General features: G+C 39.2%; 4 protein-coding genes and 1 long non-coding RNA gene across 5 annotated transcripts; 2 read left to right on the plus strand and 3 right to left on the minus strand.

Annotated features, from left to right (window-relative positions):
• Positions 1-3,229: 3,229 nt before the first annotated feature.
• Positions 3,230-18,782, plus strand: LOC124267358 (serine/arginine repetitive matrix protein 2-like). The gene is given in 11 exon segments (XM_046702270.1): positions 3,230-3,455; positions 5,816-5,940; positions 6,850-7,088; positions 7,797-8,023; positions 8,025-8,817; positions 9,588-9,775; positions 9,952-10,117; positions 10,692-11,442; positions 13,687-13,839; positions 14,556-15,503; positions 16,622-18,782. Coding segments are annotated over 11 exon segments (5,148 nt in total). The 5' UTR covers positions 3,230-3,323; the 3' UTR covers positions 18,048-18,782.
• Positions 18,783-26,545: 7,763 nt separating this feature from the next.
• LOC124267366 (suppressor of fused homolog) lies at positions 26,546-58,524 on the minus strand. The gene is given in 12 exon segments (XM_046702279.1): positions 26,546-27,505; positions 29,466-29,559; positions 29,832-29,978; positions 30,123-30,216; positions 30,366-30,555; positions 30,722-30,794; positions 31,957-32,042; positions 32,592-32,734; positions 32,870-33,007; positions 33,010-33,017; positions 37,233-37,367; positions 58,105-58,524. Coding segments are annotated over 12 exon segments (1,365 nt in total). The 5' UTR covers positions 58,290-58,524; the 3' UTR covers positions 26,546-27,433.
• A 1,369-nt stretch (positions 58,525-59,893) lies between these two features.
• LOC124267360 (beta-centractin-like) lies at positions 59,894-77,236 on the plus strand. The gene is given in 12 exon segments (XM_046702272.1): positions 59,894-60,024; positions 61,481-61,545; positions 66,590-66,665; positions 67,440-67,448; positions 67,450-67,566; positions 68,923-69,047; positions 69,852-70,068; positions 71,848-71,940; positions 73,093-73,267; positions 74,263-74,324; positions 75,691-75,731; positions 76,829-77,236. Coding segments are annotated over 12 exon segments (1,131 nt in total). The 5' UTR covers positions 59,894-59,976; the 3' UTR covers positions 76,932-77,236.
• Positions 77,237-84,819: 7,583 nt separating this feature from the next.
• Positions 84,820-86,946, minus strand: LOC124267362. Its single transcript, XR_006896010.1, has 2 exons — positions 86,533-86,946; positions 84,820-86,489 (listed from the first exon to the last, which is right to left on the minus strand). It is a non-coding gene; the product is annotated as an uncharacterized LOC124267362 (long non-coding RNA).
• Positions 86,947-89,476: 2,530 nt separating this feature from the next.
• On the minus strand, positions 89,477-95,756 carry LOC124267359 (mannosyl-oligosaccharide glucosidase-like). The gene is given in 6 exon segments (XM_046702271.1): positions 89,477-90,686; positions 90,689-91,271; positions 91,273-92,502; positions 93,677-93,712; positions 93,714-93,904; positions 95,296-95,756. Coding segments are annotated over 6 exon segments (2,451 nt in total). The 5' UTR covers positions 95,630-95,756; the 3' UTR covers positions 89,477-90,609.
• Positions 95,757-105,450: the final 9,694 nt, after the last annotated feature.

Here is a 105,450-nt window from a genome sequence, read left to right on the forward strand (position 1 = left end):
AACCCAATTCTAAAGCGGGACGAGCAAACGCTTTACCCACATGGTTTAACCCTTATATATCTATAGTCAGGTTATACAGACATGATTACATGTAATGTGGTAGGAGGTGAGAGGAATTTCACAATAAACTATTTCCCTTGTAATAACCAAGTCCCATATAACCATATACCCCGGATAATTTTACTAGATGTGCCTTTATATCACGGTCGCTTGTAGGCAGCCCTTTCTTGGCAAGGCGGTTGCTTGTTAGCACATGTAGCAAACTTAGATACTAACACCAAATCAACCAGGCTTTAATGAGCCTTAAAACAAGCAGACTTACTAAGCTTAATAATCCGACAACCTTATAAATGTTGTAAGGTAAATAGTATACACGTACTGAAATTGAGTTAGTTAGTTTAGTTTCACGCCGCACTCAGCAATATTCCAGCTATATGGCGGCTGTCTGTAAATAATCGAGTCTGGACCAGACAATCCAGTGACAATCAACAGCATGAGCATCGATCTGCGCAATTTGGAACTGATGACATGTGTCAACCAAGTCAGCGAGCTTGACCACCCGATCCCGTTAGTCGCCTCTCACGACAAGCATGGGTTACTGAAGATCAATATTCTAACCCGGACCTTCACGGGTCGTACTGACATTGATTCATCTAGATGAGGCATAAATGTTTGGAGCCTATTCGTATAATGGGCTCTCGTCATCTTTTTATTTCAATAGATAACCAGATGGGTTATTGACTGGGAGTATTGTGTTTATCGCCTTTTTCAACATTATTCCAGTTATATCACGGCGTGTCAGATTAACGTAAGAGTAAAAATCGAAGGGTTGAAGGTTTGGAATGGTAACGGCAGTCCAAGGAACATAACCGGGCCACCCACCATGAAAGGTTTCTTTAATTCTCAGAGAAATTTTGTGTCTCTGTTTGCGACAAAGCCAACCTTTTTGTAAATAAATGCTATATTGCTAATACGAAATACATTTTTAAAAGTACATTCCGGCTTTAGAATCTATCTAACTTTTCAAAGTGAATTAATTGAACACGTCAATTACACTGACCACGTATCAGTAATGAAAGTGATTCATTTGCTTTAAGGCTAGAGTTAACCTCTTCTGTTCCGTGAATCCCGTGCAGGTCGTGGTCTATCAGTCAATACTGTGATTGATTACTAATGCTTTCTAATCGATGAGACTTCCGGAAAAGATGACGCACACCCACCTACCGCGACCTTGCCCTTGGCATTTGTGACTTCGATACCAGTCCCACTGGCGTAAGTGTATAAGCTTCAGAGAAAACATCCGCCGGGTTTAATTAGGACGTTTGAGAGTGCATACAGAGAGGAATTTTCCTATGTTCAGTATTTTTAAAGCATATGTACAATTTCAATTTGTACTTACGTTGTCTTGAAGTCTGAGTGAGTGAGTGAGTTTAGTTTTACGCCACACTCAGCACTATTCTTGTAGTCTGACAGATGGGCCTACTTAACAGACTTAGGCCCCTTAATTAGGTGTATTTGTTGTTGTTGTTGTTGTTGTTTAATGCCACACTCGTCACTTTCGAGCTATATCAGGGTAGCTAAGATACAATATGCAATATAAAATACAAAATATTTTATTTGCGTCTCACCATTTGTACACAGTAAAAAATAACAACAAGTATGTGAGAGATGATGTATAAACGCCACCCAGTGTGGGTTATGAGAGACGATAAAACAAAGTATACGTTAAATGATACAAACGAAGATATACTTCCCATCAAAAGTTTAGACTCACTTAAAACAATCACTATATGTTATGTGTATATATATATGGTTACATCGAAGATTGATTTCTCCACTAACTTAGGGGAACCAACTGCAGACCTTATGCAGATGAATTGCACGAGGATCATGCATCAAATTGCTGAAATGCATGTGCAAATATCGTGCATGTGAATAGCTGCGTTTTGGTGTAAGGTTTTGTTCAGAATTCGCCAATTTTCACTGATTTGTTTCATTTATTGAACTCATGACAATAATCTTTTCAACGTTGCAAATTTGTTTTACAATACATCAGTTCATGTGTCAACAGTGCCTTTAAACATTATGGAGTATTTTGCAAAATGTAGTTTAGAACAGTTGCCTGAAGTAAGTGGCTATATTTACACTAGTGAGTCTAAACTTTTGATGGGTAGTATATGTAAAGTAATGAGAAATACATATCCATGTAAACACATTCATTCCTTATTTACAAGCAAACAAAGCGTTCACTATGTATCAGCTATATCACGGGGATTTGTAATTATAGATTCTGGACCAGACAATCTGGTGATTGACACCATGAGCATCGATCTACACAACTGGGATACGATGACATTCATCAACCATGTCGGCGGGCTTGACAACGCCATCTCGTTAGTCGCCACTTATTGGCTGCTGAACGTCAATGGTTAGATTCAATGATGTGATGTTCTGATTGTGATCTTCAGGTCTCATTTTGACAGAGACACCAAAACGTTCGTTGGTTCTTGATTAACGACGCACTCAGCAATATTCCAGCTTTATGGCTACGGTCTGTAAATAGTCGAGTCTGGACCAGACAATCCAGTGATCAACATCATGAGCATCGATCTACAAAATGGGATACGATGACGTGTCAACCAAGTCAGGGGGCATGACAACGCCATATCCCATCATTCGCCTCTTTCGACGAGTGTGGGTTGCTGATTATCATTAGTTGTAATTAGTATGATGTTTCATTCTGTATTTTAATTGTCATCAACTGCGGATTGATCCGAGACTGTAGTTCGATCCCCATTAAAGAATCAAGACTTGCATGTTTTTGGCCAGTTGGCAGGCCCAGCAAGTTTGATTCAAGACTTTCAAAGACAACTTTGTTAGTTTGCTGTGTCAAATTTTATAGTGTATATTAACCTAACTACCAGTAGACATTTTTTACCACGTATCCAGAATTACATCTTGATCAAGACTTGAAAATTGTGTCTTGTGTATTAAGCTTTATTTTACACACTTAACGTTTTAGAATGTTTTAGTTTTTAAATTTATGTAAACAATTTTAAAGGGTATGTGTGACATAACCCCTTATTAGTTATGACTTCCGTGTTTAATCAGTGTCTCTTTCTGGTCGGGAATCATTTTATTATGTGGATGCATTTGAAATGGGAAACATACATGTGGTATTCATTAGTAAACGATAAAGTAGAGTTACCTCCCTTCGATTACAGCGAAAAATGGCGGACGAAGCTTCACACGCTTTGTGTGTTTACAAATATCAATTTTCCTAACCGTACGACAGACTCAAATCTGTTGTGTAATTGTCTAGGATGAGTGCAGCGACAGAACCTGATGCATCGGAAACACCGTCACCGGTCGTTCAGGAAATTGTCAGCAACATCAAATCGCAGGGCTTGTTTGATGAATTCAGAAAGCAATGTTTAGCAGACGTCGATACCAAAGTATGTTTTGTTGCGTTTTGTGTATTGTCACTGATGCCATAGAGTATGACATCTAAGTTCAACATTGCACTTGAGCTTATATTGCTATTCATGGTATTTGGTTCAGGCTGCCAAGTGTGCCTCCTGCTACGCAATCTTTGTGTCTTTGATCCTTAGGCTTAGTGTTAGGGATAGGTGTGCTAGAGTATGGGTAGTTTACATGACCGTAATCGGTTACTTGATCGGAATACTCCATGAAGCTAGATCCAGAGTCGGTAGTCTAAACTTCACTGTTGCCTCCTAAAATTGTGGACCGCCTCCGTGGTGTAGTGGTTAGAGCGTCCGCCCAGAGAGCGGAGGGTCGCGGGTTTGATCCCCGACCGCGTCATACCAAAAAGACGTTAAAATATGGTACTTGTTGGTCCCTGACTGGCGCTCGGCATTAATGGGTACAACAAGGACTGGTTGGCTCGGAGTCAGTATAATGTGTCTGAGTGGGGTATTCATGCTTCACTGCGGCATGGTATCTTAGTGGGCTAGCACTATAAAACCAGCTTAAGTCTGGGCTAGTACAAGCAGCCGCACATACACATACACATGCATGCACGTCGTCATATGAGTGAAATATTCTCAAGCACAACGTAAAACCCAATTTCACCTCACCTCACCTAAAGTCTTGGATCCCTCTTCCCAGAGACCATATATGGTGTCAGCTCCTCCTATCAACCACTCAGCATAATCGTATTAGGTACCACTTTCTGATTATCATAAACACTATGATCTATTAGGGTTAGGCACACTTTTACGATTCTTGGGTTTATTTGTGAGCTTTGGGTTAGCAATATGAGAAATACAAGAATTAAAATGTGGTCCAACAATGATCACAGATACTTCAAAACATCAACAAAAGTCATTTAAGAAGATACAGTCGATATATCGATATGATTATGTTTTTGAAATGCATTGACATACAAGAATGAAAATATATGACACTGCAATGATCAAAATCCCCTCCAAAACATCAAGAAATGATATGCATATGAAATAGAAACATTGGTGAATATCATAACGAGTGTGGCCAGGTGTGGTCAGGTGTGGTCTACATGGTTATGGTAAACATGGCGATTTGAATACAACAGGTAAAGGCCTTAATGTTTGATTTTGAATGAACCGTCTAAATTAGTTAAGTCAATGTAATCAAACTTATTAAAAGTTAATTCATTCAAACAAATGCATAACACAATTTATAAGATCAGTTCATTCATAGCTGCATGATCCAGTAGGTATGAGGCATTTTGCATTACAAATGGGCTTCATACAATTTTCATGTTCAAGCATAAGCACTTGTGTGGCTAATCTATTGGCATGATGTTTTGATCTGAGTGACCGCTTAGCATAATGTTTACACCTAGTTAAATGTATTAACATGATTACTCTGTCTACTAATCATGGTAGGGGCGAGTGGTCTCAAATAACATGTATCCTGTACATATAATGCAAAAAAGTAATGTTTGAACATTACTGAAAAATTGCATTGTGCCCCAGCATTGACAATGGTCATATCTCTCATATTAAAAGCAAACAAATATATTCTCAAGTACTATTAGTGATATGGTCTCTATTCATTAGAATCATAATGACTAAAACTCAATGTAGATAATGAGATTGCAATTGTCTCTCAAAAAGACCTGTAGCGATACACCATCTATTTGGTGCAAAACATACCATGTGATATACCTCTTTGTGACTCATGCGAGGTATATTTTGATTTTATATACAAAGTGCAAAATGTGTAGTTTCCTGCAATTGTGATGCAGGTTTTCGCCAGTGTGAGATTCAGTGAACTTTATTATCATTCACAAGATATGAAAACTAATTAAACTAGACAAGTTCTAGGAACATATTTTAACGCTCCACAACCATTACATTGTGACTCAGACGTGAGTTTGACCAAAATAGGACTAAGTTTTTATCAATAAATTGCAATCAGGAAAATAGTACATCATATTATATGACCTCAGGTTATCACTACAGATTTGCCAATCACAGACCTGAAATTTGATCACACACGTTTGATACCAGTTATTGTACATATATTGTAGATATATTGTACTACCGCAAAGTTACCTGTGAAGATCCTGGTTAGAATTGGTCTTCAGCAACCCATGCTTGTCGTAAGAGGCGAGTAACTGGATCGGGTGGTCAGGCCCGCTGACTTGGTTGACACATGTCATTGTGTCTCTATTGCATAGATCAATGCTCATGCTGTTGATCACTGGATTGTGTTTTCCTGACTCAATTATTTACAGATTGCTAGGTGCGGCGTTAAACAACAAAGAAAGTAAACATGTTCTCAAGAAATATTTGTTTTCATTTTTCAGCCTGCCTATACTAATCTCAAACAGAGAGTGGAAGCGTACGTTGGGAGGTTCCTGTCGACAACAATATGGAGTCCGAGCCTCAGCAAGAAGCAACTGAGGGAGAGTCTCAAGAAACAGATAGATCAGTGAGAGCTCTATGAAATCAAACCTAATTTGGCTATTATAATTTAATTTTTTTATCAAGTATTATTAATGATTTTATTGATATGGACTATATAGCTTGAAAGGTTGTTCAATTCCTATTAACAGTATAATTTGCCTTAATCCAAAAATGTCTTTCTGAATAACTACAGACAGGGTTACTTGAAGTTTTTCATTGCATGTTTTGGTCAAAGAGGAAAGTCAAATCTTATGTTGGTGGAAGCAGAGTTTACATCCTAACTTGTGTAAACATAGTCTAATCTACAGAAATTTCTAGGCAGAATTTCAAGTGACACAATTTATGTTGTGTTCTATATTTGTCACAATTTTGATCTGGTATTGTATGTTTGGCAATATTAGTTATCTTTCATGGGTATAGTTATCAGATAGTTGCCTCCCCTTATCAGGACACGACACTTTCAGAGGCAGTTTTCTAGTGGGCTTTTTGACTTGCACTGTGGAAATTCCAGAGTTCAAAAGGTCCTCAGTACCTCATCTTGTCACTGAAGTGCAAGAAAGTCTAGAGTGAGTGTCAGCTTGATTTGTCGAAGATCCAGGTTCTTTTCTGAATATGGGGCAGTGGGGTGGTCTAGTGGTTATAGCGTTTGCTCGTTACGCCGAAGACCCGGGTTCGATTTAATACATGGGTACAATATGTGAAGCCCATTTCTGGTGTCCCCCGACATGATATTGCTGGAATATTGCTAAAATCGGCATAAATATAAACTCACTCACTCAATCTTCTCTGAATGGAAGTAATGTGAGGATATTCTTTGTGTCTTCCACTAAAATATGGCTGGAATATTGCTGAACATGACTGGCTCACAGAATAATTACTCACCCACAAAGTTATGCATGCCTCACTCATTCTGTTCTCACAAACTATTCTTCAGATCTGGAATGTTGAACAATGGTGTGGAAAGAATCATCGAACAGGTGGTGAACCCCAAAATATTCCAGGTGATTAAACCTAAGATTGATGAGGCAGTATGTAAGCACCTTGGCATTGATCCAAAGGAATATCAAGAGAGACAACAGCGACGAAAATTGCAACAACAGCTCCAACATCAAGCAGCACAGCAACAGGCTCAACAGCAACAGCAACAGGTTGGATCATCGCCTGCCACACCAGGTAATAGTTAATGCTGTGAGGATTCCGGGGTAGATATTGTGAATGCTATTGTTATTACCATTAATTGTGACCGCCTCCGTGGTGTAGTGGTTAGAGCGTCCGCCCGGAGAGAGCGGAAGGCCGCAGGTTCGATCCCCGACTGGTCGGCTCGGAGTCAGTATAATGTGTCTGAGTGGTGTATTCATGCTTCACTGCGGCGTGGTATCTCAGTGGGCTAGCACTATAAAACCAGCTTAAGTCAGGGCTAGTACAAGCAGCTGCACATCCACATACACACGCATGCACGTCGTCATATGAGCGAAATATTCTCAAGTACGACATTAAACCCAATTTCACCTCACCTCACCTCACCTCACCATTAATTCTGAGCCAAGAATTCACTGGCCATTCTGAGTATGCAAGTAAATTTTGTCAGATAACTTTGGTGTAGCTGAATGTGAAGATCATCGTATACCAAATGCGTAGATTGATGGTCATGCCGTTGATCACTGGATTGTCTGGTCCAGACTCAATTGTTTGCAGACCGAGGCCATATAGCTGGTATATTGCTGAGTGCGGTGTTAAACAACAAACCAACCAACCATTATACTTCAGCTCATGATTTAAAAAACATGTCTTATGTTCAACTATATTATTTCTCCAGTTACCTCCCTTTGGTCTATTTCATTGCATTCTTTGTATTTTGGGTCTCATCTTTTCTTTCTGCAGGTTTCTCTTCTCCTGAGTATAATGTCATGATGGGAGGATTCACTCCGACCTACCCCCCAGATGGTGGCTGGAGTGGACAGACCCCCTTCTCCCCACCCAATGTCAACAACCCTCCCCCAGTGCCATTCTCCTCCTCCCCCTTCATGATGATGCACCAGCCCTTCCCATTCATGCCAGGGTGGCCTCCGGGAGTCAACATGTTCAACCAGCTACCCCCTTTAAATGTCCCACCCCCACCCCTCCCTGGTGCCACAGCACTCCCAGGGGGCAGCTAAAGCTGCACCTTTCATTCCCCCGCCCACAAACATCCCCCACCAACAACTACCCTTCCACCAACCAACATCCCTCCACCCACCCTCCCCCCTGCCTGATGTCTCTGTGCCCCCTCCTAACATGCTTCCAAACCGGGCAGCAAGACACCCCACCCCCAGGCACTGTAGACATGGCCCCATCACTCCAGGATATGCAACTCCAAACACCCCAGCTCCCCCAGGAACTCCTGGCCCCCCTGTTATTGCCACACCCCCTACCCCAGGGGCTGTCCCCACCGCCACGCCCCCAGTCGGGGCATTGAATCTCCTGGCTAATGTTAGCAGTTATGCTACAAAAGAATCCAAACCAGAGGTCAAACCAGCCGAGCCAATTAAAAAGGAGCCATTTACACCTCCACCCCCACCCACAGAACCCAAGATTAAAACTGAGGTGAAGAAGGAAGCTGTTGAGAAGGAAACGATCAACGTGGAACCAAGTTTGGAAGAAATCCCTCTACCGGATGTTCCAGCACCAAAAGATATTAAACTACCGGACACTGAGAAGAAGGAACCGGAAACCACGGAGACCAAACGGCCATACAAGTTTGCCTGGACTGTGAAGGATGAGGACGAGATGTCGGATGTAACTGTCAGTTCTATCCACACCAGCGACCTGTCGTCATTCGAGGATGAGATGCTGGAACTGTTGTCTGAGAGTGATGAAGAGTTGGAAGGAACGGAAGAACTCGAGACTGAGAAGGAAACGGAAGGTGAGGAGGATTCAGTTCAGATTCTTGTCTCACTTTTTAAGATTTTTCATTTCTTGTATCACAGAGAATTCAGTTGTGAATGCATTCTTGCTAAACACATTCAAAGGCCAGGGATTTCTCATGGTGGGTCTTTGAAATTGGACCGCCTCCGTGGTGTAGTGGTTAGAGTGTCCGCCCGAAGAGCGAAAGGTCGCGGGTTCGATCCCCTACCGCGTCATACCAAAAGACGTTAAAATATGGTACTTGTTGGTCCCTGCTTGGCGCTCGGCATTAATAGGTACAACAAGGACTGGTCGGCTCGGAGTCAGTATAATGTGTCTGAGTGGGGTATTCATGCTTCACTGCGGCATGGTATCTCAGTGGGCTAGCACTATAAAACCAGCTTAAGTCTGGGCTAGTACAAGCAGCCGCACATACACACGCATGCACGTCGTCATATGAGCGAAATATTCTCAAGCACGACATTAAACCCAATTTCACCTCACCTCACCTTTGAAATTGTGCACAGAAAAATGCCTTGAAAAATAGGTTTCTTTTGTGGCAGTGTGGTTGGATGAAAAGTGTTAAAAGAAGGTGCACCCATTCACACCTTTGTGTGGCTCTAATATTTTCTGTAAGGATCCATGAACTGTATTATATTGGGTTCCCTGGACCGTGTTTGTGTAAGTCAAAGTCCATACCTGAACGTATAAATAAGTGTAATGAAATAAGCAGATGACCTTGATAAAGACCTCCTGACTTAACAGAGGCTGACATTTATTCACTTGTAGCTGAGAGTGAGAAAGGAAGTCCGGAAAAGAAGCCCAGTCTGCCGAAACCCCCAGCAGTTCCTGAAGTCGTGACCAGTAGTGCTGACTCGACATCAACACCAGTCAAACCCCGCAAACTTCTGGCCTTGACCTACAACCTCAGCGACAGTGAAGATGATGAGACAAGGGAGGAGAGGAAAGCAAGAATTGTAAGTTGGCTTTTCCTTTGTGGATCAAGAGCTAAATTGTTTTTGTTATTTATATTCCCCATCGTTGCGATTTCAGTTTATTACAGTGTCCTGTGACACCCTGATTGTTCAAATGTTGCTGTTCTAAATTGACCTTACGTGACCTGGATGTGATTTGACCTGAACCTTGCTTCTAGGCCAAGGAGAAGGAGGAGCGTTATCTGAAGAGGTTGCAACGCCGTGCTGAGCTAGAGGCAAAACGGAAAGATCGAGAGGAAGAAAAAGCAAGATTGAAAGAAGAAAGGAGGAAGGCTAAAGAAGCTAAGGCTGAGTCATCAATTGAGGAAAAAACAGAAGAATCAGGTATGTATGTCACCTGACTATTACGGTTCTTGCTTTGTACCCATGCCTATTCGTAATATCTACAACTTAAGGGACCTTGGAGTTACCTTCTTGATTACAAACATCCATGACCCCTGGAGATCTGGGTTAGAATTAATCTCAGCAACCATTGCTTGTCTATCATTGATAGTGCCTGGCACTCGGCATTAATGGGTACAACAAGGACTGGTCGGCTCGGAGTCAGTATAATGTGTCTGAGTGGGGTATTCATGCTTCACTGCGGCATGGTATCTCAGTGGGCTAGCACTATAAAACCAGCTTAAGTCTGGGCTAGTACAATCAGCCGCACATACACATACACACGCATGCACATCGTCATATGAGCGAAATATTCTCAAGCACGACGTTAAACCCAATTTCACCTCACCTATCATTTAAGGAAGAAGGTCAAATGCAAATTCATGACAACTTGCACTTTAGTGGAAATTAAATCAAGTCCTTAATTCAAGCCCTGCATTACAAATTTAAGTACTGATTTTAATTTCAAATTACCACAGTTGTAGTGATCTAATGAACTTTTATGCTCAATTTTCAGTGAACAAAACAGAAGAAGAATTGAACACATCAATGACATCCATCACCTCAACGACATCTCAAGACGAAGAAGAAGCGAAAACGGAGAAGAAGGCTCAACCACGGAGAAGAACCAAGAAGCAGTTGAAGGAACAACTGATGCAGCAGAAGGTCATGGAGAAGAAACTAGCTCTCCGACGACAACGCAAACGCAACACACGGTACACCTCGGAGGAGTTCGAGACAATTTTCACAGAAAAGAAACAGCCTTTCAGTAGTCAGAGCTACACCGAAGAAATCGTAACTGACGTCATCGAGGAGACAATTGAGATTGACACATCCGAGTATGTTATTCCTGAGGAGATGGAAGTGAAGGCAGGCTCACCAGCAACTCCGACCCAAGATGAACAGTTTAATCTGGACAGCGTTAGCAATATTCCCTTACCAGAACAGCCTATCCCCATAGTAGAAATCCCCATAGCTAGCACTACCCTGACTGTGGGTCAGTCGGTGCACATCACGAGGTCCCGTAGCAGGTTGAGTGATGACAGTAAAAGTAATGACACGAGTGGCAGGGAAAGACCTGCTTCTCCATACAGTGATATATCTGATACATCGTCACGGACGGATTCGGAGAAGGCGGCTCCGAGAAGAAAAAGGAACATATCAGGGGAGAGCAGCCAGTCAGGACAGACACCCATGCGGCGGTCACAGAGGACAGTGAGTCCCAGTGATGATGTGCCAGTACGGAGAGGGAGAAAGGACTCAGGGAGGTTAGTATTAACCAGAATTTCATGAAGCCGTGGGGATTCTAGTTTAGAATTGGTTCCCAGCGCCTTTTGCTGACCAAATGAATCTGATTGTTATGCTTTGTGACTTGGTTGGTACCATGTCCTTGTCGGATCATTGCTCATTATATCGACGACTGGATTGTCATGTCATGACTGTTATCTGTTACTGGATTGTCATGTCATGACTGTTATCTGTTACTGGATTGTCATGTCATGACTGTTATCTGTTACTGGATTGTCATGTCTTCATGACTGTTATCTGTTACTGGATGGTCATGTCATGTCATGACTCCGCGATGTCTGTTATCTGTTACTGGATGGTCATGTCATGACTGTTATCTGTTACTGGATTGTCATGTCATGACTGTTATCTGTTACTGGATTTTCATGTTACTGGATTGTCATGTCATGACTTATCTCATTACTCTGTTATCTGTTACTGGATTGTCATGTCATGATCATGGTATTTGACACCAAGCAAATTACGACTAATGGGATCAGGTGGTCAGGCTTGCTGACTTGGTTGATGCAGATCATCATATGCATAAATCAAGGCTCATGATGTAAATCACTGGTTTGTCTGGTCCAGACTTGACTATTTACAGACTGTCATCTTATATTGCTGAGGGTAGCATAAAACAATAAACAAACAAAACAAAACTCACTGTGATAGTGTTTATGGTAAAGTTGATGTCTCACATAAAATATACTGAACATCATTGAAAACGCACCACTTATAAAAGTTCAGATTATTAAAAGCACGTGTAAGGAATTGATATTGTTTGAGTGGATAATAACAGATGGACGACTGACAAAAACAACAACACAGAAAAGACACTCATTCATTGAAATGTTCCACAGTCAGAAAGGATCAAACACACGTGAGGTCAAATCGAAAAGTCATTGACACATGCAGTTCAACGTCTCCTCATTGAGTCAATAGGCGTCCGAATAGAGTTCTTGAGGATGGCATTCCACTTCTGCCGTAGTGCAGCCTCAAGTTCCCGGATGTTTCGCATCTGTTGTCACCGCGAAAGACTTTGACCAATTTCGTGCCACAGGTGCTCCATGGGGGATACATCTGGTGACTGTGCTGGCCAATGAATAACCTGGATGTGTTGCTGGGCCAGATACTGCATGGAAAGTCTTGTTGTGTGTGCCCGTGCCTTGTCCTGTTGAAAAGTATGGACATCTTGGTGGTGATTGAAGACAGATACGATGTGATTCTGAAGAATCTGCTCACGGTAATAAAGGGCATTAACTCTCCCTTGACAGACATGAAGGCAGTCCTGTGATTGTAATTTATTCCACCCTAGACCATGACACTCCCACCACCCAAAGGTCTGTCTGAACCACACACTCATCAGCATAACGTTCACCACGTCTACGCCAAACACTTAATCAGCCGCCAGCATTACGTGAGATGAAGTTGAAAATACCCACCATGCCATTGTTGCCCTTTGTATCAGCTCATTACTGTGTCTGTCAGTCACAATCGGTCCAACTTAAGGATGTCGAGCATGGAGCCCAGTAGCGTATAGACAGCGTCGCATGGAGTCAGCGCTGATGACCCCCACGTCAACCTTGAACAAGTGCTGCAGTCCTGGCAGTCGGCAGTGTTCAATCACTGATCTGGACAAGGACAATATGGCGATCCTGATGGAGCGTCGTAACACGTTGTTGCCAAGGTCATGGAAGGTCACGGGTGCTGTCTGTCTACTGATGTCGTCTATGAAGCCTAACGATGGTGGAGTGGCCAAGTCCAAGTTGTCAAGCAATATCCCTGCTGCTGGTGCCAACCTGAATCATGCCTAGTGCACATTCTCTTTCGTGAGGTGTTAACCTCGGCATCTCTGTCCTCGTTACACAATCGTTAGTGAAGCAATGAGAATCGGTTCTCATACATCCGCTTTTAATGTCACAGTCAGTATGATTTCAGAATGAAATGAAATTCGCGCTTTTTTCATGGCGTGGCTGCATGTTGATGCATTTTGGAATTAAGAGTCATACTGTGGACAGGAATTTGTTTCTAAAGCATTTTTTCAACTGGACATGCCCTTCGACTTCATTTTAGTTATATTCATTGATCATTGTCATGCTGAAATCCATCTTGATGAAAATATGGACAATTTTAGACTGGTGCGTTTTCAATGATGTTCAGTATATATCAAGGATAAACCATTTATGAAACTTTACACAACATCTGATCCTGCATTCTTTCCACAGAGGCAAATCCCCAGATGCAGATGGCAAGAACAAATCTAGTCAGAGATACAGCACTGATGACCTTTACAAGCCCAGAATCAGTCACCGCAGACCTTTGACCCCACCTGTCGCCAAGGACTCTCTAGATACGCCAGTCAGGGGTCTACGTAGTGGGTAGGTGGACTTAGCTTGGTTGGCGCAGTATTGATTATACTTATTGTATTCTTGCCTCTTGGGTTCTCCGGTGCGGTGGAGTAGCCTTGTGGTGGAATCATTGCCTCATCACGCTGAGGGCGGTGGGGTAGCCTAGTGGTTAAAGCGTTGGCTCGTCACACCGAAGACCCAGGTTCGAATCCCCACATGGGTACAATGTGTGAAGCCCATTTCTGGTGTCCCCCGCCGTGATGTTGCTGGAATATTGCTAAAAGCGGCGTAAAACCAAACTCACAGTCAGTCAGTCAGTCAGTCATCATGCTGAAGGCCTGTGTTCAATTCCCCACATGGGTACAAAGTGTGTAGCCCATTTCTTGTGTCTCCAGCTGTGATACTGAATGTTGTTCACATGAAAACTAGATCACACCTAAGAAGATCACAGCAATATTTGTGCACACTATTCTTAAGAAAGACATAGAACTCCCTCTTTCTCACATTTTCATCCAAGTAGTTACTAGTGAGTAAGCCTTCTCAATCTCAGGAAGCAAAATTATTAGAATTTTGTTTTGCTCTTTTGTTATGTAGCTTTTGAGAGCAGGCAAAGCTTTTAGTGTTCAGCTATGAAAATGTGCATTGTTTTCATTGTCCAATAAATAATTTAATGAACAACAATAATTACAATGCTATTGCAAATGTCCCCATTAATCACTTATATATGCTGATTTTTGTCATTTCAGTCGACAAAGGAGCTCGCCTGGTGTTACAGAAGCAGTGAAAAAGGTCGACCCTCCCGTTTCAAAGTCAACAGCAGATGAAGCAGAGAGGGGTACACGAGACACCGAGTCCCCAGCTGTTGAAATAGTCAAAGTTGAGATGCCCCAGGAAACAAAGGCAAGTTCAAGGTCAAGTAAACCTGGCCGACGAAGAAGAAGAAGGAGAAGGAGTGAGTCGGACTCAGATTCAGACTCGGAGCGGTCAAGACGGAGGAAGAAGCACAGCTCTGATTCCTCCAGCAGATCAGGCAGCTCAGACAGCAGACGCCATCGCAGATGCAGACGCAGACGAGACAGCTCCAAGAGCAGCCGGTCTGGTAGTTCAAGTGAAGAGGAGGAAACTGATGAATTTGGGAGAATTATCAGACGGGGAGGTCGGAAGAAGTCTCGCACTCGAAGCAGAAGTAGAAGTAGAAGCAGTTCCAGCACTTCTCATAGATCACGGTCAAGGTCGGTATCAAAATCTAGATCTAGATCTAGATCAAGGTCAATATCAAGATCAAGATCAAGGTCAGTTTCAAGGTCAAGGTCTGTTTCTCCTAAAGACAGAAAGAGACGCAGAAGCCAGTCCAAAGAGAGAGCAGGAGCTCTTCAGTCATGTTCAGACATCAGCTCGGAATCTGATTTTGGTGAGATAGTAGAGGAAGAGGATAAACGTCCATGTGCAAAGACTCCAATCGACCGAGTTGACTTTGGTGAAGCAGAGAAGAGGCTGCGGAGGGCTAGACTTGCTGATGTGGACTTTGGTGAAGCTGAGAGAAGGACTAGGCAGATGGACATGAGACCTATGGACATGAGGCCTATGGACATGAGACCTATGGACATGAGACCTATGGACATGAGACCTATGGACAACAGGTTGAGGAAAGGACACATGTTCTTTGGAGAAGCAGAGAGACGTTCAAGACAGTTGTAAGTTTTGTGTTTTTGAGATATTCATTTGGCTTCATGACTAGGTGCCTTAACTTGGTATCTAACCACAGAAAAATCACATTAAAATCCAATAATAGTTCTAACTACTTTTTAACCCGTGAAGATCCGGGGTAGAATAGGTCTTCAGCAACCCATTCTTGTCATAAAAGGCGACTGCTTGTCGTAAAAGGCGACTAATGGGATCGGGTGGTCAGGCTCGCTGACATGGTTGACACATGTCATCGGTTCCCAATTACGCAGATCGATGCTCATGCTGTTGATCACTGGATTGTCTGGTCCAGACTCGATTATTAACAGACCGCCGCCATATAGCTGGAATATTGCTGAGTGCGGCGTAAAACTCAACTCACTCACTCACTCTAACTACTTTTGAACAAAAAGTGATGGTTCCTCACAGTATCAATTGATATATTTTTGGGTCTAGACATTTTTATACAGCATCTAATATTACTGACAGCAGCATTAAACAATAGCAGTAATTGGAGTTAGGGACCCTTCATAATTATGGCTAGGGGGTGTGATGATGATTTTTATGGAGAAGCATGTACAATGTGAATGACCCCCCTAAAATTTATGTACAAAGTAATTTATGTACAAAGTAAGTGACTCCCCTGTATGTCACGTACAAAATGAATTTGAAGTTGTTAGTCAAGTTTCCAATTGTTTAATGTGTATTGATATGCAGCAATTCAGTTCAAGAGTTAGATTTGAGACTTGTAAAAATGTCCTTTGAAAAGCAAGAGGCCCAGATCTGTTAATTTCCTCATACGTTTAACACTGGTATATCATCTTTATGCATGCTACAGATTTGTTAGAATAAGAATGTGACATTATTTGGTATTTGGGCGGTTGGGGTAGCCTAGTGGTTAAAGCGTTCGCTCGTCATGCCGAAGGCCCGGGGTTTGATTCCCCACATGGGTACAATGTTTGAAGCCCATTTCTGGTGTTCCCCACTGTGATATTGCTGGAATATTTCTAAAAGTGGCATAAAACTGAACTCACTCATTAGTTGGTATGAGAATTGTTTTAATCGTCTTTAATTACTTTGATGTTTATGATTTAACACCTGATGCATTCTCTATGTGTCTCCTTTCCAGGGCCATAGCCAAAAACTCCCCTCAGTACTTCCGTGAGTGGCAGTCTCACCGATCTCCTCGAGGTGCCATGGAGAGCAGGTCTCCTCCACGCTCACGTTCCCCACTAGGCTCCTACAGCAGTGGATCAGAGGGCTTCGGAAGACCTGGGGCATCTCCAGGACGTGGGTGGGATGATATGGGCCGTCCAGCACAGTTCAGGGAAGGATCTGCATCTCCTCTGAAGCGACCTGGGTCTCCAGATATGAGAATGAGAGGCTCTCCTATGCGTCATCTTCCATCGCCCCCTTCACCAGATATGAGACATGCATCACCAATGATGATAAGGAGAGGTTCTAGTCCTGAAATGAGGCGGCCTCCATCTCCTCTTGAGCCTCGTATGACACGTGGTAGAAGACCCATATCTCCTGACGACCTGATGGAGCAGCCACCATCGCCGCCAGATATATACAGATCACCTTCACCAGAATCGCCGCCAGGTATTCGAAGACAGTCTCGACGCCCTGCATCCCCACCTGATCATCGACGTCCCCCTTCACCACATATGCAGCCCAGACGACGTCCTCCATCACCTCCTGATCTTAGACACTCACCTGGCAGGCGACCCCAATCACCACCATCCCCTGATGTTCGACGCCAGCAATCATCACCTGGCCGCCGGCCACCATCTCCTCCTTTGCCTGGTAGAAGACCACCATCTCCGCCAATGCCTGGCAGACGACCGGGGTCACCTTCAGATGTCAGACGTCCTCCATCATCACCACCAAGGAGGCCTCCATCACCCGAAACGCCTCCAGATCTACGTCACCAACCTCCATCACCGGGGAGACGTCCGCCTTCACCTCTGGAGGAATCACCTCCAGATCTCCACGGACCTCCATCACCACCAGAGATGAGACGCACTCGACTGTCCAGTTCTGAGTATACTGGACCACGAACAAGAAGACATGCTCCCTCGCCCACAGAAATGATCACCCGGGGACGCCATACAAGAAGCCCACTTCAACCTCCTGAACCAATGGGCCGAGGACGAAGGGGAGCAAGTCCTCCTGTTCCTGGTGCAGGAGTAGGACGACCTCGGAGAGTGAGAAGTCCTTCACCTCCAGAGGGCATAGGTCGTGGTCATCGTGCGAAGAGATCGCCTAGTCCCCCACCTATTATGGAAGGTATTGGGCGTGGGAGACGAGGCAGAAGTCCCCCAACTCTGTCCCCAGGGCCACCCTCCCCTCCGCTCACGAGGATGGAAAGAAGGGGTCAGAGGCCGCCATCTCCACCGTCACCAATTGTAAGGGAAACGAGACGACAGCGAAATGCATCACCACCTCCACAACCTACTCAAAGAGAAACAAGATCCATGGCTGCACCTCCAGTTAGAGAAACACGAAGTCGACGAGAAAAGAGCCCACCAGCCAAGAGAGCAAGAAGATGAAACCCAAAAAATAGTTGTACAGAAATTGAGGGTTGGATTATATGAGCAGTTCTCCGTGTTATGTTGAGCAGTAGATGCAGTAGCTGCCAAAAACTAAACAAAATCAGGCTGTGCTGTGGGTGCAGTAAGATAGCAACTACGTATATACTGTACATTGTACGTCTGAATTAGCCTGTATATGTAAGCGAATGGAGTTTATTGTTTGTGTTTCATGAAAATATATTGGTTATAACATTTTTTACAATGATGTAATAGTACCATTTTCCACACATTGCTTTGCCAAATTTGATCATTCAGTATATAATTATGTTAGGCTGATGATGTACAACTTAAGTCCAACTAATATGGCAGTCTAAGTAAACTTAGTCTCAGTACTATTCGTTACACTCCTCTACTCAGTATTATTCGTTACCCTACTATACTCAAAATTGCAAAATTGCATGTTCCGGCCACAAGACCAAAGAGAGTATCATTCAGCATTCCAAGGAGTACCCACATCTTACCCAGTCTGTGCGGAATTTTGAAGACATTTGCAATCTGAAACAGAGGAAGGGATTTCATCACTTGCCAAACTATGGTGCCGATGTACACAAGGTACTGAGTGAACTGAGACAATTAGATGTGCTCACAACGAAACCTGAGCATTCACTCCACTGCAAGGATCTGTCTAGTGACAGGAATCCATTTGCAAACAGTGAATCAAATCTGTCTACCATGATACATCGTCACAAACCAATAGTCCCCTTTGCACGTCTCCACAACAAGCATATTTGATTGTGAAACAAGCTGTGATATTAATTCACCGGGGATATGTGATGTGTGCTCACTTTTGACTTGTTATTCAAGTTCACTGATGTCCAAAGCATTACATTCAACATCATAATAGTGTTGAACACTCTGATAAGTGCCAGAATATTATAAGGCAATATTAACTGCATGTCCAAATGTTTATTGCAATAGAAAGTTTAAAAGCTAGATTGTAATTTCCAACAGGTGTGTATGTATCTTTAGAGTAACTGTTAATCACAATCACCATCTCGATATTCTCAAATTTAAACTAGTAACTCTTCAGTTTAGATTTAGTTATTATTTCTAAAAATATGTTATAGAATAAAGAGAGGTAAATCATGTGGATGGTAATATTTTAATATCCTTGATCATACATCCTGACATTTACATTGACAATAATCCTGTGTAAATGGGAGTTAAGATCATCTATGTGCTAAGACCGTTTTGAGTCTGTGTTACAGCATGGGAGTTAAGATCGTCTTTGTGCTAAGACCGTTTTGAGGCTGTGTTACAGCATGGGAGTTAAGATCATCTTTGTGCTAAGACCGTTTTGAGGCTGTGTTACAGCATGGGAGTTAAGATCATCTTTGTGCTAAGACCGTTTTGAGGCTGTGTTACAGCATGGGAGTTAAGATCATCTTTGTGCTAAGACCGTTTTGAGGCTGTGTTACAGCATGGGAGTTAAGATCATCTTTGTGCTAAGACCGTTTTGAGGCTGTGTCTGATTGGTGAAATACGTTCGGCCGTCTCGCGTTTGATTGGGCGGTCATAGGTCGCTCAAAGGTCACCTGACGCGACCTTCCATAAGGTTTTGTTAGACCTTAGTATAGTAGGGTAACGAATAATACTGAGGCTAAGTTTACTTAGACTGACTAATATGGCAAAAATATAGCGATATAATTTTATATTGTGATAGAAAATGGCCTGGGTTCCAATTCCAGACATTGGTAACAGTGTGAAGCCTGTGCCATGATGTTGCAAGATTATGGCTTCAAAAGTGTTGTAAATATATGTCGAATGTTGTACATCTTTACCATTGCCAATGGACACAGCGATCCTAGAGCTAAGACCGTCTCAAGTCAATGTTACTGACTGACTGACTGAGTTTGGTTTTACGCCGCTTTCAGCAATATTCCAGCAACATCACGGCAGGGGACGCCAGAAATGGGCTTCACACATTGTGCTCATGTGGGGATTCGAACCCGGGTCTTCGGCGTGACGAGCCAACGCTTTAACCATTAGGCTACCCCACCGCCCCTCATTTAAATATTAACTCACGCCCCTCAAGTCAATGTTAAAGTATGGGGGTAATGATCACATTTGCAAGGGGAAAGTTTGTTTGCAATAGCCTGTGTTCAAAGTTAACTATCATGAATCAGTTCCATGTGACAGTAAATGGACAATCAAGTTAGCGAAATGCCATAGAATACAGTAAACTATGGTTATAACGAACTCAAAGGGACCACTAATTTTAGTTCATTATTTGGGGTAGTGGGGTAGCCTAGTGGTTAAAGCGTTCGCTCATCATGTCGAAGACCCTGGTTCGATTCCCCACAAGGGTACAATGTGTGAAGCCCATTTCTGATGTCCCCAAACGTGATATTGCTGGAATATTGCTAAAAGCGGTATAAAACTAAACTCACTCACTCACTAGTTCATTATTACCATAGTTCGTTACATGCATTTCAACTAAAATATACAGCAAGAGGCAAGGGCCAAAAAACCTGTTCATTTTATCCATCAGTTAATTATAAGCCTGTTCATTGAAAACTTAGTTTACAGTAGTACCATTTTTGTATTCTGTAGGGCAGTAATGATTCATATTAACATCCTCATTGTAATTGTTTCTGCCCCCAAACCACGAGATGTTATAGCAATACACGTCTTTGAATAATGAAATGTGGAATATTCTGGTTTCTGATTTGTGAAGAGTTCTCTCCCATTGTTAGTTGCTCTGAAGAACTAATTGTTTGGGTCTGGTCTGGTCTGTAGTAATTCTAATAATTATAAATGTCGTGTTTTTGTGTAGTATAATCATGTTTCCTATCTTAGCCTTATTTCTGAACCATATATCTCTCTGCAACAAAGTTTCTATCCTTTAAGCCACCCTTTGGTTACAGTGTACAAATGTAAAGATTGTGATCAGAATTAGTGGTGATCCGATTAATTGAAATAATCGAAGATTGGTCGCAGTGACCAAACGACCAAGCAATCGATCATGTTTTCTCATAATCGAACACAAACAATTCTGGAACACTTGTTTTCATCAACAATATTTTTCACAAGGTTGGTTTTGTCTGTTACATTTCATAAGCACTATAAGCTCGTTCCAAGCCATGATTGAATTTATCTTAAAGACACCAAGAAATTTCTGTTCCTAACATACTAGTCATATCCTTTAAAGATGTGAAATTTTGCCCAAACCCCCAAAATAACTACGTGTTTTTCCTTATTTATTTGTGCATTAACAAATTTCATAAATGACTCTAACCAATTATTTTCGATGATTGATCGGTGGTAATGAACCAATCATCAATTATGAGATTTTAACCAATTCCCAACACTAATCAGAATCAGCCTTCAGCAGTTGGTGCCATTGTAAGAGGTGACTAACAAGATAGGATCATCTTGCTCATCTGTCTGCCCACTTGGTTGATGTAAGTTATATCCCAGATGTGAAGGCTCATTATGTCAATCACTGGAGTGTCTGGTCCAGACTTGATTATTTATACATTGCCATCTAAATATGGAATATTGCTAATCAAACCAGTTGTGTAGAAGTTTATCAACACTTTTTGCAGTGCTATCTGGATTACACATTTAAATTCACACACATTTAATGAAATGTCGAAAATAAGTTCATGTTTATTGTTTTGCATGACTTGTCTTTGATATGTATTGTAAATATTGCTGTAAATATTAAGATTATAATGTCAGAATCTATGTGCATTTTGTTCTTTGTCTGAAAGGTGATTCACAAGTAGAATTTGTTACAATGCTCCTATCCCACAGACCCTATGGTATGGTGCAAAGAGTGTCTGCCAGGAGTGGAAGGTCAGTGGTTCAAGCCCCAGCCATGTCATAGCAAAAGACGTTAAAAGATGGTACTTGTTGTTAGCCTGCCTGATGCTCGGCCTCAAGGGCATAAACGAGCAATGGTCGGCATGAAAACAAGGAAGGTGTAACTCAAGTGTACATCATCCATAGATGCTGATTCAAGGTGGAAATATATTTCTGGTATTGTGGAGTCTGTGGAGTTCAGTTAATACTTCCATTTCTCTTCTTCAATGTTGTTACATATGGACAGTCATTTAAAGTTTGGATCTAATACAGAGTGTTTTAAAGATTACTTAGAAATTGGTCTAAATGACTGGGAGCTTGCTACAGCCAAACATAAACTACACTTACAACAAACACAAAGGGACCAATAATTATTATCTTACCTCGCATGTCGTTTTTTGATTGGCTGAGCCAATCAATGTACCCTGCTTACATTTTCTATGTTACCTGCTGGAAATGCAGAACTCATTATGACCCGTGCTTCAAACAGTTCACTGGTTCCTCGGGGCGCGGATGTGTTGATGTACCCTCTATGTTTGTTTATGTTCCCCCTTCGGGCTCAGTGAACATAAACAGAGGGTACATCACCCCTTACCTTACCTCACACATAAATGTCGCTTTCTGATTGGCTGAGCGCTCTTCTATTATTTTCAATGTACCCCGCTTACAAGCATTTGGTACATCGTGGTAGTAGTTCTTTATCTCGAATAACATTGAATCACATATGATGTATTAAGGTGTTCGGTAAGATAAATACGTTGTTCACTGGTCCTTTGGGGCCCATGGGTTGATGTACCCGAAGGGCTCAGGGAACATAAACAAACATCGAGGGTACATCAACCCATGTCCCCCTCGGGACCAGTGAACAACTTATAGTGTTCATTATTACTGTATTATTACCAACAGCTTGCTGTATCCATCATTTTGTTATAAGCACAATTGTTATACCAATGTAGGTCAACAGCAGACTATAAAATCCTTGTCTGACAAGTTTACTTCTTACCCTCAGGTAAGATCTAAGAAAAAGCAGAACAAACATCAAAGAAATCCTTCATGGACATTTATTCTGACATTCTTGTATACATACACACACATTCACTTCTGTAAGTATATAATATCAAGAATCCACCCCATCAGACATCCCACTCACAACCCTACCTCAGCTCTACTACCCAGTCCCCTGAAAACACACACCCATGTCCCCCTCAATCCACCCCATGACCCCTAATCCCACCCCTTAAATTTCTCTCTTCAGTCTTACCCATATAACCACAATATGGACGACAAAGCATGAACTAAACACTGTATATCGCCAAAAGCTTTTACAATGTACAGGTTTGGCTCTAATGAGATACTATACAAATACAGTGTTTCAACCAGTGGATTGTTGGATTATATACACTATGGTTGAAACCTTGACGCGTATACTATGGGAGACATGTTTGATGTTTTGTAATGAAAATGTTGACAATACTGATGGACATAAGGTCATAGGCCAGACTCTTTTTTTTAAAACTTCTTAAATGAATCTGCAGACTCCAAAACTATAATCTGAAATGTAAAAAAATTTCCAAATGTCCAAAAACCCAACCACAAGTCTGGACACAATGAACTAATTATTATGCTATAATACCATCTAAGGCAACAACAATATATAACAGTGCTATAAGGCCTTATACTTTCTTAAGCTGGTTCACAACACACAACGAATGACAAAAAATAAAAAAAAGTACATTTGGTCAAAATGTTTTAAACCAGATCGTTTTTCTGTACATTGAAAAAGAGGACAGAAAATCTTTTGATTGTGTGTAATACATATAAAAATCTTTATGGTAACAAAAATAAGAACCATAAAAAATGTTTGTATCTTGCCGGGTTAAAACTTAGTGCTGCTACCAAATGATTGAAAAATCAACTGATGTGGAAGGTTAAAATAACTTTTCATGTTGGTCGACCCCATACATTGAACCTGAGGCCAAATCTTTTTAAAAGCCAACTAACAAAAAATACAAGGCCCAACTTCCAATCAATGAAACTGAACATTCAGCCTCAATATGGTGCAAAATAAGTGAAGTAAAAGAAACAAGAGGACAATATGCCACTTTGCAACAGCATCCTTTGTTAATTCTACATCATTAGCCCAGAAAGTTATTTTATGACACTTCCCATAAATCTACAATTTCTCTGGAAACAAATAACAAATACAAGCATTGCACAGATCAGTCAAAATCATAATGGTCCTAAGAATGATACATTGTTTTACTATCAAAATTCATATATTTTACCGCATTCACCTAAAAAATGTTCACTGACATGTTACATCTTTACTCCTATATTTCTTAAGTACATGTCATATTGGGGAATCAAGCTTGTTTGAATTGTTTTGTTAAATAGGACTCAAGTGAAAACATGAAATTAAAAAAGTACAAATCAGCATTAGATTATTCTGTAAGGTCCGTGTTTACACACTGACTTAATGCTTCAACCAAAAACAACACACACTCCAAAAAAGACCAGGACTAAGGTAAGAAATATCCCTGTTCATTCAAAAACACCAACAAGATTTAAATCATGATGACTTGAACATACAAGAGATACACATAATCTCTATAAATGCATTAATTCAGAGTGCTGTTGCCCTTTAACATCTGGTAGGAAACATCTCTGGTAATAAAATACCAATTTGCAGCAGTTTATAAATCTTCAATAGTGTGATGTCTCCATGTGACAAGACAGATGCATAATCCATCCTCCATACACAGGCACTTTTTAAGCATTATACATTTGTGCAATTTGTATGTTTGTGGAAAGCAGATTAGAGTTATCTACCCTTAGTAATATCAGGGGCTCCTTTCACAAAGCAACCTTTACTAAGGTTAACCTTAACTCCCATTCTTTAACATTGCACTAAGGCTACCTTAGTGACTTACGATCACCTTAGTGCTTTGTGAAAGGAGGCCCTGGAAAAAAACAGCCCGATGCAGGCAGTTGAAAATGTTGCAGAAAAGGACCAAAAACAATTTTTATGATTAGAGTTTTCTACTCTTGGTGAATATCGGAAATATAACAACCTGATGCAGGTGGCGAAGTTGTGGAGGGACCAGAAACATAAAACTTTATGAGGAGGCCTTTGTTAACTATGCATTCTTGACAACTACTTTCAGATCTTTACTTGCTAGGATGATGGGCAGTTAACATAAGGAGATAAATTTGGCAGTATATCAATCAAACTCACAAATATACATAATATATTCATAACAGCAAGCAATATAAGTAGAGTATAACAGACATACCTACACAGACCTGAACAAAGTTGCACTTAACATGTTTAGTAATCAATTAAATAATTAAACAATCATACAGACCACTTATATCATTTGACCAATTATTGAACAGAAGCATGACACGCCTCCGACCAAAAACCTGCAGTATTAAACTCAAAAGACGTAACAAAAAATATTTGAATCTCTGACATTGCTTTTGTTGTGTCATGCAGATTAACAGCAATTTGAAAGAAACTGGTGTTCCATAAATTCTTTGGGGCAACACATTTGATCATTGTCTCAAGTGACCTCCCACTTACATTTGAATATTCCTTTCCCTGTGGGGTTGAGTAAGTGAGTGAGATTTGAACAATTTTTAATGGATAAGGCCTTCCATAAAATGTGGTGGGACAGATAAAACAGTAACACAGATTGAAGACGTTTAATACTTTGATGAAATCCCCAAGTGTGTGTAGCCAACAAACAACGGACAATAATGTAAGTGAATCCTGGTACAACAACGGATGCAACTCTGCTTAGTGATTTTCGACATGTTCTCCCTGCTTTACTACCGAAATCCTTTAGCTGGACATTTCAGTAATGTTATCTGTATACAGTCTGTCATCACCTGGATATACTGACAATCTGTACATCTCAGTAGAAGGCTGTAACTATGATCAGATGGTGTTAGGGAAATCTCATCTGTGTCAGTAGAAGGCTGTAACTATGATCAGATGGTGTTAGGGAAATCACATCTCAGTAGAAGGCTGTAACTATGATCAGATGGTGTTAAGAAATCTGTACATCTCAGTAGAAGGCTGTAACTATGATCAGATGGTGTTAGGGAAATCTCATCTGTGTCAGTTTCTCAGAACTCCTTAAATACCAAGCTCCTCACAGCAATAGCAGTGTAGAGAGCTCTCTTTACTATCACCAGGCACTGCTCCCAAATGTACTTGGTGCACAGCCTTCCATGAATGAATATTTTCTTATTTACTCAGATAAATAATGTTGTTTGTTTGTCAAATTGAATTCAACTTTCATGTAATTATTACAGTATGCATGTAGGAAGTTGGATGCTTATCTGTTCGTCAGTCCAAATTTGTCAATATTCTTGTAATGGTTGCTTGCACACTGGTGGCAGTGAGGGTCCCTTGAGGGCAATGATGGCATAGAGCTTCCATGCAAAGGGAGGTAATAAATATAAGTGTTGCCTGTCATCTTGTCACAAATCCCCATTGACATAAACACAAGACATAAATTATTACAAAGTAGCACTGAATCAAGAAATATGCATAAAAAGACAGAGAATCCATCACACTTATTTCCCCAGTTGGTGATTCTGTTTTCTGTCATATTTTAGCAAGATTTTACTCAAGGACAATATGCAATAATATGACTTTATATACCACACAAAATAAGTTAAGGACAATCTGATGGCATGACAGTTTAACCACAGTAACATGAAAGCCTCAACTTCTTTCGAGTAGTATATCCAAAAACATGCAAAGCCATTACTATTCCCATTTGAAATGATTGTAAAATAAACAAAATATGTTGCAAATGGGATAAAAACCTAATGCATTCTACCATACAAATTAAGATAACTATACACAAATATCCGTCTTAAGAGACATGAGTGATACAGCCTGTATGAACTATAACACACAACGTAACAATACAAAGAAAATAGAATCGTAACAATTGTAGTAGATGACTTGTCGGATGTGATATAACCTGTGAAAAAAAACTTATTTGAAAATGCGATGGACAGAAATCTGTTTTCTGTGTCTTTTCCACTGGACTCATGACATAGTCTTTGCTCCAACAGGTACACTAATATTTTACAGCATAATTGTATCCCCAATAACAACACACAGCTTCTTTCTAAGCGCAAAGTGCTGAAAGTTGCATCCGCCAGTCATAACTTTGTCCCTTCAGTAAAAGACAAGCTTTCATTCATTAAAACATTTCCAATAGCACACAGTAGATGGGATAACAAGCATAAGAGTTATCTCCCTTCCATTGTCTATACTGGACATCAAAGTGATGTCAAAGAGTTATCTGCTCTTGAAATATCTTGTCAAGAGTTGTCTCCGCCAAAGATGGCCAAGTTTAGAGGTGACCTCCCTTTGATGACTCTTCATCACGTCAGTTGTTTTAAGGACTGTTTAGAGCCCTTCGTCATGAACCTTTGGTAGACACATGGCTTATTGGCCATGATATGAATGCCACAGTAGAATAATTGTCACCATCACTGAATCACATGAAGTGCTAAATCTCATCAGGCAGGATCGTGATACAGAGTTTCTTCTCAGGCCAACTGAACGTCTTTGGGCACATCATCTGGAATGTAAAATAAATGAATAATGAAATAATAATATCATCAGGAATGTTTTGGGCGTTACATAAAAACAGACCCTTCTGATAAACAATAAATATTATCCAATGGCACAGTCATTCACTGTGATCTATAAATAAGTCTTGTCCATACAAACTAGTGATCGATGTCATGACAACAATCAGTATGGTCAGGCATCACAAGTGAGTGAGTGAGTGAGTATGGTTTTACGCCGCTTTTAGCAATATTCCAGCAATATCACGGCGGGGGACACCGGAAATGGGCTTCACACATTGCATCACAAGCGACTATCATCACATCATTTGAGGTTCCACTACACTAAATCAGAATGACATGCTCCCTGAGCGTGAACCGCATGTAAACAACTGAAGAGATAGAGACATGTGACAGCTGTGATTGGATGAAATAGTGTAAGATGTTTATGCTTTTTAAAAGCACATCCATCCAGTAATTCAAAGCGGACCACAATTTTAAGTATTTAGTGCTGTGATTTTTATCACCATGACTTATGCTTATTGTGTGTACAGATATTTTCCAGTAGGTGAGATTTGGTGCGGAACTGGGGTTGATGTGTTCCGCTTCCTGTGCTGGGAAAATGAGCCGGACAATTTGGCCAGAAATTGTGTTTTATTGTAGTTTAAAGGCCTGACTGTAGCCATGTGTACCTGGAATGACTGTTGATAGCCTGGATGATTTTTAAAAAAATAAAAGGTTACTATAGAAGTCTAAGGGAAAACATTTGGTGTTGTGTAACCTTGACAATGGATGGGGACCAAACAGCTTGGTAGCTCACCAAAAATCTACCCATGGTGTCTATTGCAGGCATACATGTGATATAAGGTGAAATATTATTCCCCTGCTTTTACAATTATTGACTGTATATAGTAACATGAGAAGAAGTACATGTAATTATTGGGACAAATGGGGCCATGGGGTAGCCTAGTGGTTAAAGCGTTCGCTTGTCGCGCCGAAGACTCAGATACCCTACATGGCTACAATGTGTGAAGAACACAGGCTATTGCAAAACAAACTTTCCCTCGCAAATATGATCATTACCCCCATACTTTAACATTGACTTGAGACGGTTTTAGTTCTAGGATCGCTGTGTCCATTGGCAATGGTAAAGATGTACAACATTTGACATATATTTACACCACTTTTGAAGCCATATTTTGCAATATCATGGCACAGGCTTCACACTGCTACCAATGTCTGGAATTGGAACCCAGGCCATTTTCTATCACAATATAAAATTATATCGCTATATCTTTGCCATATTAGTTGGACTTAAGTTGTACATCATCAGCCTAACATAATTATATACTGAATGATCAAATTTGGCAAAGCAATGTGTGGAAAATGGTACTATGACATCATTGTAAAAAATGTTATGACCAATATAGTTTCATGAAATACAAACAAACTCCATTCGCTTACATATACAGGCTAATTCAGACGTACAATGTACAGTATATACGTAGTTGCTATCTTACAGATACTTCTTTTCCCCCAAGAGTGAGATGTTGTTCTATCCCAAAATACTTGCATCAAGTAAAAACAACAACAATTTGTTGCTAAAACAGTCTTTGAAAGTTCATTTAAAGACTAGTCAAGAGTACGTGAGTCTGGTTTTACACATAAATGGGCTTCATACATTGTACCCATGCTGGGAATAAAACCCATGTCTTCGGCGAGATGAGCAAATGCTTCAACTATTTGGCTATTTTCATGATTACTTTCAGTGAACACTGGATATGGGCTTCAGTCATTGTACCTATGTGGGGAATCAAAACTGGTCCTTCGTCATGATGAGCAAACGCTTTAACCACAAGGCTACCCCACCGCTCCCCTATACACTAATGGAGATACATGGATTCTATTCGATAGACCGATCCCCCCAAAATACCAGTTATAAACGCTGTGTAAACTGACAAATTCCCTCACCTCATCAGGGCAGGCTAATTCCTCAATGTCATGGCACATGTCGCTTATGAAGTCATCAGAAATCAAACGGTTTTGAAAACCACCCTCAAGATCTCTGTTGTATTTTACAGACAACTAATGTAGAAGGAGACATGATGATATTTACCAGGAAACTAGTGACAGGAGGGAGCCATGCTGCTATTATCCTGAGCAAGTGATACTCAGCAGATATGATGCTATTTCCCAGACAAATGGGGAGGCGGAGACTCTGATCCTATTTCCCAGACAAATGGGGAGGCGGAGACCCTGATGCTATCTACCTAAAAGCTAGGAGACAGCATGATACAAAAGCTTGTGCAGGAGATGCTCCTCTACTATACTATTTACCTGAGAGCTAGTGGTAGAAGGGAGCCAGCTTCCAGATTAAACTTCAAATGGACGGCATCAAGAGTCCTTGTCCGGATCAGTTCTGTTGGACCCTCAGAACTCACCGTGCTGTCAAACGACTCTTTCCGGGACGAATTTTGATTCCTGCTGAAAATCAAAAACAACTTATGAAATTGAAAACGGCATCCTTTTATCCCTGAGAACATGATTTGTTTTAACCAATATTTAACCCTAAGAATCTTCACGGAAATGTGAAGCGCTGTATTTCATTATTCAACAACCAATACTCACTGATCGTACTCATCATCTTTGCCACCGTGTGATGGGACGTTGGACCGAGAATTACTCAGACCCTTCTTTAAAGTCGCTTTTATTTGTTCAGATTCTGAAACATAAACATTCCTTTCTTAGTCTCATTTTGAGACTGTCACATGACGTAAATGAGTATGCAGTGTTATCATTACACCAGAAACAGACTTCATATATTTGTCTCACTTTCTGTTTTCATTATCGACAACTCTTACAATTACTGACCATAGTCGGTGATGATCCTCCTGTCCACATCTCCACTGCCTCGGCGATCGATCTCCACCAATCGGTTCTCCTTATCATCATCGTTATAGTTGCTGTGAGCATCAGGGTCGCCTGGCTCCTCCCACGAGCACCGACTGCTGACACCACTCAGGTTAGACCCCTCGGTCTCAATCCCATGATCCACCGTTTCCTGGAGCAGACGTACATGGCAGCCATGATAGTATTCTGAACCAACATCTTCATCACATCTCTTTTCTAATAAATTGATGTCCTATGTGAGAATAAATGTCACTTTTATGCCATATTCAGTTGAGTTTTAGCCAACATTAAACAATGTAACACAAATCAGACTGTACCTGCAGCGATGGTTCGATCTCAAAGATGGTCTCCCCTCGCCTCATGTCAGTCACCAGCCATGCACCACCAGCGCTTTACAAAACAAAAGATCACATTCAAATCGACAAATTCCTCAACCCTCTTGCAATGAACTGAAACACTTATCAATACACACTGCTTACAGCAATAATCAAGCAGTATAAAGATGGGGGACAATAGAAATGTAACCATTTTGGAAATATAACTCAATGCCTTAATTGTGGAGCAAAAGCTTTAATAACTAGGGTACCCCATGTTCCTTCTTTGGCGTTAAATGCAAGACTACTCATCCACCAACTTGGGCATGAAGCACTACCTTGAACGTAAATGAATTCATTCTAACATTATGTACACTATAGTCATTTGGAATGAAGTGGCTTTTGAGACGTGGCCTTTGAGATACACATGTGTCCCTTGGTATGTTTTGGTACACAGAAACATTCACAAATAGAAATCCAGAAGCTAAATGTCGCATTCAAGATTACTGCTGCACATATTGAAGAATATAAAGAAAGTTGTAAATCCATACCATACGTTGTAATGTTACTGCAGCATGCATGTACATCTGTCTGTATTAGTTTGGATTATGACCCGTGAAGGTCCGGGTTAGAATTGATCTTCAGCAACCCATGCTTGTAGCAAGAGGTGACTAACGGGATCAGGTGGTCAGGCTTGCTGACTTGGTTCACACAAGTTATTGGTTCCCAATTGCGCAGAGTGATGCTCATGCTGTTGATCACTGGATTGTCTGGTCCAGACTTGATGATTTACAGACCGCCGCCATACAGCTGGAATAGTGCTGAGTGCAGCGCAAAACTAAACTCACTCACTAGTTTGGATTATGCCATTTTGAGACTGACTGACTGACTGAGTTTGGTTTTACGCCGCTTTTAGCAATATTCCAGCAACATCACGGCGGGGGACACCAGAAATGGGCTTCACACATTGTACCCATGTGGGGATTCGAAGCCGGGTCTTCGGCGTGACGCCATTTTGCGAGGTTACAGCTGACAAAATATCCTGCCACAGTTTCAACATGGATACATGGACACAGTATACTGCAAGCCAGCCAGTCCTTGTTTCAACCCCTTAATGCCGAGCTCCAGGCTCCTTATTTTAACTGTTTTGGGTTTGACGTGACTTGTAAACCTTCTGCTGTCCTGGCAGAGGCTTCTATTCACTAGACCATGGCAGTTATTATCCAATGAATACTCACACAGCTTTAGATCGTAGCAGCTCGATAACTCCTGGTCCGTTCCAGTGTTGGGCTGCCTTCAGTTCCTCGCCACACACTCCAACAATCTACAACAGGGAGCAGCATACAACCCAGGGATACTTACATTAGAACTGAAACTAACCATCTTGGCCAAGAACCTTTAAATCCATTACTGAATGTTTACAACTACAGTGACTTGTATCATGAGTGAGTTGGGTTTAACACTGTTTTGAACAGCATTTCAGTTAAGCATCGGTGCGTCGGGCAGGTAGGTACCTAAAAAGACAGCAAACACCTCAAAGTGGTACCTCAAACAAGCTGTTAGCAACTGAAGATGCAAAGTTGTGTCCCTTGGCAAGCCTGAAACCTTCGATCATGGATTTGAATCTCAGTCTGATTATTCTCCTTGGTCTGTCAGGATTATGCTCATGCTCAAGGGTTTTACCAAAGCTTTCCTGCAACATTAAGCTAACAGGACATGATGAAACAATTTCAGAGCTGAATAATACCCACTCACAGAGTTTTAGCACTGTGGGATTTCTGCTTGAAACAAAACCCATTAAATTTTCAAAAGTTGAATGTTTTCACCACCTTGTGTTCAGACTATAAATTACTCTTATAGTCGATGATATTACCTGGACAAAGTTGACAACACCAAAGGGAGTTGTGATTGGCTGCAGCTGAGCGTCCTCGGTCATCAGCATGTGTTGTATCCGGGACTCGCTGCCGTCGAGAGGTGTGTGCCACGACACATGGTCACCACTACATAATACATTTTCTGAAAAATAAAACATAAACAGTTGTCAAGAAAGGAGTATTACAAAGTCTGGTCAAGAGGCCAGTTTGCATTACATTTTGAAGGCACCAAATTGCCTATGATTCTTTAAATAACTTCATGATACATAAATCTTACCTGACTGGAACACATATCTGGCGAGAGATTGCATGAGGGCAGCAGGCCAGGTCGGTGGGTTTGTTTCTTCTGGTTCTCGTCTCAATCGGAACGTCAGCTCAAAGCCATACCCGTTGTTAGTTGTCCTGGACCCTCGTTGTTAGTTGTCCTCTCAAAAAGAACATATACACCATATGAAATTACAAGTGACAAAAAAACGATTCTACATCTATTTCACAGTGATCAAACAAAGTCAAAAGAACTGTTTCAAAATCAAAAATATACATTTTCCCTTCCTGCATAAAAACAATCTTTTTAATACTAACATAAGGGACAAAAATGGAAATAGTTGATTCTTTATATATTTCAGAAATTTTGAATATTCAAATCCATAAAACAAGTGATCAAACAAAGTAATTACACAACAGTAATTACTTGTTTCAATAATCAGCCTTTCACCTTTAAACAATTTTCCAAACATGCATTCAGTAATATTCAAGGGACAGTGACCTGTAAATAACAATGTGAGGACCAGAAAAGCGAGTGATTGATAATGAGAGCAATGATCCACACCGCTGGGGTACAATGACACTATACCAAGTGAACAGCCCTGACCAAGCAATCCATTTGGTCGCCTCGCACATATTATGTGATCACATGAAGAGCCAAGTTAGAACTAGTCTTCTGCAGTACATGCTTGTTGTAAGATGGAACTAATGGGATCGGGTGGTCAAGGTCGGTGACTTGGTTGATGCATATCTTCATATCCTATAGTCTGTTTGCAGTGAAAACGTGCCGATGAATTTCACTTTAAACAAAAAAGTAAATCGAATAAAGTGAAAATAAGATTGCGAATCCTCATAATTTTACCTTGCCAATTGAACATTTAAATCTCAGAATTTTATTCAACTTAGGATAAAAGTTGTTTAACGAACGATCATGGTTTCAAACCGCTATTATTGGTTTGTATTACAAGGGGGTATGCACATTAGAGGAAACACCTAGAACAAGTATGGTTGGTCTAAGTTAACGCTCATCACGTACCGCACGTGCATTTGTTTCACTGTTCCAACTACAACGCTTACCCCCTTGTAATACAATGAGAGACTGCAAACAGACTATAGTTGTATTTATTTACGGATCACTGTCATCACTGTCATATGATGAGTGTAGACTTAAAAAACAAATAAACATCCATTGCAATAGGCAATTCTAATTCTATCTTCCCTAATTATTCTCTAATTCACAGACAGTCTCTTAATTCTAATACATTTCCATTTCTCTGATGTACAATATATATATATCAAACTTTATTTCATTATTCTTAAAAAGTGTATCTTATTTCTATGTTTCCCTCTTTGTCTTAATGCATTTTAACCTGCAAAACAAAACTTAGTTTAATTGGACTTAACTTATGAAAAATCAGTCTCATGTCAAGGACTATATATCTTACACAAGCAAGATATATAGCTTCTGTCCATGATTTCCAATTTGTCTTCATGATAAAACCTATGTCTTAAAGGATCTACGCCTATTCAGTCGACCTGTCGCAGGAATAAGCTATTAATGTAATTTCCCACTAATGACATCAACAAGAAGTTGCTTAATTACAACAGATCACCCAAACTGACGAGCTTCGATATCAGTATTAACACACCTGAAACAAAGGAAAGAACCCAGTGTTCCATACAAAGAGACACGGCTATTGTTTCTGTCCATCCAACGTTGAGCTAAGTGTCACTTATTCCATTACCCTTCTGATGAATGGGAAATAATCTGCAGAGTCACATTAACAGATCACACTGACAAAGCGTTAATGCTGACTATACGTTTCAGATTGTACGTTTCCCAGATCCTTGAGAACTCGTGAATAAAATGGATCCAACACAAGTCTAAAATGATTTAGCAAGTCTAGAATTCCTCAGATTTAGGCCTGAAAATGGCAGTGTCTCCGGCTCCATTTGGATTTGATTTTAAAGATACATATCTGTTTATAAGACACCACCAGAGCTACAGATAACTTTTGGGGTCACTGAGTTATGTACTCGCTTGTGCTCATATCAATTGGGTATCCTAATTTTCCTTTGAGTAACCAAATAAATTGTAGCCACCTCACTCAAACTCAATTGTTTTTTGTCATTTTCCATTAATTGTAAAAATATAATGAAGTTTAAATGTTATTTATATTGGATCTGTAATATGAGAAATTACAAGAAAGACTGCAAGTTGCCTAGTTCATGTGTTGAAATAGAACCTCTCAATATACCTCAGTTATTTTATCTATGCACCGGTACGCAAGCAAAGATTTGACATTTTCGTGTGTACGCATGTAAGATCAAATATAATGAGTATTTACAAAATTCAAGCGTACTTGTACGCAAAAGACTTGATAAGAATTGAGTTTTCACATAAATATTTGCGTAATTTACGCAGATACGCAGCTTATCTCTACCTCTGTAACACAAGTCTTTGTTTCCCCAGATTAATATATGCTTGTTTCCCCTTCAATCCCTTCCAGGATAGGTGGGTCAGACTTGTGAAATATCTTCCCTCTTCACAAATTCTAATTTTCTTTTACAAATGAAGATTGTGCTTGATTTGTGTCACTTGAAATGTAACCATGGTAACACATAGTAAGTTACAGATCTAAACAATAACCACAATTGTAATGAGCCAATTGACCTTGGCGACTTTGAAAAGAAAGCTGAGTTGAAGAATTAATTTCTTAGCTCCTAAAAATAGACACATCATGAGAAACAAGCAACTTATTTTACAAAACCTTATTCTTTAACTGAACGTGAGGTGAGGTGAGGTGAAATTGGGTTTAACGTCGTGATTGAGAATATTTCACTCATATGACGACGTGCATGCGTGTGTATGTGTAGGTGCGTCTGCTTGTACTAGCCCAGACTTAAGCTGGTTTTATAGTGCTAGCCCACTGAGATACCATGCCGCAGTGAAGCATGAATACCCCACTCAGACACATTATAATGACTCCAAGCCGACCAGTCCTTGTTGTACCCATTAATGCCGAGCGCCAGGCAGGGACCAACAAGTACCATATTTGAGCGTCTTTTGTTATGACAGGGCCGAGGATCGAACCCGCGACCTTCGGCTCTCCGGGCGGACGCTCTAACCACTACACCACGGAGGCGGTCCTTTAACTGAACGTACATGATTGATACACTTCCACATATTATTTCTGTATGATAACATTGACACCAGGTATAAATTTGTTTCAAATCCAAGTTGTTAGACAAACATATCATGTATGAAATCTATTATTACACAATACATAAATACGCACAATATCATCACATTGTATAATAACTTTCCGTAAACACAATATACAAATTAGTTACATAATTATTTTGCAAATAACGCTATATAATGTTTCTGTGAAGAAGAAAAAAAATTAACTCTTGATAATTTTCAACTCTTAACGGGAAACATAATTAAAGGCACTAACTAAAAGATGTCTTAATTAATAAAGCCAAAATCTTTGTGATCTACAGGAATTTTCTGTGATAGAAACAACATATCAATAAGCATCTCAATTTTGACAAAAATACATGTGTTGAACTTTCAAAATAACCACTGACTTTAGGACAGTCTTATCATAATTAAGTTGCTTGATAATTTGCGACCTTAACCACTAAAGCCAGAGTCGAGTAAACGCTTGTTCAGTCAAATATGTTCACCTAAAACTAACACTAAACTAAGACTAAAATCCATCTGGAAAATATTACAAAACGCAGGTAGCTAAACTCAGCTGTTGTTGAGACAGACTGCAAGGATCGGGGTTTCAGTTATTAATTCACAGGTTTACATGACCAAGACAACTGAAAAATACCCAATTCAATACTTTGGACCAAAAAAGATTAAACTTTACAGGTATGTGGTCTATTTATAGCTGAATTACTGGAAATTTACAATAACAGGAAACACTGAAGATAAAATGATAATTTCCACAAACCAACTTCATAGTATTATATTTGGATTGCATTGTTACCATGCATATATGAATAACTTAGGTAACTGTATTCAATTATACAATATGTCATGTGATAAGCACATGATAATGAATGTTCTAATATTATATTTTCCGTAATGAAAAATTCCACACCAGTGAAAAATGTACCGATATCCACTCTGTACCACAAACCTTTCTTTAAATTAATTTTTTTTTAAAGTTTAAGTTTAATTTAAAGCACATAACACAACACAAGACATTTTTCAAACAGAAACAATATTAAAAAAATCTTAGTGCAAACTTTAATAACTCACAAATACCATAAATTGACTAAAATCATAAAAATCAACAAAACACAACACACCTTCTTATCCTTTAACCATTAAAACATATTTTGCAAATTTCACTTACTCATGTACTCTGCCGTCGCCATGGAGATCGGAAAGCCCGAAACTGATATAATGCCAGTGGGGAGGAATATGTCTGCCAAGGTCGCCAGGGTTGGCATACATGCTAATATAATCCATGGGGTCTGGCCCACCCAGCCTGAAACAGAAACATTGAAATAAGTTTCCCCCTCATGTTAATATATCCTCCCAGGACGGCAGCGCCGAGGAGAGCTCTTGCATCATGATTACAGAGCATGGAATAAACATTCTGCTGGAAAAACGTTTTTTAAATCATGCCTAAAAATAATTTTCTAGTTGTGTTGAGGATGTGTTGGCTTATAAAATCTAAAACTTACATTGAAATAATTCTTTCACACCGGAACAAAAAAAATTATTTATGGAAATATCCTTTTTACCATTTCCACTGTAAAATATATTACATAAAGAACAATATATTTTAACAAATATGCAGAAAATGGTATATTTTGTAAAGTATATTTTACAATTCATCTGAATTGTAACACCATTGTGCTTGTGGTGTGGGTGGTTCGTAAGATAAACAGGAATAAGGAATGTTGATCTTTAATGTCAGAAGTAAAATACTGATACAGAATTGTGGTAGGAGCAGGCCTGACTTTTGTGTTGCAATTTATCAATGTGTTCTTTCATCTGTGATTTATTATAAATTTCAATACAAATGGACCAATCCATCTCCTCCCCCACATGTTTATGACAACTTTGTAGTCATCCATTTTGTTGGATGTCACTACGATCACGATGTGTGCATAATACACACAATATATAAAGCTGGTTATAAATTTTCTGCTTTTTTGGTCACAGAAATCAGTTGCTCATTTCAGAATTTCAGTTCAACCTGACACTAATATAAACTTTGCCAACAAGATAAAAACATGCATGATCTTGAATGTCTCAATATACAGGTATTTTCCAAATAGGCTGCGATATGTCTTCATTATTATTTGAAATTGTGCTGCTTTGGAGTTCATAGAATTAAACATCTTGACAGTCATCAGAGACATTTATATTTATCAAGACAAGTTTATGTATCTATGTTTCAAACTGATAAATTTATAGGACCAGGATGGAACCTGGGGGGTTTTCTGGTGCAAAATGGTTTTTCATGTCAACATGCACCCTGTGTAAGTTATTCAAGTTCCATAAACCTGTTTGTTCATATTCACAGTCAGATTTTACAAGAATTCAGTTGATCATATTGATATTTGATATTTGATTTGTTTCACTTTGTAGTCTGAGCTAAATAATCAATCCAAAACTGATTAAGGTGGCAAATATATATTTTCATTTTTATGACTGTTGGTGGCTCTTAGACATTACTGTTGAACTCCTAAGAAGAAGGTTAAAAATTAACATGCTGCTAAATGTTCCACCTCTCACACATTCTCATGGGGATAAAATTCATATTTACTCCCTATGTTATAGATAATTATCATGCATAACAAATGATATATAATCAAAAACCCAATCTGAATTAATGTTGATAGTTCATTTAGGTGATTCAATATCATCTTCAATAACATGACTGTTGCTGTCATTATGCTTTCTTCCTTATCAGTGGGGCAGTGGGGTAGCGTAGTGGTTAAAGTGTTCATTCGTTCGTCACGCCGAAGACCCGGGTTCGATTCCCCACATGGGTACAATATGTGAAGCCCATTTCTGGTGTCCCCCGTGATATAGCTGGAATATTGCTAAAAGCGGCGTAAAACTAAAACTCACTCACTCACTCACTCCTTATCAGTTGCCACACAAGAATTTTAACCATCCAACAGAAATGCCAACAAAAATACATCTCTTCCTTTTTTATAAGCTAAGACCCACAAACACTACATGATGTATAGAACAAGTACTGTGTATATTGACAGAAATTAGTGTTCTGCTGCACTACTTTACTTATATTTTATGTCAACAACTATACCAAAGCTAAGTCAAGATACAATATCTTATATTTTTATATATAAAGTTCTGAGGCGGGGATATATATGAAAAAGGTAATCTGTTGCCCCAAACATGAAAAGGCTGCAAAAAAATAATGCATGAACCATCTTGATTGCTGTGTATTGACTCCAGCTAAAAACCTAGGAATTGAACCCTTAAAAAGCTAGGGCTGCACAATATAACCGGTTTACCGGTATTTACCGGTTCAGACATGAAAACGACACGTATTGTGATACGCTGATCGAAAACTGGTATTTTGACTTGCATTCAGAAAACTTTATAACACTCGGAAATGTTTGGATATGTCCTTGTTTCATTTGTGCCAAATATTATTCACATTTTTATTTTATCATGATTAAAAGTTGTTATTAAAGCTTAATCAAGCCTAGTGATTTTGTTGTGTTTTTGCTCTATAAATCAAGAAGTAACTCGATTATAAGCAGTTTTTGTTTAAAAGTACTTCATGCAATATATTGCAATACATATCGCAATACATGCTTTCGCATCGCAATATATCGCAATATGAAAATTCTCTGCAATCCCCACCCCTACAATAAGCAATCTTTATACAGCTAAGAGATGCAACTCTATATACTATCTGCAGTACAAGTATGCATCGGGCTATATATGGTCATGTTTGGAGTTGGAACGTTTTCAGCAAATATGTTATCCACATGATCTCCCATTAGGATCAATTACCTCTATTTTTCTTCACGCATATTAATTTTATCAGATTAACATAATAATCATAAACATATCTGTTTTCTTAAAAGTCTAGATTAGTATGACAGTAATTCTAACATTCTAATCTAAGTCTTCATCAAGATTGTTTGGAAGTCTGGAATCGATACCATCAGCAAGTAAAATAACTTTTAAATATTACTATTTTTATTGAAATTTAACTTTTCTAAAACCTAAATAGTGGTCATACCTCATATTTGCACACATCAATGAGTGGACTACCCAACAAATGGTATAAATTCCATAGGTGGATCAAGGAATTTTCAAAGCTGGGGGTGGGGGGTAGGTGGGTGTTGAACCCCCTGAACTCCCCCTTGTCTCCGCCAATGCAAAACATTAACTGCAATGTGGTGTTTAGTCATTTTCAGATCCCCCCACTGGATCCGCCAATAAATTTATGTTTGGCCTCTTTGAACAAATATCACATTATTTAATCAGGTGAGCTAAAAACTTCAGCACCAATAGCAACCATCCAAGGTTCCTCCTACAAACATCAAAAACTGCACCCCACAACATACCATCCCAAATGCAAAGACATTAATCTTAGCACTGTGCTTCTGAGAATCTAAATCAGTTAGCACCTGTCATATCAAAAAATCATTTCGACCAACACAACCACACGACTAATTATCACTGGCCTCCCCAGCACTTAATCTGCCAAGCATGTCCATATCTCCAGCACCCCCACCATGGTATACGCGGTATATATCCCGCCTGGTGTATACGAGACCAGTCCGCCAGGCCGTGTATACATGCTATAGTCCACATGGGGGCATCTGGATCAATATTCTCCGCCAGCAGGTGCCCCCCTGTGTCGTCCCACATACAGGGAGTCTTTGTGACGCTGTCACTACCCTTTTCTCCAGCACTAAGTTATGGCATCTCCCTTTGAGAACAGGTAGGGGAATCCTCTGGTCTTAATATGCTGTAGGGGTAAACAAGCTCCATGTGGGGTCTCCACGAGGATAATCAGCTAAATCATCCCGACCCAGCCCTGACCTCCCACATCATAATATTGTCATTGTATTTACCCTGAAATAATCGACATCAATCGTTTTGAGTGTCTCATGGTGATAATTTGTCCGATCTGATATGACAATAAAATATCATTCATGCTATTTAGGGGCATTATATTTATGATTGTTGTATAGCATGGATATTTTGGGGGGAGTTTTATGTGTCCTACATACAATATACTGAACAAAAAAAATTGTTCATGAATATTTGGGAATATTTATTTTTCAAGAAGACTGACCAAATAATTCAAAAAACATATTCCAAAAAGCATTCATAACTGTAACTTTTTTCTTTCATATTCATTCATTTATACATATACAAAACTGCCTGTGAAAAACTCCAGACTCTCACAACAGTATCAGTTCCAGTAAAATTGTCCACATAGACAAATTTCAAGATGAAACATTAAAATAACCCCCAATTTAAGAAAATACAAACTTTAAAACAATCCAAAATTTAAACCAAACTATTTTCTCCCAATCTGCCACAGGCACTTATTTTTTGAATGTTTAAACAGTAGAAATTCACATCAGATGCATGTTAAAAAATTAACTGAAAAATATAATAAAATAGAACCAAGATTGTCATGACTTTTTGAAGCTGAAGTGATCAAAAGACTTGCAGAAAATATGAAATTCAATCGTCATATTTTAGCTGAACTAAACAAAAACAAAAAATAGCCAAATATTACCAACTAAACATTTGAACCCTGACAGCAAAATTATTTAACATTGGGTTTTTAAATCATCAGTGGCATTGTTCCCTTTGGCTAACAAAAAAACATCACATTTGTTGAAACGTGAGAATATGATATTTATTAATTCCATACAAATCTTAACATGAATGATAAAAATATGCTACAATATGACAACTAGCTATATATGATTGTTGTCAGGAAGCTCCTCCAAGGAGGTGCTGTATACAACACATGGCAAAGTCATCCCCTGCTAAGTCCGACATTCCTCCGGGCAGGCTCTTTCTTCTGGCTGTGACACAGGTAGACAGGCATCCACAGTGAAATCCCCTCCCACGGATCAGGTGAGAATAACCTACGTCTATACAATATGGTGATTATCGGGACCAAACTGACCTCCCACATGGGAGACTTCTTGTCACTGACCACAAGGTGCAAGCAGGCATGAATACAGAGAGACCCCCACGAGGACTCACAAACTACAACACTATGCTTCTAAGTCGGGGACAGAAATACTTTTTTTCTAAGTGTGCCTTAGGGCACCAGGCAAATATTTTAAATGTGCCTTTCAGAAATCAAGTGTGCCCACATTTTTTAGAATAAATGACTGTAGCAATGATGATGATCATTTGAAATTTATTGTTAGTAAACAACAAATGTAACCTGTTTTCTGTTATCACTGATATGTCATCTGTTTAAGATGGCTTTCTTAAGTTTCATTTGTTATACTTTCCCAACACCTTTAACAGCTAAGAATTTGGTGACAGGTAATTGTTCAATATATCTAACATACACAATTTCCTTTTCAATAACCGAACTATCAGTACTCCCATCACTCTAAATGGAAAAACAACAGGATTTCTTTACATCATCCATCATAATTCCAATGAAAGTCAATAAATGTTTTTGCTTGTTTATCATTTCCGTAACTGTTTTGTTTTGGGGATTAAATGACTAAGGGTGAGTAATGTCTCTAAAAAATAATCATGCCAGGGGTGGAAATAACTTTAAAATTGCTAGTGTACTCCGGTACAGTGGCACATGTAAAATCACTTGCCCTGATAATTTTTCCACTATACCAGCTGTTTTCTTGTTGATTTTTTAAACCAACAACAAAATTAACATTGGAAAGTCAACTGGACACCGGTACAGTGTGATATACAAATTTGCTTGCCCAACAGAAAAAAACACAGGACTCGGACGTCAGGCAATGGGTTATTTCCACCCCTGCATGCCATAAGGGCACCGAGAACATTTTTTCTCCGTGCCATTTCAACATTTACTGTTCCATGGCATGCTAATACATGGGGTATTTCGTAACCCTGTAAGTGTAGTGTATGTACTCCACAGTGAGGTGACAAGTTTATTTCACAGTATCTATGAAACCAACAAATGCCAAAATCAGAAGAAAATAAGGAAAAGTAGAAAATGTTCGGGAGCCCTTATTCCGTATTATAATCAGGTGAAATTAAAAAATATACAGTAAAAATGAGATTTTATCAGTGTTGTTCTTAAGAAATGATGAATAATATGTAACCAAATCTTGAATTCAAATATTCAAACATCTATAGAACGTTTTTACCTTGCCATGTTAAAACTGTTTTTCATTTATTAGTAGTACCAGTACTAATCTGAGTTAAAACATTTTTATGTATTTTTCAACAACCTACATTGACTTTTAACTTAAATTATTGTGAACCAACTAAAAAAAGCCTCACTTTTGATTCTAATTACCAAGACGTTAAGACCATATTTGTTCTTGTCAGTACTCTAGACACAGAGAAGGTGATATTTAGATTAATCATGTAAACATATTTCTATTTGCTGTGTAAAGACACCCCAACAAAATTTTTAATTCTGAACGCCAAGATTGACTATTTACACTAAAATAGCACTCAAATAATAGAAGTACTGGACTGACTGACTGAGTTTAGTTTTTGCTATATTCCATTTTAGCAATATTCCAGCAATATCTAAGCGGGGACACTCAGAAATAATAGAAGTACTGGAAAGAATTATACCCAGTTCTTGAGTATTTGATGCAATAATTTACCAGAAATAATACTGAAGTTCTTGACAGCAGTCACAATTGACACATAAAATTTGCTAATGAACTGTAATTTCAAACTGAATAGATACAATATTAAAAACATAGTGACACACATTCCCATATCTTTTTGAAAATGAAAAAAAAACAATTTAAAAAATCAGAATTATATGAATCTAAGAACTGAAATGTAGCGTAAACTAAAAAACTCATAAAAACAGAAAATGACCCTCCTCATCTTAATATGTTATGAGATATGACTTCATTTTCACAAGGCTTTCACAAACCCTAGCAATATGTATGCATACAACTGGAAAGCAAGACATATTTACATATCTACATGAAAGGGGTTTCTTCCATATGAAAGGTTTTCCTCCATTTTTCTAAAATGTTAAAACATTAGCTTTCGTTTCATTTTTCAATATACTTAGAATGCCCTCAACATGAACTGACTGTATTCATCCAGTCTCAGAAACTCAACAATCAATGGGTAATCACACCCACCTATCGCTGAAAGGTGACACTGATGTTAATAGTGAGTGAGTGAGTGAGTGAGTTTGGTTTTACGCTGCTTTTGGCAATGTTCCAGGAATATCACGGCAGGAGATACCAAGAGAAATCAAATCCAGGCCCTCGGCAAGACGAGCAAACGCTTTAACCACAAGGTTACCCCACTGCCCCCTTATATTAACAGACACGCAAATTATCAAATCAAACTTATACAGTAATGAAAGTTTAAGAAGAAGTTAAATGTCAACCTCTCTTGATATCTTGCTCTTTAGTTGTTTAAACACACACGTTTTCAAGACTGACTTTGACCTTCACATGAATGTCATAGTGTATGAAATATGCACAAATAGTACTAAAGAAATTGCTTATTGAAAAACATTTAAGGGAAGTCTTGAAAATCTATAAAGAAATTCCAGTGAACCGTTTTTGAAATATCTTGCTGACAATTCAGGTTAATAAGCTGAAATCTTCAGATTGTCGTCGTGACCCAGAAAATTATGTGAAGGTCACCAAAATTGACTGGGTCTTCCCTAGATGAAGCTTGGTGTCAAATATGAAGAAAATCCAGTGAATATTTTTGCGATATCTTGATGACTATATTAACATGCAATTTAACATGCTGAAATCTTCAAAGTGTCTCTGTGACCTTGAAAATTAAGTGAAGTCACCAAATTCGACTGGGCCCTGCGCCGTCCCTAGATGAAGCTTGGTGTCAAATATGAAGAAAATCCAGTGAACGGTTCTTGAGATAGCTCAACATGCAGGTTTACATGCTGAAATCTTCAAAGTGTCGCCATGACCTTGAAAATTATGTGCAGGTCACCATATTGGACTGGGCCCTGCGCCTTCCCTAAATAAAGCTTGGTATTGAATATGAAGAAAATCCAGTGAACGGTTCTTGAGATAGCTTAACATGCAGGTAAAACGTTAAAGTCCCCTTGTGACCTTGAAATGAAGGTCAAGGTGACCAAACCTGATTTGAACCTTTCTTATACTGTGTTGAACCTAGGTAACAAATATGAAAAGAGTCTAGTGAAAGGTTCTTAAGATATTCCAATTCGGACGTATGGACGTACGGACGGAGCCTAATACTATATGCCCGACTTCGCGCTAAACGCGCGGCAGGAGATAATAATATCAGTAGCATGAAAGACATGACAAACTCACACTCACGATAACACAAAACCTTTTTGTTGGCCTATGCAAGCCTGATTTGCTTCAACCTTGCCAACAGATGTCATACTTCGATCATTAACACCGGCCTTAAAAAGTTTAATGTCGCCCCTAAAAAATACACATTCAACATATGGTAGACTGCGAGCATCAAATTCAAACCACGGCAATTGATCGGCCATAATCAAAGCTAACTCAAACCAGTTAATGACAACCAAGACTTGGTCAGGCCACATCAAATATCACCCCCTACATCTGCGAATTGGGGAAACCTGATCCTCTCTATCCCACTACTCCGCCATAATAACATACTATCAATAACACTAACACTGCTATTCACAATACCCCTGCACATGTACAAAAAGAACCATTGTCTCTCAGACGATTACATCCCTTGATAACGTCCAACAAGTCTGGCTAGTTAGCAGAGCCGACAATCATCCATCTGGATGGACAAATTTTATCCACCTGGATTTACCTGGGATCTGTATTTTTTATTGATTGGTACTGTGCTGGTACTTTCCTGTTAGACCATTAGGTCATTATTTAACACACCTCCTCACTCTTGACCCTTCCCTTTCCTTGTCAGTCTGGTATTCTGTCATGCTTCACTAATTTGTCTCCCTCCACACCCCTCAGGGTACTGAATGGCTTTAGGTCCATGTTGCTAATCCAGTAATATAACATGGCTGTACTCTCCCTAGGGAGTTGAGAATTACATATGGCACATGGCTAAAGCATACAAAAAGTAAGTGTTTGGTTTGAGTGAGTGAATGAGTGAGTCACATTGACACAGACTCAAGCACCCCTGATCACTTCTTCATTCACCATTAATAAACACTGCAGCACCCGATACACACACCCTCCCTCACCATTAACAAACACTCCAGCACCCGATACACACACCCTCCCTCACCATAAACAAACACTCCAGCACCCGATGCACACACCCTCCCTCACCATTAACAAACACTCCAGCACCCGATACACACACCCTCCCTCACCATTTACACTGTTATTTTATTAAAATCTTGTTTGAACTTCTTAGTGGATGCACTAATCCTCTTTACTCAACTACATATCCTTATAACAACTGAGTATTTTATTTTACAGTGAGAAATTAACTACATATCATCATTGCCTTTACAATTTAGCTTGTGCATTAATCCCTTTCATTTTATTTTAACTGAACTGAACTGAACTTTATTTCAACTCAGGCCGCAAACAGCGGCATATGAGGTTACAAATATGTTACAATTAAATATATTCATATAGTTATAAACAATGTATGTGCAGTCGAATATTTCATATATACAGATGAATAAGTAATGCATTATATATATAGATAGATTGCAAATCTGTCTGCAAATATATTGCATAAAGATAATAGAAATATTTAGATGGAGTATTCTTACCGAAGATTCTTAAAAACATTTATGATAATATTACAGAATATACAGTTTTCTAAGAATACGTTTCTGATTGTTATTGAATAATGTATACATTTTATGAAAATTTGGTTTGGAATAAAAATTGGCTTTAAATATTTAAATCTTGCATTTATAAAGTGAGAACAAATAAATAATAATGAGATACATCGCCAATGTCGTTACCATTACAAAATTTACATATTCTATCACGTTTTTGAATATTGCTCTGGACTGCGGTCTGTTTCAATGGGTAAGTTATGATTTGCAATTTCATAACCTAACAATGCCTTTAAATATTACCATTTAAATCACCCCAATATTTGCACAACCTTAAGTTAGATAAGGAGTTATTTAAGATACCTTTTGGTGAATGTTCTACCGTAGAAAGCCACACATGCTTATATGCATCTTCTAGTTTACATTTAACTGTAATTTTTAGTTTATTCAAATTTTCACAATTTTAAGAATTCCAGATATAACTAAGTCCAATTTCGCCAAAACATGCTTAATATTCATTGTCCTTTCATGCTTACTTTTTCCAAAATGTGTGTGGTTAAAAACTAATTCAGACATGAGTAAGGATAATTTGGAAGATTTACCTAATTAGTATGGCACTGACCAGTGAGTCAGGTTCATTATAAGAGTAGGGGTGCATTTTCTAATCCCAATTAGCCTACATTGTTTTTGTATGCGAAATGGGATGTAGGCGAAATGAGATGTAGGCGAAAAGAGACAAAACCGATCAACCCCCCCCTCACCATTAACAAACACTCAAGCACACCTGATCCACCGCCTCTCATCATTAACAAGCACCCTGATCCACCACCCTGCTGCCCCACCCCCGACCATTAGCAAACACTCAAGCACCCCTGATTCACCGCCACGTCACCATTAGCAAACACTCAAGCACCCCTGATCAACCGCCCCCTCGGCATTAGCGAACACTCAAGCACACCTGATCAACCGCCCCCTCGGCATTAGCAAACACTCAAGCACACCTGATCCACCGCCCCGTCACCATCAGCAAACACTCAAGCACCCATGATCCACTGCCCGGTCACCATTAACAAACACTCAAGCACCCCTGATCCACCGCCCCTCACCATTAACAAACACTCAAGCACACCTGATCCACCCCTACCCCCCTCACCATTACATTAGCAAACACTCAAGCACCCTGATACACCACTCCCTCACCATTAACAAATCAAGCACCCTGATCCACCACTCCCTCACCATTAACACCTGATCCAACATCACCATTAACAAACACTCAAGCACCCTGATCCACATTCTCAAGCTCAAGCACCCTGATGCACCACTCACACCCTGATACACCACTCCCTCACCATTAACAAACACTCAAGCACACCTGAGCACCACTCCCCTCACCATTGATCAAGCACCCACCACTCCCTCACCATTAACAAACACTCAAGCACCATCCCTGATCCACCACCACTCCTCACCATTAACAAACACTCAAGCACCCCTGATCCAACTCCCTCACCATTAACAAACACTCAAGCACCCTGATAACACCACTCCCTCACCATTAACAAACACTCAAGCAAGCCCCTGATCCACCACCACCCTCACCATTAACACCCACTCAAACCCCTCATACACCTCACCAAACACACTCAAGCACCCTGATCCACCACTCCCTCACCATTCACCAGCCCCTGATCCACCACTCCCTCACCATTAACAAACACTCAAGCAAGCACCCCTGATCCACCGCTCCCTCACCATTAACAAACACTCAAGCACCCCTGATCCACCACTCCCTCACCATTAACAAACACTCAAGCACCCCTGATCCACCACTCCCTCACCATTAACAAACACTCAAGCACCCCTGATCCACCACTCCCTCACTATTAACAAACACTCAAGCACCCCTGATCCACCGCCCCGTCACCTTCCTTCGCCATTAACACACACACACTCAAGCACCCCAACCAAACCTTGTCACCATTAACACACACTCAAGCACCCCTGATACCCCTCCAACATTTCAATTCAAGCATCCGTAATCACTCCCCGATCCCACCTTCAAGCCATGAACGAACCCAGTAGGCCCCCTGTTCTAACCTTATCTACATCGCTGATTACCTCAATGCACGACTGATCATACAAGTTCTTTCTCAGCTTTGTATCATATGGACTACCACACACAGAACAGATATCTGTGTCCAGAATTCGACACCTCCTCAACACAAACATCACAAGATATACATTGTCTCACTGTAACAAAACCTTACCTAACAATGTCTTACCCCACTGCTACACTGCTGTGATGTGCAGTCATTACTTTAACCAATTCCCATCAAGCCAATCTCACCAACCCTCATTTCACTAAATTGACTTTCGAAAGGCGTTTTTAATAATTAGTTTTTTATTCAGAATTCAGAAAAGATAGCTGCACCCAAGGCAGTGCAAACCTCTTGCTGATAAATAAAGATATGCATTTTCCATCCTTCCACCTTTCTTCAGATGGAGCTTGTCTTTTCTTAAAATGAAAGAATTTGAAATGACCCCTCCTCCTCGGCATTTGTCCCTCCCTCTCCTGAGTGCTCACTGAACACGAAAACACTCACTACACTTTCAACACATGCCTACACACACAGACAGGCACAAACACACACGCACTGTCTTCAGTGAGGGTAACACAGACACCCTGTCTCCCTCAGGAGATACACTTAAATCTGGAATCATTGGGCAAGTCTAGATTGCTTCAGCTCTTTCAGTTACAAATTATTCTGGGATCCTTTTGGATATTTTTTGTAGATATATATTTATAAATAAATAACTTCACTTCTGGGACTAAACAAAGTCTAACAGTCAGCTATCATTATTGCCCCACCCCCCTACCCGCACCCACCTGACTGGTTTACCCTCCAGGGGGTACAGCTCCAGACTAAATTACGTCCCTCAACTGATCAACACTGCCTATCAGTATTTACCACCACCCACCTTGGATCTCTCCACATGCGGTGGAGGTAAACCTGTCTGTCAGTGAGGGCTCTCCCGCTACCAAATGGACCACGACAAAGTCTTTTTCATACACTTCACATGCACCCAAGACCTGTAGAAACCCTGGGGGCAGATAAATTCAACCTGATTCGACCCTGTGAAATAATGTTCAAGAGCTGTCTTAGCAGTTTAAACAGTACCTCTAATCTCCTGCCATAAACTTTCCTTGCAGTATCAAGCCACTGTCAACACCAAATCTGATAAATCCTTAGAAGCATTTCATTTTTTGCGGTTATCTTAAGCGCTCAATATTTCAAATGAATGAAAGGAAGAGGAGAGAACTTTCCCTGGTGACATGAGTCATAACGGCATGTTTGTGAGAGTTGGGAAAAATGGATAAAATACACAAATAGATTTGTTTTAATTGAATAATTCATGGAAACAAGAGTCATGACATGCTGTGCCAACCTTAACCTTGTCAGTTGGTGTGGTGTGAATAAGCATAGTTATTACACCCCTATGGATATTCTTGCAAAGAAGCCCCACGGTGAGAAACGTCCTTAAAGGGATACTGCAGACAGACACGGCACTTAAACACATACCTACAAAACCAAACACTACATGTACCAAACTTCATTACATTTGTCATAAAAGAGGCTGAGTTACTGTAAATAGTGTTCTCAATATGGCTACCATGGCGTCCATATTGAAAATCGATTTGAACCTCTTGAACAAAGTGTCACTATTAGTTGGAAGAAGCTTGAGAGGTTTCAGTGTAAGCAGTCAAGTGGTCTCTCAGTTTCATCAGATCTTTGAACCTACATTAAAATCATTAAGACGCAGGTTATGTCACGTGAACTTACTAAAAAGCCAATCAGCACCAAGGTTTCTAAAGTATCTGTTTTGTTTATTCAAAATAACAAAGATTATGGTTATTTTTTTTCCATGTTAATGAACAATGTAAGGATTGGCTCTTGACAATTTTCTGCATTATGATCATATCTCATATACCCGAACCGAACCAAACCGAAAAGGACCAACCAAAGGCCTTTTACTGCAATACGTACCGTACCATGGTAAGAGCATACCGTTTCAACCCTATTGGGCAATACCATTTTTGATTGGGCTTCACTAGGAACAATGGGAGTGTCTTCAGATATTGACGCAGAGAGGTATGATATTCTGTGATAGGTGAGTGAGTGAGTTAAGTTTACGCCGCTTTTATCAATATTCCAGCAATATCATGGTGAAGAACACCTGAATTGGGCTTCACACATTGTACCCATGTGGGGAATTGAACCCAGGTCTTCGGCGTGACAAGCGGATGCTTTAACCACTAGGCTGCCCCACCATCCTTAAAACAGGGGTCCAGATAATTTTTCAACATCAGGAGTGTGTACTCCTTATTTTTTAAATATAGGAGTACTGGAAAAACTTAAAAGAGTACATTTAGAGTACTGAATGAAATTTAATAGAGTATGTGATCTTGTGTTTCATTTCATATATGCACCACAACATTGATACTCTTGTGTAAACAGGTAAAAAAACAATAAAACAATACTTTTTATCTGATAAATACGTCTGTAAATGATTCTAAGACCGTACACCATTGCTGTGGTGCATATCTGCTACGTTTTTTAAATTATTTCCTACCGTATCGTGCATATTTATCATCCGTACATCTGCCAATGCGCCCCTTATCTGGAGCCCTATTAAAACTTTGAACAAAAGTAACACAAACAAAAAGCTGAATTTTCTTACTATTTTAGTGACTGGAACACATATTATCTACACTGTTGTCAATATATATAGTAACTGTTTCTACTGACCATCAGTCTAAGTAAACTTAGGCTCAGTATTATTTGTTACACTGCTATACTGAGTCTAACAAAACCTTGTGGAAGGTCGCGTCAGGTAACCTTTTCAATTGACTAATCAGAACACAGCTTACCAAATCGCTAAAGTGGACATTCGCACATACCTTTTGAACTTTTACCTTGAAAAAGTTTGTACCCGAACAATTCCGAATGATATTTTCCATACGATCGGTTCCTAGTGATGCACGCCACAGCAGCGAGTAAAAATACGCTGAAACTAGCGTTTTGTCAGTATTAAAGCATGTCAACTTGCGGAAATATTAGCTAATTATAACCATGTCAACAGGAAGCCCAAAGCGTATATACTGCAGGTCAAATATCAGTGTTTTATGCAGATTTTCATTTGTTGGGAGATCAGTGTTGGCGACCGGGGACGAGAAAATCCATTTTGTAAGTCCCGCCGAACCCTAAATAGTAGCCGTTGTCTGATTGGTTAAATCCATTCGGCCATCTCGCCTTTGATTGGACGGTCATAGGTCGCTCAAAGGCTACCTGACGCGACCTTCCACAAGGTTTTGTTAGACTCAGTATAGCAGTGTAACGAATAATACGGAGCCTAAGTTTACTTAGACTGTACTGACCATATGCAGTAAAAATACTGCAACGGTGGCATCTACATTTTTCACTTTCCATGAAATTGCCTATTAACATGGCACATGAAGAAGAACAGAAAATCTAGCTTTGCGGAAATAGCTTGATAGGAAGGTTTCTGGTTCCTGATACTAGAAAAAAATACCTTTTTTAACCCTAATCAATAAGGAGTATCTCAAGAATCAAATCGTGACAGCCATATTTTTATATAATACCATCACATGGTTCATTTGATGAACATAAATCAAACAAAATCTAGATATTTGTTACTAATACTGACAAATTCCCATCTCTGCATTTTGTCATCAATCAGGTATCAATATTCACTATCCTTGTTTGGGGCTGCAAAACAAGCAGATAACTCTGATCATGTATAATGTATCTAGTGCTTAGCTATGGTGTGTTGCTGCTGTAGCTGGGAGATGTGAAAAGACTGGACCCCCCACACAGCAGCACATGACCCCCCACAGAGCTAAGGAAGGCCCAGGGGGCTTATCTACTGGAGAATCAACTCTCATTATTAATTGACAAACTGTTTCCCTGAAAACTAATTTGGTTAAGTTCATGGTTATTTGTTTTGGATGTATACATGCAAGATTGTGGCAGATCAGTGTCATGCATGGACTACACTGAGGGAATTTGTGGTCGCCATGTAGAACTATCTCCATATCACTGGCTTAACTTTCATATTTGTTTACTAAAATATAATTTGGATTGAATGATATTCAAGTAAGTTACATTTGCCACTTATGTAACATTTGGTTGTTGTTTAATGCCTCACTCAGCAATATTCCAGCAATATGGCCGCGGTCTGTAAATAATCCAGTCTGGACCAGAAATTCCAGTGATCAACAGCACGAGCATCTATCTACACAATGGGATGTGTCAACCAAATTAGTGAGTCTAGGAGTATTGAAATCAGGTAATGGAATGAATCTGAACGTGTTACTAACGTTAAAGTATTGACTGAATTTAGTTTTACGCCGCTTTTAGCAATATTCCAGCAACATCACAGCGGGGGACACCAGAAATGGGCTTCACACATTGTGCCCGTGTGGGGAATTGAACCCGGGTCTTCGGCGTGACGAGCCAACGCTTTAACCACTAGGCTACCGCACTGCCCCGTTAAAGTATTGAATACACTTAGACATACAGAAGACATGTTAAAAAAACATAATAATAGACAAAGTATTGGATCAAGAATATTTTGTTGGTTATTTTATCAAATTGTGCTGAGTAAAGTGCCATTAATCATACACTTATAACATAAAAGTACCTCCCAAAATATCTCTGATCCCAGATCATTTTTGTTCAGTATGCATAGCAGTGTACAATATATTGTGTCTTGATGATATATGTATCACAAAATATTGTTCTTGATATACAATGAACGGATACATTTAAACAATATGCATAAGCCATATTGAATAGTGACTTCATAATACAACCTCGCTTATCTGGACACTTGTATTTTCTCACATGGCTAGATAAATGAATTTCCGGTTATCTGAATCTCGACAGTTAACCCCTTTACCCAAATTTTACAAAAGGGAAAAAAATTTACTCTATAATGTTAAGATTATGCAAGTATTTCGAGAAGTCAAACAAAACTTGAAGTTGTGCTGCCTGCTCTGCTAGACATTGTTTTTATGCAGGATTAAGATTAGCATGTGCGTTTAATCGTAAACTATGCCGGAAATAGCAATCAGCAGTGCACACTTTTTCTCCCTGTCTACTGGTGATTCAGTTAGAAAGTACCCATTAATATAATTTCATGGCATTTTCATCCAAACATCAAAATAATTTGTATCTCAAACCATTAACATGTCAAAAATGATATATTAGAATTAGAATACCATGTTATTTTTGTTGCAGCATTTACTACACATATTTCATCTAATAATGACCATATGTGAAGCAGTTTGGAGCTAATGCTTATTATTGCTGGATATTTATTACTCAAAGAACAATTTTATCAGTCACCATTGAGTTTCCAATGATTATGATGATCTTCTTGTTCTACTTCAGAATACTGGACTCAGGGATTTACAGGATGCGAATTCCTGCGTCCCATACACATAAAAATTGACTATGGACGCAAAAAGAATTATTAGCACATCCACAGGGACTCAAGGTCCAAATACTTTTTGTAAAAATTCCAATCAACTGACAATAAGTTATCACTGAGTTTGCTACTAGCTGGGTTATGGTATTATTTGCAATTTAATTACTGTAACAATGTTATGATCATGATGCACAATACAATAACAGTAATAATAATAATATTTAAGTGGCTGGGACTCCCATTTTGTTGTCCAGGACCCCTGGAAATTAAGAGTATGAGTACCAGGGACCCTGAAATACAGGACTCAAGGTAAATCCCTGGGACTTAATAATGGACTTTGTAGTACCAGAGACTATCAATGCTAACTTCAAAACATCTGACATGTAGATAGGAAAACAGTTTGTGAAACGCTTCACTGTTTTGTCTGATGCAACTGCGCATCATATCAACAAGCTTAATAAAATGGTGCATCAGTTAATTTTCTGCAACCACACAGCAGTTTCACTGCTCAGAGCAAACATAGTTGTGTTATTTATAAGCATGGAATTATACCATCATCTCTGGTGTTGAACACATCCTCCTTACCTGGCCACCCAGAATCCTTAAACACATTTTATTTGAGCATGTCCTTCAATACTCATCCTTGCCAAAGCCCTTAAGAAAACTGTTCCCTCTTTGATAAGACAGCATTCAGTGCATGGCTGTCTGTAGTTCTTTTCATACATAAAACTGAATGACATTCTTACTTTCATCCAAGTAATATTCTTTTCATTCACCAGAATGAATATCATTTTATTCAAACGGAACCGAAAACAGTCTTCACAAAGTAATTGCTGACATTTAACATTTTTCCTGAATTAAAGTCAACAAAAGGGATAGCAATTTCCCTTCAGTCTGATATTAACAATATACCTTTCTTCAAAGTCCCCAAAATCTCCACACAAATTCTGTACAATAAAACATGGCAGACAATATGCATAACAATGACACATATAGGGAAAACATTGAATCAAACTAAAGCACATTTCTCTTTAGAATACTTTCAATATTTTCTATTTTCAAAGCTTTGCATCTTGCCATTTTGTATTTCTTTTAATGAGCATTCTTGGTTTTAAACTTTCTTCAGTTGCAATAATGGCAGCATTATGTAACACTGCAAGCTTGAGAAAACAAGTGTACTTTACAAAGAAATATACAGGGGTGGAAATAACACATTGCCTGACGCCCCAGTCCAATGTTTTTTTCTGTTGGGCAAGCAAATTTGTATATCACGCTGTACCGGTGTCCAGTTGACTTTCCAATGTTAATGATGTTGCTTATTTAAAAAATCAACAGGAAAATCGGATGGTATAGTGGAGAAGTATCAGGGCAAGTGATTTTACATGTGCCACTGTACTGGAGTACACTAGCAATTTTAAAGTTATTTCCACCCCTGATATATATATCTTAAATCAACAAACCCAAGTTACTACTGTAGCAAGCTAGGGATAGTTTAGGTCTTGTATTTTTGTTTAACTCCGCAATCAGCAATATTCCAGTTGAATGATAACAGCCTCAAAATCATCGAATCTGGACCATACAATCCAGTGATTACTGGTATTATGAGAATGATCCACACCATCAATGAATGAGAACAACCTATTAACCAAGTCATCAAGCCTGACCATCAGATCATCCATCATCTCTAACAACACGCATCAATTGCTGGAGACAATTCTAATGTGGGTTTTGGTGACAGAACACATTGCTAACAGTTCGTTTTATCATGATACCTTAAGACACAGTAAACATATCCAGTGGAGTCATGATGTCATTTATTGACAAAAAGTATTTTATAGGCATAAATAGAGTTGCCTGGTGCTGATGAAACTGGAATGAATACCAACAGGCAGAGCTCCAGATAAGATTTAGCTCATGTGGGTACTGTACTCACTGTATTTTGGGGGGAGTGGGTATTATGAATGTTGAGTGGGTTTTTCATTTTCCGTTACCCACTGCTTTCAAATATGTGAGTATTTCAGTCATTTTACTCACCTAAGTATTATGTCATTGAGTAAGTTTACTAAGCAGGTATGTTCTGCCTTATGTCATACCTACTCAAAACCAACTTAAATATAATTGAAATGATTTCATAAAAATCACTCATCCTATACTTACAGTACAACTTGATAGCAATCAATGTCTTTTTCATTACGCAAGCGATTTTTATAAATATATTCCGTACGCATTTGTTTTAAACTTTTTGCGTATCTAACATTTTAAATGCGTAATTGGTACGCAAGAAGTATTTTTCAATGCGTAAATGGAAATTTTCTATGCGTATTTTACCCGGATAACGCAGCTTATCTGGGCCTCTGCCAACAAGTACTGTTTCTTCTTGTTGGTGTAGGCGAGCAAAAGCTTCAGTAATTTCCTAAACATGCTCACAATATTCCACTGATGCCTGAAGTGTTTCATGAATTGCGTATCCTGATGTCACAGTTGAAATATGTATCACATCGACCAAAAATACACTACCAAGTAATAAATCACAACTTCATGTTACCATGGTAACTGACGAACACTGAAAAATTATGACAATCACATGATCACTGTAAAGGTATTCTTTATGTTATTCAAACTCATCGATATGGCCATAAAGAAGACTTGACATTTTTCTTTTTCTCATATTAACATTTTTACTATATATACTATTCAAAAGAAGTTACAAAAATCTTTAGTTTGTCACACATGACAATAGTGTATCTGTCAGTATATACCAATAAGTTCTTATTGAACTTTTTGAGTAGTACAAATATATGGATTAAAATTTAAGTTGCAGGAAAACATTTATCACTGTTCGAAATAAAGAATTAATGGTTGAGAGGGTCCTTGTCTAATCCATAATTTTGACAGTTAAAGATACACAGGGTTCTTGGATTCAATTACCCTATCAGACCTGAGGAAGCTCAAAATTTAGAGTCACTATATGGTGGAAATAATGCTAAGGTTAACTTTTTAACTCACTCATTATACAGCCCATAACATTAGACTTGCAATAAACGTCATGTATGGGTTGATCTGTGGAACATCTAACTAAAATATGAGTAACAAATTTTAGCATTTGTGAATTTCTAAAGAACAGTGAAGATCCATCAGGTAAATACAGAATAAGCACATCCTAAATTCTGCAGAATGATGTGATCATAACCATAGCAGAGTATGATTCCTCATACATTGATTAAATAGTTTGAATGTATCTACATAAGTTCAGCTTATATCTATTTCGAAACTTATTTCAGTCAACACTAAATCCATCGGGGGAACCACCATCATTTAATAAATAATATGAATTATATTCTTAGAATGCCTAAGACATTTATGACCGGCATTTATACCATGCTGTTAATCGCATCAAATAAAACATATAAATCATGGTGAAATTGATGTAAAACTTCATCAATCGAACATACATTAAAATGCGGTAGTGTGCGTGAGTTTTTGTATGGTATATTTATCTGACTGAAATCTTTACAGAAGTTACGTATTACTAAGCCAAGTCCTGAGTAAAGAATCAAGTGAATGCTGACAGATACTTCAGACTCAGTCAAATGCCCGGTACTGACATGCGAAGCTGACGAATTTTCGTTTTCCTGATCAGTAACAAAGAGTTAGAATGTTCTGTCCTATTTAGTTGCTGCTGTTTGAGGATCTCAAATCAGAACACAGTGAATCATACGAGATGGCAAGATGTTGAAGCATTGTTTTGATGGAAGTCAAAAAAGGGCTTGTCAACATGAAATCTTGTTAAACTTACCAATATTTCACTAAAGCTGTGACCTGCAAAGGGTTCGGCTGAGTAGGGTAAAGTCTCCGACATGCTGAATAAATTGCTTCCAATCCCGGTGGAGTCAAAGCAACGCCGGGCGTGGACGAATAACTACCCGTAGACGAGTAGAAGTTCTCTCTCTCCTCCATTTTACTTTAGCTTCACTGTGGCATCTGGCTCTTCCGTCCTCTCCCTCCGGTAATTAAAGTGATCGAAATATGGTTGATTTCACACTGCTGCAATCCCAGGTGACAGTTTGTTTACATATAATCTTAGCCTTTATATTGGCTGCAAAGTTATGCCTTTATAAGTGCCTTGCACCTCTAGCAATACAGTGGCCGGCAACAAATACCCCTTTCGGTCGGCGTGCCTGATTGGTGGAACAGCCAAAACATCTTCCGCTGTTGGACCACCCATACAGTCACGCGGTGACGTTGCTTTATGGATTAGTTCATTGTTGATTTTCTTCGTGTATATTCAGTATATTGACGAAAGGAAATTTTCCAAATAGCCTTAAAATTCAACAATACAGATTAAAAGTAATGATTTACCGTAATTTGATTGAAAAAATACATACTCAGAACAACTAGTTGTTGTTTCTTGAAATACTTTCATCGGGCAAGAAGAACTGTGGTATATTTCAGTAGGTATGTAAGTCTACAAAGCTTCAGTTAGATTGGTCAGATATGATTTTTTAAATGTGTTATGAACGATATTGAAGTTCAGCATAAGTACAAAATATGACAAATAACTCGTACAGACATTTGGTACTTGTGACGACTGTGTCCCGCTTGATTAACCTTGTTACACACAGATAACAATTAGCACATGTTAACCAACAACACACTTTGATTGTTTCCTTCGGACTAATTGGAAGCATATCGCTGGGGCCAACGATGTCGGCTATGTTTATTTTGTTAACGAGATCAATCACTTGTGAAATTTGTTTGTTTACGGCCTTGATTATAACAGTAGCGCAAATTGAACAGTAACATTAGTTGCTACTTGCAGGATCATAAGCCTAGTCTATCAATAGACAGGTATCATTTTCGGTTTGTGTTTTTTCAGCATGTTAGAAATATACATCGCACCATGGCACACTAGGTCACTCGGAATTCTATCTATTCTAATGCATAATAATATATGTAAATTATTACGAAATAGTTTAGATTTTCTTAAAGACATCATGTCTCTTTTTTTTTAGTTTGAGATTGAAAGACAGATTATTTAATGTATGTACATCCTGCTTCGTTGTTTGTGGGCGATATATTTGACCCTACATGTAACTTTCAGTAAAGACAGCTAGGTAGCATAAATCAACTTGGTCTTTTTATTCTAAAGGTTCACTAAGCTGAGACAATGTGGATTTGAGACAGCGTGAGTGCAGGTACACACATTACATACATCTCATCGGTGAATATGTTAGCTGATATCGTGTACATTATGTGTGTGTGTGTGTGTGTGTGTGTGTGTGTGTGTGTGTGTGTGTGTGTGTGTGTGTGTGTGTGTGTGTGTGTGTGCGCGCGTGTGTCATTGAAAAGACAGTTGTACAAATCCATCAAACTTTTATATGTCATATATAATGAAGAAAGATCTCCTATTTCTAACAAGGTTTCTTATAATCTAAGGGCCAATTAAATAGATTTAAATGTACTTACTGCAGTCGTAAAGACTATAATCACAAGTATTGTATTCAATAGAACGCTTACAACTGATTCTACTATGAAATGAGCTGTAAGGAATATAGCATAATGACAAATGTACCCACAATGCAGTCTATCCGGAAGTTCTATGATCATTAGGGGAAAAGACTTGTTCACTCGATAAAAGCGAACAAATAAGACAGAATAAGCTGTCTTTATGGAGTCTTACGATGTAATTGCAAACCAGCCCGTTGTCATAGACAATGTAAGTTTGTGGAAATGCAATCGGTTTCACTCTCTGAGCTCTGGATCGCGCTCAAACCTGCTTAACGTCTGCTAGACCTGTCAGTCGTCCCAACCGGGCACTTGTTGGCTTTGAAATGATATGTGAAAGATGTGTCGATGACTCATACATTCGTCTGTTTGTAAATACTGTGTAATTTCAATAACCGTGTATATCGTTTTTTAGCATTTGGTATCATTACAATATTTTCACGAGTCCAATGTCATCAACTGTCATATTTTTCACACATAGATTGTCAGATTGCATTCTTTTGACATTTGGTCATACATCGGCATCAGGTGTGTACCTTGTAAATGAACCATGGTATTCTCTGCAAATATTGCTGTATCTTACTGATCACCCACAACGGAGCCCAACTGCACTGATTGTCTTTTACAACTCTTGATGCCATTAACATGTGAATAAGAAAATAAGTCATGAGGGCAATCTTCATTTTGGTCATGAAGACCATAACGGGTTTATATTTGTATGTGTTGGATTTTTTAAATTTGTATCAAGAATATTCATCAAAAGATTTTCAAATGAGAAAGATTTACATTAGAAACAGTTCAGTTTCACATTGTTCCAGGTAAATTAAACGAACTCGCTTTGTGAGTGATGAAGTTGCCATTCCTGGAACTTAGAGTATGTATCTCTGTGGAAATTAGGGCAGCGGTTATGATCTTTGCATCATGCAAGTCTAGAGATTCTGGTTCCAATCCTTTATAAGTGCAATTCTGTTGTTGCTATTTTTGACCTGCATCAAAGTACACGTTGGTACGATTCAGCATACACTACAGCAGAGCAGTCTTCTTTATTTGTTAGTTTCTTTCTTTCTTGTAGTATTTCTGCAAGATATGTGCAGGTTAGGATAAAATCAAATAGAATATGTTCTGTAAGTATCCCCTTCGCTATACTTCAGACTTGTCTATTTGTTGGTATTTGTCAACAGTTATATTTCTGCAAGATCAGTTATATTCACAAGGCCTGGTATACTAGATACTTTACACATGGTTTGAATGTAGTGTTTTCTTTTTTTGTGAAATAGGTCAGCATGACTGAAATAATAAATATAATTAAATGCAGTAGTTTCATTACTACATATGAGATTAACCTGTGTACACTCAGTAAAGTAAATTTGGTTTTTGCGTATACCAATGCTACATTATTTCCTCACATTATTCTGTTTAAAATTACAATAACATGGTGGACAATAAATCAATCTGTGTAACAGAATGTTCCTTTTGTTTTCGGGGCGGTGAGGTAGCCTAGTGGTTAAAGCGTTGGCTCGTCACGCCGAAGACCCGGGTTCGATTCCCCACATGGGCACAATGTGTTAAGCCCATTTCTGGTGTCCCCTGCCGTGATATTGCTGGAATATTGCTAAAAGCGGCGCGTAAAACTAAACTCAGTCAGTCATTTTGTTTTCCTGTTTTAGGGGTCTGGAGTGATCAAAGCTGGATTTGCTGGAGATCAAGTTCCAAAATACATATTTCCTAACTGGTAAGTTGATGTAGTTGCTATTAGAGAACCTTGTGTTAAACAAAGGTTGTAGAAGGTTAGCTATTGGGGATGTCACAATTCATTAATCTATCAGTGCAGTCACAAAATTCTCAGACGATATACACACTTGCATGGTTTGGTTTAATAGTTAAAATTTGAGACCAGATATCAAGCCATTTTGATAGTTTTTATGCCTTTTGAAATATGTATGTATGAAAAATTACTACAAATTATATATGGGACACATATCAAAATGTGTTATTTACTGTGAAACACATATTGCAAGATAGTTGCATGGTGGCATCCCTAATGCTGATACAGGGTCCTAAGGCCCTATCTGAATGGTGCAGGAACATTGTCAGCGCTTGCCTTAAGGCCTGTGCTAGGTACATTTCTCCTGTATTTTCAAATTTGTATGGGTCTTTTCAGCAAGTAGTTACTTTATGTTTTTTTATCTATATGTCACAATAAGCTGCTTTTGTATTAAATGAAGCCCTGAAAAGTTTAGTCAGGACCTTTTTAAAGTAAATGGTTTCTGATGGCAAGTTGGCAGATTCTTTATTACAAACACTACACAAGAAGTCATCATTTTAACATGTTTTGATTTTCCGTATGTTTGCAAAGCATAGAGATCTTCTTTAAGAAAAATAGAGTCATAGTACATATGGAATTATGCAGACATTGAAGTTATGGCTACCCTATTAGCTGAGACAATTTGTCTTTGATAAATTACAATTATTCAAGTGATCTAATACATGTACAGTCAGCTCTCGTTAATCCGACAATCACGTTAATCCGACAAAAAATTAGGGAACCATTTAAAACAGTGATAATTACTCTCGTTAATCCGACATTCTCGCATTCCGACTCCGACACACCAATCTAGCAGCTGATTATTGTAAATACAGTGTAAAAACATTCGTTAATCCGACAATCAACACAGCCGGTCGGATGATCCGGCCGTATATCCGACCGTATACAAACAATCACACGTGAGTGATAATTAGCATGTGCCTTACTGGCTGCTTGACAGCGGCGTCAGTGAACATCAAACTTGTTAATTAGGAACACAGGATAATTAATTGAGACGATTTAATCAAGAAATAACAGTGGAAGCGAGCTGTATAAAATGTTTATGATACAACCGACATGAGTTTTCATCACAAGATATTGGTCGCGAGTACACCACCTGCTAAGCGACCCTTGTAGAAGTTAAGCCATTGATCAAGAAAGAAATCTCCTTTTGAAGAAAGACAAACCCCAGACAACACAACAAGAAGTCATCACTTTTGCTGAGCAGAAGTTTGATGTGAAGATTGGACGATCAACCGTATCTGACATCCTGAAGCAGTCTGCTTAGTGGTTGAGCGTCTCTATGACTGATTCCAATGCTTCAAGCTATCTGAGGCCAAAACATCGTTGAACACTTTGCAAACATTTCTGACACACCACTTAGATGTGTTTGATGTAAATGACCATCAAAGATTTTTTCAAGTTATAAATTATATATGTTATGATACGCCTGAGTGTACATTAGGCGTCCACATGTTATTATGGAATTAGTTGTATGGAAACTGTAACATCCGGGTCATAATGGCAGCTGATATGCGGTAAACACAAAGCGTGAGTTTTGTGCCAATGTGGTCATGAAATAGATATGAAACTGTTCGCTTATGTGATTATATATGTATGTTATGCCATCTATGAATGTTAATGAATGAAAACAAGTATGTATTGTTAGTATTTTTTATTTCTGTGAATATTTTTACATACGATGAAGATAACTAGATCTACCATTTCTGATATGCATGCAACAGTATGACGATCATGACATTTAGTAAACATTGATATTTTCACACAAATACATTAATCCGACATTTTCATTAATCCGACATTTTCATTAATCCGACATATTTCTCTGCAACCACAAGTGTCGGATTAACGAGAGTTGACTGTATGTGATAGAAACTGCCACTAGTCCTACAGTTCTTGCCAGACCGTTCAGTAGTTAAGGTGTCATAAGGAGCCGTGGAAATTTGCCGCTTGTAAGCATTTTATAATAATAATAATAATGATGGATTTGTATAGCTTCTAGTTTCCACATACGGTGCTCAACAGCATTGGCTATTACCCCAGGTAACCCAAGCTGCCTTTGAGGCGCTATATGGTTAATAGTCACATGACTTATCCCACCGGGTACCCATTTTCTGCTGTATGTTAACGTAGTTTTAGGACTAGCTGGTAAGCAGGCTGTGTAAGCATTTTCAGTTGTGAGCTTGAATTGTACATATAGCCTTTCAAATTCTTAATATTGGTCATTTAGCCTGTTAACTTGTTTTGGCAGTGGTCAGTACTCGTTGATTGATGGTTTATCGATCCTATCTAAGCTGAAATCTGATTATTTACATACCTGTGAATATCCGAAATTAGAATTGATCTTCAGTAACCCATGCTTGTCGTAAGAGGCGACTATCGGGATTGGGTGATCAAGGTCCGCTGACTTGGTTGACACATGTCATCATACCCCAATTGCGTAGATCGATGCTCATGTTGTTGATCACTGGATTATCTGGTCCAGACATGATTATTTCCAGACCGCCGCCATATAGCTGGAAATTCTGAGTGCAGCGTTAAACAATAGAACAACCAACCAACTGATTATTTACTACATCAGTATCACACTGAGAGTAAGATGGACATGTAGGAAGATATGTCATTAGCAGGTGTTGTGAAGAAGGCCAACACAAGTGTGAAATCAGTTAATGTATCCAAACTGACAAAATATGTTACATGCTGGTTAGAAAAAGCACTTATGGTGGTAATGTGTGTATATATATGAATATATACTGGTATATCCAATTTGAAAAAGATAAGTAGTCCTAAGTTAAATCTGAGAAAACCATATTTTATTAAACTCATTATCTTAAAAAACACCAGTGGACGATCAGTAGTGTTTGAAATAAAGGGGTTCATTTACTGTTTGTACTAAATTGTAATCTAGGGGCCCTAGTTTTTAGAATTTTATGATACAGATATGACAGATATCTACAAAGTCAGCATGCCTCACCACCCGATCCCATTAGTCATCTCTTTTGACTAGCATGGGTTCCTGAAGTCAAGGGGGTGGTGGGGTAGTGTAATGGTTAAAGCGTTGGCTCGTCACGCCGAAGACCCGGGTTCGAATCCCCACATGGGTACAATGTGTGAAGCCCATTCCTGGTGTCTGCCGCCGTGATGTTGCTGGAATATTGCTAAAAGCGGCGTAAAACCAAACTCAGTCAGTCAGTCCTGAAGTCAAAGTCAAAATTGTATTTTCAAGGATGTGTGCTGGTTGTAAGAAACAACCAAATGGATCAGGTGGCTAAGCATCTCACTCTGATGGAGCGTTGTTCACAAGATCGATCACTGGATTGTCTGGTTCAGATTTGACTCTTCATAAGCTGTCATGATAATGCTGGAATATTGCATCAATCAACAAACAAATACATATTGCTATGATCCATTTATAAAAAAATGTTTATTAAATTAATATTGCTATGCACCATTACATCAGTGAGTCATTTCATGCTACTGACCCAGTTTTTTGTCAGTTTTCCTGTGACTGGCAGTCAATTTATGTGGAGAATTATGTTAAACCTATCTAATTCTCAAAAACAAAAGGATTACAGTTGCTGGTAGTGAACAAGTCTATATTTTTATTAAAAAGAAACAAAGCAGGTAATATTACTAAAATTATTGAAGTTCAAATTTAATGTCATATCTGCATTATTTCAGCCTAATAAAGAATATTGAATTCAAATGCCTTGTTAGTAATATTTCAGAATCATAACTGTACATTAACTGAATATAACACAAATAACAAAACAGCAGTTATGACACAGACTGTTAATCAATACTATCTGATGTTGACAGTAGCACTTTATGCAGTGGGAGTAACAGCTAGTCGACCAGCATGGCAATGTCACCGTTAGTCTTTATGCAGCTGCTGCAGTACAGTATTGATCAGTTATTCTGTTTCATTTCATATTGATTATACTAAAATGTACACAATACATATGAAAAGCAGTACTGATCACGTAGCAACTGGGAACAGGACATGTGTGGATGCTCTCAGGGTTCATAATCACTATCCTGGCACATTCAGTTTCTTGAAAATACCTTGTACTTTGATTGTTTTATGTTATGAGATAAGGATCTATTTTTATTTCTGAAATCAAGAAAGGTATAAAGGATCATCATGTACTCAACATACAGCGATATTTGATACTATGACGAAATGTGATGGCAGCAATAAACTAATTGGAATTTTTTTTTTTTTTTGTGATGGCAGCAATAAACTAATTGGAATGTGTATTTTTGTACAACTTGAATTGACACTGCACATGCTTCAGCATCATGACTAATTTGAAAACTATTTGTGTGACAACATATCCAAGCAGTCAGTCACATTGAGAACTGAAACCCAGTCTATCAAATTTGATTAGTATAGCCTAATGGGACAGAATGTGCTTTGCTTTATTTGTTGATGTACAGAAGTGAATTATGTAGAAGGTTTTGGAACTTTACCGTTTTGACAAACATTTGCCATTCTCCTGAAATTTCTAGTGTTCCATGATACTGACATACAATAATGCTAATAAATACATCTTGGCTCTTTGCACTCTTCATTTGTACTTTAAGTGAGTGAGTGTGGTTTAGTCCTTCTTTGGACAATATTTCATGTCTAACATGGCCTGCCATGTGGATGTTGGAATATAGCAAGCAGGCCTTGAACAGTTCCCACTGTGGGGTAACCCATGAGAAGTGATCGTCTGCCATCATTTGATAATATTGACATGCTGATTTTATAAATATATACACATTTTTTGAGGTTTGAAATATTTGTCACTGACAAGTATACCCTGAGGATTAAAATATTTCAAACTGGTGAATGTTTAGCTGGCAGTAAAGGCAGCCATGTCATGTATTGGTCTGGCTGACATAACTTTATTTTCACAGCCCAGTCTAGAAACACAACTACAAGTTGTCTGTGTTTAACTTGCAGCATTGGCCGCCCTAAGCATGTCCGGGTCATGGCAGGTGCCCTGGAGGGCGACCTCTTCCTGGGACCTGAGGCTGAGGTGAGAGAAGAATGGAAGGACTTGAAACCCATCTTGGCAGGATTTAATAGCTTGTCTTAATGCTTGTAATGTTTTGAGAGTTTGATGCTTGGCCTCAGGGGCGAGAGCCATTAGATTGAACTAGAGTATGTTTTGGTACAGTCTGAGAGGTACCTTTGTTATCTGATACAGGTGTACACACAGCATTAATCCTTCTTTGTGTTAGGGATAAGAGCATATATAAACAAACTGATTTAGTGATTTGTAGATGAAGTAAGTAATGTAGAATGGCTTGATGATTTACATAAAAAATATACTTTAACTTTTTAGGGTTTTGTAAGTTAATTGAACTGTTCTGATATTTGTTTCTGAACATATGGTCAATGTAGTCAATAGATCCCATGTGTAATAACATCATGCCAACATGCAGTCAAAAAACTTTTAGATTTATTTACAAATATTTATCTGAAAGTGTAGTCTTCATTTGTAAAATTTTCATGTACAATTTCCTCTTCATCTATGCGTAAAGTTGTGTGTCATCATTTGGCATTTTGATGGCTCAAGTATGACCAGGGCATTTATTCTCGAAACGTTCGTAGCCCTAAGAATTCTTAACTTTGATCGTAGCCAATGTGTTAAGAATGGGCTTAAGAAGTTCGTAGGGCTACGAACGTTTCGAGAATAGCTAGCCAGGATATTATGTTATAAAACTCAAAGCTTTCAAGTAAGATTTCTACAGCTACAAGAATTAGGTGATGTAGCTAGCTACCTTAGAATGCTTCATTCCTTATATAGGAACATCGGGGGTCTGCTGTCCATCCGATACTCAATGGAGCACGGAATTGTGAAAGATTGGAATGACATGGAACGGATCTGGCAGTACATATACTCCAAAGACCAACTACAGACTTTCTCCGAGGAGGTAGGCACTAGTGGTGGTCCGATTAATTAAAATAATGGAAGATTGGACGCAGTGACTAGACGACCAAGCAATCGAACAAGTTTTCTCATAATCGACCACAAAAAAATTTGGTACACTTGTTTGCATCAACAATATTTTTCACAAGGTTGGTTTTATCTGTGTCATTAAATTTACATTTCATAATCACTGCAAGATCATTCCAAATCAAAATTGAATTTATCTTAAAGACTCCAGGAAATTTGTGTTCCTAACATACTTGTCATTCTTTAAATATGTGAAATTTGCAAATGCATTTTGTGCAATTTGCTAAAAAGCCCCCAAAACTACGTTTTTTTTATTTCTTTATTTTTGTGTGTGCATTAACAAAGATAACGGGAACATTTGATAAATGACACTACCCAATTATTTCCGATGATTGATTGGTTGTAATGAACCAGTCATCAATTATGAGATTTTAACCAATTCCCAACACTTGTTGGCAGTAGACTGATACAGAATCATAGCATTGTATCACTTCTCTCACATTTACTGGCTGCTATTACATTGCTATGAATCACTAGAAAAGTTCTTAGCTTCCCTCATGATTTGTCATCTTCCATTAAAGCACCATTTTAGTGCACATTGAAGAACATTTTGGAAAGTTTTGTACACTCTAGTTCCAGAATCATTAACAAAAATTTGCAATGTAATTTCATTTCAATTAATGCAATTGAATTTTGTTCAGAATAATGTACTGAAAAATATGATGAGATCAGTAAATGTCTGAACAGTACTCTGTATTATAGATCAGTATCTTGCCTTTGTTTGTGTGCTATTTAATGTTACTACAGATATACGGCTTTACCTTTAACTCAACCACTCACTCTACCACTCAATCAACCACCCAATTAACCACTCAATCAACCTCTTGGAGTTAGATCCCCTATGTGGGTTCAATGTGTGAAGCCCATTTCTGGCGTCCCCAGCTGATATTGCTGGAATATTGCTAAAAAAGGCGTAACACTAAACTCAGTCAACCACTCACTCACTCACTCAATCAATCAATCAACCACTAACTCAATCAACTATTAACTCATTCAAACACAAACTCATTCAAACACAAACTCAATAAACCACTCACTCATTCAAACACAAACTCAATCAACCACTCACTCATTCAAACACAAACTCAATCAACCACTCACTCATTCAAACACAAACTCAATCAACCACTAACTCATTCAAACACAAACTCAATCAACCACTCACTCAAGCAACTACTCAAACAAGCACTCAACCAACCATTCAACCAACCACCCACTCCATGAAGGAGTTATATCTAGTTAGGTACATGTCTCAGCCATTGCACTGTTTCAGCACCCTGTGTTACTGACAGAAGCTCCTCTCAACCCCCGAAGGAACAGGGAGAAGGCTGCTGAAATATTTTTCGAGACTTTCAATGTTCCAGCCCTCTTCATATCCTTGCAGGCTGTCCTTAGTTTGTGAGTACTTCTGTCTCCATGGTGACGTGTGGTGCTTAATTGTGATGACTGTGAAGCATTTAAGAATTTCATTTATCATGAGTTGTACTCAAGGGACATGTGAGAATATAGTTCCCCTGATTATGTTTCTAGGTTTGTCAGTCAGGCCAAATAAAAAAAATGTTGTGGTTCCGATTACACCTCTTTAAAATTTAGGGTAGGTAGGTAGGAATTCTTCTTTCTTTCTTTTTCTTTTTTTTTAGAAGTAAAGTATGAACTAATAACACATTTATCAATTTATAATTGTTTATTCAATCAAGCTTGGGGCCATCATGTCGACTTTCTTTATCAGCATGACCGATGTCCATTGATGCCGGGCAAAAACAATGGTATCTGAAAGCTTATTTTATTCATCTCTTAAAAAACTAGGGTCGGCACCAGAATTCAAGGGTCGGTCGGGTAATGGGAACCACAACATTTTGTTTTTTAGGCCTAAGTCCCAAGGCAGTTTCAGTTGCATCCCTTTCACGCACTGAAACCCAGTGATATTTTAGTGATGTTTTAGTCAAATTATTTCAACCCCAATGGTGTTTAATGTTTGTGCTTGTGTGTTTCACCAAAGTGGTGAACATTTGAAACCTACCGGTACTTAATTTCCGGCTTAAGTTGATATGATTTGAATACTTTTAAGAGCAGCATTAAACCCAACTTACTCACTCACTCCTTGTCATGTGTAGTGCGTCCTTATGAAAGTGTGTGATTGTGCCCAGAACTGCTCAATCTACTGGGCTACTTTTTTCATGAAGCACCCATGTATTGTTTCAGATATGCCACTGGTAGAACAACAGGAGTGGTGCTAGATGCTGGTGATGGTGTCACCCATGCTGTACCCATCTACGAGGGCTTTGCTATGCCACACAGTATCATGCGTGTTGATATCGCTGGGCGAGATGTCACACGCTACCTTCAGCTTCTCCTGAGGAAGGAAGGTTTTGATTTCCACACCACTGCCGAGTTCGAGGCTGTCAGAACCATCAAAGAAGTAAGCATTAATCCGTCATGTAATTGTAGAGCCAAAGAAGTTCAGACTGTTAATAAATTTATGGATGAAGCATTGATTAAAAAATCATAGAAATAATCGTTTCATTTGTTGTCTAAGTGCCACAGTGATTAACAGAGTTGTGTCCCTTTACACAACAGGAACCTGATTCACCCACATCGTGTTACTACAGCTTGTTCAGCTTGACCTGATCAAGTGAATACTTATGCATTGCGTGACCGGGTCACAACTGGTTGGGTCCATTATTGTGAAGGGGTGCACCTTTGTCAGTTCATTGTCAACAGCCGAGACAAGGTCGCCGTTTGACATCTCAGTGTTAAGAAATCGTCAGCAATGTCCTAACTTTCTTTAAAAAGGAAGCTAGAGATGGTTTAATGTTTCCGATTCGGGCTTTTAGGCTTTAATAACCTTCTCTGCTCCCCTTTTTAATGAAGTTAACTTGACCTGCCGTTTGTGCCTTTTGACCTCCCGGGTCATGCATATGTAGAGTAGCTCAGGTCAAGCTGAACAAGCTGTAGGTTTGTCGGTGCCATACCTATATATAGGCTTCACCAGTATATGTCTGCAACACTTTCCTCCGATATTGCTGTTCTGTTTTATAACAGGAATACTGTACCAGTAAATGTCTGCAACACTTTCCTCCGATATTGCTGTGCTGTGTGATAACAGGAATACTGTACCAGTAAATGTCTGCAACACTTTCCTCCGATATTGCTGTTCTGTGTGATAACAGGAATACTGTACCAGTAAATGTCTGCAACACTTTCCTCCGATATTGCTGTACTGTGTGATAACAGGAATACTGTACCAGTAAATGTCTGCAACACTTTCCTCCGATATTGCTGTTCTGTGTGATAACAGGAATACTGTACCAGTAAATGTCTGCAACACTTTCCTCCAATATTGCTTTACTGTGTGATAACAGGAATACTGTACCAGTAAATGTCTGCAACACTTTCCTCCGATATTGCTGTTCTGTGTGATAACAGGAATACTGTACCAGTAAATGTCTGCAACACTTTCCTCCGATATTGCTGTTCTGTGTGATAACAGGAATACTGTACCAGTAAATGTCTGCAACACTTTCCTCCGATATTGCTGTGCTGTGTGATAACAGGAATACTGTACCAGTAAATGTCTGCAACACTTTCCTCCGATATTGCTGTACTGTGTGATAACAGGAATACTGTACCAGTAAATGTCTGCAACACTTTCCTCCGATATTGCTGTTCTGTTTTATAACAGGAATACTGTACCAGTAAATGTCGGCAACACTTTCCTCCGATATTGCTGTACTGTGTGATAACAGGAATGCTGTACCAGTAAATGTCTGCAACACTTTCCTCCGATATTGCTGTACTGTGTGATAACAGGAATACTGTACCAGTAAATGTCTGCAATACTTTCCTCCGATATTGCTGTACTGTGTGATAACAGGAATACTGTACCAGTAAATGTCTGCAACACTTTCCTCCGATATTGCTGTACTGTGTGATAACAGGAATACTGTTCAAAGCATCATTAATTCTGTCACACACTCAATAATTTTTTAAAAGTCATTTTTGTGTGTAGGTTTGAAGATTATTATGTTTTCCTTATTCAGCTTGTCAGAACTGACAGAAAGTTGATACTTTGAGAATCTCACCTGAGTGTCTTTTGACTTGAGTCTTACCATGGCTTTTTTGACATTTATCAATGAGAAATGGTTATTGAGAATTGTTATTGAGATTAACTTTCAATGATGCTTGCATCTTGTTGCAGAAAGCATGCTACTTGTCCATCAATCCCCTGAAGGAGGAGAGCATGGAGACGGAAAAAGTACAGTACGCACTGCCCGACGGTAACGTCATTGAGGTGAGTCACTGTCTCTTTCACTAATATAGCAGTCAGCCTTACCTAGTGCATTCTCTTCCCACAGAGGTTACTCCTGTCATATCTTCCTACGTAACCTCTGTTCTAATACGGCCCTTTCATGGTGTGAGCGTTCAAGACTCGTGATTGGAAACAATCAGATTTAGTTGTGCAATCAGCGACGTTGTTTCAAAAGTGATCATTCGCAAGGCCTCGGTAATTTCCGTATGCTTCGAGAAAACTAAACCTCTTCCCCTGCGTGATGCGCAAACGTTTCTTCTAGACAGAACTCAGTCATGTTATGGCGGATCAGTGGCGTCTCCATCGCCCTCGTTGACAACGGACAAGCTAGCCATTAAACGTCTTGTGTGTAACATCAGCACAAGTCCCCGGCAGATGGGGGATATTTGTAGCCCCACATTTGCTTGTGTTAGTCAAGTTGAATCTAAGTCGATGTAACACGTGTTCTGATTGGATAGAAAGAAAGGAGATAATTCGTGTTGCGATCTTTTGCTGCTAGGGGATTTTACGAGAACTGGGAAATATGGCCGTATTAGAACAGAGGTTCGTAGGAAGATATGACAAGTAACCTCTGTGGGAAGAGAATTTTCCTAGTGTGCAACTTGAGAAACTTGTCTTGTAAACAAGTTCTGTCTGGAAGGCTTAGCTGATATGGTCCATCCAAAACACTCAAATTTGAAAATGGTGCTTTACAGCCAGGTTTTGGGTAGATGGATCAATAGTGTGCAGCCGACTGTATCTATTCCAAATACAAATAAGACAATGGTGAGTGGAGGTGTCATGTGTTTGCATAAGTTTTGTTTGTAACCTGAGAATAAATCACCTTTTGGGATCATTGTGCATATATATTGGGTATGGCAATTTGCATGTGGTGTCAAAGAAATTGAGGACTTTGTTTTAACAAGACACAAACTTGTACAGTTCATTACAATTCCCAAGCCATCTGTGGTACAAGTGGAGATAATTTCAAGAAACATCCGATTATCTCCCCTTATATTCGCTGCCTTCATGAGGAATTTTTTGGTTTTTGTTTTATAAGGTTTTTTTACAGGCCTGATGTTAAAAATTGGATGCCTACATGTTTTCCATTGTCATGATGTTTGATGTAGTAGTTGAAAATCGTTTACACTACAGGTTGGACCAGCTCGATTCCGAGCTCCAGAGCTGTTGTTCCGACCTGACCTGGTTGGTGAGGAATGTGAGGGTATTCACGAGGTGCTAGCATACTCCATACAGAAGTCAGACATGGATCTCAGGAGAACACTATTTTCTAACATTGTCTTGTCCGGTGGATCAACATTATTTAAAGGTACTGTCACATTTACATATTGCTTGAACTACAGGTAGAAAAACTTTGAAATGTTTGAATTATTTTTCTCTAGACATCAGTATTTTAAGTATTTGTAACTCTGTAATCCTATTTCCCTTTCTGAAACAGCATTAAGATAGATATTCTTCATGAACAAAGAGTTTGGGGAAGCAGACAAGAAAAACTTTGTTCATTCACAGCTTTCCCCAAATATTTGTAATATGAATGGTAACTAAGAGATGACATGATTTCCTCCTTAATTCCTAAAAAAAGAACCCGGGAAGGTCCGGGTTAGAATATTAATCTTCAGTAACCCATGATTGTCGTAAGAGGTGACTAAGGGGATCATATTGTCAGGCTTGCTGACATGGTTGACACATGTCATCGGTTCCCAGTTGAGCAGAGTGATGCTCATGCTGTTGATCACTGGATTGTCTGGTCCAGACTCGATTATTTACAGACCGCCACCATATAGCTGGAATATTGCTGAGTGCAGCTTAAAACTAAACTCACTCACTCACTCATAAAAATAGTGTGGCACTCATAAGGAGTAAATGTGTATAGACACCAAGATAGACTTGGTCTATTTAACCTGAAACCATTTGCTCAATTTGTATGCAGTCTTTGGTGTTTCATCTTTGTAGTCAAGACACACTACTTGCATTATTCAAGTGCTGCTTTTGCCAGAATAGATTCTAAGCATTAAAAATTATCAACTGAGATTCTGAAATCAAAGATTTTACACTGGAGACAATTTGTATTGTCAGGTTTGATCTCCCGACAGAAGATCATAACCAAATACTTTTTGTAGTTCGGGAAAGTTTGCAGCTGTGTGATTTCCTTCATAGGTATTATCATGGGATTACTGAAAGTAGAGGAACTCTATTATTGATTGAAAATATTTTATTGTTTTTGCTGATTGCACAAGTCTTTCTTCATTGCACTGCCTGTACCACTAGCAGCTGAACTCTATACATTTTCCTTGTTTGTTTCAGGTTTTGGAGATCGACTACTTAGTGAAGTGAAGAAATTAGCACCTAAGGATATCAAGATTAGGGTAAGTATTCCTAGTAATTGCCTAACCCATGCTTGTTGTAAGAGGCAACTAACGGGATTGGGTTGCCAGACTCGCTGAATTGGTCGACGCGTCATTGTATCCCAATTGCGTAGATCGATGCTCATGTTGTTGATCACTGCATTGTCTGGTCCAGACTTGATTATTCACAGACCACCGCCATATAGCTGGAATATTGCTGAGTGCAACATAAAACTCACTCACTCACTCACCCACTCACTCATTCTATCAGACAATAACTGAGTTAGCCACCAAGATAATGCAAAACGAAGTAGCATTCACAAATGCAAACAGTTGTTTGAGCGTTATTTACTGAGAGCCAATTGCAACCTTAGAAATTCAGGGTACTGTTTAAGACAAACTAGGGGTCATATGTCACTAGACCACTGACTTGTAGACTGACTTGTAGCAAAATCACAGCTCACAGCATTGAGAAGTGGCAAACGATCAAAGATTCAAATTTTATTAGTTAATAAAGACAACCATCATGTGATGTTTGTTTGTCCTCAGCACAGTTGAGTAGTCTCGGGCTAGAGGACTAGTATCAATATGCAGGGTTTTACATGACACGTGATTCCTGCGTATTTGATGCAACAATTTTGTAAAAGACTCTCAAAATATTATCGTACGAGTCAAGCTTGGCGTAAGTTTTATGAGTGACCCCCCAGAATTCAGTTCAATAAAATTGATTTGATAAGCAAACAATGAAAGTTTTCATGAGGTTTTCATTAATTTAGATATTTCTTTCAATTCATGTTAATAACTGTATGCTACAGTGAATAAATCACAAGCATGATTATTTGTTCAGTTTACTGGATTTTGTTATGACTGATTTTAACTGTGAAAAATAAACTATTTATTAACTTCCGGTAACATTTAAATGGCAATACAACACACAACAAAATCTCTGCAAAACTCTTGCTTTTTGATATACACAAATAAATATTACACTAAAAATTTCATGACTCCCAAACATTGAAAATGACTCCCCAAAATAAATACTGTGAGTCACAATGACTCTCTGTCTCTCAAAGTCTGTGTAAAACCCTGAATATGAAATGTGAATCATTTCTCAATTAATTGAACTTCTGTTCATGTTGCAAAGTCCAAACAGTTCAGATTGATTTGTCTTCAAAATATACTGAGAGAAACAAATACGGAACATCACTTCATGGCAGTGTTCCTATTTTTGTTTCTCACATTTTCACCCACAGCGCTATTCAAAGCTGGTGATGAAAACTGGAAAATAGTAAAGGAACACTTGATTTTTTTCTGTGTTCCTTTATTTGTTTCTCTCAGTATATTTTCACAGTATGTTGTAACTGATGTTGATAACTCTTCTCTTCAGATATCTGCTCCCCAAGAAAGGTTATATTCTACATGGATTGGGTGAGTGAACTCTTTGCTGTGTTGTTATTACTAAGAGTAGAAGTAGTATTAGTATCATGTTGTCATTTCAAAGCTGCTTTGACCCATGAAGATCCAGGCTAGAATATTAATCTTCAGTAACCCATGCTTGTCGTAAGAGGCGACTAACAGGATCGGGTGGTCAGGCTCGCTGACATGGTTGACACATGTCATCGGTTCCCAATTGCGCAGGTCAATGTTCATGCTGTTAATCACTGGATTGTCTGGTCCAGACTCGATTATTTACAGACCGCTGCCATATAGCTGGAATATTGCTGAGCGCGGCGTAAAACTAAACTCAATCACTCACTCAAAGCTGGTTTGGGGGTTATCAAGTCAACCAAGTCACTGCAGTTGTATGCCTAAGGCATGCCAGAACACAGTGATTCCTAGAGTCCAAGAATAGCCCTGCTAATGGTTCCGCAGCACCAAACCATTGCTGCTTTGTTCCAAACAGTGTTAAACATCTGTGATCCATACAGATGGCTTTTCTTCCATGAAATTCTGGTGTCCCCCGCCGTGATATTGCTGGAATATTGCTAAAAGCGGCGTAAAACTAAACTCAGTCAGTCAGTCAGTCAGTCTTCCATGAAAGGTTGATCTGCCATCACACATCTGACATACTGAGCCATGTTAAACCCGAATCACATGCTGTTTCATTTCCTTTGCATTGAAACGTTACAAAACAAAATGTTGATTAAAACGAACATTGTTAGAATATATCTTGTTGCATTCATATCTTTTTATCTCCCTCAGAATAGTACATTGACATACAGAAGTTATCTACCATATTTCCTCTAATAAGCACCTGAGCGTTTATTTTTTCACTTATTAGAGACCTGGTGCTTTTGAACTTACTGGGTCTAATTACCGTAATTGTTAGTGAGCTGCTTTACACCTGGCACTTATTAGCGATTGTAGCACTAAGGTGATCCTAACTCCCATACTTTGACATTGACTTACGACAGTCGTAGCGCTACAGTCGCTTTGTGAAACGCACACCAGGTGCTTATTAGAGGAAATACGGCATATAACTGAAACAAAGCGTTGTTGTAACCATGACTTTTTGTTGGTTCCAGGGGTTCTATCCTTGCTTCCCTGGATACATTCAAGAAGATGTGGGTGTCGAAACGCGAGTATAACGAGGAAGGCGTCAAGGCGATACATCGGAAAACATTCTAGACCTGGAGGCATTTTAACACATAATTCTACATCCTCATATGTGCATTTCTTGTAAATGTCCATGTAATATATTATTTATCTGTTGACTTTAGCCGCAGGGGTAGGAAACAAAGGACTGTGTCAGCCATATCTGAAACGGCTGTTGCCTTATGTACCCGAACAAGTGGTGTAAGATCACTGCTTTGTGATAGGCCTGCACTGGATATGTTAATGTTTTCTTATGTATATCAGTTCAAGAGAGGCCTCCTTCTGTAGGCTCATACAGCTAGGACTTAATCATCTTGATTAAAATTGCTTAGTCGTCAGATTTAGTTATGGTTCTGTTTGACGGAATGATAGGAAGCAAAGAAATATTGCAACATGTCTTCCCTGCCACAAAGCTACCAACTGTCCCAAATGCGTCATATTTGTTAGGATTTGCAACTAAAATACAAGTTATTGCTTGTTTCATACAAATCATATGCCAATCTTCATGAAAGAAACTGCAAGGGAATATTCTTCATAGAAGAGAGGGTAAAATTTTAACCTTACACCATCTGCTGCAGACACATCTGTTTTATAAAACTGATATGAAGTCTGATTATGGGTTTGATAAGTTCAAATGAAACATTTCACACATGACCAGAAATTGTTTCAGTCCAAATAGGGGCGGTGGGGTAGCCTAGTGGTTAAAGCGTTGGCTCGTCACGCCGAAGACCCGGTTCGAATCCCCACATGGGTACAATGTGTGAAGCCCATTCCTGGTGTCTCCCGCCGTGATGTTGCTGGAATATTGCTAAAAGCGGCGTAAAACCAAACTCAGTCAGTCGGTCAGTCAGTCAGTCAGTCCAAATAGGAACTCTTTATAAAATTTACGACTCAAGTTTTCTGTATGGCTTTGGTGTCCTGACCGTAACATCATACAAAATACTAATCATAATTTGGGAAAGTTGGCATCTATGCTGCAGTATTAATTCCAATTTTGATATTTTATTACCGGTACATAGTTTAATTTTAGGGACTTGATATCGGAAGCATTATTGTATTCAGTGTATTCCAAATAAGCTCTGTCTGCTTTGCATCACTCTCAAGATAACTTTGGACAGCATAAATGAGAGGTGTTTAATGAATTCAAGTTTGAGTTACAAACAGCTTGAAATTATCAGTAGTCATGATACATTGAAAGTGTGTTTGGAGTTAAGGAAGTATATTTTCTGAAGAATATATATCATATTTGACCAACTCTGCTTGCTTGATCCCAGATTTTCAGAATTGTTAGCTGTTGTACATACATTATTCTGTTCCTGTTGTGGGGTCTTCCACGCTTGAGTACATGTAGAATGTGTCCTTGCATTTACCGAGTGGTTACTTAAATACCTCCTTGTTGATTAAAACATTTTTTTCGTAATACCTGGTTAGTGATAGCCACTGAGAAAAGTACGTAGTACCTACCCGTTAACGCAAGCATACAAATTGTGAAGAGTTAGTTTGAAAAATATAGTGTTCCATGATTGTGACATGAATATGACACAGCTTGAGACATAATTTATTATTTGTTGTTCGTAATCCTTGTGCTAAGATTCTGACAAGCAAGGTGCCAGTGCTGTATTTATTCGTATGCATTCACAGTGCTGTTGGTTGTACACCTAGAACAAACTATGCCTTGATTACACACACACATCATGTACACTAACAAGCTGAAAGGAATACTCACTTTCATTTGCCAGACCAATGGTTGCTTTAAGAAACAAAAATGTATTGAACTGTTGTTTTCCTGCAGCCTTTCAGATAGATTTTGTATGTTTTGAGGTTATTTTAAACATTTGCAGATATATTGATAATTATCCAATGAAATGCTATTATCAATCTGTTACCCTGCAATAATGTCAACATAGGAGAAGGGATGTAGTATAATTTATTATCAGTATGGTCAGCCAGACTTTAAGCGTATCCATGGCAACCATTCCAGGAATCTGTATCCATGGTAATCTACTTCAAGTATCCATAGTTAACCACACTTGGGTGCTGCTCATTTTATACCTGTTTACAGGTGTGTTTGCCATTTTAGTTGTGCAATATACTGAAATACCAGACATTACACGGTGGTTACAATACTGACAGGAGATAGTCAGATAAAGAAAAATGTATAATTAAACACATAATTTTATTTCCCATGAAGTCCTAACCTAAAAAACCCAAAACATCACCATTTTATTACAGTTCCTACATACTTGTTAAAGTCCACATAATTTTAAAAAGAAACAACTATTTCTGAGTTCTGTATCAATTGATACTGGAAGGAACACAATGTTTTCCCTAATATAGATTAGTACTTGCATATTACATCTACTATTTGGTGTACAACTACTTTTAGGTGAAATGTTTCCCTTATATCATTGTATGGGAGCTTGTGAAATGTTATTGATGTAGATAGACTAGTTGTTATGGTTTGAAGGAGGATACTTGTTTTGTATAACTGTTGCTATCACAAGATCTGTTGGTGCGTTTTTTTTCCTTCTCAATTATTGATTACAAGAGCCGGAATATTCTGTGGTTTTGCCAAAGGCTCTGATGGCTTGCAATGAATTTCTGCCAATGTTGATGCTAATTAAAACAACTGGCCTTTTTCATTGGCTGCTGAATGCCATATTTTCAATGTGAAATAAGTGACATTATTCTTTCAGAAAGAAGTTTTTATCTTTTTGATTTTTCGAGAACTTCAAATTTTGAAAGAGACAGTCAAATACCAGGGAACAGTGGGCTAAAGTGAACTAAAAGTTGTGTTATTAGATAAAGTTTGGAATCAAATGTCATAAATACCAAAATTACAGTGATTGATATAACGAGTTTGTTCAGTGGAGAACTATTTGAATGACACTTCATAGGACTGTTTTTGATGACTTGGATTTTAGGATTTTTTTCTAAACCTTCCTGCAGAGGCTAGAAAGGTGCAAAAAAGAATATTTGAGACAACGCTCTTTAGGCATATGATGAATGTGCTTTATTAATACATTGTCAGTTTAATGAAACAGAAATTAATTTAAGGTGCATTTTTTTAAATTTTAAACAAGAGTGTGCGTCTTCCCTGATGTTTTCAGTACTAAATTACAAGTTAACAGACTTTGTTTTTCATTGGGATGAGAGACCTTTCAATTTATTTTTCTAAATTTTGTGTTGGAGGATCTATTAACTAAGTCATTAACAATATCTCATGTTATAGGCAATTATTTGTTAAAGAGCTAATGACCTCAAATGTCTAGTCAGTATGTATGTGTATATCATCTACAAAACCACCTCAAGATAATTAGTAGATTGAACTGTCAGTCACAATATTGGATTCATTAAGGATCATTCTTGGCTGTGTATCACTGATTTTAAATCCACATATTTCTTACAGCCCTTGTAGTGGTTTATGTTTTATATCTCTATAATAATTATAAAGTTGGGTGTCCTAATTTATTTAGTTCTTAAGTTGTTGTGTCGAGTGTTTTGACACATTCTGCTTCAAAACATTGAGATCAGTATTTATAAATATACAATTTATAGTTAAAATTTTCTAGTACCAGTTAGCACTTGATATGGTCTGATAAATTTAAGATGAAAAACATTAAAGGTCAGTCGCTGTATTTTCAATCACACTCAATCAGTTTACCTCCTGTGGAATATTGATCAGAATATTTTAATAATAAAGTGTGAGAAATTGGTGAAACTATTTCAAGCCTCGCCTCCGTTTCCTTGTCATACAAGTGTCGGTTATTACTAATCAGTTATAGCCCAGGACAAAAAGAAAATATTTGGAAAAAAATATTTGTGATGAGATGCAAATACATGTTTAATGTCTTCTAGGTTTTTTTGGCCATTCTTTGTGTGGGACCAGTAACTTCCCTGTAGAACTGCTTTTATTGGCTAACTTTATCAAGACATGACATAAGTGATAAGTTTGTTATCTCCCCAAGTTACCTTTTCTACTTTAAGAAACACATTTTGTGCTTACACACAGATCAGTTTAATCATTAGCACAGTTGGAAATGGTGAATTTTGCTGAGGATACTCAGTGGTAAATCCCAGCCTTGTTTCTATTTCTTAGCTTTTATAAAAGATATTGTCAGATATGTCAATAATTAATAATCATTTTTCAGGAAAAATAAGCCTAGGTCAAGCTTGATTATAATTATTTTTTATTTTTGTATCTCTGAAAGTCATTTGTGTACTGTATCGTGTTTTGCCTCAAGACACATCCAGGCTTTATGCTTTAATCCCCTATGCATCAAATATGTCCTGATTTTGGTGATTGCGTATCCAGTATGTAGTATCTTAGTGTCATCTGTTGATGTGTTCCTTCCTGGCTTCACTGTAATAATTGACTGTAATTGACTGTCACTTGGCAATGTACAGAATCTTGTTCTCCGTATATATGATATCTGCAAACAATAAAATGTTAAATAATGTTTTCATTTGCTATATTCATGCCACACCTTACAGTGTTCCGGCTGCTTAAGAGTGACATATGTGATTAGTCATCTTGAACGGGAGAGAGCAGGAACATTTCTAAATCAGCAGTGTTTCGGCTGTATTAATGCCGTCTGTATTCACCCAGGGAACAGGTGAACCTGTGGTTGACCAACAACATAAGGGAGACAACTGCTGCTACCCAGGAAGTTTGCACACTGTGTTTGTTGCACTCAGGAATACACAAGCTACATTCTATGCGATGGGCGAGTGCGGTGGGCGAGCTGGCTAAGGCACCATACTAGTGATCCAGCATGGTTGAGGTGCGGGATAGATTAAGAAATACACTTGGCTCTACCACCATGTATAGTGTAATAAAACACACTTTTGCCCTGAACTATTATAGTTAAAGCCGCGAGGGCGGCTTGCGTCCGAGTGCTAACGATTATAATAGTTCATGGCGAAAAATGTTTTTTAACTACTATACATGGTGGTAGAATAAACAATATTTCTTTTCTAAGATGCCAAATTTAATACTTTCTAAGGATAATTACGATTAATTTAAGGCAGAAAACAAGCGGCGGTGTCGGTGACCTAAATTAAGAATCCTCGCACAGGGCTAACTGGTGGCTGTTCTATTGATGTGTCTGCCCCTCGTTAAGGCGAGCGTTACCAGAAAAAACAAATGATAACAGTTTGATGGCGGTTTACGTTCGGATTAAATATCTTCTCTGAATTATTTTAATTACATCTGTCATTGCGTAAACCATATGGGGCAATATGAGCGTTGCATTTCTACTACCAAGCGTAAGTTTAGATCAGTACATCCAGAGGAAGTTGAGTAGTCAAAGCGACATTCCACAATTGCATTGTGGGAATGTAAACATTCGCGAGCGTTACCGTGTCGCTGAAAACTTGTGAGTCGAAATGACACATTTTAACCGTCGTAAAACATAAGCGTAATGTTTCCACCAGTGATGTTAGCTGCGTGAAGCAACAGCAAACCAAGAAACTGGGATGCAGCGGTGTAGTTTACTGTAGGAGGCCGTGCGGCGATGACAACTGACATGCATCGTGGCGTGGCTTACATTGTGGCGTAATGTAAAATGGTTACGATTCTGAGGGGCACACTAGAATGGCGCATTGTGGCGGGATAGCGTCATTCAATTGTTACGTCATCAAAAACTATACCTTTATTGTCTGATAATGTATTTTTTTTTCGATTGTTCTAACGCTAGGCATCTTAGAATACCGTATCAAGCTCATGGTTCAGCTTCTCATCGACATGGAAGCTGACGAGAAAGGTCCACCACGCAGCAAGATGACCGTTTTCTCTTGATTTCAGCACAACGTCATCGGGTTTACAGCGGCGACTCTAAGCTTAGAAATGATCTTCTGAATGCAACTGGAGTTAACATTTCCACGCCAAACTGTCGCGTAATCGTCTTCATGAAGCTGGTCTTCGTTCCCGGAGAGCCTGTATTAGCATCCCTCTTACTCAGCGACACAGACAAGATCGTTTGAATTGGGCCAGGGCTCATGTGAATTGGAGGGTTGTTGATTGGGCCCCTGTACTTTCACAGGCGAGTCGAGGTTTTGTGTTGACTTCACAGATCGTGGAGTGCGCGAGTGTGGAGAGAAGGGCAGGAGCGATATCAGGACGCTAATGTTGCTGAACCACGACAGATATGGTGGTGGGTGCGTTGATGATTTGGGGAGGAATCAGTCGAGCTAGGCGAACTGATCTCCATGTCCTAAAAGGCGAGAGCCACGATGACCGAGAGGCGCTACAGGGATGAAGTCCTGGATGTGTACGTGAGACCATATGCTGGTGCTGTTGGTCCTGACTTCATCCTCATGGACGATAATGCCGTCCACATCGTGCTAGAATTGGTGGGCGAAAGTACCTGGAGCGTGAGACAATTGTTAAGTATGGACTGGCCAGCTCGTTCTCCAGACCTCAACCCTATCGAGCATGTCTGGAATATGCTTCAGGTAGCGATTTCACGTCGTCCTGTACAACCAACCACCCTCCAGGAACTTGAAAATGTTCTGATCCAAGAATGGAACAATCTCTATCTTGCGTCCATTCAAAACCTCGTTGGAAGCATGAGGCGGCGTTGCCAAGCTGTCATTGGAGCTAACGGAGGACATACCCGCTATTGACACTTGTTTGTGCAGTGTGAAATGGAATGTGCAGAGTTTAAACAATTTCGTGATCATGAAATTACCATGCTTTTTATGGTACTCTCCCTTTACCTTAGGAGTACGCGATGAAATGTCATGTTTGCCAAATTTTTCTGTCACAATTTCTTGAAGTAAACATTTCTGAACATCAATCACTCTGTGTTGGTTGTCATTCACCTTTGTTGAAAGTTTTACAAGTGCTGAAAAATATGATCCTTATCAAACTTTGAGTAGTATAGTATATTGGGAGCAACAAGCCATGCCATTGGTATGAATACACTCATCAACCAGGTCACTGAAACTGACTGCCTGCCCGATCCATTTTGACAAACCAGTCCATTGTCAACTTCTACAAACATCATAGGTTGCGGGGGAGTACACAAGTAGTCCATACAGATCCAGGGGTGGAAATAACTTTAAAATTGCTAGTGTACTCTGGTACAGTGGCACATGTAAAATCACTTGCCCTGATAATGTTTCCACTATACCGACCGTTTTCTTGTTGATTTTTTAAATAAACAACATAATTAACATTGGAAAGTCAACTGGACACTGGTACAGTGTGATATACAAATTTGCTTGCCCGAAAGAGAAAAACACTGGACTTGGACGTCGGGCTGGGTTATTTCCGCCCCTGAGATCCCAGATATAGTTGAGAGTAACTGAGTGAGTGGATGCTCTTTAAACACGCTACACTGTTCCAGCTATAATCTAAACCATGTTGTACAGTAACATACAATCGGCAAAGTCAGAGAGAGAGTTTCGTTTTACGCCACTTGTGGTCACACATTGTACCCATGTGGGGAATCTAGCAAAGTCAGAGAGCCTGACCAGGACCGACAAGAAGTCTGACAAGTGGGACTCATTTCATCATTTCTTCCCCCACCGGTTGACACTAAAGTGGAGCACAGTGGTGTAGTGGTTGGCATGCTGGCCTCTCACGCCAAAGGCCTGGATTCGAATCCCGGTGGAGACACCAAAATTTGTGACCTGGGTCTCATACTGTGTTGTGTCCCTGGGCAAGGCACTTCGTCCACATTGCACTCAGTCCACCCAGCTGTTTAAAATAGGTACCGGTACCTGAAAAGTGGATGTACAGACCTATACGGTCGCGATTAGTAGCAGCTTTGAAAGTACAATTCCGTCAGGGTAATAATGTAACACCAGAGAACAGCATCGCGTTGGATTCTAGGCGCAAAAATTAGCATTATTATTATTATTATTAAATTTCTGACCCACAATGCATTGACCAATCAGCAGAAACACTATTTTATCCTCTTTGGTCAGCCTTTTATTCACGTTACGTATCATACACACTGCACCATCTGGATATGAACAACGAAGTTTAAACAAACATAATTTGGATGTATTTTTTTCTTTGCAGATAATAACTGGTCAAATATGTAACCAGGCATACTGACAATGTATCATAAATGAGGTATAATTTCTGTTTGCATGGCATAACTTTGATATACGACACTGGGTTACAGAACAGTTTTCTGATAGAACTAATTTGCAGTTCAGCATTTCAGAAATGTTGGATACCAGGAAATATATGTTAAACATGAAATGTTGAAATGAAAATACAAATCTTACAAATCCTAAGTAACCATCATTAATAAAACTTATACCCTGTATATCCATGTTATATTTCGATAAGATGCATGAAAAATCAGTATCCATGACAATACGGCTGCGAGACTAACACTACGACTTCTGCGCCATTCCCTACAGCTTGTTACACAGAATATTATGCTGAATACATGATCACTAACAGTATGTCAGTAATGATTTAGTACTAAGGAACAATTTCAGTGCAGGAATTTATATTCCAATAGTGAAATTGTTCCAATGTACTATATTCCTCAAGGAGAATTATTCCCATGGTGGAGTTTTTATGAGAAAGTCTTTCCATGATACATTAATACTGGCAATATTTGTTCTGGATAGAATTAATTCCATGTCGAGTGAGTGAGTGAACTTAGTTTAATGCCGCTTTTAGCAATATTCCAGCTATATGGCAGCGGCCTGTAAATAATTGTGTCTGGACCAGACAATCCAGTGATCAACAGCATGAGCATCGACCTACACAATTGCCTGGACTTAAAAGCCAAAAAGCGGTAAAAAATATATGAGTTAGTGAATGAGTTTTACATCGCTTTTAGCAATATTCCAGCAATATCACGGTGGGGACACCAGAAATGGGCTTCACACATTGTACCGATGTAGGGAATCGAACCTGGGTCTTCAGCGTGACGAGCAAACACTTTAACCACTAGACCACCCCACTGCCACTTTAAAATGTAAAAGGCAATACATGTGATGTTATTTCCCCAATACTTATTGGTATAACACGTAGATAACAATAGAAAAACAACAGTAGTTTATGACACTCTGTAGATAATAAAACCAGAAATGGGCTTCACACATTGTACCCATCTGGGGAATCAAACTCGGGTCTTCGGTGTGACAAGCGAACGCTTTAACCACTAGGTTACCCCAACTGTGACACAGGTTGAAACAAATGACAAATTAATGCGCCAAAACAACCAGCCTAAGTAAACTTAGGCTCAGTAATATTTGTTACACTGCTTATACTGAGTCTAACAAACCCTAGTAGAAGGTCGCGTCAGCTAACCTTTTCAATTGACCAATCAGGACACAGCTTACCAAAATGAGAAAGTTGACATTTGCAGATGCCTTTTGAACTTTTACCTCGAAAAAGGTTGTACCCGAACGATTCCAAATGATAAAAATGTCATCAGAAAGCCCTACGCGTATTACTGCAGGTCAAATATCTGTGTTTTATCCTGATTTTCGTTTGTTGACGAACCCTAAACAGCAGCCATTGTCAGATTGGTTAAATCCGTTCATCCATCTCGCATTTGATTGGATGGTGGCTCAAAGGTTAGCTGCCGCGACTTTATACTAGGTTTTGTTAGACTCAGTATAGCAGTGTAACGAATGATACTGAGCCTAAATTTACTTAGACCATTTTGTATAACATTAATTGTAAATCAAGGTTATTCTTATACTTTTTTAGAAGTAAGATTTAATAAAAAAATTCTTGACAAGGGTAAGTAACAATAAGTAGTTTTCAAGTTATAACCAAATTAAGTTAACAATATCTTCTAAAATTTTGTAAGAATTAAAACATGAATTAACACATGGGTAGCTGTAAAGAGTATTAATTCATCTGGTTAAGTTCATGATGTATTGATGCATTGTGATACCCTGATTTTTATCCTGTGATGTAAATTAATATATATCCTCCCACAATCATGACAATCAAGCATACGTAACAGACATATTATGAACAAGCTCAAATCTGATTAAATGATATGTTCTATACTGATACTAAATGAAAGTCACAGTGGTAATACCAAACATTCAGTAAGCATGACTGACTGACTGACTGAGTTTGGTTTTACGCCGCTTTTAGCAATATTCCAGCAACATCACGGCAGGGGATACCAGAAATGGGCTTCACACATTGTGCCCATGTGGGGATTCGAACCCGGGTCTTCGGCGCGTGACGAGCCAACGCTTTAACCATTAGGCTACCCCACCGCCCCTCAGTAAGCATGACAATGTGACAATTTTAATCATGATAACAACAAAGAATGTAGGATAAGCAGTAATCCACACTGACCTAAATCAAATTAACTGTTTCCATGGAAACAGTAGTTGTTTCAGATAGGAAGCATCTTAATTTTGAATGAAGGGAAATTACTGAGTATTTTCCACAAACGAATTTGTTTTGTTTTTTTCACTACCAACAACTATTTTGTACATACTTCAGAATAAACCATTCATTTAAACAATCTTCCAGCCAGCCACATTGAAATGAAAAGGATGCTCCTTTAGATTTACGATTTTTTCCAAAAAAAGTAAATTCTGTCCCTTGTGTTTATGAAAAGGTCATCATGGACAGTCATCCATATCCTGTATGAAAAAAGTGTAAAATATTTCTGTGGAAACAGTTGGCACTAATGTCAACTAACTCAATACATTTGCAAAGTTTCCTAAAGATTTAATAAAAGATGGGCAGAATTAAGAAAAAAAAGACTTTTTATTTTAAACATGCTGCCTTTGAAAAGCTAAACACGGGTTTCTAAAAATTCAACAAAATCAAAGGCACCACTTCAGCTCGTCTGTTGTTCATACAAAGATTTGAGACATTTGACAAGGCTCATATGTTCTGCTGCTGAAACACATCTAGTCTGTCATACTGACCCTGAAACAAATATATCCAACAAGGCCAATGCAAGTCCACAGTTTCAGGGTCTGTACCAATCTGCTGAAAATGAAGAAAGTCGAAGGGCTCCTTTTCATTATATTTTATTTTGAACTGTTACTGTTTATCTTTAAAAGATGTTCATTTTAGAGACTAGTTATTAGCCTAAAACACATCTTCCCTCTTCTACTCAAATGCAAACATGTCAAGAGTCATAGCCAAATACCAAATATTCAGGCTAAATTTCTAACTTGATCACATATTAATCCCATAATGATGAATGCAAAGTGGATTCCGTCAAACCATTTCCCATTTTGAGGCACAGTGCACCATGTCAATGAATGAAACAAGGGCCATAACTCTGTACAATATTAATCATATGATTCATTTCAAAATGTCCAGGGCATCCCTTAGTGATGTATACAAAATGTCAACCTAGATGTTTCTGGAAAAAATAACCCAAACATTTTGGGCACATTTTATAAATTAGCAAACAAGGGTCATAACTCTGTAAAAAATAAAATTTCCACTGATGGGTTTCTGGCTAAATGAACACATTCATTCCTTAAAGACATATCTTCATCCTTGTATCCACTTTCCTGCAGGCATATTTGTCCATCCTGCCAGTCTCACTATGTGGTGGGGGATAAAAATGTCTCGAGTAACTGCTACAATGTTAACAAGCTTGTCCAATACACTAAAAAAATTTAATGAATGTATACTTAAGCTTGATAAAACATTTACAATGGTGATTATGCACGTAAAATCGTCAGAAGATGAATCTATCAAGAGAGCATCTTAATCGTGAAAGAAACATATTAGTTCTGGGACATTTTCTTTAAATCTCTACGAAGACTATACCCCTCAAGTCCATGTTCAGTTTAGGCAAAAAGTTCTCTAATCTACACCAACATGAAGATGAAGACTCTGAAATGGACATATTTATTTCTATTAAAAAGTCATTTACAAAATAATATAAGTGAGCTCCAAGAATCTCATCTTCCAAAAAACGAAGCAATATGGGCCAAAATACTATAGACTTGCATGGAAGTTTCAAGAGGTGTCCAGGGGATTAGCGTTCAGGGGTCACTGAAGAGTTTTTTACCCCACAATATTCCAGCAACATCACGGTGGGGGACACCAGAAATGGGCTTCACACATTGTGCCCAGGGGATCATAGCTATTTAATTTCCAAGGGTCTTCAAAGGAAATACAGTACTGTAGTGTAGGGCTATATATCTGCTGTAGTCACTCAGAGGCCCATTACATTCCTTGCCAAGAATATGGTACGATGCATATTAGGGTATCATTTAGGTTTTTTTACGTGTTTCACGTAGCCACCAAATTCTGAACATGGGTCGGTCGGTTGGAGCAAAAAAATATAAATAAAAACATTTTTTTAATAAACACAAAATTTTCTGAATACTGTTCTTGATTCTCATTTATTGTAATTCTTATTACAATTTATCGTGTTCTTTGGACTTGTGGCAGCACTGATTAAAACATTTTAGATAGATAATCATTTATATGATGACTGACTGACTGAGTTTTGGTTTTACGCGCTTTTAGCAATATTTCAGCAACATCAAGGCGGGGAACACCAGAAATGTACCCATGTGGGAGCGGTCTTGTTTGTGACGAGACAAGCTTTAACCATGAGGCTACCCCACCGCCTCTATTTATATGATGTTTTAGGAATGGAAAAAAAAAAGAGGATTTTTGAGGGGGTTGGGGCAAAAAAATTAGAAGGGTCGGTCGGGCGATGAGAAACTGAAAAAATTAAAATGCTGCCCTTATTGAGGGTCACTTGGGATGCATTTTTTCTTCTACATCCGTCAAACTTGTGCATACTGGAAAACCCAGTCATGTCATGAGACAAATATGGATCAATAAACCTGAGTGAGTGAGTATGGTTTTCACACGCTTTTAGCGATATTCCAGCAATATCATGGGGGGGACACCAGAAATGGGCTTCACACATTGTACCCATGTGGGGAATGGAACCCTGGGTCTTCAGCGTGACGAGCGGTCGCTTTACCATTAGACTACCCCACCGCCCCTTAATAAACCCGAGTCTGCAGATGTGTTCAAGTCTTATTTAACAACCAGATTAAAACTGAGTGGTAATAGAGTGAGTGAGTGAGTGCGCTGACTCACTAAAACAGTAAATAGGTCTCATCATGGCGTGTCAGTTTTAGTGAGTGAGTGAGTGAGTATGGTTTTATGCTGCTTTTAGCAATATTCCAGCAATATCACAGCAGGAGAAACCAGAAATGGGCTTTACACATCGTACCCATGTGGGGAATCGAACCCAGGCCTTTGGCGTGACCAGCGAACGCTTTAACCACTGGGCTACCCCACCACCCGTGTCAGTTTGATGTTGGTGGAATGTGATACAGAACTCCGGCGCTCACAACTTCCGAGAAACCTACGAGCACGTGTGGGTGCTGGCAAACCTAGAAACATGACCAGAATAAATCTACGATTGAATCCCATGATAATATGTTTCTTGCAAGCTGAAGGGACCAGTCATTATTACAGTTGGAAGGGCTGTCAAAGATTTTAGTACACAAATGTACAGAAAATAATGACCCTCACCTAATGCTTGTCATATTTTTGGATGACCGTTTCTATGCCCATGTACATTTATTCATGACCGGGAATTGTTCATTTTATCATAAAATTTTTATGACCTTCCCTCCTCTTGACACTGATTTCTTGGTGATCCTCAGATTCCCTCCAACCAACCCACCCCTATAATAAATGACTGGTCCCTAAGGGTCAGCCAGTTGAGTCTGTACCTCTTCAATGATGACAACAGTAGTTTCAATATCTCTCCCCCATGATCAATACTACCAGAGCTGACCATCCAGTAAACGGATGACTCCCACGACCTTGCCCGTTTTGTCACTATAATTTTCCCATATATATCCTGTTTTTTCATAATTAGCTATGATATTATCTACAATATTTTTTCTCAAATCTTTGTATATACCTGAAGCCAAATTTCGGTAAGGCCCTTTGGCTTTGGAATAAAAGTCTAAGGAGCCAAGAGCTAAGTAGTTCATGTTAATCCAGATGGCGCCTCGCCAGTATGGAGGATCATGTTCTGTATTGTATCGGTTGTACAGTTTTGTACTCTGGGACAGTGACCGCAAACCATAGTCCGTCCACAGCAGGGTCGGATTTTTGAGATCGTTGAGAATCTTGTACAGTTTGGGTGAATCGGGTTCCACGATTTTTAAAAGAAATGGAAAGAGACTAACATATCCAAACATGTTGACAAACTGGCTTTTTGGTTCCTCCATAGTGACTCGTATTTTGTCTTGGTTCATTGGCGGGGGTCGTTGTCCAGGTTGAAGGTTTACCTGAGGTTTTGGTCGTTCCAGCTTGACCCGGTCAGTGTGAAGGCCATAGTCACTGTACTGCTGACCTTGTTCTGACCAATGCAGTTCATCCAGGAGGTCATTATTGGTCAACAGTTTGTGCTGTGCGGTCATAGTCTTCCCAATCTTGATCCAATGAGCGTGCAATATCGGCCATAACACCTGAAGCTAGTGCAAGCCAGCATCGTAGGTCAACATGCCTCTCGTCATCTGTTGGGTGAGAGGAACGTGGGTAGTCATCGAGCCCAGAGGTCAAGGTTAAAGGATTGAGCTGCTTGACAGCAGAGGCATCTCTCCCTCGCCAGCGATAAGATGAAGGAACTTTTCCGACTTGACTCGAGTTGTACCAAGAGTACCAGGCCTTTAATCGTGGATAGAGGGCGCCGAGAAATGCTCTGTCTTTGAGCGTGTTGCTCACGATCATGTCTTTGATAAGTCGCTGAAGAGGAAGGAAAAATGTTGGTGGATTTGCATTTTTGTTTCTTTGAACAACAAATTCAGCTGGAACCTTTGCCCGAGCCTCAACTCCAAGAATCTGCTCCCGAGGAATCCAGCCCTCAATATTCATGGTGTCCAGCCAATGAGCAATGATGTCTTTGGAGATGGAGGGATCCCATTTGCTGATGAGGAGGTTATGAAAGCCTTCATCCCATAGAAACCCTCGTGGAAAGAATGGTCGTGAAGGGACTCCAGTGTATAGAGAGGTCTGCCAATACTCAACGGGTTCTTCATTGTAAATGGATTGAACAAGAGACGATCCATAGAAATAACCGATGCTGCCAACCATATTACTAAGAGCTGCTTTGGCAAAATTTATTTCCTTCTCAGAGTATCCCTTCTCTTTGAGTGGAAAAGTTTTTAAGAAACGTTCATTGAAGGTACTCACATGGTTTTGCAAGGAATTTTCAAACACACTTCCAGCTAAAGTGTCACGTCTGTTAGTGACGCTACCAGACTCAAACACAACCTCCATTTCAAACGGTAGAGTTGCAGTGACCTGGTGCACAACAAAGTTTGTGGGCTGCTCACTTGGGATGGCACGGCCATTTAGTACAAAATATGGCAAAGTCCTCTTCTTGTCCCAAGCATCCACTGACATAGAGGACATGAGGACGTCCTTCAGCTTGTCCAGCTGAGGAGACTGGCTGATCAGATGACCGTGCTTGGCCCCTGTTGCCGTGTTCTTGGGGAACTTCAGCTCAAAGTGACCGAGTTCCTCTGAGAACCCCTTGATTGATGAGAGGCGCTTCTTGGTCACTTGTGGGTCCAGCTGACCTTGACCATCAAGGGCCATGTAGAACATCAGAGACACTGTCGGAGGTTTGTTTGGGTTCTGGAAGAAGAAAGGATGCAGTAAGTAACTTCAGACTCATCCTCGATAATCTCCAGGGTATACGTTACGATCATTCTCCACTATACCCTGGATGCATCCACGGCTTGGTCCGATGATTTTATTACCTCCCTTGGCTGGCTTTTTATCCAATCAGGTGTCTACACTGGGAAGTTGAGTGTACCAATCACAACTCACTTTCGCTTCTTAAATTATCTAACCGTTTAAACTAGGCAACACAATTGATGTAGAGGTACTCTGAAAGAGGTAGAAGGAATTCTTTCATATATTTTTTAAAGTTTCAGATCTGTCAATTTGTCTGGATTATTTCCCCAAATATCTGAGTGGCACTGCGAACAAACCTTCGCGACTGCAACCGCTATCTTTGTTGACACTGGCAAGCTCGGTTGTTACGGCGGCTTAGCTGATTGGCTACTGTGAGAATGCGGAGCCAGCCAAGGGAAGTAATAAAATTATCAGGCCAAGCCGTGGATGCATCCAGGGTATAGTGGAGATTGATCGTCACCATCCTGTTATGCATTCATGCATTCGGTCGGTGAATCGAACCATATCCCTTCTTGAATTCAGTTTATTATTTGTGATCATTAGAATCAAATATTCATTGAGAGAGAGGCTGATAAAGAAGGGAAGGGAGAAACACAAAGAAAGGGAGAGAGAGAAACAGAGAGATAGAGAAAGTGAGTGAATATAGCTTAACGCCACATCAGCAATGTTGCAGCTATTCACGGCGAAGAGACATAGAGAGAGGAGAGGCAGAGAGACATAGAGAGAGAGGCAGAGAGACATAGAGCAGAGAGAGGGGGGGAGGGAGACAGAGAAACAGAGATAGAGAAAGAGAAGGAGAGAGGTGGGAGGGAGACAGAGAGAGAGAAGAATGAGTAATTGCTAAATGTCCAGCCGACTTACATCTGACTGCAGCAATAAGCAGTTTGTAGAGGTGATACTTTTTAAACATACCGGTAATTACAATGAGTTTATATCACAGATAGAGACAGACAGTGCTGGTTTAATTGTGCTAGACCCCATGTCATGGTGTTTAACATGGATAACCCATCAGGCACAGTGTTCCAACTCCGAGGTCATGATTCAAGTCAACTCGAGGTAACAGGAACCTATTTTGACCTGGATCTCTTACCACATTGGCACTCCTACTTACATATGGAACTGCTTTGACTCTGGCTGACCAGTCCCCCACCATGCTGACCACCAGGTCGCTTCACAAACTGAGTTCGCAGCATGTACGTAGACTCATGAATATCCTGAACACCAAAGTTGGCGCCATCGTGCAGCGTCCAGCCATAGCTCTGTAGCTGGTCACCCTGGTCGCACCAATGACGCAACGGTGGCGGCATCTGCCCTGTGAACTGATTCAGCCACATCAGACCTGAAAGAATTAGAAGCATCTTTGTGTATCTTGTTACTACTATCAAAATTCCATTCAGGTTTAGGGGCGGTGAGGTAGCCTAGTCGCTCTACACGTCTAAGACCTGGGTTCGATTCCCCACATGGGTACATTGTGTGAGACCCTTTTCTGGTGTCCCCTGCCATGATATTGCTCGAATATTGCTAAAGGCGGAGTAAAACTAAACTCACTCACTCGCTCATTCAGGTTTAGAAATTATTTACTTGCCCAAAGCTTTAAATACACTTTAATATTATCATAGACCGCCTCCATGGTGTAGTGGTTAGAGTGCCCGCCTGGAGAGCCCGAAGGTCGCGGGTTCGATCCCCGACCGCGTCATACCAAAAGACGTTAAATATGGTACTTGTTGGTCCCTGCCTGGCGCTCGGCATTAATGGGTACAACAAGGACTGGTCGCTCGGAGTCATTATAATGTGTCTGAGTGGGGTATTCATGCTTCACTGCGGCATGGTATCTCAGTGGGCTAGCACTATAAAACCAGCTTCAGTCTGGGCTAGTACAAGCAGCCGCACCTACACATACACACGCATGCACGTCGTCATATGAGCGAAATATTCTTCAGCGCAACGTTAAACCCAATTTCACCTCACCTCACCTTAATATTATCATAACATTATTATAACAGCTGCAAAACTTCTAAGTATTGTCAGTTATGTGGGTACCTGTTCTTTCATGGAATTCTAATGGTAGAGTTATCTCTTTATGTAGACTGCAGTATCAAGAAAGAATGTTCCTTGATTTATACAAGTTCATGAATCAAGGACAAAGCAAGCACATTTATTTACAACTGAAAGCAAGAGGGTTTTACAGGGGATATATTTGCTGCTAACACTGTTGTCATTTTGTTATCCGAATAAAACACTTGGGATAAAGGGAAAACTGGAAACAAGAAACAAGGGGTGGAAAGGCCTACTAAAGGGTGGTATCAGTGTTTGCAAAAATGAGCTTGACTTTCATTGAATGTTTCACAGATCATATTTCTCATGCCCGTTTCTTTGTTTGTAGTATTGATGGGCATTTAGAAGTTGGAAGGTAAATCCATACCATACGTTGTTATGTAGTATTGAAGCGAACCAGACAATCCAGTGATCAACAGTATGAACATTGATTTACGCAGTGTGAATACAACGACATGTTTCAACCTAACATGCTCGTTCAGTTCAAATGATACTTTGCTCGAACCATGATCTTAAATATCGCCTCTAAAACACATCGCCCTTGTGTGTGCGCCCTCATAAATACGATACCGCTGAAACAGGGACCCAATTACTGCAGTTCAGTAAAGTTCCCTTTGCAACACAAAACTTAAACAGGCCTATTATGCCAGAAATGTTGAATAAAAGGTTTCATACCAACAACTGGCGATGCTTTGCTCCTCGTCTTCAGGCCGAAATACATGTGTGATCTGTATGTTCCCCAAAATCTGTCGGGGTTTTCAGCAGCACTGGAACTGTTATCGGCCAGTATTTTCGGTGAATGAAGTGGCGTCTTCACTGCTAACTTGAGTGAGGTCTGATACCGTATATATGCAATAACAAGCACTACGCCGGCTGCCAAAACTGATATTGCCAATTTGGTGAAGAAGCCTCCTGGGCTTTTGGAAGAAAGTTTAGACGGTCTGCCGTTAGATTTGGACGGTCCTGGGCCGTCACGCGGTCGGCTCCGACGTCTGACTTCCTTAGACATCGTTGCCAATTATGTAATAGGTGATTAGTGCAGAGACATGTGAAAAAGAATTGTATTACACACACACACACACACACTGCAACGTGGACACAATGTAGCGTCAGCGTAGCGTACCCAAGGAACCAGGTTGGGACGCTTGAAACGAGACTGGTATCCTGAACTTCGCTTAGGGGCTGCAGTGCGGTGAGAAGCGCAACCAGTCTTAGGAAGACAAACCAGTCAAGTTGCATATGACAAATAGTCAACTTACGGTTGTCGTAGAAACACTCATTTAGCCAAATCAACCACTTTGCTTAATAATTGCCAAACGAACTTTAAAGTACACAGATGGGGAGAAAATAAATATTTGTTGCAATCAAGATAATGTTAATAATGTTAACGTCAAAGCAATGAATACGACATCACTTTTCACTCGAAGCGCTCGTAAAATATCATATTTACACAGAATCTATGTGACTTTAGATGGCTGTCACTGATTCAAGGATATCTAATCCACTACTGTAAATCTCTCAATTATTTCTAAGTAATTATTATATGTATGTATTTCAATCGTAACATTCTGAACATTTTAGAGTTTTTGACTTTAGCTTTCGACGTTCTTGCTACAGTTTCGACATTACAGGCTGTAACCAAACAAACTCCAAAACGTCCCAGGCCTATCTCGTGGCGTGAGAAGTTAGCAGGTTTCAGTGTACTGATAGACTATAAGTTTTGTCCCAGAGCTTGATCACATTTGATTCAGCTTGGAAACATAACATGAGGACCGCTGTGGCTTTTCTGTTTGTGGTTTTTGTGTCCTATATCCAAGGTAAGCTATCCAGGTTGAACTATCCAGCCAAGATCAGGTGGTTTGCTTACTGTTCGCAACACTCATAAATGGTATATACTGTATATCATGTTTCTTTCTGTACACGTTCTGAATGTTGTCTTTATGTTGAATGTAGTAATGAAACACTCCATTCATCTGAAAATATGAAATTAATATTTCTCTAAAATGAAAGTATCGGTTGATTTCAGTAATGCACTAACACGTTTTAACCATACTGACATTTTAACGTTTGATCAGTAAATTTGATTTTTAATTGGGCTGTTTTCAAATTTAAACTTTATATATTTGACTTTGATATCCATTGTTTAGGATTATGCATTATATCCATTATTTCGGATTATACTTTATATTCACTGTTTTTGGATTTTGCAGTATATCCACTGTTTCGGATTATTCCTAACATCCACTAGTTCCGAGTGACCGGCACAGTTTACATTTTTACGAATGACGCTGTCACTAGTGAACATGGCAACGTTGCAGGTCATGAGAGGAGAATAGCACGTTTTTGTCAAGGAAAGCACAAGCGCTCATTGTCAGAAAATCAGAAAGCATTTGTTTACCGCTGATTTTTGTTTGGTTCCCAAAGATAACCTCTAACCTATATGGGGGCGGTGGGGTAGCCTAGTGGTTAAAGCGTTGGCTCGTCGCGCCGAAGACCCGGGTTCGATTCCCCACATGAGTACAATGTGTGAAGCCCATTTCTGGTGTCCCCCCGCCGTGATATTGCTAGAATATTGCTAAAAGCGGCGTAAAACTAAACTAAACTCATTCAGTCAGTCAGTCTAACGTATATGATTTGGGATTGTCTGGTCCAGACTCGATTATTTACAGACCGCCACCATATAGCTGGAATATTACTGAGTGCGGAGTTTAAACAAGCAAACAAACAAAACGTAATAGATTGGGACAGTGAAACTGGTTGTTGACTGCTCGGTCGAGGGAGTTTATTGACACACAATCGGCTTGTGTTTGTTTGTTGCTTAACATTCCGGTCGAATTTTGTAAGTTAACAAAGTATACTTCCGCCATTTAATTGTAATGGAAGTTACATTGATAATTTTTGGTCAAACAGTCATGCTTTATTTCTTTTAAAACATAGTTATTCAAAACCGTGTAAATGCCTTAGAGAAATACACAAATTATATTAAAATAATAATAAATAATATTCCAACCGTATGATGGTGGCCTGTAAAACGTCGTGTCTGGACCAGACAATCCAGTGAATGACATCGATCTGCGACCGGCCCTGATTCTGGTCACAAACATGGGTTACGAAACACGCCTCTATTCCCCGTATGATGAGGACTAGTTTATTATTTCAATATCCGTATATCCTTTACACTACTCTCGTATAACAGACACTATAGGAATGGTTTAAATATATTCTTGTTGCTATACAGGGGCTCCGGTGGAAGACAGGAGCCTAGTCCAGTGTGAGTATACAGATGTACATTGTGTCGACCAGGAATTACTAACAACTTTACACCCATTATTTGTACTTGAGAATCGAAACCATTTTGGCTTAACAAGATTTACCCTACGTGCGTGTATGTTGAAATATATCTTTGGACATAGCAGTGACACAAACTATGGATGTCTGTTTCGTCAATATGCATGATGCCATTTTAGCTTTACCATGAAATATCACGTTTTACATACACTGATATATGAACGAGTTATATTTGTTAATTGTTTGATCGGCATTCTAGAAGTTTGCATTCTAGAAGTTTATATTTGGTTGTTCGTCTGTATTGTACCGCTTATTAATAACCAATAAACATATAGTTTCTAATCACTTAAAGAAATCATCCGTGTAAATAACAAATTTTATTATTTTACGAACCTCTCCAACCCAAATTTACTATTCACCGAATGAAAAAAAATGACAAAAACTACAAAGACTGTGTTTATGTTGCCCTTCATCTTATTAAAATTACAACTCTGTGTGAGTCGCATTGCCATTTTTATCAAGCCATACGTGGCGACACATTAGGAGAGAAGCAGGGCTGGCTTGAGGTACCAGATCGGAGTGAAAGATTTGATTTTGATGAGACCCGATCATGAACGATCGGCGTGACTTAAAGTTCCTGTACATTCCAAGTTCAAGACTGTCATATATTTTTTAAGTTTGGATATTTATCTATAGGGGTGATTTTGTTATCAGAATTTCAAGTTTTTATTTCATTGTGATGTTCGTGGTGTGTTTGCAGCTAGATTCATCGGCTGCTTGCCCATCGCATGCTTCGTCAGCCCGTGCATGACGGCCACGTGTTTGGGACACCCAGGTGCCACATGCAGGTATACGGTCTGCTGTATTAATTTGTTGGTAGACGTCGAGGAAATGAACTTTAAAATTTGTTTAGATCGAGTTTCTCTAGAATCGTCACAAGGCGTAAGGAACCAGCCTTCGGCGTTAAAAGCCAACGTTTAATCTGCAGTGCACTTAACCCATTCATTTTCCTACAAACTCACAAACTTACCCACTCGTGGGCGTGGTTCACCAAGTCGGCGAGTTGCGTCCCTTAGTCGCGAAGATCCGTGGGTTCAAATCCCATTTACGCCGCGATTACAACATGTGAGCACTATCGTAAAGATGGGAAAGCCACACTAACTCGGTGCGCCTACGTGGCTGCAAGAGTTGTATGATCCCCAGGGAGTTGAGATTGATAATACGACGTGCCGTTGAGATTGACATCCAGTGATCGAGGGAAAAACAAAGCGCCTTTGAGCAGCTGAGCTGGATATCGGCGCTATACAAATGTATGTATGTATGTATGTATGTATGTAAGTAGGTACGTAGGTACGTACGTATGTTTGTATACCAATGCTCATGGGTTTCTCGAGATCTGTGTAATTGGGCTTTCCCCTCCGTGGTGTAGTGGTTAGAGCGTCCGCCCGGAGAGCGGAAGGTCGCGGGTTCGGTCCCCGACCGCGTCATACCAAAAGATGTTAAAATATGGTACTTGTTGGTCCCTGCCTGGCGCTCGGCATTTTAATGGGTACAACAAGGACTGGTCGGCTCGGAGTCAGTATAATGTGTCTGAGTGGCGTATTCATGCTTCATTGTGGCATGGTATCTCAGTGGGCTAGCACTATAAAACCAGCTTCAGTCTGGGCTAGTACAAGCAGCCGCACATACACATACACACGCATGCACGTCGTCATATGAGCGAAATATTCTCACGTACGACGTAAAACCCAATTTCACCTCTCCTCACCTAAATGAAGCAAGTCTAGATTTCCTCTTGTTCTGGTCCCATCTCATTGGGCTCCTTTTCAATTTTAAAGGAATTATTTGTTTCTACCAAGCTTATATATATTCAGAGCCTGGGCGTTAGTCTGGAATATTGTTGTGTGCGGTGTAAACGACATCCAGACTTCACCATATTGCAACACCTTTCTTACTGTCAATACACTTCCCTATGTACTTCTTTCTTCCAGACAAGGATGTGGATGCACGGCTGAATGGCACGATTCCAACGGCCGCCTTATCAGTTGTTGAAAGGTGTCAACAAACAAGGCGTTTATGTGTGGGCCTACACAATAAAAATAATACACCATGAACGGAAACACTCACTGTGTTATTTGCAGAAACTAATTGGATCCATCGGGATCAAACAGTTAAAAGAAGAAGAAGAAGAAAAGAAGAAGAAGAAGAAGAAGAAGAAGAAGAAAAAAAAAATAATAAAAAAATAAAAAATTATTATTAATGTGTCACACATTGTAAAAATGTACAAGTGAACAGTAAAAAACATGATAAATACAGGTACATGGCAATGTCCGACCAGCTGGCCTGTGAGACACAATTCTCTAAATTATCAATTGCACATATAGGATAAAAAGCAGCACATAATCAAATTATTTATATTATATAATGACTGACTGAGTTTAGTTTTACGCCACTTTTAGCAATATTCCAGCAATATCACGGCGGGGGATACCAGAAATGGGCTTCACACATTGTGCCCATGTTGGGGAATCGAACCCGGGTCTTCGGCGTGACGAGCGAACGCTTTAACCACTAGGCTACCCCACCGCCCCTATATTATATACACCATAGTGAATGAGTGAGTGAGGTTTAGCAATATTCCAAGAAATGTCACGTTGGGGGACACGAGAAGTGTACCCATGTGGGAAATCGAACCCGGGTCTTCGGCGTGACGAGCCAACGTTTTAACCACTAGGCTACCCCACCGCCCCTATATACACTATACCACAACGTGAACATATGTCCGATATTCGATCAACATGTGCAATAGCTGTCCCATTGAATTAACAGTGATGAGCACAGGCTTTGTCCATAAGATTACCCTCATCGCCCGTTGTAGTAGTAGCATAGGGGGTGTCTGTACCATATCCCAAAACGGCGCAAAACCATATTCACTCACTACTCCTTATCATAATACTTAGATACTGTGTGAAACTAGACCTTAGGGTTATGTTGTGTGTCTGTTGAAGACACCATTTCACATATCAGTCCCAAAACAATGATGACCATGGTTTCGATTGCCCGGCTGACACTATTCCTATCCTTTGATAACGGTACAAGAATCTGTATCTTAACGTCGCACTCACGAAAAAAAGAAGTTGTTATCCATCAAGTTTGTTCTATATAATATTCTAAGCTGATTGAAATTCGCCTGGTATTTATTGTCTGACATACAGACCCAGAAACACATATACCCAAGGCAGCCCATGCAAGTCTAGAATATGTCGCAAGTCTAGTCAGTTATACAGACCCTGAAACACATATACCTAATGCAGATCATGCAAGCCAAGAATATGTGGCAATTCTAGCCCAGAATCCGCATCAGTGGCGCAGCCAGTAATGAAGGATTAAGAATTATGTATTTTATAAGTATCATAGAAATGACTAGAACTTCAGAGCGCTGATTTATTCACCTGAATGACAGTTAGAATTGACTTACGAGGATAGGATTGACCATACGAAGACTAAATGGAACGTTGCTGTGAAAAAAACTGATTTACGTTTGTAAACTCGTTCCAGATTTGATTATTTACCCGTGATATAGCGGAATTTCTCTTAATATGCGAAGAGAACATGCTTTCACTTACGTTTGTACAATAATCACAGCATATGTCCTTTCTCAAGAAAGGAATGACGTCACAGATTGGCAAAGCAAATTACATGGTCATCTGCTTCAATGCCACAAAAGAAAACTAAGAAAATAGTCCTGAAAACACATTTACTGGAAGAAAAAAGTAAACATATTAAGCAAACAAACTATTTATTACATGCTCTAATTTCAAGCAAATATTGGTCCGGAGAACAGGTCACGTGAACCTGGTCCTGTGTCGGCTGTTATCTATCTCACGGCGTCGAGGAATTTGTGCGAAATGGTCAAGCTATATGCCATCGTCTTAACGTTGTTCCTTTTATCTGTGGTAAATGGTAAGTATTTTCAAATACTTTTGCAGTACGACACACTATAAGCGATAGAGATGTGGATATCCAGGTATAACCTACAACAATAGTATTATTGAGTTCTTATCTTAAATATAATGACAAAATCACAGAGACATGGACAACGTTACGTATTAAAAACAGTACTTTTCTATCGTATTTTTCAGGATCCCCAATCGAACGGGAAGAGCGGATGCTGTTGATATACAGACCCAAACGTATGTTTCATTTATAAAAGATCTAATACGGAAAGTGTAAGGTTATATAGGTCTAGTATTGAGTATGGTTTTACGTCGCTTTTAGCAATATTCCAGCAATATCATGGCGGGGGACACCAGAAATGGGCTTCACACATTGTACCCATGTCAGGAATCGAACCGAGTCTTCAACGTGACGAACCGACGTTTTAACCACTAGGCTACCCCACCGCCCCAGATCTAGTATTGACAACACGGCATGTTATCTAGTAAGATGTCGCATATGTGCCTTTATGAAAACGTGCAATTTCGTAGATATATGCTTATGCTGTTGATCACTGGATTTACAGGTCCAGACTCGAATGATTACAGACCTCCGCTATGTAGCTGGAATGTTGCTGAGTATAACTAAACTGACTCACTCACTTATGAAAACGTATGCTGAAGTCGAACATATGTCACACATACACATCTGAAAGGGGCGGTGAGGTAGCATAATGGTTAAAGCATCCGCTCGTCACGCTGAAGACCCGGGTTCGATTCCCGACATGAGTACAATGTGTGAAGCCCATTTCTGGTGTCCCCCGCCATGATATTGCTTGAATATTACTAAAATCGGCGTAAAACCATACTCACTCACTCACTCACACCTGAGGTCTTAACAGGTACCAGATCAAACAGTGTCAGATGTATCATGTGCGTACATGTTAGAAAGTTTGCTTTTTATCAGACACCAAATATTGAGTATCTTGAACATCTGATCCCATCTTGTATTTCAGAGTGCACGTACAACACGTGCTTCCAAGACCCATGTAATTATTCCACTTGTCCCGCACACCCGGAAGCTACATGCCAGTATGTATATGTTCAGTGTCAATTTAATGGTTACAGGCTACTTTACTTACATCACGATGTGTCAGGATATCATGATGGTTAAGCATGTCGTAAACGTGTATCAACAATGTAGGGTGAATCGAACCCTCAACTAGCGTATCCTAAGGGACACAACTCTGCATAACAGCTTGAGACCCTCTAGAGAAACTTGCAAATGGTACCTTAAGACGAATGTTCCAAAACTACAGAAGTATCCTAAAATGTCGAAACTAAGTATGTGTTTATCAGGAAATCAGGAAATTATACCATTCACCTATATTGAGCACATTAACTAAAGTAAACATAGTTTTTATTCATACCTGCAACAGTTTGTAAAAGGTAATCTGTGGCTGTTAATTCTACGCAAAACGAAACTGGCTCTAAGCATAGAAACAGGGGTGAGAAATTAATTTTTCAACCCGTGACCATTTCCATATTTATAAATCAATGCATAAAAAAAGCAAAATTTGTATTTGTTTCAAAGATAAAATGTCTATGACACCCATTTACTGTTGAGCATTAAAACATTTAGAAGTATTTTTTAGTTGCTGACTAGGCACCAGTACTGTTCTATTACATTCAACAGAAAATCACAATGTGATAAAACAAGTGAGAGATAAAATGAGGAACGGAGGAAACTTTATCTCTCACTTGTTTTTATCAAATCTTTAATTTGCAATTGAAATATCATTAAAGTTAACGATGTTATATTTACAATAATAGAACTGTAATGGTACATATCGGTAATGTAGAGCAAGGACGGGATTGAAACTTATGCTTGAAATCAACTGAGTATTGCCATATTTCCCTTTTCGAATGTATATTGACAGAAATACTTCTTCGTATCGTTGTTGTTGTTGTCGTTGTTGTTACTGCTGTTGGTGTTGTTGTTGCTGAATATAAACTCTCTCTTTTATTTGATTTAGATTCGACTGCAATTGTAACGCGTTCTTCATTGACCAGATTGGAGCGCCTGTTTACTGCGAGGTCCCATCAGTCGGATAAAACATGTAGATTCCTTAATAAATATCAGTTATACTCTCGTTAGTGTTGCCTCTTTTAGTTTACATAGAGAGTTTACTACACTGTATGTTTCCCCTGGATATACTGTGATTGATTGAGTGAATGAATGTTGTTGTAACTACAATCATGCTACAACTGGCGACTTGAAAGTTAAGGAATCTGTCTATTGGTCCTCACATGTCCTTTGGGGCGGTGGGGTAGCCTAGTGGTTAAAGCGTTGGCTCGTCACGCCGAAGACCCGGGTTCGAATCCCAACATGGGTACAATGTGTGAAGCCCATTTCTGGTGTCCCCCGCCGTGATATTGCTGGAATATTGCTAAAAGCGGCGTAAAACCAAACTCAGTCAGTCACATGTCCTTAAAGAAAGGTTGCAATTTCTCCTTGATCTCAAGCAGTTAATATTAGTTTGTTGTTTAACGCCGCACATAGCAATATTCCAGCTTTATGGCAGCAATCTGTTAATAATCGAGTCTGGAGCAGACAATTCAGTGATCAACATCATGAGCATTGTTCTACGGAACTGAGATAATATGATGACATGTGTCAACCAAGTCAGCGAGCCTGACCACCCGATCCCGTTAGTCTCTTACGACAAGCATAGGCTGCTAAAGACCAATTTTAACCTTCTAATCTTGCTACTTTAGTGACAATGTTTCTGTTTCGTGACACTAAGTGGCAATACGTAGTATCATAACAATGCATCCGTTTCATATGTGGCACAATGGCACAGCGATGCCCGTGTCTACGACTAGAAGTTGGCACCAGACCTTTGAGTCATTGCGTTGTTTTATAACTATTCTGTTAAAGGGCGACAAACTGCGTGTTGTCAAGTTTCATTCCAGACATCGTTTCTGAGTCATTGCGTTAGAAATATTTATATAACTATTCTGTTATAGTACTAGGGCGACAACTCCACTATATAAAAGCTTTTGTTGTCTAGGGTAAGTCTATATACCTATATCTGTTTCTAACGCTGTTTCTAGAGCATCGTGCCTCTGTTGTTATGCTTCTCATTACGTATTTAACAGATACACTTCTTGAAAATATGAGATAAAAGGCAAAAAAATGAGTAATGGCATTTTTGTTTGTTGATTGTATTTTTAAAGATTTGAATAAAACCTTGCTGGGAATGCCTATTTGCTTAAACAGCGCCGTTTTTAACGATAATGAATATGGTAAAATTAGCATACGAGCAGGTATATAAAACTGCCGATTTCTACAGCTGTTTTTCGTTGTTTTATTCAAACGATTGGGGTAGCGATAATTACTTTGCTGTAACAAAATTAACGGTAAATATACTAAGATTTCCGTTATCATACTCCATCAAAAGCTATTATTCCAGTACGTTCTATTTACACCAGCAGTTTTGTCTACAGATCAATGATTGTTTGGTTGTGTTACATGGCTATCTTGATCAATTTTGACAGAGATGTTATTTTCCGTTTTGAATGTTGTCCTTTGAATGTTGTGAAT

The sequence above is a fragment of the Haliotis rubra genome, unplaced genomic scaffold (assembly GCF_003918875.1).
Source record: "Haliotis rubra isolate DU_JTF1 unplaced genomic scaffold, ASM391887v1 Scf1306, whole genome shotgun sequence".
Taxonomy (NCBI): domain Eukaryota; kingdom Metazoa; phylum Mollusca; class Gastropoda; order Lepetellida; family Haliotidae; genus Haliotis; species Haliotis rubra.